Genomic DNA, 140,326 nt, shown 5'->3' on the forward strand with positions numbered 1-140,326 from the left:
TTCAAGTCATCGGTTCTATATATCTCAAATCATTGCAGAAATCAAAGAAATCATACTCATCCTCACTATTTCTAAAAGTCACAAATTTCTCTAACTATAGAGCATAAAACGAAGAATAAAGACTATCAATGAAGAGAGGATGAAGTTGCAAACCTTTGGCGCACTTGAATGAGTCCAAGTCACACAAAAAATGGATCAAATAATGGCGGCGCAACTCTAATATGAGAGAAGAAACCGAGCTCGAGCTAGCTCTCTGGTGAAATGGGCGCTGGCTCGGCTCGGGGAAAAAGAAGCTCCAATTTATAGTGGGAGCATTAGTACCGGTTGGTGGCTACAACCGGTACTAAAGCTCCCCATTTAGCATGTGTGCTAGCTATATATGAACTCATCAGATAAACGGGTCGGCTACCAAGTACTACTAGTACTATATATAGACCAGTGCCATGCCTTGAATGAGGTTCAAAAATCAAACTGTTACGAGTTCAATCATCTTCTGACTTGTGTTAATCTTTCATCACATATATATGGGTAACCAGTGAAGTATTGGAGCAAACCAAAAGTCCAAAACAATATGGTGGGTGTTGACTTCTATACAATTGTGTGAATCCCAAGCTGGGTTCGATAGATAGGCTTGCTGCGTGTTGGATAGCTACTCTTAGTTTATATAAGAGAGATTGGAGAATGTACATGTCATTCTTGTCGCCACCATTTCTCATCTACATCGTCCTTCATGGACACAAGATTCCACCTTGGGCATCATGCTTTTCCGCTATCATGGGAGTCAGGCTCTAGGCTCTGGTATACATAACCAACGACCCTCTCTACCAGCACCACCAACACCATCATTGCAGCACTATGCGAGTTGTCTATCACCAATGGTTACGGTTGCAACCGCTCCTATTGCCAAATCGACTACCCTTCCTCGTGATGGTGTCACCACAGCTGGGCGACACCCTATGTACGGTATCTGGTCTTGATGCTGAGGTTGCCGATGCTATAGTAAGTCATTTGTTGGGATGATGATGGTGACAACTACTATGTCGGCCATGAAGCTCATGATAAATCTCTTCAGGGTGGCAAAACAAGGGGGAATCACTCATATACCACCAGTTCAGCTCTTTATCTCATAATAAAGATCACACTATTGGCACGAAGCAAACATGCACATGAAATGAACTCAAGATCCTAAATAGATGAATGAATGAATGGTACACAAACAGTTTTATGATCGACTTTGCAGCAGCTTACGAGCTAAATAAAGGGGCATGTACCCAAAACAGTTATAGTCTTTTATATCGGTGTTTGGATCCTGGCATGTTCTTAGTTGCTCGTGAACTCTGAGATAGCTTATTATATGGGATGCATGTTGGCAGACTGGCCGTGCGCCCGTGCCATTGCCTGGCGAAAGAACCGGCGCGCGCCGCACGGTTACGTGCGCGTGGTGGAGGCTCAGTCGCCGGCAGAAAACATGGTGGCCTCAGCACCGCGGGCCGGGGAGGGCGCGGCGCTTGGAGAGGGGATCAACCGATCGAGGCACTGGCGAGAGAGGAGGTGGTTGTAGCGGTGGCAGAGATGAACGCTGACGACGCCGCGTCAACTTTGTGGTTTGCGGTCCACCGGCGGGCGGCCACGGCGAACTGGGAGAGCGCGCCGGCGACTAGTGGCAGCGCGCCAGGTCGGGGTGGACGGTAAATCAAATACCGTCCACCTGGTCTGTATTTGGTTTGCCGTCCGGACCCGTGGTCCCCTGCTCCGTTAGCCAGTTTCGATCCATGCCCAGGATGTCGTTGGAGCCGCGTCATGTCCAGTGGTCATCCGCCGTCGCTGGCGCCGCCGGTGCCTCGCGACGGACGGCCGTTCACTGATGACAATGAAAGCCAGCGCCTGAAGCAGCTGGGTACGAGTATTCAGTAAACTCCTGCCACAACAGCAGGTGAGGTTTTGTTAGCGTAGCTCTCGTGTAAACTTGTGTTTCTCAGTTTCTGTTAGTTAGTTAGAAAGTTTGTTTCTTGCCTTAGCAGTCGCGGAGCTCAGCCTCCGGCTTCACCGGCCCGAGCGCGTCTTGTAACTGCGCCACGATCTCTTTGTGGCGAGTGGAGTCCGCGTCGCGCGGCATGACCCGGCGTGTGGGATGGCACACGCATTCCTCGGATCATGGCGCGCGCCTGCAGGTGGAGAACGTGCCCCTGTTTCCCTTAGTTTGTTTTAGCTTATATAAATAAAAGCTTATCAGAAAACGTCGCAGTGATGCGGCACAAAAACCTCTGTGTCTTTGTTCAATCCACAAGCCTGTGTTCTTGAGAGTTCTTGAGAGCTGAGTGCTCTTGGCCGGAGCAATTCCGGCTGACAGGTTCTCGTGGGCTTGCGCAAGAATACAGGTTCGCGTTTGCCGGGTTACTCGAGATTTCCATGTGAGCTTCTTGGCGAAACCTGCTTGTTGGACGGGGAGGTGGTGGCAGCCACCGCCGGACGCGATCACCGTCGCCGATTTCCCCGGCGGTGCATGACGGCGAAGCTGCCATCCCTCCGGGGCACCAGTTCGCCAACGCCGCAGCGTTGCTGCCGGTGCCGGTATACAGGGCGGTCTCCCGCGGCGAGGCGGTGGCGCGGATGGCGGCGCCGCCGAGGCCGGCCGGTTGTCGCGGCGCTGGCGAGGTGTCGCGCGACCGGCCGTGGCGAACGGGCAGGCGAGCGGCGCCAGCGGCAGGCATCCAGGCCGCCGGGCGGACGGCATCTGGTTCACCGTCCACCCTGACCCCGGACGGTGTTTCATTTACCGTCCGGATCCGGGATCACCTGGACCGTCGGATGTAAAGCGTGCGTGCAGGATCGATCCTACCGATTGGGCTGCTGGAGGTCGGAACACTGTGTGGGCCAAGCGGAGGCCCAATTACGGAGGACCCACCGGCCCAAGCGTGCGTGACCAGGAGGACTTCACCGTTCCGTTCTGTCTTCGTTGGTGGCCGACTCAACTTTGAAACTCTGAAGAGTCCAGTTCCCTCACTGATAACCAGAGTTAATTCCGGCATGTCTTGCTGTCGTTCAACTTGCGTCCGTGCCACTGGCCGGCGGCCGGCGTTGGACGTCGAGGTGGTGCGGTGGACGTCGTCGCGCCATCATTTCCGAGCCCGGAGCTAGCGCACTTGCTACTACGAGTCTACGACCCACACCATGATGAGCCCCGAGCATGACCTGCCAGACCGTCCGCGCAGGCGACCTCGTCCGGCTTACCATAGCCTACCACCGACCGAGATGAGAGCAGCGCGGGCGACGACGAACGGTGCCTTCTAGGACTACAGCGCCGACCTCGCCGTCGGTTGGTCTCCACTGAGGTATTTCTCCTGCAACCGCTCAATGACGATTGACGAGACAGCCGGGCGGCAAGGACCCTCCCCGGACGGCGAGTGTCGGTGCCGCCGCGCGCGCGGGGAAGAAGATGCGGCAGTGAACGAAGCGCCGCGCGGGCCGGAGAGGCGAGGCTGGCTGCCGACGCCAAGGAAGACGCTTCGGCCACGGAGACGGACGCGGGGGTGAACGCGCGGTGCTCCTCTCACACAGCGTCGCCTCCGGTGACAAACGGGAGAGCGCGGCGGCGAGCGGCGACGCGGTGGGCAGGCCGGCGGCCAGGACGGGGTGGTCGGCACTTCACCTGCCGTCCACCCCGGACGTCATCTCATTTACCGTCCGGGGCTCGGGTTCTGTCTGGCCGTTGGATGTAGATAGTGCGGCCAGGATTCGTCCTGCCGTCCTCACCACTCAAACGCAGGAGCGTTCTCTGGGCCGCGGCCCATTACCTGAGCCCACCCTTCGCTGGACCAGCCCACAGGCTGCTGCAATTTGAAATCGTCGGAGGCTGATCGGAGCCCGCCGTTCTCTGCTGCGGTGCTGCTCCTCGGCGCCGCCAGTTCGCCGCCGACATGGAAATCCATCCACCACCACCGTCGTCGCGATCCCCAGGTGTTGGCGAAGGAAGCGCAGGAACACAGAGATGCAAGCTGATGAATGTCCGAGACGATGAGATGCGTTGAAGCAGCAGACAAACAGCCAAACTGACCTCTTCTTGTTTGAGATTCAGACTTGGTGCGGGTACTTGATCTTCAGGCACCGCACGCTCGAGTATCTTCGCCTAATTCAGACTTGGTGAGGGCTCTGCTGGTGTCTCTCGATCGCCGGCCGGCCATGTCCGGTGCTCGTCCGCCATTGCCGGCGCCAGCGCCCGCAACTGACGGCTGTTCGTCGGCGACATGGAAAGCCGGCGCCCGAAGCAGCTGGGTACAAAGATTCAGTAAGCTACTGCCACAGCAGCAGCTCAGGTTTCAGTTTGCTGCTGATGGATTCCGATTCCTCTCCGGAATGGAATGTGATTTCTCTCCTTGCAGTAGCAGCTCAAGGTCCTCCTCTCCGTTTCGACCACGGCACGTTCTCGTAGCTCGTGGGCTTTCGCCTGGTTACTCATGTGAGCTTCTTGGCGAAACCTGCAGTTTACTTACGACCAGCAATTACATGTTATTTTCAGTTTTGTGCCTTGTTTGCGTACATCCTATATTATGGGCGCTTATGGCCAGTAATTACGTTCAGTTTCCTATGCATTAACTGAAGTAATAATATAACATCGCAACATACCTAAGCTGATCCGTATTATCACATTGCAGGATCAGATGACAGGGCACCAACAGTCTGAACATCCAAAACCGTTCTCAGATGAGGTATCATCATCACAAGACAAAGACACTGATCCTAGAGAAAGTTGATGAAACATAACACAGCAGACAACCACCATGTAGCAACGTTAGCAACAGCTACTATTGCAAGATGCGAACTCCAGGTACGATACAACAGTTTACAGCACATGATGCTCCATAATTTAACGGTGGTCACATTCACAAATAAACTAGTACATTAAGTGATAATAGATAAGCATTTCCTAAAGCATCGATCAGGCTGAAGCTGCTTGATGACTACTCGCCATCGGACACAGGGTCCCTGTGCTTGAAGAGGTCCTTGCATTGACTGTAGAGCATTGGGGTCATGCATATGGCAGAAATCACAGAAGCAACACTAGTAGCGGCAGCCATAGCAAAAGCCGGGTGGTACGGCTCCGAACACAGGAACCTCTTGCTGCAGAACCTGCAGGGGATTCCATTATTAATTACTTCCATCGGAAAAACCAGAACAATACACATCGGATAAAACTGTGCGATTGCAATCTTATGGCAATGCACTTACTGTTCCATCTTCCTAGGCGCCTTGATGCTTCCAGCTCCTCGAGAAAGCATGGGGTTTCGCCACTGACCCTGCAACAAATGATCAGGTCGGTTAGTATAATTTTGTGCCGACTCGTTTCGTAGAGAATCAAATAGTATAATCTGTATCTTAGAAGCCATGTTCCCGGAACCGTTCCCGGAACGAGGAACAACGCTTATGAATGATTTTTATACTAAATTGTTCCCGGAAGGTTCCCGTTCCGGAACGAGGAACATGGAACGTGGCCATATTCCACGTTCCCGGCTTCTATGAGCTGTATACCACAGCAGTTCAATTGATCAAATTACCCCCAAATTTAGAAAAATTTGGTGTGATAAAACCCTACCGGTAACCGTACCCTATTAGCAATCCCAGTTCCGCCCTAAATTTAGAAAAATCTGCTGAGACGGAACCCTACCATGCATTACCTACGAATCTTAGATCAATCCGGCCTAAGGCTCTGTTTGGATGGACAAACAAAGGAGGACTAAAGTTTAGGCCGATGTTTGCTAATAGGCTAAACATGGACTAATTCGATCCAGAAAACCTTAAATCGACCAGAAGCAGCACTTACCGTGTGCATCAGACGACCCATGCCCACAGCCGGGTAGGCCTGTGGAAGCATGCCTTTCCTACAGCACGTGGCGGACGATCGTCGGGAGCAGACCGGAGGACACGCCGGAGCGCCCGCCGCGGAGCGCCTTCGCCAACGTCGCCGCCATCACCTCCTCTAGTCGGTCTTCTCGCGCTCGCGCTCTCTCTCTGGCCGCCCCCGCAACACACACACATATATATATATATATATCGGGAGAAAGAGGGGTTAATTAATCGCTCGCCGACTCCGAAAAGCCAGCAGCCAGGCAGGGTGGTTTTTTTATTTTTTATTTTTTATTTTCATTTTTTATAAAAATATATTTTCGTTTTCGAAATTTACAAAAATATACCCCAGCTGTCGGGCGGCCGGCACCTGGTCGCCCCGCTGCCGGGCGGCAGGGACTTATCTGTAAAAATTTTCGTAAAAAATTGTGTTCCGGTCCCTGAAGGACTGGCCGCTCGGCAGCGGGGCGGCCGGCCCCCAGGCCGCCCGGCAGCTGGGCGGCCGGTCCAGGCTAGTTGCTTCTTCATTATTTTCAGTGGACCGGCAGCAGAGCAGAGCTATCAGATGCATGCACACTCACGCAAGTCTGGAAATTGATTGCTCTGCATGCATGTACGTGTTACCAGATGCGTGGTAGACTGGACTGGCAACAGAGCAGAGCTGGCACCGGCACCGGCACACTCATGCTCTGCTCTGCTCTGCTCTGCTCACGCATGCATGCACACTCACGCAAGCAGAGTAGAGCAAGAAGCAGCTACCGGCCGCCCGGCTGCCAGGCGACCGGTCCTTCAGGGACCGAAACGTAATTTTTTTATAAATTTTTTTACAAATAAGTCCCTGCCGCCCGACAGCAGGGCGATCAGGTGCCAGCCGCCCGGCAGCTGGGCGGCCGGGGTATATTTCTGTAAATTTCGAAAATGAAAATATATTTTTGTAAAAAACAAAAATATAAAAACAAAAATAAAAAAACCGCCCAGGCAGGCCGTTCCGTCTCAGCCTTTATTGGGCCGGCCCTCCTCAAGCCCAAGGTACATATTCACTTTTTTTCCTCGCTTAGACCACCACTGACCGATCTTTTTTTATTTTTAACTCTTTTTCTAAAATTATACAGACTCACTGAAGCATGTATATACAGTTCCATCAGTTCAGCACCTCCTTGTTTCCTTCAGGCTTCATGACACAACATCGGCACAAGGCAAATAGAACATTGATCACGGATGCGTTGTGAAACAACCCATGATTCCCTAGTGCACTCAGGATACATGGATGATGCATGAACAGTTTTTGGATGAGCCGCAGCAAAAAGATGCATGCTTGACAAGAATCCTATATGAACAAGGGCTCTGACAGAGCTCATATAGGATACTTGCAGGCAGAGCGAACTCTCCGTCGCTCGCTGAAAACCAGAATGTATTCCCAAGTTTTCGGAATAAAGTGGTAATAGCATGTGTAGTGTACAGGCAAAGGTAGGTTTACCATGCTCGGATTACATGCAGAGCAAATAAATGGACAGTAGGGACAGTGTTTGCAAGCAAGGATGAGGCATCTTTTATCTGATCTAGGATTAGAGTTCAGTTTAACTCAGTTGGCTTCATGATTGAACGCCGGTACAAATGACAACCCGATTTGGTGGGTCCTGTTCAGCAGCTAGTAAGAATTTTTTTTTGCATCGATGGCAATTTCTTGAGATTTTTAGCATAAGGTGTGTGCTGTTCAACTCCGGCTTCATGCTTGAGCTACAAAGTAATTCTATCTTTTTTTTCCATTTCTTTTCTTTCTTTTGTTGTTTTTTTTAAAGCACCCAGGAGCACTGGGGAATCATGTAAGAACTCAGTTGGGCACCCACGCTGACCGCGCGCTCAACGCAGATGGGCTGCCGGGAAGTCCGAGGACGCGCCTGCCGGTGCTTACACACGCACACACACCACACACCTATACCCACGCACGCACACACGCACCCTGGTACCCCTCTGGGGAAAATCCCCGGTGCCACACCCGAGCGATCTCAGACCGGGAATCGAACCCGGGCGGGTGGCCTCCACGACGGGAGGGCTCACCACTGCGCCACAGGAGCGTTGGCTCTTTCTCTTGTTGTAAAGAGACATGTTGAGACCTCAGCTCGGAGTTGCATGTTGTGTGCATCTCTTTCAATGCTTTTTCTCTTTATCGCAGCACGTTCTTGCAGCCTGATCTCATGGTGGGCTCGGATGGAGCTCATAGAAGATCGATACTTGGGAGAGGTAGAACATGATTTTTGTGAAATCTGAAATCATTTGATGCGCTCGCCGGATTCCACGGTCGGCCGCTCGTCCGCGCGCGGGTGTTGGAGTGGCAGCCACTGCCGAACGCGATCACCATTGTTAAATTGTTCAGTTTTTGCTTGGGGTTAAACACTCATGCTTCAAACGCCAGCCAGGAGTCAGTAAGCTTCAAAACATTTTATTTTCCTGATGTTTACAACAAGCCCCAGCTTACAGCCAGGAGATAATGGTGTCAGAAAATTGATGTCACAAATTAAATGGAGTAGTCATCCCAAAACTTGATGCGAGGATCAACATAGGTCTAACTGCTACAGAGTTCGCCAGTTTACAGAAAGAAAACCATCAGGTGCATCATTTGACTTATGATGGACTCAATGATGAGCCTTTACTGTCATCGCAACAATCTTTTTTTTTTAAAAAAAAAGCTGTCATTGCAACAATTGCGAACTATAGCAATAAGTTATGAATTTGTTTGACATGTGATTTACTTGAAAAGTTCTAGAATTTTCAAGAAATGCTGCAGATAACAGTTGATTTGTGATGTCGTGTGTTTGGCAACTGATGGGAAAGTGCCACCTCTAAATATTGTAGCCATTTTTCACAGCACTGTCATCATAAACACGAGTGAACAGTATCTACAGGCATAAGCCTGCTCAGTCCAAACTAGTATCATATTAAAAGGTTCTATCCTCAGCAGTGTAAATAAGAAAAAAATAGTCTGGAAGCTAAATATAAAAATGTAATAAACATTAGCTAGGGCAGCTCTTGATGTTAATGCCATGGAATTTTCAAATTTGAAGTTTGCAATGCCACGCATTGCTGGCAACAACAAGGAAGATTTATCCTTTCAGCACAAAAACATACAGGAGGAAACAAATATACACAGTTGCATGGAAAATGAAGAAAGTGCTACAGCAATTATGATTCTGGAAACAGGAAAAACATAGCTTAGGAACTTTAAGTTCAAACACCATACATTCTGCAACTTAGGCAATTGCATACAAATGTAATGGAAACTTACACGTGTGCCTCGAGTATTTGTTTGCAGTATCTAGCACACAAAATGCATGAGCAGTAATACATCGAAGCACCATCAGAACACATTACCTAATTCTACATATATATATATATATATATATATATATATATATATATATATATATATATATATATATATATATGTTGCTCGATGCTCCTGTGCTGGAACACATTACTTGGAACATCAAATTTGACTAGTACCTCACAGGACACAATTTCAGTGCTTACTAGCAAGCACCGATGACTCCGTGAAACAGGGAACATATGGTAAAATATTCTGATGGCTAACCTCTAGAGTGCAGAGAGTGTGCACTTCCTTGCTATCCATGTCATATGATTTCAGTTTCAGGTCCCAGTGCTGAACAAAGAAGATCATATTGCGGTCGGGGTGAATGGCAACCAAATTGTAGTCATTTTCAACATGGCAATACGCTCTTCCAAACAGCTGCAAAAAGGGCACACTGTGCTTCAGAACCCAGTCTTCTGTATTGTAGTCCTGAAGAACCCAAATGGACAGTTGAGTCATCAAGCGAGGGTCATCTCTATGTTGACTCATGTAATGCAGCTGTCCTTGGGATTGACCAACAAAAACAACATCACTAGAATTGTCCAGCCCGCTGATGATCCTACGCTTGTTCCCTTCCCCATCAACTGCAACTATTAGCTCCTGGTCTATATCATCAAAGTGGGTGACATTGAAATGTAGCATGCCATTAACGAAGGCACCACTTGCGTAGACAGATAAGGCCTCATCTGAACTCCACTCGCTTGTCCTCTGAGACCACACCCCAGTTTCAGACGAGTAGGTGTGCACCTCTTCCACGAATGCCCCTTCGTAAATCCCGAGCTGGACCAACTGAAAGTGCGCGGACACAGCAGGATCGAAAATTAAATAGGCAGCACAATCACAATGGTGAAACAAATCAAGGTCCAAGCCGGAGTTGGGCACGGCCACCCATTGCTCGGTGGCGGGGTTGCACACGACAAAGCCCAGTGAATCGTAGGTGTCCAAAGCCCTTCTGTGCCTGAAGAGGATTTGGCCGTTGCAGGAATGCACGAGATCGAGTTCCTCGATTCCCGGCTGCTCCCCCGGGAAGGAGAAAGACGGGAGGGGCACGGATCTACCCAGCGTGTTGATGAAGCGCCCGTGGACAACGCGACCCCCCTCGCCGCCGCCATCGCCGCGGTTGCTGCCGTGTATTTCGCCGTCGTAGGCGCAGAAGAAGCCCTCGAGGGTTTGGGGGAGCTTCTCGCGGTGGTGCCGGTCGGCGATGAGGTCGCGCCAGGCCTTGGACACGCACTTGAACCGGCAGAGGGATCTGGCGGGGACGCGGGAGAGGATCTCGAGGATGGCGTCGTCGGGCAGCAAGGCCACCGCGGCCGCGCTGCTCCTAGGGCTGTCCATGCCGCTGCGAACAAAAAGGAGGAGCTTCAAGTGAGGAGATGAGCGCGGCAGATCGGAGTGCGGCGGTCGCCGAGATGGGGAATCTTACCCGCCGCCGGGGCGGCCCGACACCGCTGCTTTCTCTCGCTACATTCAGTTCCGAGCGTCACGACGTGTCCTGCACAAGCAGATGCTACAATACAATCGGCATCGGCATCCCTTGGAAAGGAGATTTCTTTGTTGCAATTCCTAAACGATCTCGTGGACAATGACAAGATCTGGCAGCCTGCGGGGACATGGGCAAATAAATGGAGTTATCTGAAAAGGCCGCGTGAAAAAATCGTGGACGTACGTTTCAAAAAAAAATCGTGGACCAGTAAATCGGATTGGATTTCGTCCCCGTGCATAGGCAAAACGGTTGTTGGAGTTCGTCGACATGCATTGTATCAATCTCGGTGCATAAATTTATAGCATAGTTACCAAGATTAAGAATTAGCTAACCGTGCTGCTAGCTCGGTTCATAGAAATGAAATGAAACTCCTTGCTCATCCTATAAAACTCACTCATTCTCCCTTATCGACATTTCAGCAAAATTGATAATATAACATTTGTTTTAATCCTATGAAACTCTCTGTAAAATCCTCCATTGAGACTGGTGTTCGACTCACTAAATGCCTATGAGTTTATTTAACCATACGCCCCACGCGTGTCATAGAGGAATTGAATAATTATTTGGAAACGAATAATTTCAGCAGCGCCATTCATCCATCCCCTCAAAAGAAAAAACAGATGAGCTGAAGAAATATCAGCAGAGCAGTTGACACCCACTCACCAACCACTTGCGTTGCAGATGCAGGTGGTGGCGTGGTAGGAGTAGGAGCACCTACCACTAGACTGCCCTTTTTTCCCCTGCCGTGGGGCCCGCAGATAGTACATAATCGATCCCACTTCCCTCTCCGCCGAGAACAGAGATAATGACCTCCCTAATCCACTGACAAGGCCTGGATGGGAGTTGCATTGCAATCAGCAGGGAGCCGGGGACTGTGAAATTGGCAACCTATGATATGATTCGCCTAATTCTGACCGACGAGATGGAATGGTACGAAGGTTGGTGAGGAAATTTTTAATTAGAGTAAATTGCACCATCATACAACAACTTGTTAGGTGGGTGCAAATTGGTCCAACATCTTGTAAAGTGCTCAATTTAGTATAATAACTTGATAGCTGGGTGCAGATTCATCCAAAAACTTAAAAAATACTTAATTTAGTGCAATAACTTGGTAAATTGGTGCATTCACAGTCCAAACGTTACACGACAATATATTTGCTAACGTCAAGTCACAATAAAAAGTATATTCACGTCGGAATGTATTATTTGACCGTAGATTTTTGTGTCGCAATGGACATCAATAATTTTATTTTATTTTCAAAATAAATTAATTATTGGTTTATCAAAATAATATATTATTTAACTACCATTACAACATCAACATATTAAGCAAAGTAGATAAACATCAATAATTCTTAAATTTTATATTTGGAAATTATTGATGGTGATACGGTTGTTGCTTTTCAACTATGTACAATTCTTTATTAGTTCAAATGCAAACAAGTTTTAGAATTATTACACCATTAGCATAACTCAAACACTGAAGTCGATAAGAGAGACCCTGAAACCTTAGGTTTCTTCTGCGCTTCTGCTCATGTATTCAACAATGCTCATGTTTGTTTCTGTTTATTTGGCTCATTTATTCTTTCTAACGAATATATGAGGCTTTAAAAATATATATACCAAGCTCCTAAAAGGTATCAATAGTTTGTATCAACGTATTGCTTTTTTAGTTTAATAGTGCATATAATCAAACATATCGGAAAACAGTGAGGGTGAATTTCTTAATATTGAATATCAAATTAAATAGTTTTAATTAAAATTAAATCACTATACACAAATAATTAATATAAAGATATAACATTAATTTCTAAACAGTGAGGGTTTTTTTATCCTGACTGAATACATGCCACGCAGGCGCAACATAAAAATCAATGGTCAAATAATATTTAATAATTTATCCTAACATGAATATACTCTTTATTGAGACTTTGCGTTAGCTACATTGACGTATAATATTTGGACTGTGAATGCACCTATTTGACAAGTTATTGTATTAAATTGTGCATTTTACAAGTTATTGGATCGATTTGCACCCAGCTATCAAGTTATTGTACTAAATTGAGAATTTTATAATTTGTTGAACCAATTTGCACCCACCTGACAAGTTGGTATACGGTGGGTATAATTTACTCTTTTAATTAAGCAGCTTTTCTGCTAATGAATCTCCACTGCTGCTACTGGCCCGCCGCCCTCTGGTCGCCGTCACGGTTGTTGAGATGCCCTGATCAGCAGGAGTGCAGGACCACAATCCGGATTCGTCCCTGAAAGAGTACGCCTCCTGTCGTGCTGAACTGATTGGGTGGTAGTCTGCGGCTGGTCCGCTGGTCAGCACTGATTCTCTGGTCTATTGAACTGAATCACCGCTTCATGCATGTGTACCCAAAAAAGAATCACCGCTTCATGCTGCCCTGTTTAGTTCCAAATTTTTTTGCACAGTATATATCACATCAATCTTCGGACACATGAAGTATTAAATGCAGTTGAAAAAATAACTAATTACATAGTCTAACTGATTAGCACGAGCTGAATTTTTTAAACCTAATTAGTTCATATTGGACACTATTTGTCAAGTAACAATGAAATGTGCTACAGTACCAAAATCCAAACTTTTTCACCAACTAAACACATACTCTCCTTTTAGCTACTTTTAACTTCAAAGATTCCAAATAGATGGGTATTTGGAGCTAAAATAAATTAGGTGGTGTTTGGTTGCTAAAAGTCTCTAGACTAATTTTAGTTCATAAACTAAAAGCTTTAGACCCTACGTGTTTGGTTCCAAAGACTAAAAGGGACTGGAGGCCATTAAATAAGTGCACAAAGTACCATATTACCTCTAATATGCATGCATCCAAGAGGTGGGGACCGAGAGTAGGAGTGGAATAGTAGGCCTCATATAGACTAAAAGTACCAAAAAGCTCATCAAGTGGGCCTTCTCATTCTTTAGCCCCCAAAAGTCCCTACTGTTTGGTTCTTTAGCCTCTAAAGTCTCAGAGACTTAGGGGGTGTTTAGTTCCCAAAAAAATTTCTACAGTACCCATCACATAGAATCTTCGGACACATGCATGAAGTATTAAATGCACTTGAAAAATAACTAATTGCATAATTTAACTGATTAGAACGAGATGAATCTTTTAATCCTAATTAATTCATAATTAGACATTAATTATCAAATAACAACGAAATGTGCTACAGTACCCAAATCCAAACTTTTTCACCAACTAAATACCCCATCATACAAAAGTCCTATGAACCAAACAGGATCTTAGTCTCCTTAAAAATTTAGCTCCTCCAAAAGGTGCTTATTATGGCTATTTCTGCATGTACTCCATCAAAAGTTACTATTCTTTTCACCTCCCATGCATGGAAAGTAGAGTCAATAATTGGTATGTGTGCTTTAGTTCTCGAATTAGTCTACGGATCTTACAACTCTAGAAACTAACCTTTATAGTGCTAATTCAAAGGCTAAACTTTAATCCTCAAATTAGTCCAAGGCTAAAGAACCAGACAAAACCAAGGTTCTATTGGGTTAGGACTAGGAATAGCACGAAAAATCTGTTCATCTTGATCGCCCTCCCTCTGGAGGGCCTGATTACATTTAGGTTCTTCTTTGTTGACTTTCATTAATACAATGGGTCTTATTTTATAAAGACACTGATTTGACCCTTAAAAAAATATTCTATCCAAATCCATTTAACTTTATCTCTTTTCTAACAAACCAACTATTTGCAGCCCTGTTCACAAATCACGAGCTTAAGTGCTCGTGGGCCTAGGCCTGTGGCCGGCTCACTTGCCATAACAGGTTCATTGCACCTGGACGTGCGCTTGCAGATCCATATCCCTAGAGTATGTTCACTCTGGTCTGAAAAACACACGCCACTTTCAGCTGTGCAGTGCAAACCATGGTGGTTTTAACCACGGGATCCATCCATCCCCTCACGAATGCAGGGATTCCACTCTTAATCAATCTCTGACTGCCCCATCCCAAGAGATGCTGCTTGCTGGGGTAAGGTAATTTTACAGAGACCAATGCTACTCTACAGTGGATTTGCATTGCTTGCTTTTAAACAAAAACACACAGTGACATAGTAAAAGTAAAAAAAAATGATGAGATATTTAATATTCTACGGGGGGAGAATGTTGGCGGCTTGCGGCGGGCTGTCGACGCGCCTGCCACTCCCATTCGCCGCGTAGTGTCATTTTTGTGGGTCTCGTGACGGACAAGGGCCACGGGAGGCCCTGCCATTGGCCCGGGCCACTGCCAGCCTGGCCACTTCTCACTCTATCGAGCGGTTTTTATGTATTTTCTCTTTCTTTTTCGGGCTGAGCAAAGCTGGACGCAACACAAGGACGGAGCTTGCAATTGCAATGCTGTTGAGCACAGTACTAGTAGTGTTGATCGTTGGAGCACAGCAGATTGCGGCCGCACCGTCAGCACTCACACTCCCTGCCTGCTTTGTCACCTGTCCCTGTCCAACACGGCTACACTCGGTTAATATAATTGTTGGCGACGATTTCTTTTCAATAGAAAGATTCGAAACTCGACTAAGAATGGGACCCGCAGCAATGGCAGCCACTCACATAGCACCCTTTCTCGACCTCTAAAATCGCCTAGTTGCATATTTTCCATAGGGAAGTCTTTGCATTTGAATGTGGGCCTGGTGTATGCTGACACTTCACACGGAGAGCGCATCTATATATCCGTCTCTACGTGCTACAATGGTATCAGCCCTAGTGTCCATTTCGCAATGTAATAAAGGTCTGTTTGGATGAACTAAAGTTGAATAGCATCTATTAGCATTCATATCTTTACCAAAGTTTTTGAATTTTAACTAAACTTTAGCTCACCCTATTAACACTATTGTTTATGTGCACTAGTGCTAAAGTTTAGCACTTTCACCTATTAACACTTGGATCCAAATGGAACTGCTTTACTTGGGAGTACGAAACTGTAAATGCAAATATGGCTTTTTGGAGAGGGAGGACCATACATCATGGTCCATTTGGATTTGTGTGCTCTGGTAGGCGGGCGCACTTGTTGTTAATAGGTTGGTTGGTTTTTATTGTTATTCCCTAAAAGCTAAAGTAGTGCATGAAGGGTGGTAGAATATTGAGAAATAAATAATCACGATGTTTTTTTTAAAAGAAAAGTATACACCGAATAATAAAGCACAGTAGTGCAAGTAGCATGCCACTATCTCACCAACCCCAACTTTTTTTTTGGCGTCACCTACTCCGGCCCACCCCCCATGTGTTTGCTACATCAACCGCTACCAGTTCTCATGAGGCCTCGTTCTGATTGGCAAGTTCTAGGAGAACATTTATTTCTTTTTTTTAAATAAAAGAAAAAAGACAAACGGCCCATGCCCCTTTCTGCGCCAAACATACTAAATAATAATGGTAGACTAGTAGTACTGAAATACAAATACTAGTATTTAGTAATGGCCATCAGGCCATGCTGCATCGATCGATCACGCATAATGATGATGAACCACTGAAAGAGAGACAAGCTTTCCAGAAAGCGTCTTTAATTTGTTCGGTGGAAGCACAATTGGCATGCCCTGGATGCACACACTACCATCGTGCCCGGCAAATAATTTCTTCTTTTATGAAAGAGTGCGATTTGAATATCTTAACTAATTAACATTGAACAATAAGATAACATATTGGGCCGCTGGTGGTAATACATTTCCAATAAAAAAGTGGTATTTTAAAATATGCAACCTATGGTAGCTAAGCAGAGGTTAGAGGATTGGACAAATTAAAAATGTGGATCACTTTTGTTTCTGGTACATGAATAAAGGTATTTTTTTTTAAAAAAAAAGTGGTGCATGAATGAGCGCTAGCTTTACTAGGGAGCCACGTAACTTGTTGATAAAGTCAATGTGACAGCCAAGGTGGCCAGTCAACGTGGTTAGTTCAAAGTAGGCAATGATATAATTTCTAAAAAAAGAAGAGTAGGCAATGATGGTGAGTTTACTGAAGCAAGCCTAATATACGGTGAGCTGCCACTTAGCATTGACGATCTCCCAAACCCACACTAACAAGCAACACATATTGGGGTAAAAGAGGGGGGCTGGAAATCGAATTTAAGAGCATCTCCAAGTGCTTCTCCAAATCACACTAGCTAAATTCTATTTAACTAGCTATTTAGCTATCTAAAGGGTAAGAATACAACACTTCCCCATACATCCCCTCCTCCACTTCATCTTGGATGCCACTAGCCTTCGACCGCGACATGGCTCCTGGACGCATGGGCGCGAGGGCCCTGCAAGAGCCGCCGTGCGCTAGACGCCGCCGGCCGCCACAACCTCCCTGCGCCGCCGCCTCCTCCTCGCCTCGCTGTGGTTCACGCCGCCCGCCTTCTGTCTGTCTCTATTCCCTCTCAAATCGGCTCCGTGCGTGCTGCTGCCGGCCAAGAAGCACGTGCTCCTGCCGTCGCTATTGCCATCTCCGTGTACAAGAAGGAGCACATCCGAGGTGCTGCTCGGCGTGAGGTTTCTGGACGCCGCCAGGACCCCACTCCTCGCAGCCTAGGCCGAGCGCTTCGCCTCGCTTGGCGTGGTCAGGGCGGCCCTGCCGGACTTGGGCAGGGTGCTCGAGCACGCTATGATGCGGCGGGGCACCGCTAGCACCGAAGAAGTGAGCGTCCGAGCTAGTCGCGCTCGACGCCGCCATCTGCCGCGCGAGCTTCGAGTGAGGGGCGTGGTGAGGGAGTGTGCGGATGGGCAAATCGTAGGTGAGGGCGCGAGGCTAGATGGTGAGGAAGGTCCGCTCAGCAAAGATGCTGAGCGCGGGGCCTAGGATGGCGAGCGGGATAGCGAGGGGAGCATTATGGAGAAGCTGTTGGATACGAATTTTAGGGGAGTTTATCTATTTTTATCTATCTAACTATTTTTTACAAAAGCTCTTGGAGATGCTCTAAGATGGTGTACAGTACGTAGGCGTCGTCCATCTTCAGCATATGCAAGGAAATGGCATGTATCGGAATTCTTTCATTTCCTTTAAAATTGGCATCTACTGCTTCATTTATCAACTTCAAGCCATGGACTGCTATAGACTTGGAGTATTTCGGTAACACACACACAAAGTTATGATAAACTGATGATACTGATAGCCATGAACTGTGCTACATAAAAGACGAGATGGTCCATCATACTCACCGCTTCCTTCGTCCACGTGTCATGGCCAACCAACAGCTTTGTTTGGTTCCATTCTAGGAACCCTAGAATACGTATTCTAGGATCCACATGAAGAACTAAATAAAATCTATTTGCAAAATCTCTTTAAAAATAGATGTATTTTTTTGTGACGACTCTAATGATGATAATTAATCCATAATTAGCTACAGTGATGCTACAGTAATCATCCTCTAATCACGCGATCAAAGGTCTCATTAGATTCGTCAGGGTTCCTAGCGCAATGTTTTGAAGTTGGTTTTGTAAACTATCTTTATTTAATACAGTAATTAGCGGTCAAAGTGTTACTATTTCTAGAATTCTAGAAAACCAAACAAGACCGTGGGTCCATCCATGTCACTGTTCCCTCGTTGTATTTCTTCTCCTAGGCCACAATAAAATAAATCAGTAAAATTGCCGTCGGTGCCTTTCGGGAGGCTGGAAAAGAAAATAAGTAGGATTAAAGCTGAGGGGTGAGAGGTGAAAATTTTACTATCTATCGAAAAAAATAGTAAAACCTCCGCCACCAATCATCCCTGGGGCTGGGTACCTCTCTTCAGATCTCACCAACCCCCATCCCAAAACCACACGAAGCGAGGCCTGCTGCCTTATAAATAAGGCTCTCCCAAACGGCCTTCCCTTTCCCGTGCACCTCCCTCCTTCCTCTGCTTCCCTCCCCCAACCGCCGCGCCTCCCTCCGCCGCTCCCGTCCCTCCGGGTAAGCAATCACGCGCCGGCCTCCTCCTCGCCGTCTCCTTGCCTTCGCGCACGATCGCCAGTTCCGTTTCCTCGGGTGATGGGACGTGCGGGTGTCATGGGATCGATCCATTCCTCTGCTTCGATCTGCTGCTCCCGCGCGCGCCTCCAGTGGGTGGAAGCCGCCCGCCCGATCCATCGCTCCGGCGGCGGCGAGATCGGGGGTGCCGATCCGCTTGCCCTCCCTGTTCGGTTCGCTCGGGTTTGGCTCGCTGGTGCGGGCAGAGGATGATGGATCGATCCGATGCGGGTCGAGTAGTGGTTTGTTGGGGTCGAAGCTGAGCGGCTCCGGCGAGTAGATCTGAGCGCTTGTAGGTCGAATGGAGTCAGAATTCGATCTGCCTGCTTATTTTTTTTCTGTTTGCCTGCTTATTAGATCCGCTCTTCTTCGTCCGAGAGCTTAGCCTGCCTCGAAGCAGTTGGATCGGCCAGTGGTTTGGTTCTTCAGGGGGTTTTGGATCTGAGAGGTTTATCGTCCATGTCGGCTGCTGCAATCTGGATTATCTATTCATTTAGTTAGATGTTCTATATGAGTCCCTGTCGAGATCTATCTAGGACATTTTGTTATTATACATGATCCCGGCACGTACATGCATCGAGTGCCTGTCGTTTGACTGCCCTTGCCTTTCCGTATGGTCGGACTTTATCTTTCGGATTGGGGGGATTATGCCATAAGCAAGGCTGATGAGTGAACGAGAGTGGACGAGTGGACTGGTAGTCTGGTACTGCCATGTGCCGTGCGGCCGTCCTAGATCCACCACCCACGGGTTCTGTGAGAGGGACAGTGTCCTCCACCAATTATAGTTAGGTCAAGTGTATCAGTAGGCCAGCACCCACCCCTGGGGACTCGGCCCTACTTTCTGGTGGAGGTTGGTGCTATACCTTACCTACCGACCTACCTCCCACACTAGCCTAAACATGTTTTTGTGCCTTGAAAGTTGAAATTTATTAATTTAGTTTTTAATTCTTGGGAACCAGTCGATCTGATGGTAGAATCCCAGGCATAGGAATCAGAGGGGTTTTGTACCATATAAGATTCATCATGTAGTGGTATGATGAGCATAATGTTTTTTAAATAGTTGGATCATCAGCAGTACAAATTACAAGCATGTAGTCATGAATAGATCATGTACTATGCATATATGTTCACTCTGTTACAGTATCATTGCTTTCTTGTCGCCCCAGCATTTCTGATTGCAATTCTATTTGTGGCACAGAAAGATGGCGTCCCACATTGTTGGATACCCTCGCATGGGCCCCAAGAGGGAGCTCAAGTTCGCCCTCGAATCTTTCTGGGATGGGAAGAGCACCGCTGAGGATCTGGAGAAGGTCGCCACCGACCTCAGGGCTAGCATCTGGAAGCAGATGGCTGATGCTGGGATCAAGTACATCCCCAGCAACACCTTCTCGTACTATGACCAGGTCCTTGACACCACCGCCATGCTTGGCGCTGTCCCGGAACGCTACTCATGGACTGGTGGGGAGATTGGGTTCGATACCTACTTCTCGATGGCCAGGGGCAATGCCACTGTCCCTGCTATGGAAATGACCAAGTGGTTTGACACGAACTAGTAAGTCCTTTGGCTTCCACCAACGGTAATTTCCAGTTCAGGTTTTCTATTCAAATTTTCCTAACAAACTTTTTGCTACTTTCGCAGCCACTTTATTGTCCCTGAATTGGGCCCTAACACCAAGTTCTCCTACTCTTCTCACAAGGCTGTTAATGAATACAAGGAGGCTAAAGCGGTATGATACTAGTATCATTTTTATTTTTGTTGTCAACATCTATTGACTTATCTATTCCAATAGTAATTCCCTGCTTATGTACTTGATTGTGTAAGAGTCGCTAACACATGCATACTGTTGTTGTCATCATAATTAGCCCCTAATGTCATTCAATAGTTTATCATGCTGTCTTCTGATACTAGAACCTCAACTCAGTAGTGATAGAGTATTTTTCTAATACTGTACTTAATTACTGATTTCGGGTTAGCACAGAAACTGGGACGAAGAATATTATTGTTAGATCAAATTGGATTTCGACGAACTAGGTGTTTTTGAGCTTTGTAGTTCATGTTTGAACTTGAGCATTGGCAAAAAAGATGGCTTCTTCATGACACTATTAATATCAGAATGCAATTAAGAATGCTTTCAACATATTGATACAATGCTAATTTGTTATATTGTGCTCTGCAACAAGTTAGTCTCATCTGTTGCATGTTATGTTTTTCTGCTTGCTTGTATGGCTTATATGTTGTTGCTTTTCATACAGCTTGGCGTTGATACCGTGCCAGTTCTTATTGGACCAGTCTCATACTTGTTGCTCTCGAAGCCTGCCAAGGGAGTGGAAAAGAAGGGTTTCCCTCTTCTTTCCCTTCTTAGCAGCATCCTTCCTGTCTACAAGTAAGATTATAAGCAAGTTACAAACTGCTGGTGGCCTCAAGTCTTCAGTTGATAATCTGATGCATAATGATTGTAGGGAGGTCATTGCTGAGTTGAAGGCAGCTGGGGCTTCATGGATTCAGTTCGATGAGCCCACCCTTGTCCTCGACCTTGATGCTCACAAATTGGCTGCATTCTCTGCTGCATACACAGAGCTTGAATCTGCACTTTCTGGACTGAATGTGCTCGTTGAGACTTACTTTGCTGATGTTCCTGCAGAATCATTCAAGTATGTTATCAAATCGCTGGTGCATCTTGTTCACAACTATTGTTCCTTCCATAGTCACCTTTGTTATGACATATCGCTAACTGTTCCTTTCCGTGCAGGACCCTAACATCTTTGAGCAGTGCGACTGCTTATGGTTTTGACCTTGTTCGTGGAACCCAGACTGTTGAGCTTATCAAGAGTGGTTTCCCTGCTGGAAAGTACCTTTTTGCTGGTGTTGTGGATGGACGCAACATCTGGGCTGACGATCTTGCTGCTTCCCTCAGCACTCTCCAGGCTCTTGAGGCTGTAGTTGGAAAGGGTAAGGATGCTTCCATTGCTTATTATAAGGTTGGGTTTAGCTACAACTGGCAATATCTGATAATGACTACATTTTGTCCAGACAAGCTTGTTGTGTCAACTTCCTGCTCACTCATGCACACCGCTGTGGATCTTGTAAACGAGACTAAGCTTGACAGTGAGATTAAGTCTTGGCTTGCTTTTGCTGCCCAGAAGGTTGTTGAGGTTGATGCTCTTGCTAAAGCATTGGCTGGTCAAAAGGATGAGGTATGGCTGTTTTTTTCCTTATTATCTGGTCAAAAGTATGATGCTCTCTCTCCTGAGTCGGCTATGAGCATAGCCGGTCCCAAGCCCGGGTAAAAGAGGAGGGTTGCGTTAGGTTTTGGCAAACCAGCATAAAAATAGCCACTCTAATGGATTTGAAACCCACAAGAAACTCGTTGGGGCGTAACCCTCTTAGCGACGCGCTACATCGGAACCCGGGTGTGGTGATAAATGGGCAAGGGCCGGGTCGCCATCCCCCCAAGGGCGCGTCGTATCGTGACCTGGGTACGATGATAAGTGAGCAAGGGTCGGGTCGTCACCTGAATGGCGCGCTACATCTGCGCCCGGGTGTAGTGAAAAATGAGCAAGGGTCTTCGCACTTCCCTCGACGGGTGCGAAGGGTAAGGAAGCTAGCCGAGCCAACTAGGATTCGTATAGGTAGCTGGAACGTAGGGTCCCTAACGGGTAAGTTGCGAGAGCTAGTTGATGCAGCAATTAGGAGGCGTGTAAATATTCTATGCGTTCAGGAGACTAAATGGAAGGGCCAGAAGGCGAAGGAGGTTGAGGATACTGGCTTCAAGCTTTGGTACACGGGAGCAACTCCGGGTAGGAATGGTGTAGGCATCTTGATTGATAGGAGCCTTAAGGATGGAGTCGTAGAGGTTAGAAGGAAAGGCGACCGGATTATCCTAATCCGGTTGGTAGTTAGAGATTTGGTTTTGAATGTGATCAGTGCCTATGCCCCTCAGTTAGACCTTAGTGAGAGCCCCAAAATGCAGTTCTGGGAAGATCTAGATAGCATGGTTAGTACCGTGCCTACCAGCGAGAAACTCTTCATAGGAGGAGATCTCAACGGCCATGTGGGTGCGACTAATGTAGGGTTCGAGCGAGTGCACGGGGGTTTTGGGTATGGTAGCAGGAGTCAAGAGGGGGAGGATGTGTTGAACTTCGCGTTAGCCTACGACTTGTTGATAGCGAATACCGTGTTTAAGAAGAGAGAATCCCATCTTGTGACGTTTCGTAGTGGACAACACTCGAGCCAGATCGATTTTATCCTTGCTAGGAGGGAGGATATACGTGATTGCTTAGATTGTAAGGTGATACCTGGGGAGTGTGTTGTCCCTCAACACAAGCTTGTGGTGGCGGACTTTCGTCTTCGGGTACGTGTCCACCGGGACAAACGTGCCAAGATTGCGAGAACAAAGTGGTGGAAGCTTAGAGGGGAAGCGGCACAAGCGTTTAAGGAAAGGATGCTAGGTGAGGGGCTTTGGGAAGAAGGAGAAGACGCAGATGACATGTGGCTAAAGATGGCAACATGTGTTCGGAAGGTGGCCTCAGAGGTGTTTGGCGTGAGTAGGGGAGGCAAACAGGAGGGGAAAGACACCTGGTGGTGGAACGACGAGGTGCAAAGGGCTATTAAGGAGGAGGAGTGTTTCAAGCGCCTCCACCTTGACAAGAGTGCAGCCAACATCGAGGGCTATAAATTAGCGAAGAGGGTTGCAAAGCGAGCTGTGAGTGTAGTAAAGGGTAAGGCGTATGATGACCTGTACCAGCGGCTAGGCACGAAAGAAGGAGAGAAGGACATTTATAGGATGGCTAGGATCCGCGAGCGGAAGACAAGGGACATCAACCAAATCAAATGCATTAAGGATGTGACAGATCGACTGTTAGTGAAGGATGAGGAGATCATGGATAGATGGAGAGTACTTCGACAAGTTGTTTAATGGGGAGAGTGAGAGCCCTACCCTTGAGTTAGATGACTCTTTTGACGATACCAACAGACGTTTTGTGAGAATTCAGGAGATAGAGATCGGGGAGGCTTTGAAGAGGATGAAGGGAGGTAAAGCGATGGGCCCTGATGGTATCCCCATTGAGGTGTGGAGATGCCTAGGAGATAGAGCAATAGTATGGTTAACTAAGTTTTTTAATCTCATTTTTCGGTCAAACAAGATGCCGGAAGAATGGAGAAGTATATTAGTACCTATCTTCAAAAACAAGGGCGATGTTCAAAGTTGTACTAACTACCGTGGGATTAAACTGATGAGCCATACGATGAAGCTTTGGGAGAGGGTTATCGAGCATCGCCTAAGAAAAGTGACAAGTGTGACCCAAAAACAATTTGGGTTCATGCCTGGAAGGTCAACCATGGAGGCGATTTTCTTAATACGACAATTGATGGAGAGATATAGGGAGCAGAAGAAGGACTTGCACATGGTCTTCATTGACCTTGAGAAGGCATATGACAGTACCGAGAAATGTCGTGGTGGGACTTGGAGAAGCACAAAGTCCCAACTAAGTACATTACCCTCATTAAGGATATGTACAATGATGCGACGATGTTTGTCCGGACATGTGATGGCAACACCACTGACTTTCCTATTAACATAGGCCTACATCAGGGGTCAGCATTGAGCCCTTATTTATTTGCTTTAGTAATGGATGAGGTCACAAGGGATATACAAGGTGAGATCTCTTGGTGTATGCTCTTTGCTGATGATGTGGTGTTAGTTGACGAGAGTAGAGTAGGGGTTAATAGAAAGTTAGAGCTGTGGAGACGCACGTTAGAATCGAAAGGGTTCAGACTTAGTAGGACTAAGACTGAGTACATGATGTGCGATTTCAGCGCGACTAGGCATGAGGGGGGAGACATTAGTCTAGATGGGCAAGTGGTGGTCCAGAAAGATACTTTTCGGTATTTAGGATCGGTGCTACAAAAGGATGGCGATATTGATGAAGATATTAGGCATAGAATTTCAGCTGGCTGGTTGAAATGGCGGCAAGCTTCTGGCATTCTTTGTGAAAAGAGGGTACCACAAAAGCTAAAAGACAAATTCTATAGGACAGCAATTCGGCCGGCGATGTTATACGGTGCTGAATGTTGGCCTACAAAAAGGCGACATGTTCAGCAACTGAGTGTAGCAGAGATGCGGATGTTGCGGTGGTTTTGCGGGCACACAAGGAGGGATAGAGTCCGGAACGAAGTTATTCGGGATAGGGTCGGGGTGGCACCAATTGAGGAGAAACTTACCCAGCATCGGCTGAGATGGTTTGGACATGTCCAACGAATGCCTCCTGAGGCGCCGGTGCGAAATGGGGTTCTTGAGCGGGTCGATAATGTAAAGAGGGGTAGAGGTAGACCTAAACTGACGTGGGATGAGTCAGTTAAGAGAGACCTTAAGGATTGGAATATTTCTAAAGAGATAGATTTGGATAGGAACGCTTGGAGACTAGCTATCAATGTGCCTGAACCTTGAACTTATTTCTTTCGGGTTTCATCTCTAGCCTACCCCAACTTGCTTGGGAAAAAAACTATGTTGTTGTTGTTGTATCTGTTCTCTTCACTGTACCTGTGTTTCTTTTTGCCACATACAAAATTATGTGACTTATATACATCTCTGTAAATGTCATCTACAGGCTTATTTTGCAGCAAATGCTGCTGCTCAGGCCTCAAGGAAATCATCACCCCGTGTGACAAATGAAGAAGTCCAGAAGGCTGTAAGTATCTGGTTCTAAAAGACCTTCACATTCTAATCCAACGTTGACATGTACCAACCTCTTTCTGTATACTGTTACAGGCTGCTGCTCTCAAGGGCTCTGACCACCGCCGTGCTACCAACGTTAGTGCTAGATTGGATGCTCAGCAGAAGAAGCTAAACCTTCCAGTCCTTCCCACGACCACAATTGGTTCGTTCCCGCAGACCGTGGAGCTCAGGAGGGTCCGCCGTGAGTACAAGGCGAAGAAGTGAGTAACAGTTAATTCTATTGCTTCACTTGTCTCTATGTTGGCTGTATTGCTTATGGGAAATTCACATTGCAGGATCTCTGAGGAGGAGTACGTCAGTGCCATCAAGGAGGAAATCAACAAGGTTGTTAAGCTCCAAGAAGAGCTTGACATCGATGTGCTTGTGCATGGCGAGCCTGAGGTCAGTTCTCCTGAAGCTATTCTGCTAGCTTCTGCTGCGTCTTTGCGAGAATAAATATGATCTCATGTATTGAAAAATTCAGTTATTCTGCGCTAATGTTCTGTGCTCGTATCTAAGTAATTATGTTGGTGTACGTTTTACAGAGAAACGATATGGTTGAGTACTTTGGTGAGCAACTCTCTGGTTTTGCATTCACCGCAAATGGTTGGGTGCAATCTTATGGATCAAGGTGTGTCAAGCCACCGATCATCTATGGTGATGTGAGCCGCCCCAACCCCATGACCGTTTTCTGGTCGAAGACCGCCCAGAGCATGACATCTCGCCCAATGAAGGGAATGTTGACTGGTCCAGTCACAATCCTTAACTGGTCCTTTGTGAGGAATGACCAGCCAAGGTCAGTAACTTTTGACAGGAGTTAATGCTGTTCAGAACATCATTTTCCTCTTCCATTTAGAAGCTGGCTTATGGCTCATATCTTCCAGGTTTGAGACCTGCTACCAGATTGCTCTTGCAATCAAGAAGGAGGTTGAGGATCTTGAGGCTGCTGGTATTCAGGTTGGCACTTTTACATTTCCGGTTTCTCATTTAATCAAGATGCTTATGCACACCTATGGTGAATCATATTTCTCATATTATTTCATCGCTATTCTTTCAGGTCATCCAAATTGATGAGGCTGCTTTAAGAGAAGGCCTGCCACTCCGCAAGGCTGAGCACGCATTCTACTTGGACTGGGCTGTCCACTCTTTCAGAATTACCAACTGCGAGATCAAGGACACCACCCAGGTAAACATTTGAACAGTGCTGTGGAGCATTGTCAGTATCATATTTTCATACCCATGTCCTTTGACATTCGAACCGACTTCATTCTCTTGACAGATCCACACCCACATGTGCTACTCCAACTTCAACGACATCATCCACTCCATCATCAACATGGATGCTGATGTGATCACCATTGAGAACTCACGGTCCGACGAGAAGCTCCTTTCCGTCTTCCGCGAGGGTGTGAAGTATGGTGCAGGCATTGGCCCTGGTGTCTACGACATCCACTCCCCTAGGATCCCGTCCACCGAGGAGATTGCCGACCGCATCAACAAGATGCTTGCGGTGCTCGACACCAACATCCTTTGGGTGAACCCTGACTGCGGTCTCAAGACCCGCAAGTACACCGAGGTCAAGCCTGCCCTGACCAACATGGTCTCCGCCGCCAAGCTCATCCGCACCCAGCTCGCCAGCACCAAGTGAGAACTCTCCCTGCAGCGGCTTTTTCATTCAATTACAAGGAGGGTGTTCATCAAAGCCATTTGTCTTGAATAATCTGGGTCTCGTGAATCCGCTCCATCTGTGGTTAGCTTAGTTCTTTTTTTTTCTTGGCACGATGATCACACCCTGCTTATACCTCTGCTACTCTTACGAATTTGGTGGTTTTGAGGCAAGTTGCCCGTGTACTTGTATTGTAAAACCGGTTGGATATCTGCAGTGTTTCATCTGCAACTCTGAGGTGTGTTATGGCTCGTATTAATGATCTTTGTCCCTGGAAGGAAATTGTCTGGTGCCATGATAAATAGCCAGTCGTTGCTCGGTTGCTGTTGCTCTTAGATGAACGATCCATTTCCGTTATTCTGTAACTTCAAGTTTTGCGTTGCCATTGTGATGTCTAAAATCTGCCTTGCTTGGAGTCTTGGACACCACGGTTGTTATGTTATTGGCATTTGGAACATGCAGGCTTTTGAGCTGATTCTTCGCATGTGTTATTCTGAAGGAAATCCTGGCCTTTTCTGGTGACTCTGTTTTCCTTTTTTTCCCCCATACTACTAGGGATTTTGCTTTGACAAAGGCAATTATGTGTGGTGAACGTGCCGTTGCACAGACCTATATGGCACTCTTTTCTTTTATTTTCATACAGTTGATTTTGCTAGACACACAAGGAGTGAGGGAGCTTACATGTCATGCTGAAGGAAACTTGATGTTTCAGGGCACTCTGTTTTGCTTGTTTTCATACAGGAGAGGTTTTGCTTTGACACAGAATGATTGGGAACTCGTAAAATGCTGCTTCCACATTATGCGTCGCGAGCTTGCAATTGCACGCACCCATAAGGCACTATTTTTGTTTCGATACAATAATATTTTTTTGCTTTTGACACAGGCGTGTGTGAGCTACATGTTTATACACTGATAATCTGTTTGGTAGATACACTGACTTGTGCAATTGCAAGTTCAGAGACAACACATAATTACAAGCAGCACTTCTAAAAGTTTCGGTCCATTTCAAATGGGCAGCTCTCTATCGGCCGCTCAGCTGCTGAGGTTGCGTTGCGCCACGCCCACCAGATGATCCCCACGAGCACGACCGCCGCCGCAACAGCGTTCACCAGCAGCTGCCTTGTAGGCTCCGGCGGCGGCACCGGAGCATCTCCCACCGCCTGCGCTTGGCTCTTCCCCGACGGACCACCCGTCCCCTTCTGTTTCTTGCTCTTGTTCTTCTCCTCCGGTAGACGAGGAGGCAGGGCTGCCGGAGAAGTAGCATCTTGCAGTTGCTTCTTCCACGCTTCCTCTTCGTGACGGATAGGCAGCCAAGGCAGGGGTGCCGGAGAAGGGGGTGACACAGCGATTTTTCTCTCCTGCAAGGCAGGTTCCATTTGCCCCGGACCAGCAGCTGCCGTCCCAAGTGGCAACGGCGACGTCTCAGTCTCCGGAGGAGACGGCGTCGGGGACGCCACCGCTCCGGCCGCGGCGACGATGGGGAGCGTGATGATGAGCTTCTCGCCCTCGAACCTGGCGCGGACGCCGTTGGCGTCGCAGTTGTCGGGGAGGCGGAGGTCCTTCTTGAACCGCGCCCACCGGCCACCCCTCGCCGGGCGCTCCCCGGTGGCGCGGAGCACGCCGTGGTTGTCCACCTGCACCCTCACCTGGTCCTTGCGGAACCCCGGCAGCGAGATCTCCACCACGTCCTGGTCCTCGCCGGGCAGCTTCCACTCCACGACAGGGTCGAAGTCCTCGTACTCCCGCGCGGCGCCCCGCCGACGGTCCATGGCCGGCCGACGCCCGCCCTCCGGTGATCGCCGGAGACGTACGTTACGGCGACCAAGGTGCTCGCTTTCGCCGCGAGCGTACACGGACAGTGACCCCTCCTCTCGTGTTTATATATTCTCGGGGAGGAGGGGTTCCATGGCGTGCCGTCGGCCGGAGCTGCTGCTGTATTTGAGAGGAATTCCATGGATGGATGCATGGTGTGGTCCTGGGACTGGGAAGGAAGGGGATTGCTTGAGGAGGAGGATGCTCAGCAGCGGCAGCAGCAGCGGCTGACATGGAGTGAGATGAGTGTGTTGGGTCACCTCCTTGCTTGGCAAGGACACGGTTCCTTTCTTTTTCTTGCCTCCATTGATCTGCAGTGCTACTAGGATAGCTGCTACTGTAGTGGAGTGGTAGCTGAAAAATCAAATGAAGGCAATCCCAGCCAAAGTATGTGGCTGCAATTGGTCTATTCTTCCAAAAATTTTCCGAACTAAATAAGACCTCAGTGTTGGTCCGAAAAGATCCATGGCATGTTTTAGACAGAACATTAATCTTGCGAATGGGATACGACCGGAAATGCTGTACATTTGTACTAATAGATGTAAAATAAGGGATTCTTTTATAAGATGCAAAATAAGGATTAAATGGCCGGCCAGAAACATTCTATCCATTATGATTCTTAGTCTGGAAATTGAGTGACAGAAAAACTCGTTCTCAGGAAAATATAAGACTAGTATTATTGATGCACAATACACCGTAAAAAAAAAATCTATTGATTGGTAATGCAAAGTTGGAAGAGGAAAACACATGATTGATTTTTACATCAATGAAAAATAGTTGTCCGATGCCTTGGAAAAAAATATGTCCATTAACCAGGAATTGTGGTAACTCTACCCATTCAAATGTTTAAAACGTTAATCCTTGATAGGACGGAAACCGGAAGAAATTGAGAGGCTACTACATGACATATTCGCTTAGCTCATATAGCAAATGACCTAAGCTAGAAAAAAAAAACTCAGGTTTCTTTGATCGCTAGCTATTTGAGTGCCTACATATTCACAATTTTACACTCATGTGGTTGCGCCTCTCTTTCATCCTCCTTTAGTCTTGTACATTGATGATCCCTTGTATTGATTACTGCCAATTTCTAGCACTTCCTATTACTTGTCCGAGATCTTTGTAGAGCTTCTCCTGTAGAGAAACATTGAAAATCAAATGAGTAGAAATTTTCAAACGAATGGATTTCACCGAAAGGGTATACCAGCCCCGGCGCGCCCGCGGCGGTGGCCAAGGCCGAGCTTGATCGCAGCACCGGTCGTCGGATCCCACGTGACCGCGCTCGGGCTCGGCACAAGAAACGGAGTCGGTAGGGCCCGCTGGTGTAGAACTGCTTGCTATTGCGAGTCCCTAGGTTTACCGACGTTTCTTTCTCGCTCCTCTTCTCTCTCCGATGTGGACATGCTTTCCTATCGACCTGTTGCGGGTGCCCTTAAGTCCGCTCCACACGCAGTATGCGTTGAACCCCACAAGCAGTACAACACAAGCACAATGATCATGAGCGCCGTTATAATGGTAACTCGCAGGGCCACGTAATCTATACAAAGTAATTAATAATAAGCCTATTACTATAATGGTAACTCGGAGGCCCACGTAATCTATACAAAGTAATTAAGAGCAATTCTAGCAGGCTGCTAAATTTGAGTGAGCAACTATCCATTTAAAAATCAACTTTTAAATTTTACTCATCTAAATATAGAGTAAATTGGATTTCCATTTTTTCAACTGACATCTGAGCCCCACTTGTCATTCTCTCACCACGCCACGCACCTCTCACCCTCGTCCGTACCCTACCCCGCGCCGCCGGCGCCCGCCACCCCACCGCCGCCGGCTCGTCGTTCGGTCGCCGCCGCCCTCTCGGCGTCTGCCCGACGCCTTCCCCGCCTCCCTTCGTCGCCTGGCACCACCTCCGACGCCCTCTTGTCCCTCGCGGAGACGGCGGCGCCAGCCTTGGTGGCGCCGCCCTTGGTCCTGACCGCCGCCGCCGCCTTGGCCTGCAGCTCGAGTTCCACGGCGGCCCTCAGCTACTGGAGCTGCCTCTCGTGCTCCGCCACCTCCCGCAGCCCCATCGCCGACATGTCCCTCGCCACCGGCCGCCGGATCCTGCCCACCGTCGGCGCCTCCCGCGCGACGCCGAGGAACCTGTGCCGGACCGCGGCACCGTCGGGCCGGAACGCGACGGCGCACACGTCCCCAGCGAACTCCGCCGCCACGCCGCGGGCCTCCGCCAGCAACTCCGCCAGCCACACCGAACCACGCCACGGACGTGAGGAGCCCGTCGCAGCCTCTGCCCCCTTGCAAATCCTGAGGTGGAAAAAAAATCGAAGCCTTTTGCATCGTGTTCGTGTCTCAATTTTTGAGATCTCGCCTCCTGTCTCTGATGTGCAATGATAGAACATCCAGTTTTTAAAGCAGTAGTTTTGTGAGCTTTCAGTCTAAGCATTGAACAAGAAAACCCCAGTTTTCTTCATGACACATTATTCAGGTAAGCTAACAAAAATGCAATGTCTACAATAGCAGGTTTGCTCTCATGATTGTAGACAGTGCCACAGCTCTGTACAGAACTGATTTCTCAAGAAGATGGGAGCTATCAGCAAGGCAAATGCTAAATAGTTTGCTCTGTACCTCATTCAGAGCAACATTCAGAGACCTTTAAGTTTGTAGACAATGCTATCAGCTCTGTACCTCATTGCTTGTAATGTGGCATCGGCTACAGATCGCAATCAATTATACTTTGCTCTGCTAAATGAGCTGTTCACCCAGTTTGTCTGGCATTGTAATTCACAGCCTCTGAATGTTGTAATAAATCCTTGTAGAAATATTCTCCTGTTTGCAGATTATTTAAGATTTAATTTACAGCATGTGTGCTGTCCTGAGCATCACCTATTCTGAACTTTGTGTTGCAGGCTTGAAAAAACTGAAAAAACTGGAAAAACAGTGGATGCTTATCAGGTAGCACCTCCCCTTTGCTGATTGTTGTGAAGATCAGTATATGGTAACTTACAATGATCTCCATGTTCCTCGGGCAGATCTCCACAAATTTGAGAGAACTACAAATATCATCCTGCAAGGCCATGTTCAGCATGCCTGACACAGAGTATGCTTTGAGCAAGGCCATGTTCAGGCCATGTTGCTTTGAACAAGGAAATCTGTCAGATTATATGTGGAAGCATTTCCAACAAGCAGAAAATTGTATCTGTCAAAAATGGCATGAGAACTGAACATTCACACAGAATTAATTCAGAACTGAACATTCACACAGAATTCACTAAGAACCGAACATTCATGCAATTCAGCAAACCACTCATCAGAACAGAAATTCAGGCTCCACATGTAACATCTGATTCTCAAAAGTGAACATTCACACAGAATTACATTAGCTTGGGTAACTGGTGCATGGTACTGGCAACATATGACCAGAGTCTTGATGAGCTAAAAAATAAACTAGACAATCATGCATCTACAGCGAAGCACATCAGGGTGACAATCCCAACAAGCCTACACCACAATGCAGCCGACGATTCCTTTCCTCCTCCAGGGCGCCTACTTGGATCTCTGCCTTCCACTGCACACCAAAACAAACCAAGCTGCATCAGTTTCGATCAGATAATATCCAAGAAACAGATACCAAACAAGGAGGAATATTTTGTGAATCACATTCAGTCAGAAACATTATCACTCCACAATCACGAGATTGAACAGAACTGAAATTAGCAAGACCAATAATGTACGGGTCATATTTGGCTTGCTCTCATGTCAATTAAACTGCATCTCACCAAGATCAATTAAACATGACAAAATACAAGTAGTTTACTAGCACATCAGTCTCAAGTCTGAACGAAAATCTAAAGCACGTAAGCACATAAGCATACCTCGGTACAATTGTCTGACCGACTGAATTGGGAGCGTAATTCTGTGGGCTAAGGCTCTTCAGCTGAAGCAAGGTGGTGTGCCGGTGGTCGCAATTGGATCAGCTCATGAACTGACCAACAAAGGAGCAAAATCATGTACCCCCTTTGAGCAGGGTTTTGCGCTGTGCTAAAGAATCAAAGCCCTGCCCAGCTACTCCATACCGGCAAGAACTCGCCCATGCCCCATGGGCAGCGCTAAACCAAGAGGCGTGAGCTATGTGACCACCAAGCTCTCGAATCGAGTGGTTCTTGCGCGTCCTACTCAGAAAGTCAGATGAACACGCACCCCCACCAGCAGCAGCTTGACAAGAACAAACAAAGGAGAACCGCACGAGGAGCAACAACTCACCTTGGGGATGCTGACGACTACCCGCCACCAAATCGCGGAGCTGCGGCGTCGGCCTGGAGGACGCGCACCACGGCCGCCTCCCCACGCCCGCGGCCGGCAAGAAGCAGGCGCCGGCGGCTCCGGCGGCGGATCCGGGGAGGATGCGGACCGGAAGAGGGCGGGCCGGCGGCGGCGGCTAGGGAGGCCGGCGGCGTGGCGGCTGCGGGGGTGGCCGGCGGCGTGGCGTCGGCGGGGCGGGACGGGGGCGGCAGCGGCGCTCGCCCTGGCGCGGATCGGGCACAGCTCTGTGAAAATGAAAAAAAAGTGGGGGCAGAAATTCGGAAGGTCTACTAAAATAACAGCCTATTTATTTCCTCTGTTGGAGATCAGATTTTTATATTTATCAAGCAAATATAGAGATGAAAACCCGTTTAATCACCCTGCTGGAGCTGGTGTTAGAAAGGGCATGCATGGCTAGGTGCGCGGGGGTGGGGTCTCGAGCCCCTCCCCATCCACGCGGCAGCATCTGAGCTCCGCCCCACGGCCCACGCGGCTGGCCCTTGGTGGTGACTGAGCTCCGACGGGCTACGCTCCGGCCCGCACAGCTCTCCCCCGACGGACAAGAGCGGGTCCCGCAGCAGCCATGATTCCGTGAGGTTTTGCTGATAATGGTGAGCTTCTGCTCTCGGACATTCACGCAGCAACAGCATATTGTATCCCATGGTGAGCTTCTGCTCTCGGACATTCACGCAGCAACAACCTGGAAGTTCTACAATTTGGCCCAACAGCCCACAATGCCAAGGCTCACTATCTTAACCCTACCTCATCAATTCCTGCTGCTCCTCCCTCAGCTCACCCCCCCCCACACTCGCAATGACGCCGCCGCCTCCTCATCTCTCTATCTGTCCCACTCGCACAGACCGCCGCCGCTTCCTCCATCTCTCCCATGCCCCGTGGGTTGCCGCCGCCCCCTCCCTCTCTCCTGCAAGCCAACTCCAAGTGGGACGCTCCGGCTCCCGCCCCCTGCTCGCAGGCCAGCGCCGGCGGCGCATTGATCCGAGGAGCGGGTGAGCAGCGAGCCGGCACCAGCAGCGCACCGATCTGAGAAGGAACTGCTCCCCACCGTGCTGCAACCCTTCCTTGATGCCGTGTCCATGGAGTATCGGCGATTAAATATGTTTATTTTTACAGTTTAATCTACCGATACTCTGTCGATACGTATCGGCGACGTGTCCCGGCGTGTCGGTGTCGGACACGGTATCGTACACCGACACGCCAATTTGCTGCCGTGTCTGCCGTGTCGGTGCTACACAGTACATAAGTATAGATCGACACAAGTCAAAGCTTAGCATGGTATTTTGGTTTGCTCCAATGCTTCAGGGCGAGCTCCCTGCTTGTATAGATAGGATCAAAAGTTTCTCCGACTAGTACAACATTTTGAGCACATTGTACTGCTAACTGGTGTGACGGAACCGCCAAATTAAAACTCTAATTAAGCGTAATGGCCGTCATTTGAACACATCGGGCGCATTAGCTTAACGGCTTAATTTGGCAATCATTTCTCAACCCACGGCCCGATCGAAACAACACCGGTAGTCCCACATGATGATGGGCGCAGATGGTACAAGCACGACAAAATACTTGAAAATATACAAGGATGAATGAACCGATAAACAAGAGTTTTACAAACTGAGTTCAAATTTACACATGATAGTATAATTTACAAAACTTACAATATAAGTAACCGAAATCCGAAAAGAAAAGAAATCTAATACTACATTAGTCTTCACCAGATCTGAATTTTCATGACCGGTCAGACCGGCTTATCCAACCGGTCGGACCGGTCTCCTCTCCTCTGAAGCCTCCACCGGTCAGACCGGTCCCACGGACCGGTCAGACCGGTTTGTGCAAAACAGAAAGGCTGAACACTCTGCCCTCAATTGTTCAACCCGAAAATCCCCTAACCTACGGGTCTCGCTCCACCACATCCCACCCCTCTGCATCCCGGCGGATGAACTTGACACAGCAGGGGCAGAAATCCACGTCTGGGTGTCCTGTAATAATAATGGTGGCAACAAACCCTGAATATTCTAATACTCAGCAAGGCTTACCCGACCAGCGGGTATAACTTAGCCCACATATCTAGACATGCAAGACTTTCTGGCTGGTGGTTATTTTGCATAAAAAGCTTCTAAAATGAGTCCTTATTTTTCCACTTTTAGCTCCCAATTCTATATACTATCATTCTCAACTAGTATTTGCACCTGCTAAGAAATCATAACAGACATGGAGTAGTAATTCATGGTAGTCATTTTCAATCATCACATAAGTTCCATAAGACATTACTACGACGCGGTGCTGCGATCAAGGTGCTCATATCCGAGAGCGACTGACGGCGAATCGATCCGTTTTAACCTTGCAAGGTGGACCTAACCAACACGGCACGCAAAAGCCCCGTCGGACCCCACGCACCAACCTTTCCCCTCCCCACCTCGAACTACAGGAACCAGCCCAACGACATATGGTCAGTCGAGCTCAATGTGAGACCACCAAAAGTAAACATATACATCCCAATTCTCCGCGACTACTCGACTCGCCCCAGGAGTTGGGTGCAGGTTCTTGTACTTTCGAAGCAAAGCAGTACTCGGCTTACCGGTTTCGACTACCTCCTACTCCCGGTATGCGGTTAGTACTGTTCAAACTTAATCACAGGGCCAGACAACGAACGGTCCTTAACCGACACAGACAGGGCTAACCTCTCCCCGCCCGATCTCCAATTTCTTTTCCTTTCTTACCTAATTCAACATTTCATATATTTAACTTAACTAAATGCCCTATATCTCGCGAGTGACCCAAAATCACTCGACTTCTACCGAGTTCTATTAAGCATAGCATTTCTATCATCTTCTACATACTAGTACAACTTGAGGGAACCTAGGGATCATGCAACTAGGGTTCCAAACAATTCCTAAACCTAATGCACAAGTAATAGCAACATAAATATAGGTGTCATAGTTTGAAATAAAAGGATATGCACCGGGGCTTGCCTTGCGTCTGCTGCTCATCACTGGGGTGAGTTGGGCCTTGGGCCAACTCCCCGCGAACCTCCTGCTGCGGGGCTTGCCCCTGGGGCTCCTGTGGCTCCGCAACCACCTCGTATACGACCTCCTCCGCCGCGGTTGCTACACGTATGCATATGCATATGCATATGACATGAGAAATGCATGCATGATTTATAAAAATTACAATCAACAATTAAGCCCACTAATTTCCAACTAATCTCACCAACAAACCCCAATTTAACCCTCTCAGCCACTGCTATACCGGTCAGACCGGTCCACCCGACCGGTCAGACCGGTCTCCCTTAACCTATCGTTATACCGGTCAGACCGGTCCTACCCAGACCAGAGCCTAGAATCCTTGTTGCGGCAAAAATCGTCTACCAACTCCAAACACCTTCTAGGATCTAGTTCAGGAGTTCATGTGGATGCTTTTGACCAGAGGATATCACCTAAAAGCTTCTAGAAAAGGAGATCGACCATCCCAAGCAAAAATACCTTGAATGGGCTCCTCCCCACGAAGAACTTGAATCTCCAACTCCCCAAGGATGGAATCGAGGAGAAGATGATCCCCGCACCGATTTAGTCCTCCCCCGGCCTTGGAATCCCATGGAGAGTAAGGATTTGGGGTTTAGGGTTTGAGGGAGGAAATGAGAGGGAGAGAGCCTGAGCTCGAGCTGAGCACGGTGAGGGTGAGGGAGAGCGTGGGGAGAAGAGAGAGAGAGAGTGATTTAAATACTGTGGGGCCCAAAACCACCAGCTCGGGTTAGACCGGTCAGACCGATCCGGGCTGAACTGGCCCAGGCCGACATGAGGAGTTCTAGTTTCTGCTTGTCGGGTGAATTCGAAACTAATGGCCATAATTAACTTAATTATCGAGGATTAATACCTGGGTGTTACAACTGGTGCCTGTGATGACCCTTATATATGTTCGTGGTCATTCGTTCATCATGTGTACTGTGATGAACGTGAACTCCAGCGCCGTTTCAAGGTTGCCTCAATCAGTTTTGCGTGCCAATTAATGAACCGCCTTGCTTGATCGACAAAATCTCGTAGTCGTGTTTAGAACGAACGCTCAGAGGATTGGAAGAGTAGCAAGTATGTAGGAGCATGCAGTGGGTCATCAGCTCTCGTTGACGTCTTCATCCAATGCACATGAAGGACAACTGCAGGACAGCAACGTCCACCTAATAAAGTTAGAGGCTAACTACTCAGGTGAAACAGATGGCATCTCTTCTGCATTTGTACAATCGGGCACCACCGTACTCCAGGGCATCCTTTAGAGCAACTCCAATCTACCTCCTATTTTTAGTCCTCCTATTCCATCTATATGAGGGTCTTTCATTCTATTTCTTTCTCCTATTTGATAATGGTCTCCAACAGCTCTCTCAAAGGATGAGAGACTCATTCTATTCCTAAAAGTAGGAGGGGAGGCCAACAGATTTGAGAGACTCTCAAAGTTAGAAATGAAATAGGAGTTTGGTTGGAGATGTTTTTCCCCTTCTCTCTCCTAAATGTAGAGTAGGAGGGAGGTCAAATAGGACGTGGGTTGGAGTTGCTCTTAAGGCTGTACAAAACTACTAGAGCACAAAGGTTTATACTCTTGTACACCATTTTGGCACCTTCTCCTTTATGTGTTTCTCGTAGATGGACAAATTTGTTGTCAGCTCCATCTCTGATGTCAAATTGTCTAAAATTATTTCCTGATTTATAAAACAGTAAAACAAAGCCTTATCAGTCAATAACAAAACCATTTTTTTCTTGGATACAATTGACAGGTTAAGACGAGAGGATAATTGTTTAGGAATTCCTTGGGTGTGACCATTTTCATGAAGAACAGGACAACCAATTTTGACTTGTAGCCACCATCTTGCCTTCGCTCTGCACTGTACACAACGGTGTGTCGACAGGACAACCAATTTTGATTATGCAATAGTAGCAATGCTGACTCATCACGGCTGCTGTTGTGTGGCCATTAACTTCTTTCTTTGATGAAGAACCAATCGGAAATTGCGGCAGTCATTGATCTGTTCCAATGAATTAGCTCATTTGATTTTTCAATGTTTTGGTATTTCCCTTGCATTATATTAATTCCATGAGATTCAAATGTTAGTACCCAGCAGACCATTTGATTTTGTTTCCATTTCAAATAGTAGTCCCCTGTGCAAGATTGGGTGCCGACAACAAAGGGTGGTGGTGAGTCCAAGTTGAGGGCAATAAAAGAGAGATGACAAAACAGCACAGTCAATGGAAATTTTGAGTGCACATGTAATTCTATCTACTAGGCGTATAACCTGCGCATTTGCGCGGTTAGTATTAAAAATTCAAAAAATTTGTATGTCGTTGTATTCTTACTTAAAGATTATACTTTTTTTACCATACATCATCATGTTCATTATCCTAAATTATGTCTTATTGTTGGTTAAAACAATTCAAATATGACCTACTTATAATAATAATTTGATTTGTTGAGCTTTAATAATATTATGCATATACTTATTTTTATTTTTGTTTTATTTTGATTAATTGTTGTTAGATTTAGTTTTTATTAATAGTATATGTTTGTAACCCATACATAGCTAAATGATATTTTATATTTAATTTTTTATAACAGCATTGATGGGTGATTTTTAATTAGGAACAGGGTATTTTATGATAATTTTTATCGTAATGGCAGTGGTGTGTAATTTTATTTTTCTATTTTTATCTTGGGAATTTCTAGGCCTTAAGAGCGAACGTGGAGGCTCCGTTTGTTGGCTAAATAATAAGATAATAGATTCCAACGTGCCTCCATCAAACATGCACTTCCAAATATTTCATACGATAAATATTGATGATTAATTATGGTGAATATATATTTTTGCCCGTAGCAACTCATCATATATAGTATATACAGAAGTAGAGAAGAGAGATAAACTGTTCCCGATGAGTGAGGACACGTACAGGAACCGCTTCTGCAGGATGATGGCCACCATGAGGAAGAGGAGGGACACGTACATGAATCTGCACAAGTTTTGCTGAGAATGGTGAGCTGGCGATCGATGCATATTGTTCCTTTGTTGCTTATCACTTAATTTGCCGAAGAACTAGTGCAGCCCCCTCTGCTCTCGGGCATTCACGCAGCAACAGCATACGTACTTTATCCCATGGAACGCAAGTCAGGAAGAACAAGTGCTTCTCTGTCCTGCAGGAGTTTCGACAATCAATCAGGTGTAATCTTCACATTTCCCTTGCCACAAAGATTTTCTTAACGTTTATGTCAGAGCTCAGAATTAGATATATGGTCGTCGTCTTCTGAACTTGTGGGCCGATATATGGTCGTCGTCTTCTGAACTTGTGGTGGCCCTTGAAAGTCCCTGCCCCCTGAAATTCACGGCGCTGCTGGCGGAGGTGGAAAGCAATTGCGTCTGCCGGAACCTGGTGGTCTGGTCTGGATCAACGACGCTGGCCTGCAGCCAAATTTCATAGACATTGGGCTGTCTTCAGAGTTCAGACAAGCATCATGTGTGACCTGATGTCAATTAGTGGGTTTGATCATCGATCCTGTAGTAACAGTCAATTAGTGGACAGTGGGTTAAGATTTCAGGTTGTTACGGCTATACCTCAAGTACTGTTACTACACGATCTGATGCATATATATATCAGAAATTTTGGTTCAGCGTAGGTATACCTCTAATATCCAAACTTTTGTTATAGTCAAAAGGGCAATAATAATAATTTTTAACATTCAAGCTTATCTAAGTGTTAGCATTGATATAGATAGGTAACCATTGGTAAATCTATATCTATACATATTTCTAAAGCAAGTAAAGTTTCGATCTAAATTTTTGGTTTGGTCCGTCTTGTGCCATTGACGGTGGGCCTTAGTCCATCCAGTATGGGAACCGGACCAGCCCTCCGTCCACAATTTGATCACGTAAATCCCTACAAATTAACAATCAAATAACTATACGTATCCGATACTTATACCTACTCTGTCCGTATCAACATCATTGATGAGATTAAATAAGGACATGAAATCAATGCAAAAAAAAGATATATGAAATTATGTAAATATAGATTCTTGTTAAAATCAACTTTTTCTTTCCTTCTCGAATTGATGAGATTTGCAACCATTCATTTATCTCCTCAAACCTCCAACTGTTTCTCTATCCATGCTCGTTTTCCCACTTTGTTCTCCATCTTGATAGGCACAAAATTTTATTAAGTAGCGTTTGGATGTAGATATTCAAACTCTGAATTTGGAATTGGTTGGTGCTAAAAAAAATAGATATTGCTCCATAATATTTGCAGTTAGCCATACAATTATCCGATTATTTACAAAATACCACCTTTAGTTGTCATATAGCCCCCTGGTTCATATCGATCCTCCTCCTCCCATCCGGCGCGAGCGCGCAACCCGCAGCCACCTCCGCCGTCCTCCGCCGCCCGCCGGAAGTGCATAGCCCTACCAAAACCCTCGCTCCAAAAGATCCTCAACGACAGATGGGACTGGCTCCGTCTCTCAGGGACTAGAATCGCGGCATCCGCCGGCCTTGGAAGCTGATCGATCGGTGAACGGCTGCAGCGGTTCCGCGGAGCTAGGAGCTCGCGCCCTCCGCTGGTACGCCCGGCGCCCAGTCCCGGGCCCATTTCTCTCGCCGGCCGTCTCGTCCTCCGCGCCGCTCGCCGGTTGCCCAACTCCTGTCACCGCTCGCCGCCGCCGCCCAAAACCCCAGGTCCGTCCCTAATCCTTTGGATCCCTCACCGACTCTCCTACCAATGTGCTCTAATCTGCTGGTGGATCTATCGTCTCTTGATCGACGCAATCAGCTCCAGTTGGAGGCCATCTGAAACGCCCTGACCGTTATTCGTCCAGCAGCGGCGACGCCCGCAGCCTGTTCGACGGAATGCCCCCAGGCGAGAGCAAGGGAGAGGCGCCTCTGGCGGCTGGCTGCGACGGCATCGATGTCCTCCCGGACGAAGTTCTGCAGCACATCCTCGGCTTCCTGGAGGCGCAGGAGTCGTGCGTGCTTGCCCGCTGCTGGCGCCACCTCTGGAAGTCGGCCACGGGCCTGCGCATTGCTGCGGACGAGGGCAAGTTCTTGGGGTCCGTGGAAAAGCTCTGCGACTTTGTGGACAGTCTACTGCGACACCGCGGAGGCTCGCCTCTCCATACGTGCGAGCTCCGGTTCACTTCGTTCGGGCAGGCTATGTCAGATTGCTTATACGACCATGACGACCGCTTGATGCGCCTTGTGAACACTTGGTTCTGGCATGCTGTAAGATACCAGGTTCGTGTCCTCAGCCTCAAAGCATATGACACTAGTCGTTTCCTACTGAACCCACCCTTGCTCTAGAGGACAGACCTATCGACTCCCGGCACCTGAATTTCTCCAACTGTCCGTCTTTGGAGCACCTGAATTTCTCCAACTGCCCGGCTTTGGAGCACCTAAATTTTCAGAGCTGTTACTTTGAGTCGGAGAATGATTCACGCCTTCATATTTGTGCGCCAAGTCTGGTTTCGCTACTTCTAGATGACATTTGGGGTCTGATTCCCTCGCTTGAGAGCATGCCATCATTACTGAAGGCTGCTGTAACAACTGATTATTCTTGGGAATCTTGTGACCTTGGCAATTGTAATTGCGAGTTCTGTCACAATTATTATAGTGTACGTGATGACACTGGCAATAACGGTTGTGTGCTACTAAAAGGTTTATCCGAAGCTAAGGATTTGGCGTTGATTTCTGGACCAGAAACGGTATGCCTAAATTTTCATCTCTACCTCAATCATATTATGCCATACCACTATTGGCAGGCAAACTTTTGCCTTTTGCAATACTTGTCACCAAATGTTTGAACTTTAATCATGCCCACTTCATCATTTTCTTTTGCGCTCTGTCCAGTTTATTTTCAAGAGGGATTTGAGATGGTGTCCGATGTTCAGTAATTTAAAGACCTTGTTGCTCAATGACTACTGGTGTGTGCCTGACGACTTCCGTTCTCTGGTTTGTATTCTTGAACACTCACCAGTTCTCGAGAAGCTCACTCTTGAACTTTTTTCCAAGGTACATACTTCGTAAATGGGCAACTGCTGCTTTGTAGAATTATTATATTGTCGACTGATCATACTGAACAGCTTCTATTCTTTGCAGAAGCATGAACAGCAAAGGGAAAGGAAAGGAATTCTCAGACCGATGGAGGGATCAGCTGTAATTTTGGAACACCTTAAGATAATGGAAGTCAGATGTCATGCTGTTGATGAGAGGATTTGTAAACTTACCTTATTCTTGTGTGTGTTTCACATACGTAAGTTGACTTGCTAGTTGCTGCACTCTCCATGCTATTATGTTCCTGAGATTCGCTGCAACCTTTATTTGCACGAAACAAAGCAAGCAGCGTTGAAGTCAGTCTGCTAGACAAAGAAAACACGATTGGGTATGATGCATATATACATGTGATCATGTTTTGTAGTATGCCATAGCTAGAAAACCATGTATCAGATAATGACCATGTTTTGTGCAGTAGCTGGTCAGTTCATCATCTTTGTAGATAAACTTCTTCATCGAAAATGGCTGCTTCTCACTTTTATTTTCTTACAGGTTTGAGCTTTAACTAGACATGCAAGAAAACTGGGGCTGCTGATGGATCTACACTGCTGCCATGCACTTTTGGTCGATCATGTGCGTTTATTCGGTAACCTGGATCAATTAATTGCCCTAAGCATACTTCGATTCAGCGTCCAGCTAGCTGGTAATAATGTAACATGACCTGCTGCTTGTAACGGGATCCTGTTTAGCTACCCCGTCGCTACTATGTGGTTAGCCAATTGCTTGTAAGCACTACAGAGTGATATCTTCGCTACTGACTGTTTTGTCTGGGCTGGGATGCAGATGGACACCAGAATACCAGATTAACTTAGAGAAAATTCCTTGCATGGCCCTAGAGGAAATAGCGCTTCCTTGTGTGGCCCTGGAAAAATAAAACTTCCTTGTATGACCTCCACTTTATTTTCTATCCCTTTTGTGGCCTTTCCGTCACCTCCCGTTAGAAAATCCGTCAATATCACACGAAACCCTGCCGGCTGTCCGCTCCACATCCCCCGACCCCCGTGATGCAGGCCCCGGCGCCGTTCGCCGCCCTGCGCCCCCGTTGACCTGCCGTTGGAGGCGTCGCCACCGCCGCCGATGAAGGCAACGGCGCCCTGTGCCCGCCCGCCCGCCCTGTCGCACGCGCCATGATGCCCTGCTCCTCGCCATGCTCGTCGCCGCGGCCGCGACCGCCTCCCCCACCACGTGCGCATGCCCTGCTCCTCGCCATGCTCGTCGCCGCGACCGTCTCCCCCACCACGTGCGCGTAGACCCACCGTGGACGCGCCGCTCTCCCTTGCCGCGCGCGCCCCTCCTGGACCTCCAAGCTTTGCCGCTACGCACGCTGCGCGCCACCGGCGCCTCCCTCGGCGGCGGTGTCCTCCGGGAACACGAGCGAGGCCATCGTGGTTGCCCACAGGTGCGGCGCTGGCGCGGATGGCGAGCGCGGCCGCGGTGACGAGCATGGTTCCATGCCACCAACAACCGCAGGCCACCCTTGCGCTTGCGGTTGCAGACCACAAGCAGGAGCTCGATCTTGCCGCGCCGAGCAAGCTCTCCCTCCTCCCTATTTCTATCTCGCGATGCCTCCATAAAATCAATGGCCTGCGAGGCAGTGCTGACCCCTAGTTCCTCCACTCTTGCACAGGCTTGGCGCCGCCCAGTCCCGCACCCGAGCTAGATCTGGCACCATGGATCTCGCGCGCAGGCCCCTACCCTGCGCCGGCCGTGAGGAGGAGCGGGATCCGGCGGGCGCTCCAATCCTCCTCCGCTCGCGTTCACCAGGGGAGAAGCAGGGTGCCGCCGCTAAATCTCGCGCGCGGCCCCCTGCTCTGTGCCGGCCTCGGGGAGGACCTCCCTGCCATGGGGAGGTGCGGGATCCGGCGAGTGCTCCATGCCTCCGCTCGCGCTAGGCAGGGGAGAAGGAGGGCGCCACCGCCGGTCTTGGACGAACGGAAGAGTTGGTGCGTCAGCCGCACGGCGTAGCAGGCAGCGTCGGCAGCGGCGCGGCGTACTGGGCGGCGTCGGCGTCGGTGTCGGCGTAGCGGGCGGCATCGGCAGAGACTTAGTCTCTGCCCAGCGTGGCGTCGGAACACCGCGTCTCGGTGAACCTTGGGGATGTGGAGCGTTCTCGATGGCTTGGTGGCACTGGCAGCGAAGCAGAGGGAGCGAATGGCTGGCGGCAGGACTCCGTCTAATGTTGACGGAATTTTCTAACGGCAGGTAACGGGAGGTCATAGAAGGGGTAGAAAATAAAGTGGAGGCCGTACAAGGAAGTTTTATTTTTTCAGGGCCACACAAGGAAGTGATATTTTCTCTAGGGCAATGCAAGGAATTTTCTCATTAACTTACTAGTTTGTTGTGTGAGGCGGTTCACTCATATCCCTCCTACCAATTCTGCTTGTAATATAGCTTTGGCTTGTGGCTGTGGACTTGTGGCTGTGGACAAGCTAATGTGGTATGGTATGTAACATGACATGATAAAATTCTATGGGATTCTCTCTCTTATATGATACTGGCTGTGATGATTATTAATTATTATACTCCCTGTTGATGCTTTGAGTTTGAATGAACATGAGCACCGCAACACTGATCCAATTCAGGACGTTTCCATAAGCATAGATCGACACAAGTCAAAGCTTGGCATGGTATTTTGGTTTGCTCCAATGTTTCATGGCGAGCTCCCTACTTGTATAGATCTAATAGGATCATAAGTTTCTCCGACTAGTTCAACATTTTGAGTACATTATACTGCTAACTGGTGCCTGTGATGACCCCTATATATGTTTGTGTTCATGCCTAGTAGGTTGTAAAATCATGCGTATCCTCCATTGCTACAAGTCACCCAGAAAGGTAGTGGTCACATATCATTCGTTCATCATGTGTACTGCCGTTTCAAGGTTGCCTCAATCAGTTCCGCGTGCCAATTAATGAACCGGCTTGCTTGATCGCGCTAGCTGCAGGGCATTTCCACGGATCGACAAAATCTCGTAGTCGTGTTTAGAACGAACGCTCAGCGGATCGGAAGAGTAGCAAGTACGTAGGAGCATGCAGTGGGTCATCAGCTCTCGTTGACGTCTTCATCCAATGCACGAAGGACAACTGCAGGACAGCAACGTCCACCCAATAAAGTTAGAGGCTAACTACTCAGGTGAAACAGATGGCATCTCTTCTGCATTTGTACAATCGGGCACCACCATACTCCATGCATCCTTTAAGGCTGTACAAAACTACCAGAGCACAAAGGTTTATACTTGTACAGTATCTTTGGCACCTTCTCCTTTATGAGTTTCTCGTAGATGGACAAATTTGTTGTCAGCTCCATCTCTGATGTCAAACTGTTTAAAATTATTTCCTGATTTATAAAACAGTAAAACAAAGCCTTATCAGTCAATAACAAAACCATTATTTTTGTTCCTGGATATAACTGACAGGTTAAGACGAGAGGATAACTAACTGTTTAGGAACTCCTTGGGTGTGACCATTTTCATGAAGAACAGGACAACCAATTTTGACTTGTTGTAGCCACCATCTTGCCTTGGCTCTGCACTGTACACAACGGTGTGTCGACAGGACAACCAATTTTGATTATGCAATAGTAGAAATGCTGACTCATCACGGCTGCTGTTGTAGTGTTGTGTGGCCATTAACTTCCTTCTTTGATGAAGAACCTGTAGGGAATCGGGTAGGCTACGCTAGCATCACTACCGCATATACCCAAGATACTTGCGAGTAGAAGATCATAAATCGTTACCACTAGACGCGCAGCGCAGCGGAAGAAGTCGCGCGTCGATGTAGAGGAAGTAGTCGATCACGTCCCACGAACCGAGCTCCTCTTACTTGATCCCAGCAGCCGATCAGCGCAACAGTCGCAGCAGCGCCTCCACGGAGTCCACACGTACGGGGATGAAACGCCGGGCGTCGGTGTGCTAGCACCGCACGCACGGCATGGGCGGCGGCCGAGAGAGAGGGGGAGGGGCGGCGGCTAGGAGGTGGCGCAGCTCTCTGGTCGTCGCCCCCTAGCCCCTCCCTCGTATATATAGGGCGTACTAATGGGCTTCTATCTCATAGGCCCATTAGTAACCCTAATCCCTCTTGGATCAATATCCTCTTGGGCCTTTAAACCGTATTGTGATGATGGGCACTTGGGCATATCACCAACAATCTCCCACTTGCACTAGAGACAATCATACAGGCAAGCTTTCCAACATTCCAAACCCCTTAAGTGTGTGACCCGTTAGGTTCATGTGTAGGTGGTCGTGATCGGAAATCATTTCTGAATCACAAGTCAATAGCGGCACCTAGCAGGGCATAGTGACTCACAAATACACATAAAGATCATATCGGCCGAACCATAGATATACTCATACACCGATCCCTTTGCCACACGATACCAGTCAAGCTCAAAGCCAGATGCGTGCCACCTTTGTGATAGCTCGACCATTCTCTCGATCTAATAGTGGATTCTATTCATAACTAACCTTTAGTCATCATGATTAACTCTTTAATCACTTTGGCATGGCCATGCACTTTCAAATCCAACTATCTCGAGGGGCCCAGAGATATCTCCCCCGTTATCTAGGAGGGGCAAATTCCATCTTGATCCGCTCACATCCCATTCCATGTTTCATGACACACCTGTAAGCTGCTTTTGTAACTACCCAGTCACGAAGTAGCGTTTAGCAGCCCCAAGATGCACCACTACACCCAGTGAGAAACAATGGCGATCTCAGGTCTAAGGATCCAGTAGGTATAACACTCAAGAACAACTGATGGCACATACAAAATAACAATCCCAACATTGTCTTGGAGTAGGTCAATCCAACACCATGTTCACCAACATATGTCCACATCATTAATCTGATATCTCCATATCCATGATCCGTGAAACATGATCATCAATTAATGCATGTGCTAGTCTCAACGTCGTTGTTGTCCCACACAACGACATAAACTAGGGATAATTTAGAATAATATCATTGTCAACAAAGAGTTTCACGAACAAGTCACATACTTGATAACCAATGTAAAAATAATCATCCATGGAACAAATAACAATTATTTATCATTACATAAACATACTCATGACACAAAAATCTCTCACGCACACTAGAATCACTGATGTAAGTATCTAATACCCATAGATCTCATGTGCGCCTCATGCTTTGGTTGTGAGAGAGGCTTCGTCAACGGATCAGCAACGTTTGAATCCGTGTGCACCTTGCAAACCTTCACATCACCTCTCTCAACAAAGTTACGGATGAGGTGATACTTCCGCAGTATATGTCTGGACTTCTTAGTTGTTCTAGGCTCCTTTGCTAGTGCAACGGCACCACTATTATCACAATAGAGGTCCACTGGACTGGACGCACTAGGAACAACACTCAAGTCAGAAACAAACTTTCTGATCCAAACAGCTTCTTTTGCAGCTTCGGAAGCTGCAATATACTCGGCCTATGTCGTCGAATCAGCCACCGTATCTTGCTTGGAACTCTTCTAGCTCACTGCCCCACCATTGAGGCAGAAAACAAAACCGGATTGCGATTTGGAGTCATCTTTGTCTGTTTGAAAACTAGCATCGGTGTAACCCTTTACAAGGAGCTCATCTTCGCCTCCAAATATTAGGAACATATCCTTAGTTCTTCTCAAGTACTTAAGGATACTCTTTACAATTGTCCAGTGAGATTCACCGAAATCTGACTGATACCTGCTCGTAACACTTAGAGCAAAGGAAACATCTGGGCGCGTGCAAAGCATAGCATACATGATCGACCCTATGACTGAAGCATAAGGAATCGTACTCATCCTCTTTTGCTCATCAGGTGTCGTAGCACACTGACTCTTGCATAGAGTAATGCCATGTGACATTGGCAAGAAACCTTTCTTGGAATCTTGCATATTGAACCGATTCAATATCTTGTCAATGTACGTGTCTTGGCTTAATCCAATTAGCCTTTTTGATCTATCTCTATAGATCCTAATACCCAGAATATAAGCCACCTCTCCTAAATACTTCATCAAAAAACTCCTTTTCAATGAGGTTTTAACGGCTTCAAGCATTGGAATATCATTTCCGATCAATAATATGTCATCCACATATAGGACCAGAAACACAAGTGCGCTCCCACTAGCCTTTTTGTAAACACAAGGCTCATCTTCATTCTTGATGAAACCAAACCCTTTGACTACTTCATCAAAACGAATATTCCAACTCCGAGATGCTTGCTTCAATCCATAGATGGACCTCTGAAGCTTACATATTTTCCCAGCATTTTTAGGATCGACAAAACCTTCAGGCTGTGTCATATACACATCCTCACTTAGATGTCCATTAAGAAAAGCGGTTTTGACATCCATTTGCCATATCTCATAGTCATAATATGCGGCAATTGTTAGGAGAATCCGAACAGACTTTAGCATTGCGACGGGCGAAAAGGTTTCCTCATAGTCAACACCTTGAATTTGTCGGAAACCTTTCGCCACCAATCGTGCCTTATAGATGTGAACATTTCCATCCATGTCTAATTTTTTCTTAAAAATCCACTTACAGTCGACAGGTCTTACACTGTCAATCTGATCGACCAAGTTCGAAACTTGATTATCATGCATGGATTTTAACTCGGATTCCATGGCTTCAAGCCATTTGTCGGAGTCGGGTCCCATCATTGCTTCTTTGTAGGTCAAGGGCTCATCATTTTCCATCAATAATATGTGGTGCTCCTTCGTAATAAGGAGGTTGAGCTTGTCAGTAGCGCGACGTGCCCTTATAGACCTTCGTGGGGCTGGTGCCTCAACTACGGGTTGTGCAACATCTTGCACATCCCGTGGATCTTCAGTGGGTGCTGAAACAGTTTCGGGTGTTTCCTGAATTTCTTCAAGTTGCACCTTGCTCCCACTAAATCCTTTTGAGAGAAACTCCTTTTCTAAGAAAACACCATTGCGAGCGACAAACACTTTGCCTTCCGCCTTATTGTAAAAATAATATCCTTTGGTTTCCCTAGGATACCCCACAAAAAAGCATTTGTCTGACTTTGGAGTGAGCTTATCTGACATCAAACGTTTGACATAAGCCTCACACCCCCAAACTTTGAGAAAAGATAATCCGGGACGCTTCCCAGTCCATATCTCATATGGTGTTTTCTCACCAGACTTACTTGGAACCCTATTCAGTGTGAACGCAGCAGTTTCAAGAGCATAACCCCAAAATGACAATGGAAGATCAGCTTGGCTCATCATGGACCTAACCATGTCCAACAAGGTTCGGTTCCTCCGTTCGGATACCCCATTCCATTGAGGCGTTCCGGGCGGAGTTAGCTGCGGAATAATTCCACATTGCTTCAAATGATCACCAAATTCAAGGCTCAAATATTCTCCTCCACGATCAGATCGCGGAAATTTAATTGTCATGCCTAATTGATTTTGTACTTCATTCTGAAATTCTTTGAACTTTTCAAACGATTCAGACTTGTGCCTCATTAAGTAGATATAGCCATATCTACTAAAATCATCAGTGAAAGTAATGAAGTACTGAAAACCACCTCTGGCTATTGAGCTCATTGGTCCACATACATCGGTATGTACAAGTCCCAATAAGTCACTCGCCCTCTCACTATGACTAGTGAAAGGCGCTTTGGTCATCTTTCCAAGCAAACAAGACTCACATGTGTCAAATGATTTAAAATCAAATGAGCTTAACAATCCATCTTTATGGAGTTGTTCAATGCGTTTCTCATTTATATGACCTAAGCGACAATGTCAAATAAAAGTGGGATTCAAATCATTTGGTCTAAGCCTCTTAGTATTAATGTTACAGACAGATTTATCCTCAAGATCAAGAACATATAATCCATTCACCAATGGACAATGAGCATAAAAAATACCATTGCAAAAGATAGAACAACGTTTGTTCTCTATTACAATCTTAAAATCACCAACTTCTTCCAAACATGAAGAAGAAATAATGTTCTTGCTCAAAGCAGGAATGCAATAACAAATATTTAATTCCAAAACTAATCCGGAGGGTAGAGACAAGTGGTAGGTGCCGACCGCCAACACCGCAACCTTTGCGCCATTGCCGACACGAACGTCCAACTCGCCTCTTGCAAATCTTCTAGTCTCACTTAGACCCTGCAACGATTTGCAAGTGTGAATCATTGATCCAGTATCAAATACCCATGATTCACTAGAAGATAATGCAATATTTATTTCTATAACATTTATACCTGAAGTGGAAGTCTCACTTCCCTTCTTCTTCTTCTTTTCTTCCAAGTACTTCTTGCAGTTCCTAGATCAATGTCCATTTTCATGACAGTGGAAGCATTCATCTTCAGAAGTAGGGCCAGATTTGGCCTTAGGTGCTGGCTTTAGCTTAGAGCCCGAGGACTCACCACCGGAACTCTTTTCCTTGCCTTTACCTTTGGGATTAGGAGGCGTCCAACGCTTCCTCTTTTTGTTCCCCTTCTGAATCATCATCACATGATTGGGATTCTTCTTAATGCTCTCCTCTGCTGTCTTTAGCATCCCATGCAACTCACTCAATGTTTTATCCAAGCCATTCATCTGAAAGTTCATGATAAAAGGCTCATAGCTCGCCGGGAGCGACTGGAGAATAACATCAGTAACCAAGTCTTGGTGAAGTTCAGAACCAAGTCTGTCCAAAGTCTCAATGTAACTAATTATTTTGATCACATGAGGACTGACTGGGCGCTGCCAGCTTGCACGCAAACAAGGACTTTGAGATATTGAACCTCTCAGTCCTGGCTTGGTTCTGAAACATCCCACGCAGCCCCTCGATCATGGTATGAGCATCCGCATGCTCATACTGCTTCTGCAGATCAGGGGACATGGTGGCGCGCATCAGACAACTGACATCAGTGAGTCATTGCAGTGCTTCTCATAAGCTCTGCGATCAGCAGCAGTTGCATTGTCAGGGAGATCATCAGGATATGGCTGCTCAAGAACATACTCCTTTTTCTCTTGCCTGAGAACAATTCTCAGGTTGCGGTACCAATCAATAAAGTTTGTTCCATTCAACTTTTCTTTCTCAAGAACAGAACGCAAATTGAAAGCGGAATTGTTACTGGCAGACATGATCTACAACATTAAAGTAAAGCAAGATTTCAGCACTAAGTTTATGTAAAAACTTTCATTAACTGATTTAACAAAAGACAACCTACTATATCAAAGTCATCTTCCCTCTAATGACATATAGTGGTTCAAGATCCATAATCACTAAAATTCTAGTGAGCTTTAGCATCACGACTAGAAAAGTAGTGATACAGGTAAGTAACAAATTACTAATCACATCTCTATGCGACTCTTGTTTGTTGGGTGGCATCCAATGCCCCGGCCCCAACCCTATGCCTTAAATCCCAAAACTGTTTTGATAGTTTTGTTGAGTAAACCAATACTATGCTTGTGAATGTCCGACATCCACCATATACAAAAGTGATAGCTGAGGGTACTCTACTTTGGTAAACTTACCACACAACGATCAAAATTTATAGATGCAGCTATTGGTAAAAGGCATAAAAAACTCAACCTTTTCTGAGGGAAGCTATTCTATCATGATTAAAATATCCACCATATGTAAAAGCATGAAAGAATAGTATGACAGTAAAATAAATATCACAGGCATATAATCATATTATATTGTGAATAGTATGGCCTCTTGCATCACAATGGGCTCCATCGCCATGGCTCCAAGGTGACCTCCATTGCCATCTGTCCTGTCTTGTGGTGATCATCATCGCCATCATGATTGAAGCCTCCATGAAAAATACTAAGCTACTACATCTAATAGCTAGTGAAATAATTACATGAGGGTTCAAACATCACAAGTCAACACGCAGGTCGTTATACAATAATGGTGCAACCTCAACCCGGTTGTGTTAACTTGCGACACGCAGGCCGCACAAATCATCACATACATCATCACATGACATTGAGGCCATACCATTCACATCACAGCCTGCAAAAACAAGTTAGGCGTACGATGTATTCTACCAAAGTAGCGCTTAGGAAGCCTCTATAGCGAGAAAACAACGGCAGGGGGGAGCCGCCCCCCGCGGGTCTCAGGGCAGCGCCCTGAAAACCTCACGGAATTACACAGATCGCATCTATGGAATCCCTATGAAATCTCATCAGAGTGATCGCATCACCTCAAATCCGAGCCATTCATAATGCCTCAATTTTCACTAGGTCAATCACATTGACCGTGCAAACTTTGCACTTGAGAAGACTGCATCTACAAATGACCTCGATCTGTTGGTCCAATCTGCTGACTTATGCACACAGTTAGTCCCGATGGTGATTCCAGCCGGTAGGGACATGTCGTATGCATAATAGAGAAAGAACACAAACTAATCTTTTGTCACATGCTGCGCAATCAACTCGCTCCAGTTTTAACCCCTTATGACCAATTGATCTAATCAAACCGTGCAAAAGTAATAGATCCAATCTACTACAACAACATATCACCTATATGCAAATGATCCAGACCAAAAACTACGCAAGATGGCTCTGGTACCACTGTAGGGAATCGGGTAGGCTACGCTAGCATCACTACCGCATATACCCAAGATACTTGCGAGTAGAAGATCATAGATCGTTACCACTAGACGCGCAGCGCAGCGGAAGAAGTCGCGCGTCGATGTAGAGGAAATAGTCGATCACGTCCCACGAACCGAGCTCCTCTTACTTGATCCCAGCAGCCAATCAACGCAACAGTCGCAGCAGCGCCTCCACGGAGTCCACACGTACGGGGATGAAACGCCGGGCGTCGGTGTGCTAGCACCGCACGCACGGCATGGGCGGCGGCCGAGAGAGAGAGGGAGGGGCGGCGGCGAGGAGGTGGCGCAGCTCTCTGGTCGTCGCCCCCTAGCCCCTCCCTCGTATATATAGGGCGTACTAATGGGCTTCTATCTCATAGGCCCATTAGTAACCCTAATCCTTCTTGGATCAATATCCTCTTGGGCCTTTAAACCGTATTGTGATGATTGGCTGTTGGACATATCACCAACAGAACCAATCGGTGAGGTTTAATGTACTAGCGAGCTCAAGATAAATTCTGTCTGGCATCACTGTGCAGCGAAGAGAAGACTGAAGATGAACCTGCCAAATTCTTAGACATTGGGGCTGTCTTCAGAGTTCAGACAAACATCATTTGTGACCTGATGTCAATTGGTGGGTTTGATCATCGATCGTGTAGTAACAGTCAATTAGTGGGCAGTGGGTTAAGATTTCAGGTTGTTACGTCCATACCTCAAGTACTGTACTACACGATCTGATGTATATCAGAATTTTTTTGTTAAGCGTAGTGTATATCTCCAAAGTTTCCGATCTGATTACATATTGGAAACTTTGGGTATACCTCCAATATACAAGCTTATCTAAGTGCCAAGCATTAATATAGATAGGTAACCATTGGTAAATGAACATAAATCTGACAGCACCCACTTGTCCCGAACAATGATATGAAATCAATGCTAAAAAAACAATTATATGAAATTATGTAAAATATAGATTCTTGTTAAAATCTCATTTTTCTTTCCTTCTCGAATTGATGAAATTGGCAACCATTCAGTCATCTCCCCAACAACAACAACATAGCCTTTTGTCCAAACGAGTTGGAGTATGCTAGAGATGAAATCCAAAAGACACAAAGATAAAGGTTCAGACACGTTGATAGTTAGTCTCCAAGTGTTCCTATCCAAAGCTAACTCCTCAGAGATATCTCAATCTTTAACGTTTCTCTTAACCGACTCGTCCCAAGTCAGTTTAGGTCTTCCTCTACCCATCTTTACCTTATCAACACGCTTTAGCACCCCACTACGCACCGGCGTCTCCAGAGGCCTCCGTTGGACATGTCCAAACCATCTCAACCGATGTTGGGTAAATTTCTTCTCAATTAGTGCCACCCCTACCCTTTCCTGAATAGCTTTGTACCAATATAGTAGGATAGAGAAACATTCCATCATCTCCCAAAACCACCAAAAAATGTTTCTCTATCCATGCTCGTTTTCCCACTTTGTTCTCCATCTTGATAGGCACAAAATTTTAGGTAGCGTTTGGACGTAGATATTCAAGTTCTGAATTTGGAATTGGTTGGTGCTAAAAAACTGATATTGCTCCCTAATATTTGCAGTTAACCATACAATTATCCGGTTATTTACGAAATACCACCTTCAGTTGTCATATTGCCCCCTGGTTCATATCGATCCTCCTCCCTCCCGTCCGGCGCCAGCGCGCAGCCCGCAGCCGCCTCCGCCTCCGCCGTCCTCCGCCCCCTCCGGAAGTGCGTAGCCCCACCAAAACCCTCGCTCCAAAAGGTCCTCAACCACAGATGGGACTGGCTCCGTCTCTCCGGGACTCCAAGAATCGCGGCATCCGCCGCCCTTAGAAGCTGCTCGATCCGTGAACGGCTGCAGCGGTGCCACAGAGTTACGAGCTCGCGCCCTCCGCTGGTACGCCCGGCGCCCAGTCCCGGGCCCACTTCCACGCCGACCGTCTCTTCCTCCGCGCCGCTCGCCGGTTCCCGAAGTCCCGTCACCGCTCGCCGCCGCCGTCGCCGCCCAAAACCCCCGGTCCGTCCCTACTAATCCTTCCAATCCCTCACCGACTCTCCTAGCAGCTTCGTCAATGTGCTCTACTCCGCTGGAGGCCATCTGAAACGCTCTGACAGTGATTTGTTTAGCACCGTCGACGCTCGCAGCCTGTTCGACGAAATGCCTCCAGGCGAGAGCAAGGGAGGGGCGCCTCTGGCCGCTGGCTGCGACGGCATCGATGTCCTCCCGGACGAACTTCTGCAACACATCCTCGGCTTCCTGGAGGCGCAGGAGTCCGTGCGGACGTGCGTGCTCGCCCGCCGCTGGCGCCACCTCTGGAAGTCGGCCACGGGCTTGCGCATTGCTGCGGACGAGGGCAAGTTTTTGGGGTCCGTGGAAAAGCTCTACGACTTTGTGGACAGTCTACTGCGACACCGCGGAGGCTCGCCTCTCCATACGTGCAAGCTCTGGTTCACTTCGTTCGGGCAGCCTATGTCAGCTTGCTTATACGAACATGACAACCGCTTGATGCACCTTGTGAACAAATGGTTCTGGCATGAATGGTTCTGGCATGCTGTAAGGTGCCAGGTTCGTGTCCTCAGCCTCAAAGCATATGTCACTGGTGGTTTCTCAGAAGAACCCATCCTTGCCCTAAAGGACAGACCTATCGACTCCCAGCACCTGACGAAGCTAGATCTTCACAGCGTGGTGGTTGGCAGGAGGTTCGTTAATTTCTCCAACTGTCCGGCTTTGGAGCACCTAAAGTTTAGAGCTGTTATGTTGAGTCGGAGGATAATTCACGCCTTCATATTTGTGCGCCAACTCTGGTTTCACTACTTCTAGATGACATTTGGGGTCTGATTCCCTCGCTTGAGAGCATGCCATCATTACTGAAGGCTGCTGTAACAACTGATTATTCTTGGGAATCTTTTTGTGACCTTGGCAATTGTAACTGTGAGTTCTGTCACAATTCCTATAGTATAGGTGATGACACTGGCAGTAACGATTGTGTGCTACTAAAAGGTTTATCCGAAGCTAAGGATTTAGCTTTGATTTCTGAACCTGAAACGGTATGCCTACAATTTCATCTCTACCTCAATCATATTATGTCATACCACTAATGACAGGCAAGCTTTTGCCTTTTGCAATACTTGTCACCAAATGTTTGAACTCTAATCATGCTCACTTCATCGTTTTCTCTTGCGCTCTTCCAGTTTATTTTCAAGAGGGATTTGAGATGGTGTCCGATGTTCAGTAATTTAAAGACCTTGTTGCTCAATGACTACTGGTGTGTGCCTGACGACTTCCGTTCTCTGGTTTGTATTCTTGAACACTCACCAGTTCTCGAGAAGCTCACTCTTGAACTTTTTTCCAAGGTACATACTTCGTAAATGGGCAACTGCTGCTTTGTAGAATTATTATATTGTCGACTGATCATACTGAACAGCTTCTATTCTTTGCAGAAGCATGAACAGCAAAGGGAAAGGAAAGGAATTCTCAGACCGATGGAGGGATCAGCTGTAATTTTGGAACACCTTAAGATAATTGAAGTCAGATGTCATGCTGTTGATGAGAGGATTTGTAAACTTACCTTATTCTTGTGTGCGTTTCACATACGTAAGTTGACTTGCTAGTTGCTGCACTCTCCATGCTATTATGTTCCTGAGATTCGCTGCAACCTTTATTTGCATGAAACAAAGCAAGCAGCGTTGAAGTCAGTCTGCTAGACAAAGAAAACACGATTGGGTATGATGCATATATACATGCGATCATGTTTTGTAGTATGCAATAGCTAGAAAACCATGTATCAGACAATTGGCCATGTTTTGTGCAGTAGCTGGTCATTTCATCATCTTCGTAGATAAACTTCTTGATCTAAAATGGCTGCTCCGCACTTTTATTTTCTTACAGGTTTGAGCTTTAACTAGACGTGCAAGAAAACTGGGGTTGCCGATGGATCTACACTGCTGCCATGCACTTTTGGTCGATCATGTGCGTTTATTCGGTAACCTGGATGCGAAAGGGTGCCTAGCCGGATTGGTTAGGTGGCCTCAGTAGCACTCCTCACGTCCTGGGTTCGACTCCCGGTGGGAGCGAATTTCGGGTTGAGGTTAAAAAAATCCCCTCGCTTGCCTACACGCCAAAGCACATGGAAATAGGTCCCGGCTCACCCCGGCCCGCTCTCACACGGGTTACGGCGCCCCTGTGTAAGGGTGGGGCAGGGGTTCGGGGGTTTTCTCGGCCTGCATGAGAGGTCTTCTTCTTACATTAATGCCCGGGGGGCGGCTTGCCCCTCGCAGGTCGAGTTTTTATTCGGTAACCTGGATCAATTAATTGCCCTAAGCATACTTCGATTCAGCGTTGAGCTGGTAATAATGTAGCATGACCTGCTGTTTGTAACAGGATCCTGTTTAGCTACCCCGTCGCTACTATGTGGTTAGCCAATTGCTTGTAAGCACTACAGAGTGATATCTTCGCTACTGACCGTTTTGTCTGGGCTGGGATGCAGATGGACACCAGAATACCAGATTAACTTACTAGTTTGTTGTGTGAGGCGGTTCACTCATACCCCTCCTACCAAAGGTGCTGTGAACAAAGTGGTAACAGGCACCTTAATTCTGCTTGTAATATAGCTTTGGCTTGTGGCTGTGGACACGCTAATGTGGTATGGTATGTAACATGACATGATAAAATTCTATGGGATTCTCTCTCTTATATGATACTGGCTGTGGTGATTATTAATTATTATACTCCCTGTTCATGCTTTGAGTTTGCCACGATGGTTAATCGTGTCAGGTTGTTATGCCCTTTTGTCGCATTTTGTGGCTTTTTCGTTTTCCTGGTGCTCCATCAACGGTCCCAAAATGTGATGGTGCCCTGCCCAGTCGTCGTTGTTGCAAGGACGACGTGGACTCGAATCAGAGCTCCATCATCGATTATGTGACCTGAAGTCAAAGGTACACACAGGCTAGGGAGCCCTTCCGTAAAGGTCATGTCACGTTAGTGATCAATAATTAGATAGGGTACTTAACTTGCAAGTGCATCTACCAACGCCACCCCAAGTTGTCCTGAAAAAGTCACAAATTACCATTGCCTGCACTGCAAACCAGGCAAGAACATTTGTAGATTTGACTGCTAAAACTCGTTCTAGTTGTAGTGTTTTTTATTTTATTTTATTATGTTGTAGTTGAAGTTGAAGTGCGTCAGGTTTCTGACCTCAGCTCACAGCGTGTGCCTGCAGATCACAGTGGTTGAGCCGTTGAGAGAGCATGCGTGAAGAATCTTTCCAGCTTGTTCTTTCGAAAAAAAAACTTTCCAGCTTACACCTTGTTCTTCTGCTCCAGTAGCCTCCAACCAGCCAGCAGTGTTTTCTTCTCACATTACTCCAGTAGCAACCTCTAGCCACCAGCCAGCCAACAGTGTTTTTCTCTCACACCACTCCAGCAGCAGTCTGATCAGCCTTTTCAGGTTCTGCTATTATATTGGCACCATCATTGTACTGGCCCGGTGATTTTAGTTGATACGTTCACACACAATTCACCTCCCCTGAAAGATAAGTTCCTGAGATGAGCAGGATTAGAAACCGATTTCGGACGAAGCCAGGTACTAAGCGCACTAGTATATGACTGGATCTGAAATTCTGAATGGTTCTTGGATCTGCCAGCTCAAAGGGAGTCCAATCGACGAGTTCGGACACTGTTGATTCTCGTTCGGACAAGCCAAGCTCTGGAAGTCTGGATGGCCACCGCCCACCGGCCACGGTCACCGCAGCTTGTCCTGCCGCCGCGCAGCCTCTTCTTTCTTGTCTGCATCCACGGCTGCAGCAGCAAGCATATTCTTTCAGATCACTCCGACCTGTGACGAAGACGACGGTTGGCGATGCCCGGATGATCTGACATCGAATTGGCCGGTTTCTGACTGACAGGACGGCGAGGGTTAACCTTGGGAGCACGACGAGGCGTGTCGTCCGTGCAATGGCCAGGAACTAGTGGCTGATTGCGGAATACTAGCAGGCGATTAGCGGGTAGTGTAGTGGTGGTGAATCTTTCAGGTTCAGTCGTCCATTGCATGTCAGTCTGGATTGCCTTGTTTAATTGCAAAATTCAAAATTCCAAAACTATCACATGGAAGAAGAATCTTACATACATAGAGTATTAAATCTAAATAAAATAAAAAACTAATTGCATAGTTTGCTTGTAAATTACGAGACGAAACTAATGAGCCTAACTATGACATGATTAGACACAAAATTGCTATAATCATGCGCTAATAATAGATTAATTAGGTTCATTAGATTCGTCTTGTAGTTTACAGACGAGTTCTGTAATTAATTTTGTAATTAGTCTATATTCAATATTTCAAATGTGAAAAGATTCCATTTCAAAAATTTTACACGCGCAACTAAACCAGGACTGAATGGCTCACTCCCCTCCCTCTCCGTAGTACGTAGGAGAGAGACCGTCATGTTCCTAGGTCACGAGCTCAGTCATGGCCTCCCTAGGTCGATGACGCGTTCGCAACCAAGTTGCAGGAGGTGTACTCTATCTATGACTTGATCTGACTAAAGAAGAAAACGTTGAGCTTGGTGATGGCTGGATGAGGGTCAGGCTAATCTGAAGATACGGTCAGGTCAAGCTTACTCGTAAACCTAACCACCTAGCAGTGGATGGATGCCCCGGCCTGGGCTCGCCATGGTCGTCTCCTAGGCTCCTACAAGTAGTAGCTCCTACCGCAGCCATTCTTATCTGAACCTTCGCCGGCGGTGGCAGCAGAGACTTGACCTGTGACTTGTCTGTCTGTCGAGTGCCATGGAGGGAGTGTCAGTGCCACCCTGAACTCGAGACCGGGATTGATGCTACAGTTGTTCGTGCTACACCGTGCTGATTGCCGGCCATGGGAGCAGCCTGCTGGTCAAGATGATGAAGCTGGAGCTGGTCATGCTGGCAGCATCTCTATCCACCGATTTCTCGTGATCGAAACCGATCTTACCGTTTCCAGGACACGACCATCTATCTACAGACTACAGGCTGCAGCTGTCAAGTCGAGGATCTTCTGACGTCTCGTCTACTACTACTGCAAGATGAGCTCGGAAAGGTTTCAGGAACGTGGACTGAGCTTTCAGGCACTTGCTTGCAGAGTTGCAGTCCCGGCTCAACTCTCTGAACCGCTCAAAATCGAAGTCCCCAGCACGAGAGAATAGATCAGGTGAGTAAAACCAAGGCCCCGTTCACTTCTTAAAAAGTTTGCTACAGTAACGGTTACATCGAATTTTCGGATAAAAAATAACTAATTACACAGTCTAACTGATTAGCACGAGATGAATCTTTTAAGCTTAATTAGTTCATAATTAGACATTATTTGTCAAGAAACAACGAATTGTGCTACAGTAATTTTTCATCCCAAAATCGCGGACTGAACGGGGCCCAAGCAGCTCCTCCTCCATGGCGTTGTCGCCTAGCGCTCGGTTCAGGCGGCGCCTCCATGGTCCATTGGTCCCGCGTCCCTGAACGGCGCCAACGAAAGCTAGCAGCCATTTTTATTTCTACCTCAACTGACCGTGACTGGCCTATTATCAAATTGGGAGCACGTGGTCAGTTGAAGAAGAAGCACCAGCTTGAACACGATAAACAAGAGAGCGAGATCAATGATTAGCAGAAAACAGCAAATCAGAATGAGATCAGGGGGTTTAGGGGGGGGGGGGGGTGGAGGAGATCGGTCATCAGGGAGGCCGTCAGGCTCGAGCTGAATCGTTCAGCGCCTGACCTGCAAGCAGGGAACCTCGTCCTCGTGAGCTGCCACTTGTCCTTCCTTCTCCATCCCTTCTTCTTCCCCACCAACAAACATTTTCCTGCCAAATTCCACACGCTCACCCTCCCACCAGCACAAATCGAAACTCCTTTCTCTCTCTAGTTTCTACCGGCCAACAGGCCAAGAACACACACACACACACACAGACAAGCTGTTGCTGCAGACTGTTTCTTCTTCCCAATTCATTGCATCCATCATCCATGCCATCATAGCTTATCACCACCAGAGATCAGAGGCCACTTATTAGCTACCTCACTGCCCGCCCCACATGGCGTTCCTGCACAGGCTCCTCAAGTGCCGGCGCAATGCCGCCGCCGCCGCCGCCAGCGCCTCCTTCCTGGTGCTCGTGCTCGTCTTCTCCGTCCTCCTGGCCGCCACGCGGCACGGCGATCCTCCCGCGATCGCGGCGCCTTCCTTGCTGGGCGAAGAGGAGCCAGCAGGGGCCAGCTGCGAGGCGGCGCTGCGGTCGCTGCCGGACCACGCCGCGCGGTGCCGGTACCTGTCGTCGCCGCGGCGCCCGCCGTGCGCGCCGGCCGGGTACATCGACTACCTGCGCCTCTTCTACTGCGGCTTCGGGCGCGCGCCGTGGCTGGGTGGCGCGGCGCTGGCGCTGTGGCTGCTCGTGCTCTTCTACCTCCTCGGCGACACGGCGTCGCACTACTTCTGCGCGTCGCTCGAGGGGCTCTCGGAGGCGCTGCGCCTGCCGCCGGCCATCGCCGGCGTCACGCTCCTGTCGCTCGGGAACGGCGCGCCCGACGTGCTCTCCAGCGTCGTCGCGTTCGCGGCCAGCAGCGCCGAGGGCGACGCCGGGGACGTCGGGCTCAGCAGCGTGCTCGGCGGCGCGCTGTTCGTGTCCACGGTGGTGGCCGGCGTGGTCGCCATCGTCGCGGCGGGGAGGCGAGGGGACGCCGCCGCCGTCACGATCGAGCGCCGCGGGTTCGTGCGCGACGTGTGCTTCCTCCTGGTGGCGCTGTGCTACCTCGTGGCCGTGCTGCTCACCGGCACGATCACCGTCTGGGCCGCCGCGTCGTTCCTCTCCCTGTACGCCGCCTACGTCCTCCTCGTCTGGACCTCCCACTGCTGCGCGGGCGCCGCGGAGGACGATGAGCTCGGAGACGGCAGCAAGAAGCCCGCTGCTCGTAATTCCGACCTCGCCGCCCCTCTCCTCCTCGACGGCGACGCGCCACCTCCGCTCCCCGTCTCCTGCAACTGCAAGGCTACTACGCCGCCGCCGAAAACCTTCTCCCAGCGCGCCCTGGACGCGCTCCACGCGCCGCTGTACCTCCCGCGCCGGCTGACGATCCCGGACATCGCGGCGCACCGGTGGTCCAAGCGCTACGCCGTGGCGTCGGCGCTCCTCGCGCCGCTCCTGCTGGCCGCCATCTCCTGCCCCTCCAGCCCCGCCGTCCTGGTCTCCGCGGCGGTGGCGGGGACCGTCCTCGCGGGCTCGGCGGCCCGCGCCACGGCCTCCACCGCCCCGCCGGAGACCCGGTGCGGGCGCTTCCCGTGGCTCGCCGGCGGGTTCCTGATGTCCGTGCTCTGGTCCTACATGCTGGCGCGCGAGCTAGTGGCGCTGCTGGTGGCGATCGGTCTCGTCGCCGGCGTGAAGGCGAGCCTGCTGGGCGCGACGGTGCTGGCGTGGGGCAACTCGCTGGGGGACCTGGTGGCGGACGTGGCCCTGGCCGTGCACGGCGGCGCCTCGGGCGCCCAGACGGCGGTGTCGGGCTGCTACGCGGGCCCGGCGTTCAACACGGTGGTGGGGCTGGGCCTGTCGCTGACGCTGGCGGCCGCGGCCCGGCACCCGCGGCCGTACGCGATCCCGGCGGACGCGTCGGCGTACGAGGCGGCGGGGTTCCTCGCGGCGGCGCTGGTGTGGGCGCTGGTGGTGCTGCCCGCGCGCGGGATGCGGCTGGACAGGGTGCTCGGGGTGGGCCTGCTCGTCGTCTACCTCGGGTTCCTCGGCGTCAGGCTGGGCTCGATCGGAGCATCGGGCTCATGAATCATCATCTTTTTTTCCTTCTTTCTTTCCTACTAGTGGGGATGATTATATCGTTACCATTTGCATTTGGGGGGGCGATGGTCGATTATACATATTGATTGGAATGCCAATTATTAGTTCTTGGATAAGTAAGTAGATGCATGCACAGAGAGAGTTTACTGCTTATATAATATAACAATTCTTATACCATTGTCAAGAACCTCTCTCGAATCGTATGTACTCCCTCTCCCTATTTAAATGTCGTCGTCGGTGTGCGTGCTACAAATTTGACTCAATTTATAGAAAAATATGCAACATTTGTATTTTCAAATAAATTTATTAAAAAACTATATTAAAAGATATATCTAATGATATTAATTATGTATCATAAATGTTAATATTTTTTATATAAAATTAATTAAAGCTATTTCTCGGGAAGTAAAAACGACAATTATTTAGGGACGGAGAGAGTACGTACTATATAAAAAGAATGCAAGCAAGAATCAGCTAGAATGATTGGTGTAGTAGGTGAGGTCGATCATCTCCCTATCCCAGTCTCACAGAAAGTATATGCAAGCAAGAATCCCTATCCCAGTCTCAGTTATTTAGCTGCTGGCTTGTTTCGTTTTGTGAAGGACAGCTACTGGTGTGTTTAGTTGGTAAAAGAGTTTGTGTTTTGGTACTGTAGCACATTTTGTTGTTACTTGACAAATAATGTCCAATTATGGACTAATTAAACTTAAAAAATTTAGTCCGTGCTAATTAGTTAGATTGTGTAATTAGTTATTTTTAACTGCATTTAATATTTCATGCATGTGTCCGAAGATTCAATGTGATAAGTACAGTGCAAAAAATTTTGGGAACTAAAACCGGCCTCTGAAGTCGAACATACCTGCAGTAGTGCATTATTGTACTGCATGCTCTGGTCCACATCGATGCATCTTGTACCCTGGAAACGAGCACAAACTCGGGAAAACGACAGGAGACTGTCCTCTGCCTCCGATCCACTAGTTACTTATCATTGCTATTAAATTATGGCCTCGTTATATTAGTGCATGGGTTTGATTAAAAGGTGCATAAGTCAACTTATATAAGCCATCAGCAGCTGATAAACGAAAGACGTGCTCAAACATGTATGTTGTGATGTTCCAGAAAACAAAATGTCATAGAAATGTGTGTATTCTTTTCGAGAATATGCCTGAGCAAGTGTTTCATTAAAAAAAAAGGATTACACGAGGCCACCGCACAAACACAAATACAACACACTACTTCACAAAATAAGAGACCAACCCACTATGCAACACGAGAAACTAGAGACTTGAGAAAGTCACCTGGTGTGTAGTCTGATCCTGCCTGCAGCAACGAGCCACCACCTATGCTTGGAGACAAGGGCGGAGCCAGGATGTCGTTTTTTTCATCATTAGGGGGGCCAACCATACAAATTTCTATAAAAATTTAATCAAAGTTTAAATTTGTAATGTAAATTTGGGGGGATCGGGGGGCCAGGCCCCTGTCCGCCCCCCCCCCCCCCCCCCCTCTCCGCCCCTACTTGGAGACAAGAGTGCACATGATAAAGAGAGAGCGACCACCTCAACTCCATAAGCAATGAAGTAAAACGCTTCGCTGCTGCTGCCAACAAGCCAACCCAGCGACCACCAAGCAACACACGCCCTGTGAAAAGAGAATTAGATTATATTGTTGAAACCAATGATAGCACCCATACAGATGCAACACGGAGAGATCCTCAAGACAACGCCTTAAGGAAGGAAACCACACCCAAGTGCCGTCATCGCCCGACTGACAGAGACTAAGCTTTCACATAGATACAAGATCAAGGTCACCATAATGCCTCTAGCAAGGTGAAGGACGTCCGAAGATGTTGCCATTGTTTGCGCGCCAGCCGAAGCTAGGCAAATGCTTTCGCCCGTCAAGTACCGTGGCAACAGGGTACAAGATTGAAATCAATGACTATGATGAATGTGGTAGTGTAGGGTGGAAGAAGAAGGTACACGCTGCCTCACCAAAGATGTATCAGCCATGGCACCGATCCCATCTCACCAACCAAGGGGGATGGGCGGGATAGCTACACAACCAAAGGCGCGGAGGCGGAGGCGGTGGTGGCTAGGCCTACCCACCGATCCATCCCACAGAAGATGACCGAAAGAGGCGACCTAGGTGGTGGCAATAGGAGGCGGCTCTCAAAGCAGCAGCCACCAGTGGAGGTTGAATCCGGCGTCAAATGTCCGAAGGGCCCTAACCGGCGGCGAGCACTACGACCTTGAAGAGGAGGGGAGTGCGCATGCAAGACCAGCTTCTGCCCCACCGACGGCTGTCGCCGCCGCCGATGTTCGCTGACTAGAGAAGCTAGGGTTTACCTGGGTGGCAGCAGGTGCGGGCGGTCGCCGACCAGCGTACGTGTATTTGAATCGATTGAGTATTGCTTTCAATTTCAGGTATATATGTATTAATGAAATGTCTCAGGCCAAACTTGCTTTTCAAATAGGAGCATTAAGGATTGCTCGAGATCGATCGAGAGACTAGATAGCTAGCTAGTATGTAGTTCGTCTCTATCATCATGGTGATAATGACTTGTCCGAGTAGCCAGTAGCCAATAGTATAGATGGAACAAGCTCTATATATGGTGTCTGCATCAGAATTATTGAGCAGGCGCGAGGACGGCACGAATGCATCGGCTTATCATCTCTTGTTCCACAGCCGTTTTCCTTTTTATTTTTTTATTTACCCCTCTCAGTTGCATATCTTGTTCATGTTCATTACATGTACAGACAGCCTTGTATATTACCCCGTCCGTTCCAAATTATTATGTTCCAAATATTTAGTCATTTTTTATTTTCTAGATAGATGGATTTTACTACGCATCTAAACATATATTATATCTAAATGTATAAAAAAATCTATTCACCTAAAAAAGGCAAAATGACTAATAATTTAGAACGGAGGGAGTAGTCCTAAAGAACATCTCCTTTGGGTACTGGCAGCAGGGTAAAATAAATAAACCTAAATACTACACGGAGAGGCCCCTCTTTGTAACTTTGTTGAACAAAGGGAAAAACAAAGAGATGTAACTTCACAAATAGAAAAAAGTAACAAAAAGAAGAAAGTAGCAAAATCATCTCCGACAAAAAGCAGGGTGTGGGCGGCGGCAACCTTAGGGTTAGGTTTAGGGTTAGGGTTTGAGGGTTCGGGGTTGGAGAGTTTATCCATGGCCGGTGGCCTTAGAGGGATGGCCGTGGGAGGTGGCCGGCCCGGCGGAGGAGGTGGGGTGTGGGCAGCAAGGCTGGTGGCGATGGTGCTGCCGACCGGGTGGGGAAGGACCCTCGGTGGGCGGGATCGCGGCAAGGGCGAGCAATGGAGGTAGATATGGTGGGGGAGGGGAGGGGGAGGGCGGTCCGCAACGGCATCGCCTCGCGAGGGGGAGGTCGATGACATGGGTGGAGATAGACGAATGGAGGCCGGAGGGGAGGGGTAGGGTGGTGGGGCGGTGGGCTGAAGAGAGGCGGAGACGGAGGGAGGGAGGCGAAGCGGAGGGGGAAAAGGAGGAGGCAAAAGGGAGAAAGAAGGTGCGGAGGTATGTATATGATAAGTGGGCTCTCGCATAAGAGCAGATTTAACAATTTTGCCGGCAGCCGGCTGCAACCCTCGGTGAGGTGGCACGCATTTGCGGTGGGTCCAATCTGACAGACAAATAATTTTGTCTATATTGTTTAAGGTGTGAACAACCTCTTGCTGATTTGGTTAAATGATTGCAGTACCACTTATTAGGTCACTGACTCGAAGAATTAAGTCGACGATCAGCATCAATTCTTGCGTTGGGTCTCCCACAGACTGACAACGGACAGACGACGATCTATAATTGGTCTTGCCTATTGTATGTACGTATGTATATATAGATACATGTTCGTTAGTTCCACCTCGATCCATGCATGATGCATTTGGCCTCCATACCTGTCAAGAATTTCAGTGCGCACATCGATGCAGGGGGCATGGGCATGCCATGCTTGGCCATGCATGCACCACCCTGCACAGTCCTCATCTTAGCATTGTTTGGTTCGCGCGCTAGGATCCTAGCACGCCTCTTATAGTCTCCGCATGAAAAATTAAATGAAGTTTATTTGTAAAATCTTTTCAGAGATGAGTGTAATTTTTCGCGACGAATCTAACGATGGTAATTAATCGATAATTTGCTACAGTGATGCTACAGTAACCATTCTCTAATCGCGTGGTCAAAGACCTCATTAGATTCTTCAGGGTCACTAGCGCGGGGTTTCTGAAGTTGGTTTTGTAAACTGATTTGTTTGAAACCGAAATTACCGGTCAAACTATTACTATTCACTAGCACAGTACAAACCAAACGCTCGACCAACTGCTGCAGTGCTGCGTATGTAGCACAGCTGCACAGCCACGCACGTATAAGCACTGTGCTCTGCTCTCAATTAATATATAGTATCGGTAATACTCCATCCATCTCAAATTATTAATCATTTTAATTTTTCTAGATTAATACACTTTGCTATGCATCTAAATAATAGATAGGTAGATGCATAGAAAAATCTATGAATTTAAAAAGTCAAAACAATTAATAATTTTGGACTGAGGGAGTAAGAGGCAACGAACTCCACGCAGGCTGATGGTCGACTTAATACTCTCCATCCCTACTAGTTGATGCATACTTACTATATAATTAATCAGCAAACTTCCCTTCAAAAAAATTAATCAGCAAACTGTTAGTAGTATATGTATTATCATAATATCACGGTATAATTAACAAGGACATATAGTACGTAGATTCCATCTCTGTCGAGGTTATTGTTATCTACGGAGGCATATCAGCTGAGGCATTAGCTTTGGCAGGGCTGGAAGCTGCTGAATTGAAAGGCCTGATCGAAGCAATGCATGCCTGCCGGCGCTGCAGCACATGCATGCACAGCGTGTACTCCTGAATGAATAATGCTCATCGCGATCTCTCCGGGCGATCTGATAAAAAAAGGCTATATATTTATTTATTAATCGTGCGCGCGCGCGGTGGCCACACGTACGTGTGATCCGAATATCTCATCATGGATGGCGATCCCCACCGAGAGATTTTCCACGATCTTAATTTTTTTAGTCTAGATAATTTAAAATCAGATCTAAAAAATTTGAGCTATAATCTTATATAATTTTGAGATAAAAAATTAATGATAAAAAAATTATAAAAAAAACATTAAAATCATGACTCATTACCACACACACACACATATATATATATATATCCCTAACACAAGTAGCCCTTTTTTTTTTCCTCTAAGAGTCCTGCACCAACAGAAACGTGTCTCATATCAATGGATCGATGAAGCTGCTGGCAATGGAACAAACCTTTTTACTCCGATCCTAGGATTTTTTTTTTGATAGGGATCCTAGGATTATTTGATCTTGGGCTTTTTCGGTCCACTTGTTTTGGGCTGATTTCTTTAGAGCAACACTCACTCGTGGGCTGCCTGCCCTGCAGGAGTTTTGTGTTGACCGGCCGCGGGCTCCTCCCACCCCTTCTTCCCTTGTCTCTGCCTCTCTCCACCTCTCTTGGCCGCCCCCCTCTCCTCGCGGCGCGCCGGCCGGCGACCACTGGGCGAGCGGCGGCGCGCCATCCGCCGGCGACGAGCGCCCACTAGGTACCCCCTTCCCTTCCTTCTGTGCGGAACGGAGCACCCCGCACCCTGAATGTAAGCAACCTGCCATTTGTATCCGGATCTGGGCCCGTCCGCCCCTGCGTGCTGCCCAAGTGATCTTGTGAGGCGGGGTTCTTCCGCGGGATGAGCGGCCAGGGGTTCGGTCCGGGGAGCCCCAAGTCCTTCCGCTACCCCACCCGAGGCGGCGGCGGCGACTTCGACCTCGAGTCCGGGATCTCCCGCAAGGCCCGCAGGCCCAAGACCCCGCACCTCGAGGCCTCCGTCGCGATGCGGGCCCGCCACTTCTACGAGGCGCACCCCGTGGCCGTCGCCGCCGCCCTGCTCTCCGCCGGCCTCGCCGTCCTGGTCCTCCTCTCCATCCACGAGGCCCGGTCCCGGGCCGGCGGCGCGTGGGCGGGCGCGGTCGGGGAGTACCCGCTCCCGAGCCTCCGGAACCTCGTCATGGTGGCCGGCCACTCGGTCTACACCAGCGCCAGCTGCGGGGGCACCGACCGCGAGGACTCCTGGTTCCTGGAGCCGTACCAGAGGCACCCCGGCCAGGCGGCCACGTTCGTCGCGCACATCAAGGAGGGCGTCGACATTGCGGCCAGGGACGACGGCGCGCTGCTCTTGTTCAGCGGCGGCGAGACGAGGAAGGAGGCCGGGCCGAGGAGCGAGGCGCAGAGCTATTGGGCGATCGCCGAGTCCAAAGGCTGGTTCGGTGAGTTTGTTCCCCCCCCCTACTTGGACATTTCTCCTTCGTTCATGTTCTTCGGTAAGATCAGTGGCATGGCACTTTGTATGTTTGGAAATGTTTAGTCCACGAGTCTCTGTTTGGTTTAATCATACCACCCTTATGATGTGTCTGTTTGGTTTAATCATACCACCCTTATGATGTGAAATTACTTCTCATCACTGAACACACTGTTGCTCCAATCAAATGCCAAAACAAGCACCATCCTTGTGTCCGGGTGAGTGGTGACATGTTTCTTGAAGCATGAGATTGATTTTGGAGTGGAGTGTGGATAATCAAAATGATGTTGAGCCTTGCCTACGGGATACCATACCTGTTGACAGCTAAAATTGGCATCAACCGGTCTGGTGCTGTAGCTGATCCGGCAGGAGCCCGACCGGTCTGACTGGTGGGTCCGACCGGTCTAGGAGGAATCCGACTGTAATTAGAGTTATTAATAGATTTAGATCTGTAAACAAGATTTCTTGCGGGGTAAGTCTTCCCCACCCTGTAAATATAAAGGGTCACGGCCGATTGAGGATCCAACCCAATCGAATCTATCAAAAACACATCTTTTATCCTTTTACCTTATTCTCTTTACCCTACTTTTCCAACCTCGACATGCTGTTCTTCCCTCGTCTCCATGGCGTTTGAAGACGACCTAGTTGGCCTGCCGAGCCTAGGGCAATCCTACGCGCGCTTGCCCCGACGGGGTCCCTCCCGGGCGAGCGTTCGTCGGATCGTCGTCGTTCTGCATGGCGACCGGTATGACCGGTCTCCCTGACCGGTCTGACCGCTCCACGCAGGAGGTGCTGCAAGGTGCCCCTCCTCGCGCCGCGCGACCTAGCGCAATAGTGTGTTGGACCGTAAAAGGCGTCAACACAAATTGGCAACTCCGCTGGGGAAGAGAATCAGGCTATGATGGCCGATCCATCAAACCCTAGCAATATATCGTCACATGAGGAACTACTTCAGGAGTATCGACGAGAGTGCGATCAGGCGGATGAAAGATTGCTTCTATTCTGTTATCGTAAAACAAAGCAAGGCGTCATCAAGATAAAGGAGTGCAAGCCACCATCCACGATTGATCTATTAAAAGAGGTACAATCTTTAGATACGTTATCCGATGCTCTATCTGATTTTGTTCAGTATTTGATTGATCAAGAAGATAGTTCAATTCCAGTTCCTATTATTCAAAAGTTGGTTATTGAAAAGCTGATTAATAATCCTTGCAAAGATTTGCCAACTTGTGATGTTGCTTGTCAAGACACAATTCGGCCGTCCCAAGCCGAATTTGTTGACCCAAAATTCCCTAGCAAGAGCACAGAAACTACATCTAGTACTTCAACGCTCGGGGGGCAACAAAACAAATGCAAAACTACTGGTTGCACTGCAACCGATCTGACCGGTCTTAAGACCGATCTAACTGGCTCATCTAAGGTTTTGCAAAATAAATCAAAACCTAAGATGGTTAAGCCAAAGAAACCTGAGATCGGTGTTTGGAAAACCGTTCAAGCTAAAGGTCATAGCAAGCATCAAAAGGCAAAGCCGTAGCCCATTGGAGAGTTTCCGGCTAAACCTCAAAAACAAAGAGATGCAAGAGATGCTAGTTGGCTTAATAAATCCAAACAACCAAGATCATCTCCAAAATGCCAGTTCAGTGATAAAAATCGGCAATAGAATAATTTTTCTACATCGATGTCGTTTCCGTCATATGGATCTCCTATGAATATGCCATGTGGTGTTGATTTCAGTTTGCCTTATTCTTGTGCACCATGGTTTCATATTTCATATATGCCGTCTCTTCCTACATATTTGTGCACAAGTTATATTACTTATAGGGAGCATGCAATTAGTAAGCCATCACCTACAAATAATGGCCGTTTTGATCCTAAAAATCGGCCTGTGCAGAAAAAGAAACACATGGTGATCAAGCAAGTCTATCGTGTCAAAAAGATGGACGATTCAATAAAAATTCAGATTTGACACTAGATAAAGAAAAGCCGGTTGTTGAAGAGCAATCGGATAGCTCAATTAGTAAAATTGTCCCCAATGATGATTCTGACTCAAACAATGTAGTCGAACAATGTTCAAGTTCGGCCGGGGGGCAAGATAAGAGCAACCATATCGGTTCTGACAGGACCGGTCTGACCGGTTCGTCAGACGTCAGACTGATCTGACCGGTCTGACCGGTCTTAACCTAAGAAGTCTGGTGGTGCAAAAAAAATAGGACCAAGCCGACCTTTGAGGAGCTTTTGGATAAATACAAGAAGATATCAGAATAAAAACAAAGCAATCAATTGGAAGGTAAACGAAGAAGGAATTCTTCACCACCAAGATCAAGAAACCATCAACGGCAAAGTTCAGCTAGACGCTAGGCGGATTCTAGGCGGTGACCCTTAGCCTAGCGCCTAGTCGGGATTAATCGCGCCTAGGCGTTCCTAGGCGGTTTTCTAGGCGATGATCAATACATGCTTTAATTTATTAATACATACTTAAGTACTTGAAAGAAAAGAAAAAATAGAAGATCAATGGTCATAGAATAGGGAGAAAAGAGAAGAAAGGCCCATAAAAACGGCCCAGCCCACCTTATCCACCATAACAATGGCCCAGCCCATCTTATCCACCTTATCCCTTCCTCCTCCTACCCCTTGCTCGCGCACGCACCAGCGCCCGCCCCTGCGCCCGCCGCCGCCCGCGCATGCGCATGCGCCCGCGCCCTCCGCCGCCCGCACCCTCCACTGCCCGCGCCCGCGCCAACAGCCGCCCGCACAAGCCTGCGCGAGCGCCCGCCGCTGCCGGCAGCTCCTCCCCCACCGGCGACCTCTGCCAGGCTCTTCTCCACCCCCACCGGTGCTGCCGACGAGCTGCCGCCGCCTAGGGGTCCGCCTACCCCCATAGGCGAGGCGGACACCCTCCGACTACCTAGTAATCGCGCCTAGGCGTGCCTAGGCGAGCGCCTAGCCGAACTATGATCAACGGTCATCGTATTGGTCTTCATCATTCATCCCGTCGATGCACGTACCATGGACTGTATATTCAGGTGTGTCTAATCCATGGTTTGGTCATAATTCTTGGCTGTCATATTATGACTGTCAGTTTTATGCTTTACCAAGGAGCTATGATTTGTATAATCAGCCGCATTGGCCGTTTCAAGACTTTTGTTATTGATCATGCTAAGGAATATAAAGCCGAAATAGTTTGCTGATCTTAAGTTTGAAATTGTTACATTTGCTAGTTCTTTTATTTCGGCTATTTTAGCATGTTTAAAGATAATATATGGCCGATGCATTGCTAATCATCGCCCTTAGATATTTTTGGTTCAGACGAATGTTTTTTGGCAAGCAAACTTTACTAAAAAAAAGGGGGGGCATATGTTGACAGCGAAAATTGGCATCAACCGGTCTGACCAAACGGTCTAACCGGTTTGGTGCTGTAGCTGATCCGGTAGGAGCCCGACCGGTCTGACCGGTGGGTCCGACCGGTCTAGGAGGAATCCGACTGTAATTAGAGTTCTTAATAGATTTTTATCTGTAAATAGAATTTTTTGTGGGGTAAGTCTTCCCCACCCTATAAATATAAAGGGTCACGACCGATTGAGGATCCAACCCAATCGAATATATCAAAAACACATATTTTATCCTTTTACCTTATTCTCTTTACCCTACTTTTCCAACCTTGACATGCTGTTCTCCCCTTGTCTCCATGGCGTTTGAAGACGCCCTAACTGGCCTGCCGAGCCTAGGGCAACCCTACGCGCGCTTGCCCCGACGGGGTCCCTCCCGGGCGAGCGTTCGTCGGATCGTCGTCGTTCTGCACGGCAACCGGTCTGACCGGTCTCCCTGACCGGTCTGACCGCTCCATGCGGGAGGTGCTGCAAGGTGCCTCTCCTCGCGCCGCGCGACCTAGTGCGATCGTGTGTTGGCCCGTAAAAGGCGTCAACAATACCATCACTAAGTAATGAATGAAAATTCTAGTTTTGGAGAAGTATAACACATGAATACGCATCTGAGCATGGATAGTCAGAATAAACAAGCTAATGCTCCCTGAAATTGATATAGTTTACTTTCTGATCTGTCACCTTAGTGTAGTATTAAAACCCAGGCTCATGCACTCCCAACTCCGAAGTTTTACTTCCGGCTGCCCTGTGTAAGATACTCATGGTTTTTTAACACTAAACAGGGAATGATGACAGTGTAAGGAGCAGGGCACTCACCGAGGAGCATGCCCGGGACAGTTTTGAAAACCTCCTGTTCAGTGTTTGCCGTTTCAGAGAACTCACTGGAAGATACCCACAAAACATAACAGTAAGCTTCTCTTCTTGTTAAATCACTCTTGCAAAACATTATCACCTTGGTGCTTATCAATAACTGGAAATGATTTTTTTTTTACTTCTGAACTTCAATCCACTTTGTGTGAGCTGAGTTCTGAGTTCTGTCATTCTATTCACTAATCAGAGCACTTCTAAACTAACTTTTGTTGCTTAGGTTGTAAGCTATGATTTCAAGGAGGAGCGGTTTGCGCAATTGCACAGAACAGCACTTGGATTCCCAGAAGGCAGATTTTTCTTCTCAGGTACCCCAGCAACCCCTGCCGCAAGGGAGGCTGCTCTGAAAGGTGAAGCTGCCGTCAGGGCTCAGTTCCTGGAAGATCCATATGGATGCTTAGGCTCTCTCCACATGAAGAGGCTCAAGAGGGACCCATTTCACCGTGCCATTCCATACCCTGATGGTTGCCCGGAGTTGAAGAGACTGTTCTCCTATTGTGGCGCAGTGCCGTTCCCTGGGCACCTCCCTTGGACTGAATAGTTATATGAAGGATCAGACTCCTGCCTCTGCACAATTCCAACATAGAGCACTTGCACGGTGCCAATGATCTTGTTCCCAACTAATGGGAAAGAGAATATTGACACTAGTCACAATTGTTTTTGCAAAATAGAAGCAATAGTACATGATCAGATCATATATAGATTTTCCTCTTCTTTTTTTCCTTCCCTGTTGTACACGTGTTATGTAGAAAGAACTTTCCTTGTAGCTGAACCTGCACCTGTTGTATTAATCTGGGTATACCATGAACATTGCTGCTATTTTTCCACTACTGATCCTTCAGTGTACATGAATCGCGAATGCATCCATGTCAGTGCCGTCTGCTACTACTGATTCTGGATATCCTGCTGTTCTTCCACTTCTGCTACTGACCCCCCTAGGTCATGTAGGGTTGCACGTGTGTTCGGTGCTACTGTGCAGAAAAATCTATGGCAAAAATATGGATAAAAGACCATATAGTCCTTCCTCTACGTGCATGCAAATTTTGAACATTTGTAAAAAAAATTATGCAAGGACAAAAAAAAAAGATGATAGTTTTTTTTGAGGGGGTAAAAAAAAAGATGATAGTTGCCTGCCTAGGTACAATTTTGGGCCGGGCTCAGACTCATTCGTAGGCCTCAGTGAACATTCGTAGGCCCAGCCCAGAAAACCACCATCTAACCCTACCCAACTAAATCCCCCATCCATTCCCCCTTCTCTCTAACCGCCGCTACGGCTTGTCCAGTCGTCGCCGGCGGCCGGCGGGGAGCACGCTTCGTGCGACGCTCGGAACTGAGCCTAGAGAGAGAAGGCATCGGTGTCGGGCCGCCCAGGCGGAGGGATCTGGCGGCGGCGCCCGGCGATCCCCGTCGTCCCCGGCGGCCGGTAAGCTTCCCCATTCCGGCGACCGCCGCACTCCTATCTGCCGCCGCTCACCCCCTCACTTCCAGCACCTCCTTTTCGCTCGCAGCGGCATGGACAGCCCCAGGAGGAGCGCGGCCGCGGTGGCCTTGCTGCCCGACGACGCCATCGTGGAGATCCTCTCCCGCGTCCCCGCCAGATCCCTCTGCCGGTTCCAGTGCGTGTCCAAGGCCTGGCGCGACCTCATCGCCGATCGCCTCCGCTGCAAGAAACTCCCCCAAACCCTCGAGGGCTTCTTCTACGCCTACGACGGCGACGACAACAAGATACAAGGCTGCAACAGTAGCGATGATGGCGGTGGTAAGGGAAACGGCGGCGGCGAGAGCTCTGATCGCGTCACCCATGGGCACTTCATCAACACATTGGGTAGATCTGTGCCCCTCGCTTCCTACTCCTTCCTGCTGGAGCAGCCTGGAATTGAGGCCATCGGTCTCATGCGTTCCTGCAACGGCCTCCTCCTCTTCGGGCACAGAATGGCTGGAGACACCTATGAGTCACTGGGCTATATTGTGTGCAACCCCGCCACTGAGCAATGGGTGGCTGTGCCCAGCTCCGGCTGGGAACCTTTATTGCCATCCGATGAGAGCGAGGACTACTCTGAAACTGGATATAACTGCCCTCCTTTCACCTATTTGATTTTCGACCCTGCTGTGTCCTCGCACTTTCAGTTGGTCCAGTTCTGGACGTACGATGATGTATTCGTGGAAGAGGTGCACACTTACTCGTCTGAAACTGGGGTATGGTCTGAGGGGACAAGTGAGTGGAGTTCAGATGGGGGCTTCTTCTCATTCTACGCAGAAAGCGCCTTCGTTCATGGCATGCTGCATTTCAGTGTCACCCGCTTTGGTGGGGAAGGGAGCAAGTGTCGCCAGGAGCAAATAGTTGCAGTTGATGGGGAAGGGAAGAAGTGTAGGATCATCAGCATGCCGGAGAAGTCTAGTGATGTGGTTTTTGTTGGTCAATCCCAAGGACAGCTGCATTACATGAGTCAACACAGAGACAACACTCGCCAGATGACTGAACTGTCCATTTGGGCTCTTCAGGACTACGGTACAGAAGAATGGGTTCTGAAGCACAGTGCGTCCTTTTTGCAGCTGTTTGGAAGAACGAGTTGCCAAGTTGAACATGACTACAGTGTGGTTGCCATTCACCCGGACCACAATATGATCTTCTTTGTTCAGCACTGGGACTTGAAACTGAAATCATATGACATGGATACCAAGGAAGTGTGCACTCTCCGCACTCTAAAGGTTGGCTGTCAGAATATTTTACCATATGTTCCCTATTTTACGGAGTCATCAGCATTTGCTAGTAAGCACTGAAATTGTGCCTTGTGAGGTACTAGTCAAATTTGATGTTCCAAGTAATGTGTTCTAGCACAGCAGCATCTAGCAACATAAATATATCTGTAGAATTAGGTAATGTGTTCTGATGGTGCTTCGATGTATTACTGCTCATGCATTTTGTGTGCTGGATACTGCAAACAAATACTCGAGGCATGCGTCTAAGTTACCATTGCATATGTATGCTATTGCCTAAGTTGCAGAATGTATGATGTTTGAACTTCAAGTTCCTAAGCTCTGTTTTTCCTGCTTCTAGAATCATAATGGCTGTAGAACTTTCTTCACTTTTATTTTCATGCAACTGAGTGTTTACGAATTGTGCATATTTGTTTCCTCCGTTTTTTTTTTGTGCTGAAAGGATAAATCTTCCTTGGTGCTGCCAGCAACGCGTGGTATTGCAAAGTTCAAAATTGAAAACTCCACGGCATTAACATCAAGAGCTGCCCTAGCTGGTGTTTATTACATTTATATTTAGCTTCCAGACCATTTCTTTTCTTATTTACACTGCTGAAGGATAGAGTCTTTTAAGTTTTAACAGGATAGTTTGGACTGGGCAGGTTATGCCTGTAGATACTGTTCACTTGTGTCTGATAAGCGCTGTGAAAAATGGCTACAAATATTTAGAGATGCCACTTTCCCATTAGTTGCCAAATGCACTGTTGGTTTACGACATCACAAATCAACTTTATCTGCAGCATTATACTTGTGAACTTTCAGATTTTTTTTAAAAAAAATCCAGAACTTTCTAAGTAAATCTCAAATGCCAAACGAATTCATAGCTTAATTCTATAGTTCACAATTTTTTTGTATGTACTCCTCGAGTCCTCGGAATGAAGTTTTGGATCAGTGGCAAGGTGATGATTTAGAAATGTGCAAAGCTCCGGAAAAATTTAGAGAAACGGAACCCTGGAATTTCCGTGCATCATTGCAATGACAGTTTTTTTTTTTTTTGAAAAACATTGTTGCGCACTTGAGTCCATCACAAGTTAAATGCTGCACTTGATGATTTTCGTTCTGTAAACTGGCGAACTCTGTAGCAGTTAAACCTATGTTGATCCTTACAACAAATTTTGAAATGACACCATTATATGGTTGTAATGCAAGACTTCTGTATGTTGTTAACATTAGGAAAATACTGTATATGTTTGGAAATGTTTAGCCCATGAGTCTCTGATTGGTTTAATGATATCACCCTTATGATGTGAAATTGCTTCTCACCACTCAACCCTCTGTTGCTCTAATCAAATGCCAAAACAAGCAACATGCTTGTATTAGGGTGACATGTTTGTAGAAGTGTGAGATTGATTTTGGAGTTGAGTAGAGAGTTAACTAGTGATGTTAATCCTTGTGTATGGGATGCCATCGCTATGTAATGCATTAAATGTTAAGCTGTATGGTTAATTATCTAAAGAATTACAACACATGAATACCTATCTGAGCAAGGATAGTTAGAATCAATGTTTATAAAGCGGTAAGGCGAGGCGAGGCGATAGGCCACCGCTCGGACGCCTAGACGAATAAAGTGTGAGGCGAGGCGATGCCTTATTCACTCAAATACGCATACATTTATCTTCACATACATATACATTTACCTGTAAAAGAAAAGAAAAAATAGAGGACCACTGGGTACTAATTGATATCCTGCTATTTTTGCACTACTGATCCTTCAGTCAGTGTACATGAATGCACCCATGTCAGTTCTGTCTGTCGTATACTACTGATTCTCGATATTCTTCTGTTCTTCAACTACTGACCCTAGGTCACGTACAAAAATATGTGCAGAAAACTTTGTGGCAAAAATATGGAAAAAAGACCATATAATCCTTCCTCAACGTGCATGCAAATTTTGAACATTTCAAAAGAATTATTCAAGGAGGAAAAAAAAGGCCCAGCCCGACAAACTCCTTGCGTGCACAAACTTGGGCTCAGATATGGCCTGTTTCTGTAACGCGGCCCAGCCCACAAAACCACCATCTAACCCTCCTAATCCCCCATCCCCCCCTGACGATCGTCGACCGCCGTTTCGCGGCTTGCTCGATCGTCGCCGGCGGCCGGCGGCGGCGGGGAGCACCCTTCGTCGTGACGCTCGTAGCTGAGCTTAGAGAGAGAACACAGCGGTCTGGGGCCGTCCAGGAGGAGGGATCAGGCGGCGGCGCTCCCCATCGTCCCCGGCGGCCGGTAAGCTTCCCCATCTCGGCGAGCGCCGCACTCCGATCTGCCGCTCATCCCCTCACCTCAAGCTCCTCCTTTTCGTTCGCAGCGGCATGGACAGCCCCAAGAGGAGCGCGGCCGCGGTGGCCTCGCTGCCCGACGACGCCATCGTGGAGATCCTCTCCCGCGTCCCGGCCAGATCCCTCTGCCGGTTCAAGTGCGTGTCCAAGGCGTGGCGCGACCTCATCGCCGACCGCCACAACTGCAAGAAGCTCCCCCAAACCCTCGAGGGCTTCTTCTGCGCCTACGATGGCGAGATACACGGCGGCAACCGCGGCGATGGCGGCGGCGAGGGGGTCGCGTCGTCCAGGGGCGCTTCATCGACACGCTGGGTAGATCCGTGCCCCTCGCGTCTTTCTCCTTCCTGAGCGAGCAGCCGGGAATTGAGGAACTCAATCTCGTGCATTCCTGCAACGGCCTCATCCTCTTCAGTCACATACGGGATTCGGAAACCTACGATTCACTGGGCTTTATCGTGTGCAACCCCGCCACCGAGCAATGGGTGCCCGTGCCCGACTCCGGCTGGAACCCTAATCTGTTTCACCAAGCGGATGAGAACGAGGATTCGGATTCGGACTGGTACTGTGATCCTAGCTTCAGGTTCACCTATTTGATTTTCGATCCTGCTGTGTCCTCGCACTTTAAGTTGGTCGAGTTCTGGACGTACGATGAGATTAAGTATTTAGTGGGAGAGGTGAACACCTACTCGTCTGAGGATTTCGTGAGAGAGGTGCACACCTACTCGTCTGAAACTGGGGTATGGTCTGAGGGGACAAGTGAGTGGAGTTCAGGTGAGGACTTATGTTTCTTCGCACAATGCGCCTTTGTTAATGGCATGCTGCATTTCAATGTCACCCACCTTGATATAGACCAGGAGGCAGGAGCAAATAGTTGCAGTTGATGGGGAAGGGAAGAAGTGTAGGATCATCAGCAGGCCGGAGAAGTCTAGTGATGTGGTTTTTGTTGGTCAATCCCAAGGACAGCTGCATTACATGAGTCAACACAGAGACAAAACTCGCCAGATGACTGAACTGTCCATTTGGGTTCTTCAGGACTACAATAAAGAAGAATGGGTTCTGAAGCACAGTGTCCTTTTTGCAGCTGTTTGGAAGAACGAGTTTCCAAGTTGAACATGATTACAATGTGGTTGCCATTCACCCGGACCGCAATATGATCTTCTTTGTTAAGCACTGGGACCTGAAACTGAAATCATATGACATGGATAGCAAGGAAGTGCGCACTCTCTGTACTCTAGGGGTTCGCCGTCAGGATATTTTACCATATGTTCCCTATTTCATGGAGTCATCGGCACTTGCTAGTAAGCACTGAAATTGTGCCTTGTGAGCTACTAAGTCAAATTTGATGTTCCAAGTAATGTGTTCCAGCACAGGAGCATCTAGCAACATAAATATATCTGTAGAATTAGGTAATGTGTTCTGATGGTGCTTCGATGTACTACTGCTCATGCATTTTGTGTGCTATATACTGCAAACAAATACTCGAGGCACATGTGTAAGTTACCATTACATATGTATGCTATTGCCTAAGTTGCAGAATGTATGATGTTTGAACTTCTAAGTTCCTAAGCTCTATTTTTCCTGTTTCCAGAATCATAATGGATGTAGCACTTTCTTCACTTTTATTTTTCATGCAACTGAGTGTTTACAAACTGTGAATAATTGTTTCCTCCTGTTTTTGTTTGTGCTGAAAGGATAAACCTTCCTTGTTGCCAGCAACGCATGGTATTGCAAAGTTCAAAATTGAAATCTCCACGGCATGAACATCAAGGGCTGACCTAGCTGATGTTTATTACATTTTATATTTAGCTTGCAGACCATTTTTTTTTTCATATTTACACTGCTGAGGGATAAAAACCTTTTAATAGGATAGTTTGGACTGAGCTGGTTATGCCTGTAGATACTATTCACTTGTGTCTGATAACACCGCTGTGAAAAATGGCTACAAGATTTAGATATGCCACTTCCCCATTAGTTGCTAAATGCACCGATGGTTTACAACATCACAAACCAACTTTATCTGCAGCATTATACTTGTGAAATTTCAGAACCTTTTTTTTTTGTTGAAAATTTCAGAGCTTTTCAAGTAAATCTCAAATGCCAAACAAATTCATAACTTAATTCTATAGTTCACAATTTTTTATACTCCTCGTGATGAAGTTTTAGAGCAGAGGCAAGGTGATGATGATTTAGAAATGCGCAAAGGCTGGTGTTGAAGCATGAGTGTTTAACCCCAAAGCAAAAACTGAATAATTCAACGCACAAAGCAAAAACAGTACTGCTGATGCTTTGCTATGCTGCTGAATAATCTCTCATGGAACCTGAGAGCCATTTGGACTGAATCGTCATAGTATCAGAGATACTAACACATGCCCTACTATTCCCCGTCTCCAACAGGGGAAGCTGAGGAGTGAGGACCGAGTAGTCCTGACTCCTGACAACAATTGTGTGGGGATTAGGAATTTTCCATTGAAACGATGCAACCAAGCCTGAATGTAGCAAGCATCATTCCTTGAATCTACAACTACCCTTGTGTACACCGAATCTGGTTGACCTGAAGTGATGCACACAGCTGCATAGCTTTGTGTGTACTGCATATACTCTAGGCGGTGCCATCGAGGATCAAGGTCAGACCTCGAGCAGCAACACCAGGACAAAACGCATGCAGATTAATTGAGTAGCTACCAGTTACCAATGACTGAAAAATGCCATCATACATGCAAACAAATATTAGAGGTTAAACAAGAAATTGCGTGTGCATTCATAGTATAAACAAATAAACACCTTATGTTCCCTTTACAAAGATTCAGCAAGTATGCTGATGGTAATTTTCCCTCTGTCAAATGATGAAATTAACACGATTGAAGATTCAGCAATCAGCATGCATAATTGCTAGCTTTCACAAATCACAATGAAGGTCCAGCAATCATACCTCCTCAAACCACATTCGGAAGCACAGATAAGCACACCAACAGAACTTCAACCAATTTCCACAGCTTTGAAAAAGTTGATTCATTTTCACCTAAGGACGAATCTACAACATTCTCATGTATACCGGCAGAGCTGTATATGGTACAACATCATACAACTACTGAAAGCCAGTGGTTGATGCACCAGGTACAATGCCACCGAAACGAAAAAAAAACTTCTTACAAAGAGACATGGTTACACATAGTGACATAGATGCTATGTAGGTACAAAATAGAGCTCATTACTGGGATGCTGCTTCCACCAAACTAACAATAAAGCAACGATCAACACAGAGCAGACAAAAGGAATCAATCGACTGCTAAGACAGTTTGTTTCTCTTTTCTTCGTTCGACACATCTTTTGATTCTCTGCAGCAGCGGCAGCAGCAGCAGCATGGCGTTCTTCACATGAGGCTCTTGCACTATCAGAACGCCTGCTGTTGGTTGGGAACTTCAGGTCTTCGGTCAGCAAGCCTATCTTTTCCTCAAGTTCGCCATCCTTTTGAAACAAAAAATGGTCTTGGCACTGTATCTGCCTAAAAGCTTGACTTTTAGGTAAGCGGTGGCTCTCTCTTTCTGAGTCACTGCAAGAGGTGAAAGAGTAGACCTGCCTCCTTGGAGTTGACAAAGCTTGACGCCTGTACACCTGGGTTCAGGGTAAAAGTAACTATGAATTCATTTTAATCTACAAACTCTGTAATACTCTCAAACTTCATTGTGCAAACCAAATTACTGAAAAATGAACATCACCAACACAAATATTTATACATCTATAGAATTACCATGGCCCACCCAATCGATGTAGATGATATTTATTGCACCATATTAAAAAAAATATCAATACAAAAGGAAGATGAAAACATCAGTTGCTTCTGCACCAAAATTCAAAGTGATCATTTTCAGTATCATTCAAGGAACAACATAAATATAGACAATATTCCAAAGGTCAATAATAGTAATTCATATACCATGCCTTAACGTGCTAAGTATATCAAAGATCTAAAATTGCTAGATTCCTCCCCTTTCCCCCCTTTTCCCTCTTGTATATGCTCCTGTAAGTGGCCAACTGCTCTGTCTCTTCTCTTTTCTTTTTAATTTAATATAATTTGTGCTGTGGGTTACTCCCCCACAGTTTTGCCCTAAAAAAAATCTGAAATTGCTCAATTTAAATGATGATCTGCCATATACCTGATTAGTAGCTCGAGGTGTTAAACAAGTAGGACATGGGTCACCAACTCCTGTCAACACATCTGAGCACCTCCTACTTGCCTTAACAAGACCAGCAGAACTGGATTGTCCTATTATACCCATAGTATCACGACAATCAGGTACTGAAATGTGGAAAAACTCATCATTGGACATTCCATGTGAAAAGTGAGATCCACTACTCCAAAGGCGCCGCCTTGCACGTGTACTTCCAAGAATATCAGCACACTGTCCAACTGGCGGCTGAGAATCAAAGTCATTAAACGAACGAACAGATTGCACCTCACAAGGAGATTCACTAGAGCCACTGTCTCTAATATCCAAATCATCAAGTGGAGAATTTGACCCCTTCCTGCTATGCCTCCCACTACAGTTTACCAACGGACTAAACTTTTTGTGGTCTCCACATTCCTCCTGCCTCTCAAGTAGCTTAGCAGTCTCAGCTGCTTGAGAAGCTGCAGTGCAGATATCTGCAATATAGCCAGCTTGGCATTGCTCCAAAGCTTGGATAATGCTGCTGATCTCAGAAGATATTATCCTCACATCCAACCTTTTCATGATGGAATGTATCATTTGAATGGATGACATAATCATCTGAGAATTGCTTGCCTTAGTGCTATGATCCAATATCTGTAATCCTGATCTTATCAATGATCTTCCATAAGGCTCCAGTGTCAAAGGATTATATTTTGACAGAGCAACTACCAAGCTTAAGTGCACAACTGTGTGACAGTGAACCTCCTCTAGAGCCCCCGAGACCTTCAAGCAAACACCATTGACCAACTCATTGGATGCGAATTGCCAATTGTTGGACTGGACAAGAGCAGTGATACAAAGAGCAGAACCAGAAGAGATGCTCTTGTTGGTGTTCATCAAGCAATCTGATAAGGGATGGCAAAGGGAGCTCATGATCTCAGATTTCTCTTCTTCTCTACCCAGAGGATCAATGCCATAGCGGGATAATGTGCAAACCACCTTGGAGCAACCAGCACTATGCAAAGACCCTGATGACATAATCCTGATGATTGCTGAAATAATCTGTCCGATGTGTGGTACAATGTTGCGGCCATGAACTTCTGCGGCAGTCTCAAAAATGCATAGGATCTCCTCCATAGAGTACGAGCTTGGCTTGTCAGGGGAGCACACACGGGCAAGAAATGGAGGAAGTGTGTTCGAATCAAGATCTTTCACATACAGTTTCAAGCCTCTGAAGGCAGGCTGGTGGCTGATGGGTTCCATAGTAGAAACGTCCAGTTCTTGATATTCACCCACTCCAATACTTCTAGACATTGCATACACTGGATTCATTCAAGAAACAAAAAGAAGAGTTGTCAGCAAAAGTAAACGATGTATGCATGTCCGGGGAGCAAATAAGCAAACCTACATGTGACCGTCTGTTGAGTTAAAACATACCAAAACACGACAAAAACTTTATTCAGAGGTTTCAGTTGATTCGCCGCCCAATAACAATATATGCAGAGCACGCTCATATAACAAGCAGTAGAGCGCACAGTACAGAATGCAAGTAATAAGAAAAAGGAAGGGGAGAGAATAACCAGATAATGACTATTCCGAGGTAGCGAGTTTAGGTGTTAATTTGTTTAGAGCAAAATCAATTATGTACAGAGCAATATGATGCTACAATTTTTTTTTTCCAGAAACAAATATTTCGATCAGGCATTCAGAGAAATGGTGCCGGAATCATCCTGTACAGTATGGACACAAAATCTTCGGTTAATTACTTGCCACTCACTGGCACCACCGGTAGAGCATGGCTAAGCCCAAAAACCTCATTTGAACCCGCCCAAGAAATTCGAAATAAACGGCACCCGCGCCTTGCAAGTCCATGGATACGCCTCCTACACCGATACCAATCGATCTTGCGCGCGCTGAGGAAGAAGAAAGAGAGACCAATCGAACTGAACAAGTCAAGAACCGTCGAGGGTGGATTCGACTGGCACACCAACATGAGGCAAGAAACTGCGCGAGGCCCCAGATCTCCCGTAGAACAAGCGACCGAAAACGATAAAGATTTTGACTCGACTTCGCATATCAGTTCGAACATCCCGCAGAGAAATCCACGGTTCGGGGGGGAGACAACCGAGGCGAGGGAGCAAGGGTTTCCTTACCGACGAATCGGGACGGATCCCCGCCCCGCGCCAATCCAAGGCCGGTGAAACGGGGGAGGGGGCTACGGCGAAGATGGACGAGGAGTTCTTGCGGCGGCGGTGGGTCGCCGCCGGAGTGGACGCCGCTCCGGTGGGTTGGTGGGGGGTGGGGGCGGGTTCGACGGCGCCGGCTCGGACGGAGAGGGAGAAGGCGGCGGTCTGAGCGGCAGTTCGAGTTTTTTGAGGTCAAACCGTCAATGTGCTATGGGCTTTGGCTTTTTGGGCCCTCCTTGTTGCGGCCCAATCTGGTGGGGCCCAAGGCCCAAAATGATGAATATCTCTCCTCTTTTTTTCTTCAAAAAGATGAAATTGTTTTTTTTTCTTTTGTAGACGTGGCCACATAATTGTTGTCATATTTTTTTAGATTACACAGTATAACTCAGGTACTCACAACGTATGCACACTCACACCCCTATAAACACATGTACGCAAACTCTACCTCTATGAGCATCTTCAACCACCCCTATGAACACATATATGCAAACCTTGAGCCGGCAAATCCTCGAGATTGACGAAGTCAGTATTGGCGCCTCCCTGCTAACGGGAACGTCGACTACCACTGAATACACAACGTCGTCAGATCCCAGAATATTCGCTCCCAAGAGAAGTCGAACCCAGGATATCTGGTGCTATCGAGGCTCTTATAACCATTAGACTACAAGCCCTTTGGCATCATATTCATGTACTTGTTTAAACTGCCATGTCATTCTGGTAGAAAACCCGGATGAAGTGGGCACTGTTGTTAGAGCCAGTCTCATCTGACGTATGGTCAAATTTTGGCGCAGCCATAAAGGAAGGACGAACGCCATGGCTTTGTGCTCTCAAAAAGTCATGATGACAACATGAAGGAGAATACAGAGGAGCATCAGTTTCTCCTCTTTTTCACTTTCATGCGTTTTTTCTAAGCAGCACCGATGCTGTGCAGTAACTTTTTTTTTTCAAGCTTCCATTTCTTTGCACTTAGAATATCAGGTAGTGCTTGTTTGCCTGTAATTTACATTCTGAATTTGAAACTTGAGGGAAACTGTAAGATGAAGGTTGCAGTTACAATTTGGTGTGCTACATGATGTCAGGTGTCTCTTGGAAAGGATGCAAAGGATATAAAGGCAGGGGAGGGTAGCTCACACATGTTGGGCTTTGGGCTTCGGGCATGCAAAGGTCCAGACGAAACTGAAACGCCACGAGTCCACGACCACACACCAGCAGAAAAGAAAAGGAGGGAAAGCAGTACGAAAATTGGAAGAACCGGAACAGTGTATTCATTTCAAATCCATACGCCCGGCACAAAAATAAATGAGTCAAAGTTGGAGGGAGAATTTGGGGTAGATGCATATATTTCGCCACCAGCAATTCGAAACCCATACATGCATGTCTTTGGAAAAGAAAACATATTGAAGTTTGATACTCACATGTTTATGATATTGCGTATCTTTTTCTCATTAATTCGAATTCGGTGTATGCATATCAGCAATATCTTTTCTTTTTTGTTTCTATCTATATCTATTGATTTAGTCATCTTACCGTGATATTTAGAATCTCCCACGATTTTGATTTGAATTTCCCTGATAGGATGCTTCACCCTGAAGGAAATACTTTTTAGAATACATATATTTTCGAGAAAAAAGGATAATAATCACTAAAAATTCCAAAAAAAAATATTGCTTCCCTCATGAAACTTCCTGTTTGCCCTAAAAATCACCTCCAAGATAGTACAATAGTAGAAACTCTATAAACTTGAAGAAAGAGCAAAGACTCGAACTTTGATGTAACCGGCCTAAAAAAGCATGAAACACGAAACCTAGAGACGAAGCAAATAAAAAAGTGTAAAAAGGCACCCAAGAGAGAAAATGAATTTCCATTTGTAGCCCTTTCACAGCTGTTGCCTACAGTACAAAAAAAAACCAAAAAACGCGGAGCCTTCCCATAAAAACCTCTGAATTTCTCCCAAACAAAAAGCACCCGAAATCCCCTCACCTACTCGTCCCCCTCCCTCCCTCTCCCTCTGGCCGCGCCGCCTCGCCGGCGGTTGCCCGCCTGCCAGTGCCAGCCCCTCCGCCTCCGGCTTCTCCTGCTCCCTCACGACAACGCGCGACCGGGCATGGACGTGCACCCGGCGAATGCGGCCGCCGACTCCCTCGGGGACCTGTTCCCGCACCAGGCCGCCGCCTTGGTCAGTTTACTGGCCGCCTCCCCTCCCCGCTAGAGCTTCTTGTGCCTTGTTGCCTGCGGATTTTTCCCAAGAATTTTTCTTCTAGGGTTTTGTTTCACCTGGAACTGGAGTTTTGGGTGGTCTTTCTTTGAAGAAAGGAATTGGAACAGGGGGTGTTCTTCTTTCTTGGTACTTGCGCTCAAGAACCCTGGGTTTAGGCGTAACCTGTTCAAGAATTTTGGGGTCTATTGCGTGGTTTCTTGAGATTATTGTTCGCTGAAACCTAGGCACTGGTATTCTTCCCATGGTTGCAGTTTTGGCTTGCATGTTTGGGGATGAAACGGTTGCTTCGTCTCTAGGCTGTTAACTGCTTTAATCTTCATTATGGAACTATTTCCCGGCCATTTTGTTTAATTTTCGCATATGTTAGACGGTTTCTTTTCTTCTGATAGAAGAAATTTACCGTGCAATTCTACTGTTCTTGTCCTGGCGAACTGGCACGGCCTCTGAAAAAAAAAATAAGAAGAAAGCTTTCTGGGGAAGAAATATTACACAAGGGCAATAAAGCAATTGCGGCCTTATTAGATTTCGACAGGGTTTAAGCAGTGCCCGTCGAATTCTGGCGATTGAGCAATGGGAAGTTCTGCTCTTTTTGGCCGTTTCTTCGCTGTGAGGTCATGTAAAAGAAGAAGGGGGAGAAATGTGTGATGTTGCTGCTGTGACCTTTATTATTGATGTGCATATGTTCCTTCCCTCCTGTCATTGTCGCTGCTCAAGTGCATCCATTGTTTAATACTCTTTAGTCCCTGTGATATGATGCGAGATTGCGATGGTGATATTTTTGGTTATGTGTCAATTCGAATTGAAATTTTACCACTGGAGACAATGACAGCAGTTTCTTTGAGAATTATTCACTTTTCGGGTGGAATTCTGAAGTTGTACCTGTAAGAATTCAAGGAGATATCCTTTTCCACCCTTTCCTGCTACCTGTTTCGGACTTCATCATATTTTTTCTGTTTACAAAACACGGTTTGTTTAGTCCATTCTGTTTCATATTCAAGGAGATATCATTTACAGCTATTCATTGTATTGTGTGCCAACTGTAGTACTTAATTAGATTGTAATAACTGGGAAACTGCCATAGTGGTTTCTACTCGTGGCACAGCCACAATTGTAAATGCAGGACTTTTCTGTTCAATAGCTTGTTTTGGCAAATTTATTTTCCATTAATCCCTAGATGCTTCTAATGCTAAATACTTCATTCATGATATCAGCTACAAGAATTTAATCTATGCTAGGTTTTTCATCAGAAATGTGTTGGGGAAGAGAAATTGATTAATGATTACTTAATATTTCATTTCTTCTTTGTATGGAAGCCATATATGGGAATAGTCCCTAGCTGAGCAATTTACACTTGTTTGTATGCCCTATACTAGAAATTCTCATGTGTTTATCGATCCTAAAGTTACTCTAAAGCTATGCAGTATCAAATTCTGGAATGCCTATTCTGTTCTTACTAACTCTTTCCATTCCATGCTACTCTTTACTTTGCAGGAGAGTGATGAGAGCAACCTAGAGTGGCTCTCTGGCTATGTAGAGGACTGTTTTTCCAACTCTACATCCTACACAAATCCTGCCTTCGCAATACCTGCTCCTACAATGGTAAATCAAGGTGCTGGAAAACCGAAGTTACCGCCACCTTCATCTTCCAATGGCAGGAGAAAGAAAAGGAGCCTGGCCTCTGTTATGGGCAACGATGATGATCAACAGTATATCATCCCATTATATGTTGAGCCGCCACTACTCCTAATTGATCAGAAACATTGGATGGCTGAGAGTGAGTTGATACTACCCAAGAAAGACAAAGACCAAGAAGTTTGCCAGCAACAAGAGCAAGAACAGGAGGAAGAGAAGTGCGAAAAGGGTGTGTTTGTGCAGTTCCGACAAGAACGGCTGGTGAAGAGGTGTAGCAATTGTTTTTCCTGCGAAACACCGCAGTGGAGGAATGGTCCATCAGGGATTCAGATGCTGTGCAATGCGTGTGGCCTGAGGCTTAAACTAGAGAATAGGTTCGCCACTATTTCTGAGGAGCATTATGGCCAAGAAACCAAGAAAGAACAAGAACCAGGAAAACGGCAAGATAAGAAGAAAAAGATGATCAAGAAGACATATGTGAGTGAGGAGCTGTCATCGGAGAAGCCAGAGAAGAGGTGCACCCATTGCATGTCCTCGAAGACCCCACAGTGGAGGAGCGGTCCTTTGGGCCCGAAGACCCTATGCAATGCCTGCGGCGTGAGGTACAAGTCCGGTAGGCTGCTGCCGGAGTATAGACCTGCCAACAGTCCGACTTTTGTGAGTTGCTTGCACTCCAACTCTCACAAGAAGGTCATGCAGATGCGGCAGGCAATTGCGTACAAGGAGTGAATGATGGCCAAGAGTTTCTCCTGAATCTTTCGCATTGGAAGCGTAGGGTCTCTCTTAGATTGTAGTTTAGTCGGTTCTCAGAAGATGAGAGCAGAGTCTGGTTAGTAAGCCTCTTTATTAGCCCTAGCAGTGTCCTGCTTGAGAGACCGATTTGTTAGGTGTTTTAGATGTTGGATTCAATTTCAATACCATCTGCTGGTTGCTGCAATATTATCCTGAATTGTGCTATATGTTGGTGGCCCTTTCTGGATTGTTTGCAAGGTTTAAATTGAGCAGCCTCTGAAATTTATTTTCTTGCATCACATATTCACATCCATGCTTGGGAGTGGTTGCCCCAAGCATCTCATATCTTGTGCAGAAGTCTTGCTAGAGAATAGAAGCAAGAACTGCAAGGCACATCACAGACCTGGTTAACTTAAGGCCGTCTGTTGTGTATGCTCAATTGCTCATCACGTTTTGTGGTAGCTGTAGTTAGATGTAAATAACAGTGTTTTAACAAGCCATAATTTCCTGGTAGATTCGGGAATGTACATTGAATCTCGCCCCCAAATGAATGGCCTTTAACCAAGGGCTTGCAAGTCACAGGCTCCCAGCAATTACGCTGCTTTTGGGGTTCAGAGACAAGTTCATTCTGTTCACTCATTATGATAGGTGCCTTTTAACTTTTGTGTTGCGCATGGAAGGCATGTCTTTTAGGTCAAATGCAACATGCAACAGTGCCACAATGGCTTACGAGACACAAAGTACAACGGCAACAAAGCATCGTCATCACCCCGGTGATGAAATGAAGCAGGGTTGTCCGCACCCTAGCTTGCATTTTGGAGGGTCTCCCGGGCAGCAACGGCGTGACGCATTCTGACTGACTTTGGTCAAGTCTCTGTGGCTGCAAGAACATGGCTGCAGTAGCTGGTGTTGATGGCGGTTCGTACTCTCTACTGGCACTGCCTACAGTGCTGACGGTACAGTAGTGACTCTGCAACACATGAACATAGCCCTGCTGCATTACATACACCCTTTTGACTTCGTTGGGCTCTCTTGGCAGTTTTTACCTGTTACTGCTGCTGCAGCAAGGACTAAGCACATCAATGTTCCTCAGTACTGTGTTCAGTGTCACTGACCATTCTTCAATGCAATTCTGGCATGAAAATTTTCAACTAGTTCAAGTGTTCAACAATTTGGCACGTCATATACACTAGTTCATTTTTGCAGGATTTCCAAGAGAAATCTTCAATAAGGATCCAGGCATGAAACACACTGTGACGCTTTATTTCACACTGGCTGATACGATATACAGAAAAGAGAGAATGTCGAACTGTAAAGAGAAGTCCCAAACGATGTTATTCTTCAATGAACACGGATAAGACCGAACTGGACATCGACTGAGAGATGTATGCTTTGATTAGCAAATGCGAAAGGGCACCAAAGCTTTATTTCTGTAGAAATGGAGACCCCCTCCCAAAATAGCTGTTGGAATTGTGTACTCTAGGCTATAGCCCTCTAGGGCTCGACCACCATGCTCTCTGCTTCCTTCTTGATGGACTGGAAAAGCACTGATGACAGGTAGCGCTCACCAAAGCTTGGGAAGACGACCTGAATAGAAAATGATGTCAAGATCTCAAATTTTCAGGACTAGGAAGCTCACATTAGGATGCAAATGTGAACCATGGCAATGAGACAATATCTAAACTGCTGCATGTAAAATCTTCCCTTTCACTTATTGGAACATTTTAGTTTCATATTCCATTGTTTGACACACAAGAAATGAGAAGCACAAATGTTGCATGGGTATAATTTGTTTGTGCCCCTATAGAGCACTGATGTCCAAATATAGAGTAGATGTGTTTATTTGTGATCGAATAATCATCAGATAAATTTCAATAAGTCATCCATGCAATTGAAAGATCTACAAACCTATAAGTGCTAGAAATTCACAGGGAGGTAACACTTACAACAAATAGCTTTCCAGCATTTTCAGGCCTCTTAGCAAGTCTAACGGCTGCAGCCGCAGCAGCACCAGAAGAGATTCCAACCTACAAAAAAAATGATATCATCATCGGCCAAGGCATGCCATATGGGTGATACATAAGTTGAGAGGCCCAAAGGAACAATAGGACTATTAGTTAATTATAAAATAAAGTATTAGTAAATTTTATACAAATGGCTTACCAACAATCCTTCTTTCAAAGCAAGAGCCTTTGCAGTCTCAATAGCTTCATCGTTTGAAACCTGGGAAACAATTGAAGGCACCAAACTGTTATGCCACTGTAGGAGAAGGTGAATGCAAAGACACTGTAGGAGAATTGTGGTACTGTAACCAAGGCGAGTAAAAAAATAGTGTTCTTGCTTATATACTCCTTTGGCACCAAAAATAAGTCCGTTAGGACATTAACATGGTCTTCAGTGTAACACTAGAACTAATAATACATATGAAAATACTATATCATTTCAAATAGAAGTGGTTAAATGTGATGAAAATGTTTTTAGGAGCACCAATCTTATGATGGCAATCTATATGGTTCTTCCTTTAGCTATTTATGGTCAAAGTTAAAAAGGTTAGATCAACAATCCCAAATGGACTTATGCTTGGGATCAAAGGTAATGTGTCCTTTCTACAATCCAACTTAATAGAGAACATACTTGTAGAGTTTCATCAATGAGGTCAACATCCAAGACCCCAGGAATAAAACCAACATAATAGAGAACATACTTGTAGAGTTTCATCAATGAGGTCAACATCCAAGACCCCAGGAATAAAACCAGCTCCGATTCCTTGAATCTTGTGTGGCCCTGCATTATGGGCACTTAATCTCATGAGTCCAAAACAAGAAGCATCAATAAGAATTTGTTGGTGCAAAATGGTTCACAACATTAAGATATCTTTATATATATAGTTCAAAAGAAAAGCCTGCTTATAAAGTCACATTAACTATTAATGGTCATCTGACAATTCCTATTTCAAAACACTGCTATCCGGATGGCATCTGTTAAATATTTGTCATTTAAAAATATTTCACAAGACCAAGACCTAAGTAATTCAAATAAAAAGAGAAACTCACATAGTTTGGTAATAGTGGGAAACTTAAAGCACAGTAAGAAATTTATACTAGAGTACACTAAAAGGGCGTATCCAGTGCCGTAGGCTTCCCGCACTGTGCGGGGTCTGGGGAAGGGTTGTCTTTATACTAGAGTACACTCATAACTAAAAATGATAATAAACTATGTATTTCGGAACACAATGGAATATTCAAGATGCAAACATTACCAGGTTTTCCACCATTTAAAACAGCACTCTCTACTGGCTCCACACCATAGAGCTAACATAGAGATAAACAAATAAAATCAGATACTTTATTCCATAGAGGAAAAAAGAACAATTATCAAAGTGATAGCTAAAACAGGGACGCATGCGTACCTTGACATTAGGATTTTGTTCTCTGAGGTATCGACCAGTTCCAGTTATGGTACCTCCTGTCCCAATACCAGATACAAGGGCATCAATCTTTCCTGATGTAGCTTTCCAGATTTCAGGCCCTGTAGTCTCATAATGAATCTGTATAACATATTTCAGCATGGGATCTCATAAAGTAGTTATCAACAGTAGCAACAGCATGTTCTCCAAGTATAAATGCTATATTGTGCTGCACCTTTGGGTTAGCAGGATTTTCAAATTGTTGAAGGATGTACGAGTTGGGTGTCTTTGCTTGAATCTCCTCCGCCTTTTTGACAGCTCCTTTCATTCCCAGGAGAGGGTCAGTAAGGACCAGTTCAGCACCAAAAGCCTTCAGTATGATTCTCCTCTCCATGCTCATGGAAGCAGGCATCGTGAGTATAAGTTTGTAACCCTTGGCAGCAGCCATAAAGGCCAGTCCAATTCCTGTGTTGCCGCTAGTTGGTTCAATCAACACACTCTGGCAGCAATTGACATGGGAAGCAAAATATTAATAAATCCAATATTGACATTCTGAAATTCAAACAAATCTAGATTTAAAGGCACAAGCAATAATCATTATGTCATTTCAGCTGCAGAATAATGTTAATGGGATTCTCCATCGAGGACTAGGACAGCTATGCTGTTGTAGGATGGAGGGAGAGCTATCCAATAATTCTTAAGTGACAAACTTATAATCATGCAGTCAGATGGAGAAGAGACAAAAATTGCTTCCCACTCCTCTAAAAGATCTGTAAAGCTTGTTTCCTGTACTTAAATAGATACTGATCAAAGCACCATGTTAATGATGTACACACTACACTACGTAACGTCTGAAGACTAGTCACGCCAATTTATTTATTGTGACATCACCATATGGACAGATCAGAAGCAGATACTTTTAACTGAAGCATCTGCTCCACTAAGGTAGTACTAGACTACTAGGCACAAAAGAATGCAGAATAAATTAATTCTGTAGTCAACTTCACAAAAATAACAACCACCAGATATGGGACATGCAGGGCAGCACATTAGATAACTTTCATATGCAGACTAAATCCGTTAAAAACGAAAAATGGCAGCAAGCACATGCTTCTGGATTTGATGGTATAAGACTCAGTATTCCTATTCAACATATATGTCTGAACTAAGGAAGTGGACACTGCAAGACACAAGTCATTTTCCTTCGAACAACAAAGGGAATGCTCGGAAAGGTTCATTCACCCACCATGCCTGGAGTGATCAGGCCCTTCTCCTCTGCGTCAGTGATCATGCTGTAGCCAATCCTGCACAAAACAACGACACACAGCATGAGTTTTCAGCTCAAGGTCCTGAAGGCAAAGGACCACCATGACACCTAAGTGACCGCAGATACACTTAAATGACAAGGAAAAAACTTGAAATTCTACTCAAGTAATCCATCCATCTGAAGTAGGAACAAAAAAACTTCAGTCAGAGTATGCAGGAAGAACCGATCTGTCTCACATAATCCATCCCTCGATGTACAGTAAAAGGGCGAGAAGGGAGAAAGCTTTACAGAAGAAGAGAAGAGCCCACCTATCCTTGACGCTGGAGCAGGGCTCCATGGACTCGAGCTTGGCGGCGACGCGGCCGACGCACCCATCTGTCACCTTGTTGAGGTACACCAGCGGCGTGTTCCCGATCAACTGCGCATCACGAAAGATTTAATTTTTCCGGGCCGCACACACAAACACTAACCAAATCCCCGCAGAAGAAGTCGGCGGAAATCGTGAGGAAATGAGCGGGCGCTCACCTCGGTAACATCCCTGGCGATCGACGGCGAGGCCTCTCCCATTGGGTCACGAAGCTGAAAAATCCAAGGAAAAAAAAGGATAAATCTTTTATCATTTTTTCCACTAAACAGACAGCACAATCGGCTCCTCCGCCGATTGGCGAGAACATCGAAGAGGAGAACCTACGGATTCGGCGCAGAAATCCTTGCTGCGGGGCCGGGGTTTGTCGAACTGGCGGCTCTTGGTGGAGTGGGAAGCCGCTGGAAGGGAGGCTCGGCTTTATGCAGGGAGAGGCTGGGGAGAGGAGATTAGGAGAAGAGGAGGTCCGGGAGACAGAAGAAGCGCTCCGTCCACGGCGAGCCGTGTCACTGCAGGTGGGCCCAGATCGGGAGGTGTCTTCGCTGCCTGGTGCACGGAGTCCGTCGAACGGCGTTCGTTGAACAAAATATAGCCGCCTATTTAGAGAATTAACAAAGGAAAAATAATCTAACCAATCTTAAATTTATGCTTTCATCCGTGATTCGCTAACTCCAAGACGACGACCTCAAATATTATGTAACAAATTATTATGGCTGAAGAGTGTGATCCGGTGAAAATAATTTTTTTAGTGGCTTATAGTAAACGCCACACTTTAACAATATCCAATAGCAAGTTTTTTTTCCAAGTAGTAGGATGCTGGATCTAAATAAGTTTTAGAGCTTTGAGTTCTTGTGTTCTAGACGATGCCATAGAAAATTAGGAGATGTCCGCTCTTGATCTTTTTCAATTTAAAATGTGTCTAGCACTCAAGATCGCGCATCACATCGATATCTCTCCCTACCTGTCTAATTAACTATGTTTTGCTCCGACCCGAATCAATCATGCCTTATTATATAGTATAAAAGAAACTCAACCATGCCTTCTTTTGATTTGGTTGTTAGACGATATAGTGATCATCCATGTGCGAACAGACAACGCTTGCACACGTCATTTCCGTAGACATGATCACTTGCTTGAAACACTCTCTTTTTATCCTGTTTCTCCTAAGCAAAAAAAGAATTATTTATACACCACATGATCAACAATAATGTTGCTTTGTTGGCTGTAAAGATATATTATTGTTGGTGCCGGGGACCTGCATGCAGCTTGCTTAAGCTTAGCATCTGGCTGCTGGCTCCTAGTCCTAGCTAGCTGCCAGTCGTTGGAATTATCGGAGCGAGGAGCGGTCATCGATGACGTCGCCGTCCGGCCGGTGCACGCCGGCGAGGAAACGGTCGCGCCAGATGTCCCCACTTGATTCCCCGTTTCGCCCACAGCATGGATGATCTGATCGTCCTACGCTAAGCAAAAGTATTTACTAATTTGCTAACAAAAGTCGTTCATGTGATCTGATCGATTACTTCATTTTTATTCCAATAATTATTTATTCTAACGGCAGTTTTTGTGTGTCAAAGAAGATTAATTACCGGTCTTCTTTTCCATCAGACTTGCATGTCCAGATATTATTTCGGTTTCATGTTGGGACTAAGAGCGTGTTTTGGTCCAAGTACGAATATCCAAAAATACTAAAATTTAGAACTAGTTCACCCAAATAGAAATGTTAATAGGATGGACTAAACTTTAGATACGATTTAAAACCTTCAGCAAATGCATAAGTGATGATACATGCTACTCCATTTGTCCTAAACTATTAGTCATTTTGGATTTTCTAGGTGCCTAATTTTTTCTACGTATCTAGATATCTATCATGTCTAGATGTATAACAAAATCAATGTATTTAGAAAAATCAAAACGACTAATAATAATTGGCAAAAGTCCGGTTTACACCCTCCAACTGTCGCAAAAGTCCGATTTTCAACCTTCAACTACGAAACCGGACAACATAGGTCATCCAACTGTCAAAATCGGGCAAATTTGACCCCTAGGGTGGTTTTGAAGGTGGTTTTCCATTTTGTGAGAATTAAGAATATTCAATTTTACACTAAAAAATTTATAAGTAATTCATTTTAAGTCAAAAAAATTATGAAATGGGTATCAAAAGTTTTCTAAAAATGTGACCTATCTATTGTCACATGATTTGTGAGCTATTCAGATCTAATTTTTTTATTTTCATAATATTTGGCTACTTGCAGTTATGCCTATTATTTTTAATAACTAAGATTCAAATGGAGCAATAATAGATAGGTTACATTTTTAGAAAAATTTTGGTACTAGTTTCATATTTTTCTGATTTAAAGTGAATTAGTTTTGATTTTTTTAAATCTAATTAGATTTATTTAATTTTTTTAGAAAATACAAAACCACCCCAAGGGCCAAATTTGCCCGGTTTTGACAGTTGGATGGTCCCTGTTGTCCGGTTTCGTAGTTGAGGGTTGAAAATCAGACTTTTGCGATAGTTCGAGAATGAAAATTGAACTTTTCCCATAATAATTTAGGATGAATGGAGCAGAATTCAGCACCATCCAAACAGGGTCTAATTCGTGCTTGTAACGACAAGGTAGCTGACTTGACCTGCAGGGTTACTTAGCTTATAGTCAAAGTGCTACATCACTGCACAGTCATGTTGTTCCAATCCGAACTTCAGTAGGGGACGGTGAGAGACGGTGAAACCGTTAAGCAACACCGATGGAGCGTTCTCCCTCTAATGCAGTCGTTTTTCATTTATTTTTTTCTGTACACAAATGCGTGTGCCGTCACAACCACACCCAAGCATTATCGCAACACGTCAATTGGAGCACTCTTTTTCCATACAAAGAGGACAAGAAGACTTGTACCGGAGCTAGGTGTAGACGACGACGCAGGACGTTGTTTGGTTCTGGTACGGCAGATCACGGACAGTGAAATATAATCCCGGATATTTAGATTCATCGTATATTTTTGTTGTATGAATCTGTGGTTGCCAGTTGCTTATCAGTTCCAGCGTGTTCATCTCTGACAGCCCTTGCTAATGCATGAGCCGAACAAAGAAAAAAGGTAAAAAGTACGCACGGACTGATTAATCAGGAGAGCTGTCGTTTCAATCAAAATAAACAGATACCCGTGAGGACTAGTAGATTGAAAGATAAAATAGAGAACAATTTGAGACAAAATAAAAAAATTGTAATGAAACGAGCGATCGGTTGCTGCTATGGGCCTCAGCGAACGAACGGCAGAATTCGGAAGTTGGGCCTCCATCCGCTCGGCCCAGACGGCGCCCCTCCCTCAGATCGAATCGCGGCCGCACGGTCCGCACCCAACGGCCCAGATGACCCGACGTCCCGGACGGTAAATGAGATCCCGTCCACCCGGGACCGCTTGCGCCGGACGCAGGTCAGCCGCCGCGCTCTCGCGTTCCGCCGCCACGGCGCCCGGCGTCGTCTCTGGCGACGAGACCGTGACGTTGAAGGCCTGCACTTTCAGCGTATCTCCCCGCTGCCGATGGACCCCTACCCCCGCGCCGCTTCGTCGCCTTTCTTTTTCGCGACCGTAGTGAGCACGTTTTTTATTAAAAAAAACAAATTACAAACTGAAACTTGTTGAGACCAAGCGGAGCTTGATCACACCAGAGCACAAAATGACTAAAAAATAGAGAAACACTAGAAACACGAACAGCAGCAAAGCAATACGGAGAAGACAAAGGGTACGACCCACACCACTAACCAGAACCCTACAACTGAATCTGCAAGTAGAAACAGCAACGTTCAAGATGCAAAAGGTCTACGACCAAACAACGATGGCCAAACATCCACCCGAGCAATCAATTACAGCGGCAAAACATTCGCCCGAAGCAAACTTCAACCAACACGGCGGCGGCGGCAAAGCATCCGCCGAGAATCCAAAAATAGGAGCCCATATCCGACGAAGGGGATGTCGAATCCGGCCTCTGGCAACTGGCGGCGCAAGAAGGGTAGAGGTTCGTGAGGTCGGGGAGGGAAAAGGAAGAGAGAAAGGGAGAAAGGGAGAAAGGAGGCAAACCGAACCAGCTTCGACACGGTCGCCGGCCGGCTGGGGCGAAGCTATATTGTTATTACAAGGTGCTAATGCACCCTATAAAATGAAAAATAGTGATTATGCTTAAATTTTCACCAGACTTGCATCCCAATAATTCAAACTTATGCATCCATGAAGTAAGCGCACCTCTCTTCAATTTGCTATAGCTTCACCGGCCAGCCGCCGGCGACGGCGACGGCGGCTGCCACCGGCGGTGGCCTAGGGGCGGGCTGGAGGGCGCTGGTGTCGCCCCCGAGTCGCCACAAGGAGGACTTCGCGGGGGTCAGGGCGCCGAGTTGAACGAGAGTAACCGGCCTCGTCTTCCTCGCCGCGCGCGTCCATCTTCGTGTCCGCCTCCACGCCCGGCCGCCGTGCCGCGCTTCCAGGAGAGCCGTTGACACTGTGGTGGCCGGCTCGGCGCCGGCCGGTCCGTCACTTTTTTTTTTTGAGGGGGCCGGTCCGTCACCTGAAAAGCGCGCCAAACAATTCAGCGGAAAGCCTGTCAAAATCTTCTTCCACGCAACACAAAGCTGCGATAGGTAGAGAAATGGGCTGTGGGCCACGCAGGAACGAAATTGGCCATCCATCAGCAAAACTACTACTCCGAAACGGGCTGATTTCGCGGAACAAATGGCATACTGTACTGGCGAAAAAGAAATGCGAATGCTTTCGTTTAATTATTAGGTAGAGTAGTCCCGTACAGGGCAGCCGAGCTGGCGCGAACGCGCTCAAATGTGGGGCCCGGCGACGGTGTGACGTGCCCCTCATTCATGGCGGCACACCCAGAGCACGAGGAGGAAGAAGCTGCTCCTACTTGTGTGCTGGCGGTCTTGTGTGCGGCATGCACACGCAGCAACCAACAACACATTGTTAATGAAATTAGTGGTGGAATCCGGCCGCCAGGATCTCTGCCTTGCAGGCGCATGACACATGCGCTCGGCAATTTCTTCTCTTTTTCTTATTTCTTTTACCCTTCACTTTCAGATAAAAAAGATTCAGTCACACGCAGCGCAGCATTTTTTTTTGTTTCAGAAGTTTGAACCATCGCTAGCTGATGTAATGCTGGCAAAGCACTGGGATGACAGGGACTGAATTAGTTGAAGCCTGAAGCATGAAGATCTGTCAATTTTGGTGTCTGCCAGAATTGGCAACCATCCATCAGACAGTAAGGTTCATCAACCTGTCAAGCACCTCCTGAAGATATCAACCGATGGGAATGGGATGGGCTGAATTAACTGAGCAGCGATCAATTTGTGGCTCTTTAAGACTTGGACATCATCAGAGATTAGAATTGGACATCCTTTTTTAGTCCTGATTTTGCCTTTCACTTTCAGTCACATATACCAGCAGTGCTGCATTTTGGATTTCAGAGGTTCCAATCCAACCGTCACTGATGCGTTGCAGGAAGGCACTGATGGGATGGACTGAATTATCATCTGCAATTATATTTGAGGCCCATCAGAGTTGGACACCATCAGACATCAACCTGTCAGGCAACATGCTGTGCTGTCAAAAGTCATTTGCAGCTGGAAGGCAGGCGAAGAAATCATTTACGGGGGTGATTGGTAGGCTGGATAACCTCTATCCAGGCTTATGCAATGCAACTTAGTTTTGTTTGGATACCTGAACAGCCCACTAGCCAGACTCCAGCAATGCAAAAGTAGCTAGCTTGGGTGGCTTCCTGGAAACGAAAATGAGATCCGTTTCCGCGCTATGCAGCCTGCATAAGACATTGGTGGCTCGAAGGACCGATTCGGCTCACCTCCCACCGCGTCCACCGGCGTCGGTGCTGCAGGGAAAGGACGACACAGCAGGCAAGCTCTTCTTCTTGCTGGAGACCAAGTTCCACTTCAACTGTTGGACACCTGCCGTGCGCCTTGATGTGTTCTGTTTATCGGTGATGAAGTGGATGCCTCCACCTCGATCGAGGGCCGACTATGTGCTACTGCGAAGCTGCGCTTGCGGGTGAAGATGCTACTTCTAGATCAAATGGACAGATTCAACGGAGCTTTTGATTTTGTGGATGCGGAGCTCAAGCAAAGCAAGGAAATTTTGCCTTTCCCCACGACAAGCTGCTGCATCCCGTCCACGGAAAGATTGGGCCGTTGCGTCCCACCAGAGCTCAGTTTGGTCATGCTTGAGTTGGATTCAACCTCTCCGAAGCTCGATTTGGCCGCGCTCGAGCTTGAATCGGCTGTGCTCGAGCTCGACTCGGTCATGGAAGTACTCGATTTCAGAAGCTCCTGATTTCTACTACATCTTGAGGAGCATGGCGGTGGTGCACCCCCCTGGCGTGCTTTTTGGTGAACTCTCAGCTACTGCCGGCGGCGGCAAGGGCGGCGCGGTGGACCCATAGCTGCCGCGGCTCAGTACTGGAGCGCTGGTGCAAGGTCACGGAGGCATCGGGCAGGCCAACCGCCATGGTCGCGAAAGCAGGAGTTGCAGAGCAGGTCAGGTGCGGAGGAGAGAGATCAATGGCAACTGGTAACTTCACCTCCAACTAATACAAGGTCACCACATCACGCTATGCACCCAACCAAATAGAAGTTCTGCACTGCAGGCTACCTTAAACCACTCAAACCAAACATGAACAACTTGCATTGGGTTAGCCTGGTTATATCTGGCCAGGGCTATTCCTAGCCTGGCTAGTATTTAATCCAACCAACCAATCACCCCCTACATGACCGTTGTTGGACTGCAACGAGGAGGAAAAGGCACAACTTGCAGGATAGTGACACTTGCGGCACCTGCTTGCAGCTTGCTCAAACAATTTTACACATCCTGACCGGCTGCGTCTATGCCCGGGTGGTCTGGTAACAAAAAAAAATGGTAAGCAAATTAGAGCATATACATAAGCATTGTATCCAGATTGGCCCTATTGTTCTATCTAGTTGCATTATTCTACCTAACTAATTAGTACTTACCTAGTTGTCGTTGCTTGAATACATATATTGAGGTGCATTTTTTTACATAATGAAATTTTTCGGCCTCTACGGTTTAGCGTACACAACATTCAATTATTGCATTTTTCCAGCTTCAATGGGGCTGTTCGGCTGATCTAGAAAATAGTGTTCGGCTGGCAGAATGAATAGTATTATGTGAGAGGAGACAAGCCAAGATAAGCCGAGACAAGCTGAAATTGGACAAGCCGAACAACCCCAATATATATTGAGTTGCATATCTGAAAAATCAAAAAATTGTCTAGATAAGTACACTAAGTTTGCTATGTTCTAAACACATTATTGCCTGAATAATGCACTGAGTTGCCTACTGCAAAAAAAATTGAAATACCTCGCCCTGATTCGAGATACGCGGTGCGGCTGCACGCACAGCCACACGCTCGCCCGCGCTTCGCCTGCGCCTGCTCCGCCCCACTCCGCCCATGCCGCTCTGACCGTGCTGCTCCGACCGCTCGTGCCATGCCGCGTCGTCGCTTTAAATTCACCCGCGCTACTCTGCTGGCGCCACGCCACCGCTCTGCCCTTGCTGCTCCGTTGCGCCTGCTCCACGCTGAGCCGCACGAGCCGCGCAGGGAAGGCGGCCGCGGGCATGGGGAAGAGGGGCGTCCGCGAGGTGAGGGAAGAGGGAGGCCGCAGCGTAGGATACGATAGGAGGGAACTGACGGTGGGAAGGGGGAGGGAACTGGCAGCAGGAGAGGAGGGAAGCAGAGGGGAGGAGAGAAGCGAGAGAAATAAGAAGGGGCCGCACAGACTAGCTGTCCGATCGCACAAAAGTACAGCCAGGTGGAATCAATTTATTACAGATAATCCACTGAACTTTATAGGAAACCATTTTACAAGGTGTACGAGCTTGATGAAAAGTCTGTCCAAGTATCTGTCGATTGGTCTGCATATTCATCAAGAACCTGAAGGTACCGTGGAAGTTGTTGGAACCGGGCCGCCGACGAACAGTGTGCCCGCCACACACCCCAGGCCGTCGGGCCGCGACATACGCGCCCGAACGCACAGCAGCGGGTTTTAGATCTGTTGGGCCACCACTCCCCCCAAAAAGCTAGCCCATTAGGGGGTTGCACCCTCAACCTACCCACAACTCACAATGTGGGACTATTCCCAACAATCTCCCCCTCACACATGGTGAGCTCCCCTCACGCATTGGAGCCGAGATTCCGCTGGGAATGCACTGGGCCGACCTGAGCTCTGATACCAAATGTTGGAACCGGGCCGCCGACGCACAGCGTGCCCGCCACACACCCTAGGCCGTCGGGCCGCGACATACGCGCCCGAACGCACAGCAGCGGGTTTTAGATCTGTTGGGCCACCACTCCCCCCAAAAAGCTAGCCCATTAGGGGGTTGCACCCTCAACTTTATAAACCATGCTTGCCCACCCACAACTCACAATGTGGGACTATTCCCAACAGAAGTGGCGGCATATTAACCGGTAGGAGGCCCTCCAACATCTGTACAACTGCTGCCATGGTCGGCCTCAATGACTCGTCTTCCTGCACGCACCAGCAGGCAACCATGCAAGCCCTCTTGAGCTCCTCCAAGTTGACGTCTCCTCTCATGTCAGCATCCAAGTCCAACAGCGCCTTCACGTCTCCTTCCTGAATTTTCTCTGCAACCAGCACCGGGAAGAACTTGCTGTCCATGTGTTGCTTCCCGAACTCCACGTTTTTTCTCCTCGAGATGATCTCAAAGAGCATCATCCCGTAGCTGAACACATCAGCTTTCGCGGTGATGGCCGTGCCGCTTATCCATTCGGGTGCCAGGTACCCGATGGTTCCCCGCATAGTCGTCATGACCCTGCTGAAATCCCGGCCTAGCAGCTTCGCCAGCCCGAAATCCGACACTTTAGGGGCAAAAGATGCGTCCAGCAAGATATTTTGTGGCTTGATGTCACAGTGGATGATGCAATCCCTGCACTTGTCATGCAGGTAAGTTAACCCTTTGGCGATTCCGATGGCTATTTGGTATCTCATATTCCAAGACAGAACATCATCATCAGAGCTACTCTTGAACAGGCGCCCATCCAGTGAACCATGTGGCATGTACTCGTAGACGAGCAGCCTGTGCTCTCCCTCGGAGCAGAACCCGAGAAGCTGGATCAGGTTTACATGGTGAATATTTCCAATTGTACTCATCTCTGTACGAAACTCCTTCTCGCCTTGACGAACACCTTCGAGCTTCTTGATTGCCACAACAGTGCCATCTTCAAGGACTCCTTTGAACACGGAGCCGAATGAACCTCCGCCTAGCTTATCAGAAAAGTTCTTGGTTATCATCTGTAGGTCTCTATACCTGAAAACTATAAGATTCACGCCAATATTATGTAAACCTTTGATCCTTCTTCTCCTACGAAGAAGAATTAAAACAGCCATAAGGCATGCACCCAATGCGAGTGCAGAGACTGCTATGACCACCCCAATTGTTCGCCCTCTAGTAGATTTGGTGCGTGGGATCTCAGAAGCAGGAAGCCGGATGAAAATACTGTCCCCTTTGTTGTCTGGATCTTGTTGCAGGTTCATCAAATCAGTATACCAAAAAGAGCAGGTGCCGTTGTAAGAGTAGGCCAAGCAAGAGCAGTTGTTGAGGCAGGCTACCTCACAGTCACTTTTGCTTGCAGCTTGCATGGTTTGTGACCCATCACCAACAGGTAACTTCACATTGTTGATCATGAAGAATCTATCCTCCTCATCTCTACTACTAGCACTCAAGCTGCACGGTAATGCAACATTCCTGGTGCACCCTCCAGTGTAGTTTCCCGAGCTCCACTCTGTTGGGCTCTGAGGGCTGAACCCCCTAAGGCAGTTGCACATAGAGACATTGTCCACAGAGCACCAGCTGAAGGCTCCGCAAAAGGAGTAGACGGAGCACGGACTGGGCTGCGTAAAATATAGCATCCAGTCTTGCTTCTGCTCCAGCCATACCAACCCCTTTTGCTGGCCTGATGGGTCAATCACGGTGCGGAGGAAGATGGTATCATCCTTGATGGTTAGCAAGAAGTACTCCTCCTTGTCATTGTTGACATACTCATAGGAGTATATCGAGTTTGGCTGAGAAATAACTGTCATTGCTGGTATGCCGCTAAATAATGCGCCTGTCTGGGGGTTGAACTTCCCCGGTGTGAAATACGGCCGAGAGTTGTTCCACATGAACAAGTACTGGGCCTCTACGTTTGGGTCCATCATGATTGAGTAGATGCCCGGAGATGGGTCCATATTGTTTCTCCATGAGAAGAGGCGGTTGCTCACACCTGTGACCTTGTTCCGTCCAAACTTCATGCCAGGGATCTGGGTGTCGGTGGGGTGATCAAAGCTTTGCCATATCATATTGGAGGTGTTGGATGCATAGGCAAGAACTAGGTTGCCGGTGTTAAGGAGCACAGCAACGACGGTGGTGTTGGAGGCTCCGGCAGTGATTGTGGTGTTGCTAGACCAAACTATAGATCTAGACTTGTTGAGAAGAACCAAGTTGCCATCAGTCCAGACAGTTAACACTGATGAGGCAGGGTTGGAGATGGGCGTCTCCCTATTGGCTATCCACACCGGAGTGACTTTCTGCACCTTGTTATACCATATTGCAATATACCATTTGTCTTGGGAGCCACCACCTATAATAAAAATAAAATTTCATCAGTCATCACCGAATATTACACATAATTTACTTTAAGAACACTACTAGAACAAAGAGCCTGTTTGGAGCTCGTAAATAAGCCTACAAACTAATAAGCATCCTACCATTACATGCTTAAATAAGTCTCGGACCTATTTGGAGCTGTATGCTAAAAATAAGCACTCATACTTTTGCTGCGAGTTTTACCCCTAATTAATGATGCTTATGGGTAAGGATGGGAAACGAATAGCAGATATCCGAATTATCCGATATCCGTATCCGTTTAAACATCAATATGGATATCCGTATTCGAATTTAATGTGATAGTAAAATAGATACATCCGAATCCGATTTTCATTGATTTTCTCTATCCGATTCCAGATTCATATTCGACAATATCCGACATTCCGTATCCATTTTCATCATTCAAAAACTATTTAAGAAATTATATTTATTTCTTACCACCCATATTATTAATTTTTATAATAAAGATATAATACAAAAGATTAAATTTACATTTAAATATTTTTATTTTATCTCAAAATTACTTCTATATTTTTTATTTATATATAATAAAGTTATTTATATGTTTATTGCAATATGTTTTTAGTTCTAATTTTATTTTTATATATTTATTTATTAACAATAAATAAATTACTTTTAACTAGATATCTTTATTATATTATTATACTTTAGTTTGTACACGTATAATGATTTTATAATCTAAAACTACTAATAAAGAAAATAGCTAAACGTTAGCTCATATATCAAGTCAATATCCGAATTAGAATCCGAATCCAAGACATCCATTTTGCATTCGTATCCGACAATATCTGAATCTGTATTCGTATTCGATTTAAAATGTGGTAAAAAGTACTATCCGGATCTGATTCTATGTGAATCCGATCCGTTTTCACCCTTACTTATGGGCTCGCCAGCAAAGGGATGGGTGGAAAAGGGGACACAGGTGGAAAAGGGGTCTGGTGGACCCCACCAGCAAATAAGCACAGAAAGCACACCCTCATGGTGTTTATGGGCTTACGGGGTGCAAAAATAAGCCCATCATTTCCGGCCAAAACTCAACAGTGATGACGACTTTTATTGCATTGATTGCCTCGGAGGACTAATAGTTCAATCTCACTATCAGCTCTAGGAAGCAACTGAGGGAGCTTACTTCACTATTGTTGGTCTGATTGGAGGCCAAAAGACTTATTTGGAGAGGTTTATTATAAGCATTATCTTATCTTATTATTACTAATTGGAGACTCCTTTCAAGCCTCCATGTGAAGCCACCTAGGATCTTAGGTGGACACTCTGGAAAATAGAGAAATTCTATAATTCTCACAAAAGTTAGAAACATTCGGCTATTTTCAACAACTCTAACTATAATATTCATTGGATCTGTTATCTTTTATAATAAATTATCCACCTCTGTCATTATAAAAATCGACTAAAGCAACCCCCTAAATATATCTCCAAATTATCCAACTCTGCCATTATAAAAAACTAAAGTAATTTCCCTAATCTTTGTGTAAATTACCCACCTATGCCATTATAAAAATAATACACATAACCCTCTAAATTTACATATAAATTTTCAAATTATGTCATTATTAAAAGTTAAAGTGATCCCAAAATTTAAGTCTAAATTATATAATTATAAAAAAATATTAAAGTACAATAATATAAAATTCTAAAAAAATCTAAATTACTATTTTTACTATTATTAGTATATTAGTTATGTTATTATTTATATAAAAATACTACCCATTATATGTGTCACCATGTATTCGTGTACCATGGAGATACTAATTCACAAATAAATCATTCAATTAAATAAATACATATAGAGGTGTGATGCAAAATGAATCTGCTGCAACTAGATAATGATAAATAAATATATGTATTTTAAAGTATGTGTTAGAATACTAATAGATGAAATTGGACGTGACACAGATAATTATAATTATTAGATATAAACTTTATTTTTATATTAGTTCCAATTAGCCCATGCAGGACAGCAGGAACACCAGTTGATAGGCTAGTTGAACCAAATAGGCTCTTAGGCTAATTATGTCGGCTTGCCTAAAAGCCCATCATCAATGAAATCGGATGGGGATTCTCTCCCCCGTTGACCCTAAAAATAAAAGACTCATTGCCATCACCTAATCAACTTTAGGCTGCTACCATCAGCTCCAGCCAAAACTCAACGGTTATGGAGACTTTTTATTGCATTGATCGCCTCGGAGGACTAATCGTTCTAATCTCTCTGTCAGCTCTAGGAAACAACCGAGGAGGGAGTTTACTTCGCCGTCATTGGTCTCATTGCTAGCTATAATAGATGTATGAGTCTGACTCATGTCATCAATCAGGTGGGTGTTGGTGCCTGCTTCTATGCTCATCAGCTCCTAGGTCGTCTGATATTTTATTCTTAAGATCGTTCAATTGACTTGCAAGTTAATATAGAATCACAAATTACTAAGTGACCATCTAACCATCAAAATTATCTTGATCTTTGCTTTAAATAATATACTGTTTAGTATATCGGTCCTATAATATACAGGACAACGACTAGACTACGATTATGATCGACTAGGCTCGACTAATCGGACCGATCGATAATTGATCATGATGACTAATCATCTTATCGGCATCCTTACGATGATTTGAAAACATTGGTCAACGATCAAGCGACAAAACAGATCAAATCCAGAACATTATGACACAAACAGAAGAAAAGAAAAAAAGACAATCAATCGGCATAGTGCTCAGATGGGACACGGATAATGAAGAGTTAATTAGTTACCTGCTTGGTAAAACCCCAGAGCGAACTTGCCACCCTGGGAGACCAACTTCTGTTGCCCCGAGAGCGGCTGCGTTGCAGTGATCATATCGGCAGCTCCAGCAGGGGATCCATGTAAAGAAAGAAGAACCAATATGACTGCTACCATGTAGAGCGCGCCCGAATGGAGAGTGGCCGCCATGGATGCCGAAGCTAGTCACCTTCGGAGAGCGAGGAGACCCTCTTTTATGGGCCGTGCTGCATGTGTGCTGCACCCCAGTGCCGAGAACACATGTTGGAGACATCGACAGTACTTTGATTTGTTTTTTTTAGGTCAGGAAGGAAGCATCCCCACCTGATTCATTCCATTATTATGTTATAGTACGATGGATGTTGACGGAAGTTATAGTTTAGGGCGGCTGCAAACAGAATTATTGAGACGTTGATGGGAGTAGCTAGAAAGGTCATGTAACAGAGAGTTGACTACAAACGCTGCCCAGGAATGGCGGCGCCGACTGCCCAGTAGCTGCTAGCCGCCGGCTAGCTCTTGACCGGGGAGCTGGCCACGCGTTGCCAATGATCGAGAAGGGTTGCCACCGAATAACAAGTAGATACAAGGATTTACGTAGAAATCCCTTATGGGGAAAAACCACGGGCGGTGACGCGCAAGCAATCCACTATAAAGATGAAGAATACAAGAGGTGGGAGCCAATAAGGATTAGGGGAGGCTCCAAATCCCCTCCAATTTTACTCTCTAATGGATAGATTTGGTAGATCAAAGCTTCACCCCTCATATTTCCTCTCTCTCTCTCTCCCCCTCTCAACCCCCAAAGGGGAAGAACAAGCCACCTGGGAAGGGGAGCTCGGGCTCCTATTTGGGCTGGTTTTCCCACCTTGCAAAAGGACCCTCAAAGTTGAAAAATATTACAAATGAGCCCCTAGATACCTAACCAAACATATAAGCTATATTTTACATAACATAGTTGGTCAAATGAGTCTCTAAATGGTGTCAATAGGAGCTGCAGCATCACAGGTTTGGACTACATCCATGGGACCTAGAAATCCTACAAGTATAGGTTCACAGACATCGTTAATCCTATTTATTATGTTGTTACACAATCACAAAAATCACGAACTATAGTCTAATAGGACCATGTTTCTTACACCATGTTGACAGAAGTTAGGCCGGCTGCAAACAAACCCCAGCAGCAGCAGCCACGACTTTGATGGGAGTAGCTAGACCGGTAATAGTAAGATCTTACATCGTCAATTTTGCTGACATGGCGAGGATAGAGAATGAAGGAGTTTTATGAGATGACAGAAGAGTTTTATTGCCATTAAACTCAGCCGGCACCGTTAGCTAGTTTTCAATGTTAATAACTGTGATATGAAACTGTGCATCGAGACTGGGCTAACTAATCTTGTGGCCGAGGAGCCGTTTATGGGCCGTGCTGCATGTGCACTGCACTAGTGCCGTGGTAGCACGAGCCAGAAGTTAGGCCGGCTGCAAACGAACCTCACCAGCAGCAGCCACGACGTTATGGGAGTAGACCGGTCATGTACCCGAGTTGACAACTCTGCCCGGGATCCAATGGCGGCGCCGGCTGCCCAGCAGCCGCCGGCTCTTGACCGGTGGGCACGCGCTTAATTTGCAAATGACAAGTGTTGACATCAGCTAAAAATTGTGGTGTCATGTCACATCACAGGGTTCAAAATGTGCTCAGTCCAGTCCATCTCTGACGAACGACGACTTGCATTGGATTCAAGAAGTTCAGATTCAAACAGGTGAAATTGTTCTTGGAGAAATGTCGATCAAAGATGACTATAAAAGTTGCCGCTTAGTAGCCTGTTATTTGACAACGTGCTTACAGCAATACAGCCTATCTCTCTCACACACAAACACGATCGCTATGGAAATGTTAACTGTTTTATTACCAGCTTTAATCTCGATCGCTGTAGTTGTAGCACTACTCCTGTTTGTACGAGCAGCAGCAGCAGCAGTAGTCATGACGATCAAGAATGCTGCCGCTGGCTCCTCCACGCCGTCTCTCCCACCGGGCCCGTCGAAGCTCCCGCTGATCGGCAGCATCCACCATCTGATGGCCACCGGCGGCGAGCTCCCCCACCACGCCCTCGCCCGTCTCGCCCGCGAGCACGGCCCGGTGATGCACCTGCAGACGGGGCAGGTCGGCCTCATTGTCGTCTCGTCCCGCGAGGCGGCTATGGAGGTCATGAAGGTGCAGGACGCCAACTTTGCCCACCGCCCGGAGCTGACGGGGCCCAAAGCCCTCCTCTACGGCTGCGCCGACGTCGCCTTCGCCTCCGGCCCCCAATGGCGCCGGCTGCGCAAGATGTGCGTCGTCGAGCTCCTCTCCGCGAGCCGGGTCAGGTCCTTCGCGCCCGTCCGGAGTGAGGAGACGCGCGCCCTCCTGGACAGGATCGCCGGGCAGCCGGCGGGCACGGCCGTCGACCTCCGGCCCATGCTCGAGGCTCTGAGCAGCGCCATCGTCAGCAGGACGGTGTTGGGAGAGACGTTCGAGCACAGGGGCGCTATCTTGAAGGAGGGCCTCAAGCTCACGTCGGCGTTCTGCCTGTCGGACCACTTCTCGTCCCTGAGTTTCCTCGACGTCCCGATGAGGCTCCGGCTGCGGCGCGTGCAACGTCAGGTCGACGAGCTCTTCGAGGACATCATTGAACAGCGCAAGAAGAAGCTCAGGCAGGAGAAGTCCATGTACACCGCCGAGAACATGCTTGATGTGCTTCTCAATGCCATGGAACAACCAGACATGGAGGTGCCAATTACCCAAGACAACATCAAAGCTGTGATCATGGTATATAGCATCTCTCTCTCTCCCAAAAAAACCTGTCTATAACCTATCAACAACTGATGGAATGAAAATGGATACGCTGCAGGACATGTTTGTTGGTGGGACCGAGACATCAATGACAACGATAGAGTGGGCCCTGGCAGAGCTGATCAAGAACCCCAAAGAGATGGCAAGAGTCCAAGAGGAGGTGAAGACGAAAATGAAGGTGGGAGAGACGCATCTGGGAGAAAATAGTGTCGGGCAGCTCAGTTACCTCAAGCTCGTCGTCAAGGAGACGCTCAGGCTGCACATGCCAGCGCCTCTACTAGTCCCCAGGGTTTGCAAGGAGCAGTGTCGTCTCGGCGGCTACATGATCCCAGCTGGCAGCAGGGTGGTCATCAACGCGTGGGCTATAGGCAGGGACCCCAGGTACTGGGAGGATGCAGAGGTGTTCCGTCCAGGGAGATTCCTTGACAGAGAGGTCGACTACAAGTGGACGAACAACTTCGAGTTCCTGCCATTCGGTGCCGGGCGGAGGATTTGCCCTGGAGTAGAATTTGGGCTCGCCGGCATCGAGCTTTGCTTGGCCCAGCTCCTCTTCTATTTCGACTGGAAGCTTCCCGGTGCCATGGCGCTTGAGGACCTTGACATGCGTGAGACATCAGTTGGTGTAACAGTAGTCCGGAAGGAGCCACTGCGGTTGATCCCCGTTATACACGCTCCTCTTGAGCTCAAGTGTTAGACGGTACAGTTGATTGTGTCACTGGTAACAGGATATAGGGGCTCTGCATGGGACCAAATAATAGTTGTGTCCTTATTCGTCTCGTAGTCGTAGCATAACCAACTATACTTCTGTTACAGAATCTTCTTGTTGTTATCCGCTTGTGTTCAAAAAATGATTTTTTTTTACTGATTTTGTATAGGCCCCGATTGTGTTTCAGCTTCTGAGCACTTTTGGATCATTGGCTTTCGGGATCTCCAAAGGTCAAATGCACCTAAAACTCAGAAGCTGAAAAGCTCATGATAAGGTGCTTCTGGCTTTCAAGAGCATTTGACCTTTGTTAAGGCATTGACAAAGTCACACAGAAATACGAGTTGCTTGCAATATGTAAATATGCAACTGTTTATAAAAAGATCATCTAATAATCGTTCATGCAAATGCAAATATGCAGTCATTCATCATCTTCGATGAGTTGCGCGCTTGAACCATGCACGAGTCCATTTTCACGACGCATCAGTGTGTGTTTGCCTGTTGCCAAAGCCGTGTGAGCTGAAGGAAATGAAGGGGTTGGATCGATGACACGATATACATTGAATAGCATCGTTAGTTTTTGCCGTGCTGACATGAAAAGATTTGTCATCATTTGAACAGCACAATGCATTTGGCCTGGGGTCTGGTGATATCGAAAATGTTGACCCAACATTTTTTTTTCTACAAATTTGTTTACTCATCATTTTTGTGATTCAATTATTTTATGTATGAGCTAATGTTCAATCAACATTTTTTTCAGATTTTGATTCAACATTTTTAGTGACCTAATGTTAATAATTAAAACAAGTATTTTGTTAGAGCAAATTGAAAGCAAAGAGTATAGTTTGACCACTACCTAGCTGTAGGGTGTCGATGCCACAGATGGGAACGTTGGAGCTAGGGGTCTAGTGGTGTCTAGGCTCCAGCAAATGAGCTCGGCCAGGTGCTCATTTAGGACTGTAATTTTATAAGCTTGAAAAATCGATCGTGTTGAAGCCTGATCCGAAACATTAAAAATTTATTATTTTGCACCGAAAAGTTGTGGATTGCCCTGTCCAACGCTGAGGCTAGCCTGACTTAATTAAACTTGGATTAAATGTTGTATTGAGTTATTGGGCAAGCTTGGGTACTGATTTTGGGACCCGAGCTCGTGACCTGCAAAATTCTCGACTCTAGTGCTGTCCAATTGTCGTGGTAGAAGGTCATTGCACCGCTGCTGAGGTAGAAGGAGGTCGTTGCCACTGCTGAGGATGTATGTTGCTAGCTAGTGATGTAGCGGTATATGTTGAGAAGGCCTGAACGGCAAACACGACAGGCAGTACGGTGCGGTGCTGGTGCGGGGGCTGCCATGGCCTTACCAAAGCTTGTCCACCACCTCAACGACGCTTGTTCTAAGTCTTGATGATGTCGAGGCCACCCTTCTCCTTGAGCCCGCAGACAGTGGCTGGGGCACATGTCAATCCCTTGCTGGATAAGATGTCAGCACCGGGCGCCCTTCCATATCATGCCACGGCAAACCTTCTCCGCTTGCTCAATCATGAATTGGGGGATTGCAATTCTGCAATGGTGTAGATGAGCTGCGACAAACGGATAACACTGTTGAGGGTGAACTGTCTGCATGTAGTTGAGGAGGCGGGCGCGTCAGTCTGGCATATATCTCAACTGGAATGGCCAAGGAGTCAAGCATCGCTGCTAAGAGCTTATTGCAGGAGAGGGCAACCATATGGTATTTTGGTTCCCTCCAATACTTTAGAAAGTCTATGGCCTATATGAATCATGAATCTCGACATCCATGTTGATAGTTATCGTTTTCCTCTCTCAAACGAACTTAGCGACGGCAGCCGACTATTGTCTTGATGGTTACTCTGTCATCCATTCTAAATTATAAATCATTTTAAATTTTCTAGATATATATAGTTTGGCTAGGAATTACAAGCTCTAACCGAGAGGGAGTACCATGTAAGAATACGTTAATTTAGTCGTGAACTAGCCTATCAACCCGTGCTCCCGCATGAGCTAATTAAAATTAATATAAAATGATGTCGATAATTATAATTACGTATCTCACGCTCTTTTTCATCAATTAAATATTCTAACACATACTCTAAAATATATATATATTATTATTTAGTCAAAATAGATTTCATTTTGCATCCCACCTCCATATGTATTCGATATATATTTAGCTGAACTATTTGTTTGTGAATTGATAGTCTTATCTCTTCCATCATACATAAATACATGGTGACACATCATGGGTACTATTTTTATATAAACAATATTATTAGTAATGATAGAAATTGTAATTTAGATTTTTATATTGATACTTTAATATTTTATTATAATTATATAATTTAAATTCAGATTTAGAAGTAATTTAACTTCTAATAATGATCTAATTGGATTACTTATATGCAATTTTAGGGGGCTATTTGTATTATAATGGCATAGGTGGGTAATTTACACGAAGATTAGGGGGTTACTTTAGATTTTTTATAATGGCATAGGTGGGTAATTTAGATATATGTTTAGGGGGTTACTTTAGTCTATTTTTATAATAGCAGAGGTGAGTAATTTATAAGAAAAAATAACAGATCCAATGACTGTTATAATTAGAGTTGTTAGATTGATGGCTAGATGTTTCTGATTTTTTATGAGAATTTATAGGATTTCTCTATTTTTTTTAGAGTGTCCACCTAGGATCCTAGGTGGCTTCATGTAGAGACGTGGAGATTTAAAGAAGCCTCCAATTAGTAATAGTAAGATTAGCGGCATTGAAAGGAAAATAGTATTTTTCAGTAATTGGTCTTCTTACGAAGAGGGCAAAGTGTTTCTTCTGGCTCTTTTTCTATTCCTCTGACACGGCACAGTACCATATTGTAGCATTTCTCCTAGAGTAGCGTTCTGCCACGCCGGTTGTTTGAACGAGCCGGCCGCGTACCGTGTAAAAGTGTCGACAACACCTTCTCTGGGCATGATTGATGTACCGTCACCAACATAACAAGTGGCCGCCCTATCACCTGCCGTCTTGGTGACCGATGATCACAAAGCATCCCAAAGGCATGAGAAATTTCATGACAATCAAGAATCACAGAGCATGAGAACTTTCATGACAACTTGTCTCAAACCAATGTTGGTAGATAGAGATCATGTATTATGGTTAATTGTCTGGTAACCGGAGCAAAGACAGTCGTCAGTAGGTATAGGTGGACTAGAGCCAACCACAAGAAGCTATGGGCACAGTATAGCTCAAAAGCAAACATAACCATTTCGCAAAAAAAGAGAGAAAACCAAACACACCTCGATAATGACAAAATCATAAAAATATAAAATGTTCAAAGAAATCATATATGAAACTTGTACTGTAAAAGATTCAGTGATGTAAAACCTTAAAAAATTACTGCCTAATTTTAATTGAATCTACTTAAACCCAACTAGTATCGGCTAATGACGACGCTCCAACTATATAATGTAGAGAACTTTTTTAATTCTAATCTAGCACTAGTAAGCTAGTCCGACGTAGTCGAGCTCCACCGACCCAGCCACAGCTTGCCGTCCTTCTCCGCGACGTTGCTCAGCGTGACGCCCTTGGCCGCCGTCAGCTCCTCCACCTCCACGCCGTCGGCGCCGATCCGGACGCCCACCAGGTGCTTCACCGGAGGCGCTGTCACGTCGAGCCGTGCCTTCACTCCTGGTTGAGCGACACCCAGTAGCCTCCCCTGGCATCGCGCCTCACATTGTCCAGGTACCCCGGCAGGTCCGCCAGAAGCTTGTACTGCCTGGCCTTCGACCACCTCAGCCAGTACCTGAACGCCTGCGCCGGCACCGTGTGCGCCACCACCACATGCGTCCTGTCGGTGCTCACGACCACGCTGTTCGGGTATGGCAGGCCGGCCCTAAGCACGGCGACCTCGTTGGTCCGCGCGTCGTACCGGAGTAGCCGCCCCGTCGCGTCGGCGTTCATCATGATCTCCATGTTGAACCTTCACGAGTACGTGGTGCTGTTGTCAGTGAAGTAGACGTCGCCGGTGGCCTGGCCGACGTACAGCCTCACCAAGTTACCGAGAGGGAACTCAGCTACACAAGTGAAGCACAACAATGTATTTTGGTTCCCTCCTTCAGAGTTCCATGGCCCGTATACACAAATCCTTGTCCTTGAGACCTTGACAGTGAAATTTAAGTTGTTCTACTTACTTGTAACTTTGAGTAGTGGATCCCAAGGAATGGGATCATATATATGATGTGATAGTGTACTAGTCTTTGGTATTGGCCACCATCCGTTGCTACAAGTCATCTAGTAATCGTTCATGTATCATTCATCTTCTAGGAGTATGAGCCATGAGTTCGTTTTCATGGCGCATGTATGATTGTGGTTGTTTGCATGGTGCCAATGTCGTGTGCCCTGAAATGAACAAGCGGCCGATCGAAGAATAAACAATGCACGTCTCCATTGCTTTTTTTTAGCACATGTCTCCATTGCTTTTAGTCCCATACCGGGGATCCAATCAGGCAGGATGGCATTCAAATGGGTGGGCCGGCGCAGGGAAGGCGTGCCGCATGACCCCAACATGCCTGCTGTGGCTGGAGCTTGGTGTGCCAATGTCGTGATGAAGGGGGTGAACGAGCACTAACGGTCCCAGAGAAGAAAATCTCCTCCAGCGAGCGAGACACCAGGGTGGCTGGATCACACAAGCTCCAATGTCGATCCCATAGGGATTGGTGGGGTATCAAATGTTGCCGTGCAAATAAACCGTTCCAGTCTTACTTCAAAAAAAAACGTGAATGTCGATCCCATAGGGATTGGTGGGGTATCAAATGTTGCCGTGCAAATAAACCGTTCCAGTCTTACTTCAAAAAAAAAACGTGAGCCATCCTCCCCTTCACCAAACTCCGACATCCGGCGCCCGATGAAGTTGAATGGAGGATCCCCCGTGCTCCAATATTTTATAAAACTAGTCTATCAACCCGTGCTCCCGCACGGGCTAATTAGAATTAATATAAAAATAAAATTAATAATTATAATTATCTATATCACGCCCTTTTCATCTATTAAATATTCTAACACATACTCTAAAATAAATAATTTTCATTATCTAGTTATAATAAATTTTATTTTACATCACACCTCCATATGTATTCGATAGATATTTAGTTAAATTATTTGTTTGTGAATTGATATTCTTATATCTTCCATCATACATGAATATATGGTGACATATATAGTGGATAGTATTTTTATATAAATAATATATTAATAATGATAGAAATAGTAATTTAGAATTTTATATTGGTGCACTTTAATACTTATTATAATTGTATAATTTAGATTTAGATTTAGGAGTAATTTAACTTGTAATAATAATGATATAATTGAATAATTTATATACCAATTCAGGGGTATTTGTACTATTTTTATATTTTATTATAATTATATTATTTATATTCATATTTAGAACCAATTTAACTTGTAATAATAATGACATAATTGGATAATTTATATGCAAATGTAGAGGGGTATTTGTATTATTTTTATAATGGCATATTAGGGTAATTTACACAAATAGTAGGGGTTTACTTTATATTTTTGTATAATGGCAGAGATGGGTAATTTAGATACATGTGTAGGGGGTTATTTTAGGCTATTTTTATAATGGCAAATGTGTGTAATTTATTAGGAAAGATAATAGATCTGATGATTATTATAATTACAGTTGTTACGTTGGTGACTGGATGTTTCTAATTTTTGTGAGAATTTATAGAATTTCTCTATTTTTTTTAGGATCCACCTAGGATCCTAGGTGGCTTCATATGAGGCTCCTTTAGAGCCTCCAACTAGTAATAGTAAGATATCCCCTTATTTTGGATCGTGATTAATAACGCAATCTGGTATTTTGCAAAAATCTTCCCTGCTTCGAGTCGGTATTTTACAAAATATCGATCTGGACTTACTATTTTGAATGGCATTCATACCTTTTGTCAACGAAAGTGGCCTTGCGGTGCCAGCAGATGATGGTTACCAAGTTCGAACGCTGAACTGAGTGTCCAGACATTAATTTGGTCAGGAATTGGCGGCATCAAATGCAAAATAGTAGTAATATTTATGGCATTTGCTACGGTACACCGAAATGACTATGGACCGTTGATCTTATAGACTATTACCTCTAATTAGGGATTAGATCTAATTTGCATGCATGATTAATATTCTATGTATTTTAAATCCAAAAATTAGGGATTAGATCTAATTTGCATGCATGATTAGTTGAGATCCGTCATCCATGCACTCGTCACATAGTAAATGTGTCACGATTAGTTGAGATCTGTACCATCTAATGTGCAATGACATGACATTTGGCAGATGCATTTTTTTGCCCCCTCCATGCCAAGCACGTCACATACAGGTAGAAAATTGGGTGTAACGATTTTTTTTGCCATGACATGACATTTGCCAACCAATTTTTTTTTACCAAACTTTGTGCCGGCCATTAAATTGAGTCAAGAAATATTTTTTGTCCCCTCTAAGCGTTAGATGTGACATCAAATTATCTCTTAGAAGCATTTGAAACAGCATATAATTTTTTAATTCATTATCATAGACATGATTCATACATCAAAAAATTATCTTGTGAGTCCAAGAAAATAGCACAGAGATGGTACAGAATAAGGTAAATCCAAATTTTGTGACATGTTATGAATTCTCTAAAACAAATTAAAACATGTGTTGCAATAGGAGGTAGGACTACAATTTGATGACATGTTAATGTTTATCAAATCTATCTATAAAAAGTTGAAGTAATTGAAACCCTTTTTCACCAAGATTAGGCCCATCTTACCCCTCACGGAGGGTTCACTTGTCAGGACAAAAGGTTTCACGAAAGAAAATGAGAGATTGGTTTCACTACCGGAAACGGCTAATCCATGACCAGCTGTTGAATCCATCTCCGAGATTATAGGAACCAGGCTAACAGAATCATGAATCTCGGGACGAACAAGATGCAGGGGTGGCGTAGGAGGCGTCGGCGGCCTCTATATGCAGTCGGATAGAGATTGATTTTATTTGCCTATCGCTGCTGGCAGTCAGGTGGATGCGGCTGGGAGTCAGGCGGATTCGGCTGGGAGTCATAAATTATTTCAATGTTTTAGATTATGTTAATTAACTAATTAACTAAGAAATGGATGGCTGGGAATCATTTGAGTTCTTACCTCATGGAAGGTAACCGGTGTACCGTAGCGTCGCCCTAAACGTCCTGACCATGTGAAAATTGTGGCCGACTTCATTCTCCAGACATTGTTGATGTACACTCACCAACATAACAGGTTGCCATCATATCAACCGCCACCTCGACCGATGCTGGAACCGTGTCCTTATTATCTGTAGAGGTGTTGATGATAGAACATCCCACCTGCGGTTGCCAGGGCAATTAGAGTCGGCCCTTGAAATTTTAGAGCCGGCCCTACCTCCGCGTGATCGCTGTGCACATCAAGTTGAGTGATGACGAGGCATGAGAAAATGAAGCCTTATTCCTCTCCGAGCTACTGAGTGTGAACTTAGCTACACAAGTAAAACACCTACACAAGTAAAACACAGCAGAGTGTTTTGGTTCCCTCCAATGCTTCAGAGTTTCATGGCCCGTATACACAACTTGTTGCAACACGTTGAATGGACATCCCAAGGAATGGGATTATATATATGATGTGATAGTGTAGTAGTCTTTGGTATTGGCATAGCATATATCCGTTGCTACAAGTCATCTAGTAATCGTTCATGCATCATTCATCTACCATGAGTACGTTTTCATGGCGCATGATTGTGGTTGTTTGCATGGTGCCAATGTCTTGTGCACTGAAATGAACAAGAATCCGATCGAACGAATAAAGAATGCACGTCTCCATTTTTTTTGAGGGGAAACACCGGGGGGGACGATCAGTCCCCACCTGAATCAACTTCCATAGATGCCGGAGAACCGGTGATGGAGAGTGCCGCACATGGCGCGTTTACATTGCCTTGGTAGGCTATTCGTGGAGTAAAGTACAACAGAACTTGGGGTAAGTTACATGGAAAAAACGTTTCTCCAGTAGTCGAGCTCGCAGCGCAGAGCAGCCGGTAAATGCCAGCGCCACAGTTCAGTCACTTCACGGCAAGTGATGAGCAGCCGGTGGAGGTTCGGAGGCATGACTCGGAAGACCACGTCATGGCGATGATTCCAGAGATGCCAGCAACAAAGGAGAATCATAGTATGCAGCGACCGAGTGGGAGCATCGGCTTGCGCTTCAATTCGCCAAAGGTCGTCAACGGGTGGGATGTGGGCTGGGTTCCAGCCAATGTGACGCCAGAAGCATTGGGCAAAAGGGCAGCCTATTATCAGGTGGTTGGCGGTTTCAGTGGAGCGGGTACAGAGCTCTAAAGTGTCAGTATCCAGGACGTGTTTCTTCTTCAAGTTGTGGCTGCATTGGATGCGGTTTTGGAGGAGAAGCGAGGCAAAGAACTTGACCTTTGGTGGAGCGTGGTTTTGCCAAACAAAGTTGTAGGAATCACAGACGTTCGGCGAGGAGGTTGCGAGTTTGTAAATCTTGCTGGTGACCAAACGGTTGTCTGAAGATTACAAGCTACTCCGGCGAACATCATCACCATCCTCTGGCTCCCAATCATTCATGGCTTGTTGGACAGCAGCGAGCTCGGAACGCGCCTGGCAGTTGAGCCGTGGCACAAGGTACTGGAGGATCTCGTGGTTAACAGTGTCGCGGACAGAAGCACCGTGTTTGGTCACATGACTGTATAGCACAGGGAACCTGGAACATAGGGGCTCCGCACCAAGCCGTCGATCTTCCTAGAACGCAGTTGTTGCGCCACATTTGACTGAGACTGAAGTTAGTTGGAGGTAAGCGGGGAGCAGAGTGCGGAGGCCATCCCAGTGAGCGCCTTCAACCTCTCCCTGTAGGGTGTGAAGGTCAACGCGTTGACGCACCCATGCGGCCCACGAAGAGTCACCTGGATGATGGAGGCGGTGTAGGAGCTTCAAGAGTAGGCAAGCATTTTGTACCGAGATCTGCTTCACACCGAGTCCACCGTCTTGTTTGGGGAGACAAACTTTGTCCCAAGCCACAAGGCATTGCGCACCAGTTGCAGTAGCCTGTCCAGACCAGAGGAAAGCTCTCCTGCGTTTATCAAGAGCTTCAATTGTGCCGGCAGGGAGAAGCAGGGCAGACTTGAGGTGTGCTGGCACGCCGTCGAGAACCGAGTTGATTAGGACCAGGCGGCCAGCATGGTTGAGCAGCAGGGCCTTCCAGCCGGAAAGCTGTCGATCAACTTTGGCGATTAGTGGGGCAAAAGCTTGCAGGTTCAGTTTCACATTGGAGAGAGGGAGGCCCAAATACACTTGTGGGAAGGTGTCTTGTTTGCACTGCAAAACTTTCATCAGCCGGCGCAGCTTTGATTCTGGAACATGCATGGGGACTATTGTGCTCTTGTGGTAGTTGATTTTCAGGCCGGTAGCATCTGAGAAGGAATCAAGTAAACTCATCAGGTTGATGACATCTTCAGATGTGGCACGAATCAGGATGAGCGTATCGTCAGCATACTGGAGGACTGGGCATGGGGCGTCTATCAGCGGGTGCCGGACAGAGCCACAATCCTTGATCAAGCATTGCAGCAGGTCAGCGACGAGTATGAAGAGGTAGGGCGATAGTGCATCGCCCTACCTAAGCCCACGCTTGCAGTTGATCCATGGCCCTGGGGAACCGTTGACGAGGATGGCTGAGCACGATGTTTGGAGAATCTCCAGCATCCAGTGTAGCCAGAGTGGGGGGGAATCCTCTTGCTTGCATGATCTTCATCAGACTGCACCAATTGACCGAGTCGAAAGCTTTGGCAAAATCTAGCTTGAGCACAATAGTTGGTCAGCGACGGCGGTGGCAACACTGAATAAGCTCAGTGGCGTAGATGAAGTTTTCTGAAATGGACCATCCACGGATGAAACCCATTTGGTCCGTATCAACCAGAGCCTGAATTTGATGTTGAAGTCAAGTAGTTAGGATCTTGGTGAGTATTTTGACAGGGCAGTTCTATAGAGATATTGGGCGGAAGTCTCCAGGGGTAGTGGCGCCCTCTTTCTTTGGCAGGAGCACAATGTGAGCCCGCTTGATGCTCCCCAGCTGAGTGGTGCCATCATGGAAAGCCTCCAGGAACCTCATGATGTCGGATTTCACCGTGAGCCAAGCAGCTTTGTAGAAACCTGGGCCCAAGCCATCAGGACCCGGGGCGCTGTTTGGATTCATAGCAGCAACAGCAGTCTTGGCTTCCTCTTCAGTGAAAGGAGCAATCAGGGGCGGACCAAGAGCAGCAGGTCAGCTGGCATATATTTGTCCAATATCAAAACTCCAGGAAGGATCATTCATTTTGCCCAACAAACGGGTGTAGTGAGCCGTCAGGGTGGCCATTTTGGCTGCTTGTGTGACATGCCTCGCGCCGTACATGTCAATGACTTGGATGTTGTTCCTGCACATCCGCTGGGAGGCGCGTGCATGAAAGAAGCTGGTGTTGGCATCTCCCTCTTTGATTGCCCTAAATTTACCCCGCTGCTTCTAGTGAGCGGCACGCTGCCGAACAAACAAAGAGAGGCGATCTTGACATAGAGAGCGAAGCAGCCGCTCGCCTGCACACAGTGAACGGTTTTCTTCCAGTAGATCGATTAGCAGAAAGAGAAAACGGTAGTTATTGTAACACCCCTGTGTTAATCGTGCTCGCTAATCCCGAGTTAATTCGCTAATCGTGGACTCAAGTTCGTCGTTAGCGCTAATTGCGTTCGCTTAGTAAACATCTACTTAGCGATGTTCGATCTCGTTTTTGACCTTAATCTGAGCTCCAAATCAACTTTCACCCGAAACGAAAGTTGTAGATCTTTTAATCCTCTACAACTTTTATTTTGGCCAAATTTCAAGTTGTTACATGAAATTTTGTGTTTCAGTTAACCAAAATCGAGTCAAAATTCCTTAATTTCGATCAATGTGCTCTCCAGTGCCTTTACTGTGACGCTCGCCGGCCATACCGGCGACTGTGCTCGTCGGCACCTCCTCCACGCGTCGGCCGTCGACGATCCTCGCACGCCGCGCTGCGCGTCCTTATCCGGTCGCGGTGCCATCTCCGTTTTCCCCCTTCCATCGTCTTCTCCTTCCTCGAGCTCACGCGGAGCCGAGACGAGCTCGAGTCGCTGTTGTTCGTCGCGCCGACCACCCCTCACCACTCCGCCTCAATTCGCCGCGCCCAGAGCCCAGCAGCCTTGCCGTCCATCTCCTCCGCTCCATCTCGTAGCCGTTCAAGCTCCACCACGGCCGAATCAGGCACCCCCGCCGCGGCCGCCATTGACGTTCTTCGCCGAGCTTCGACCTTTCCGTTGAGCTCCCTTGCCCGGCCATCCTCCACCCCAAATCGACCCGCGGTGAGCTCCCCTACTACCTCCTCTCGCTCTCTGACCCTTTCCCCGCTCAGTTCCGCGGCTACCGCCGCCGAATCGCTGTCGCGCCGCCGTGGCTGCGCTGCCGCCGCCGTGTGCATGCCGCGGGGTTGCCCTGCGCCCGCTCGCGGGCCACCGTCGCACGCCCCACAGCCGCAAGCCGACGCAGAACGCAACCCCCGCCGAATAGCGCCGCCTCCGCCGCCGGCCGGGCTGGAACGGCCGCGCGCCGCCGTTGCCCTGCCTCCGCGCCTCTGCGAGCCGCGCTATGCGCGCCGCCGCCTAGCGCCGGCCCCGCCGGACTGCCTGGGCCGCGGCCGCGCCAGGCCGCGCCGCTGGCGTGCCGCGGGCGGGCAAGGCCGCCGCCGCCGCCGCGGTGTCTGGCCACCTCGCCGGCCACGGCCTGGCGCGCGGGGAGCAGAGGGGGGGCGGGCCGGGCTCGCTGACGGGTGGGCCCCGGCTGTCAGCCCTCCCCCCTCTTTATGTTTTTCAATTTTGTTATTTTATTTCTATTCCGGCTGGAAAATTCATAATTGCCTAGAAATTCACAGAAAAATGCGAAAAATGCCAAACAAATTTTGTTAAGTTTATAAAATCATGATCTTCAGAGGAAAAATACTTAAGCATGCTTTTTATCAATTTTGCTCTGCTGAAAATTCGGTTTGCGTTAAACCTAGTTTATTTAATGTCGGTAGTTCCATGGCTCTAAAAATTATGAAAAATTCGCAGTGGCTTTCTCCTTTCATGTGTAGCCCACTGTAAAAGTTTCATGACCTGTTGCTATGCACTTTTGTGTAGATCTAATTATGTTCCTTTTACCTTGCTAGGGTTAGTTAAATGCTTTGTTAGCAGCAATTAATGTTGGAAAAAATTCAGTGGCACGCTTTATCGTTATCAAGTTAAGCCGGTAAATTCTTGTTGCTAGATCATGTATGAAAGTTAGGTTTTGCTTTTATTTTGCCCTAGCTATGCTTTTTCCTTTTAATGTGTTAGTTAATTGTTTCTTGCGTGTGAAACTTTAGCAAAGCGAGTTTCTGTCTCACTCCTTGCTGCTCTAAGCAAGTTTAGTAGTGTTGTTTTGAAGGAAGCACTTCAGGCTATTTTGAGTTGATCTTTTCATCGCATCATAAGTGCTCATGCATTGCACTGTGTTCTAATTGTTGCATGGCATATTTTATTCATGTAGACGCCGCAAATGAAGCTGTCCACGAGCTAGTTGCTGAGCCGGTCCAGGAGACACGAGCAGGAGAGCTGCAGGAGGACGCCATTGAGCCCGCTCCAAAGGTTTTCGTTAACCCCGCTGACCTGCAAGGCAAGCCCCGGAGCATAACCATAATTTAAATTATTCAATGTTTATTTAAGTTTTGTGCATTTATGTTCTAGGAGTTGAATGGAGCCATAGTATGCATGTTTTCCCTAGGTACCGTGGGCCTATACTAGTATGCAGGTGTCGATAGAAATGCTTTGCTAAATAGGATTTCGGTAGAAGTCGAGTGATTACTGTCACTCGCGAGTTTAGGATCTTGATCCCTTAGCTTTGTCTTTGATTTGAGTTGATGAGTAAAGGGAATTGGAGACCGAGCGGAAATGAGTAGGAGTATTGGTATGGAATAGATGAGAAAATGAACTTCCGCCTGTGTCGATTGAGGACCGTATCATTGTTGGCCCTGATGACCGAGTTTGAACAGTACTAACCACATGCCGAAAGTAGGAGGTAGTCGAAACCGGTAAGCTAATTACCTGATTTGCAACGATACTTTGAATCGCGACCTGCTACTCTGGGAGTGGAATGATGGCGGGTGTTGGATAGTATGTCGCCTCCGGGTTCTCCGGGAGTTCGCCGTGAGGGACCCTTCACCCGGGTTTTGGCAGGCGTGATTCAGACGTCGGGGTGACGATGGGAACAGTTGACGTGTGTGGCCCGACAGGGTTTACGCGTGTCGTGTGAGTTAGGTCCACCTTGCAAGGTTAAATCGGATCGATTCGCCGTCTCTCTCGGTTAAGAGAACCTTGGTCACTGCGTCACATCGTAGTAAGAAGTGGAATAAGTATTGAAAGGTAACGATGGAATGTTGTATCTGTTGTTCTGAAGATTAATCTGATCTACCATGTGTGCTCTAGATGATTAGGCGAACTTAGTTAATACTTGATATACTAACTGGAGTTAAAATATTGAAAGTAAGGATTCACTCCTAGCAGCATTTCAGCAAAAGAACTCCAGAGCCAAAAAGCCTTGCATGTCTAGGTAATGGGCTAAGTATACCCAAGGTCGGGTAAGCCTTGCTGAGTATTAGTATACTCAGGGTTGTTGTTGTAACCTTTTTTAAGCAGGTTGCGTTCCCGCTGACTTCGAGGAGGTCTGTGCGTCCTGGATTGGACAGCCGCTTCATCCTGGGTGGACCGTCGAGTGGGCCCCGTCTTCCCCGTGAAGATCGGGCAGGTTGGCATCGCATCGGTGGGCAGGATGTGGAGCTCACCTTGTATCGTCGTCGTAGTTATCGTATTGTATTTCGAACTCAGTTTTAAACTTCCGCTGTGCGTTTGAACTCTGTTGTTTGTATTTAAACCTTTTATGTAAAACCTGTGTTGTAAATTAATTTGAAGATTTCTGTATGCTGGTATCACCTGTGCTCGTCTTCGTACGGGTCTAAGTGCAATTGTGGTCCTGGAGTACAGTAGTTTAATCGGGATTTTACCCGACAGCCTGTCAGGTTACACCGTTTTAAGTGCACATTAACTTGATTAAGTATTAAGATGATGGTTAGTGCATTTAAGCCGGTTTAATTTGGACGGTGCTGCTACAGCTGGCATAAGAGCTCTAAATTGCACTGGGGTGATTATTGGTGTACTTAATTATGTTAAGTAACTCTTATCTTGCAATGATTTCGGGTTTTTCGAAAAGTTGACGCTAGATGCGCTAAGGAATAGGATAGATAGTTCGTATGCCCTAATTATGTTATGTAAGTTAGGTGGCAACTAAGTATCTATTTTATTCCAGCACTTCCAGCTTTTACTTTTGTTAAACCTTACTTCGGTAACGACGCACCTACGCTAAGGTAAGCAAGGTAAGCATTCTTGTTAGTCCTTTAGAATAGCCCACGTGTTTCATACGTGCGCGGGTCCCGTATGATGAGCATACGAGGAGGTGATAAGGCTCAATTCAAACGAGCCTGTCGCTATCTGCCGCCTGATATGGAGTGCGGATTTCATACCGTGTGATTGTGATCACGGTCATTTCATAAGGCAATGTTACGAGATGTAAACCTGTCATGCGGTTGGCCATGACCGTGACCCTTGGGACACGTCTACCCTTGGATGTCCCATAAGGCGAGTGTACGGGAAGTGAATACGTTGTTATGACATATGCAGCGCTGCCCATTCAGCGTCGAACGTCTGGGTGCCATCTCTATAGTGCATGGTAATGTATGTGTGAATATGTGGGAAACTGCCTATGCGTTACCCGTGTGGCGTAGGACACATGGGGGCCGTTCGTGTGTGCTGGCACGAAGGGTCCAGAAATGGATAATTATATCACTCTTGTTGTCTTGGTTTGTCTGCAGGAAACTAACCACGTAAGCGCGTTATAAAATCCTTGATCGTAGGAATGACTAGTCTATATATAGGGAGAGTACGTAATTGTGCCACTGATTGTCTTCGTATACCATATTTTGGTACTTGTTTGGGTGAGAAACGCTAGAACGTGGCATGCATCTTGCATCTTACATTCCAGGTTGTTGATTGTTTTGTTACTTTCGGTTGCGCTTCACAAAAAATTATTTGGATCACCATGTTTTTACTATGTGTTCTTAAAAATTTATTTGTGTTGTGTTGTCAAGTTAAATCTGTTCTTTTGAAAATCTGTCACTTACGTTAGCGCTATGTGTTCTTACAGATAGCTAGCTTCACGCACGTGATCGTGGACGCTGAGGATTGGGCGCACTCCAATGCCCTCCACACCGGCCACTTTCCTCGTCTGCTTGCTGGGCACCGAGCCCCCACAGTACTCCGGACACGAGTCTAGCTTGCTGGGCACCGAGCGCTGTCAGATGATCGTGAAGATCCCTGCGTGCCCCGCTCGCTTGGAATGGGACTCGTGGCAGCTCACTGTCTATGGTAGGAAGCTGGCAGACTCCTGGGAGATTGCAGCTAGGAAGGCCATTGAGGAGTTCTCAGAGAAGCATAATGCAGAGGTGATAGATACTCCTTACAGTGTGTTTCCTCTGAAGGATGAGACTACTCAAGCCTACGCAGATCGGGTGAACCGCAACATGAACTACATGATGCCCGACTACAACGTCAGGACAGCCCTCTCGTTCAGCTACTCTTCAGCTTTGGTCAACATGTATGAGCAGATGCGCGAGGAAAATGCGATATGCAGGAGCAAGGCTCGAGAGGCTCACCTCCATGAGCAGCACATGATCAGTACTCAAGACAAGATCAAGACCCTGAAGGCCAAGTCCAGAGCGAGGAAGATAAGGATTCAGGAGTTGCAGGAGGAGCTGGAGCATAGGACTCAGATGGTGCAGCTCCTTGAGGGGCAGCTTCAGCAGGCCCAGGAGTGGATTGAGGATGCCCAGGCTCAGGTGCAAGCAGCAGCAGACATGCAGGCCGAGGCAGCTGAAGAGGAGCCAGAAGAAGAGGAAGAAGAAGAGGACCTTGAGGAGATCGAGGGAGTGTCTGGAGTCGAGTCGGGACCTGGGACTCCGTGAGGACGCAGTGGGATAGTGTTGATTCTCCCCTTGCAGCGTAGCCTAACTGTAGGATAGTTGGGTAGGATGACCAACATAGTGCTCTAGGCTAACCTTGGGTTGAGAATTCTTTTGTGGCTCGGTAGTTCGAGTCATGTAGGATAACCCCTCGCTAGTATGGTGTGTAGCCGGGTCGTGCAAGACCCTTCTTTTAGTAGTGGTGTGTTCTCGGGTCGTTTGTGAACCCTTCTCTAATGTTAGTTTGTTGCCGTAGCACAGCTTGGTATTGTACTGAACCTTGTTTCAAATCAAGCAGCGTGGCTGCATAGTGTAAATTGCTTATGTTAATGATCTTTCTGGTTACTGCCTTAGTTCGTTAATTCCGGTGGTATGAGATTTCACCGATGAGCTGTGTTTTGGTTGTCTTCGAAGTTGAAATCTTGTTGAGGTGGTTTCAACTGAAGCAAGTTAGTTTATCTTCCCTTGGTGAACCATATCGCGAGGGGAAGGATTCATGCCGTGTGTTCATATTATATATGCACATTCTTTATTTGCATGAATTAGTCCTGATAGCGAAATGGCTAACCAGGGGAATGATTATTTTGCAGATGGGTGATAATCATGACAATGAGAATCACGAAGCACTGCCCCAACAACCTCCCTCTTTGGCTCAAGCTGTTGCGGCTCTTATCGCGGATCGCAACAAGCAAATGGAATTGATAAGGCAACTGGTGCAATCCCAAGTCAATGCCGGCAGAGGTCGACATGCTCCCCCACTAGCACCAGCAGAAATTGACTATGTCGGTTTTCTGGCCACCCAGCCTCCTCTGTTCCATAAGGCCGATGATCCCCTTGAGGCTGATGCCTGGATTCGCACCATTGAGGATAAGTTCAGCATCCTCAATTGCACAGAGATGGACAAAGCCGCCTTTGCAGCGCAACAGCTGCAAGGACCTGCGAAAATATGGTGGGTCAATCACAAGGCTCTACTTCCTGCTGGTACACGTCTCACCTGGGATGAGTTTGTGGCAGCTTTTAAAGCCCACCACATCCCTACAAGCTTAATGAGGAGAAAGATGGCAGAGTTCCTAGCCCTGAAGCAAGGGACCAACACTGTGCTTCAGTATGCTCAGACTTTCAATCAGTTATCCCAGTATGGCGGTTTTCATGTGGATACTGATGAGAAGAAATAGGATTGCTTCAGAAGGTGAGTCAGCACAAAGCTTCAGGACAAACTGGCTCTCACTACATGCAACAAATTTACCGATCTGGTTAATAAGGCCATCACGCAGGAAGATGCCATGTTGGCGCACAAAGCTGATAAGAAGAGAAAGGCACCTGCCGGATCCTCCAGCAATGCACCCCAGAGGTACAAGCTGGTTCAGACAGGGAATCAGCAGGCTTCAAACCGTCCTCCACAGCAGGGCCGTTGGGTCGCTAGACCACCATAGCAACAGCAGCAGTGGGCACCCCGTTTCCCGATACAGCAACAGAGGCCTTTAATGTTACAAGGACCTCGCCCCCAACAACTACCCATGTTATAATTGTGGTAACCTGGGGCACTTTGCACGTGACTGTCGTCTGCCACCTTGGCAGAATAACTACAAGACTCCAGCGCTGAGTCAAGGTTCCAGCCAGAAGGATTAGAAAAAGAAGGTTGTACCTGCCAAGACTGGTCGTGTGAACTACACCACTCTGGAGGAAGTCCCGGAGGGCACCTAAGTGATGGCGGGTACGTTCTCCGTTAATCACTGCCCTGTTACTGTGCTATTTGATTCGGGAGCATCCCATACCTTTATCAGTCAAGCATGCGTAGAACGACTCAACTTGCAAGAAATTCAAACGAAAAGACCTTATGCTATTTGTACACCGGGTGCACGGTTGCACACCCATCGAATAATTCCGAGTGTGTCCCTTGAATTGGGTGGAAAAATCTTCCAAACCAAGCCCATTGTCCTTCCAAGCCAAGGGATAGATATCATACTTGGAATGAATTGGATGAAGGAACACTGTGTTATCCTCGATACTTCTTCTCGTGTCATCCGGATTAATTCCCCCATATATGGTTCTATGGATATTCAACTTTCCAAGCTTGAAATCCCAGCCACTATCATATACCATCTTGAGGGAATAATTCTAGAAGTAATTCCGGTGGTTTGTGAATACCCCGATGTGTTTCCGGAGGACTTGCCAGGCATGCCTCCCGATCGGGATATCGAGTTTGTCATTGAGTTACAGCCTGGCACAGCGCCCATATCTCGAAGGCCATATAGAATGACTCCAAGTCAGTTAGCTGAATTAAAAGTCCAGTTACAAGAGTTGCTGGATAAAGGCTTTATTCAACCGAGCACCTCACCTTGGGGTTGCCCGGCTCTGTTCGTAAAGAAGAAAGATCACGGGCTGAGGCTATGTGTGGATTATCGACCTCTAAATGCAGTCACGATCAAAAATAAATATCCACTTCCTCGTATTGATATTCTTTTTGATCAACTAGCCAGAGCTAAGGTATTCTCAAAAATAGATCTTCGATCTGGCTATCATCAAATCAAAATCAGACCGGTGGATATACCAAAAACAGCCTTCTCTACTCGTTATGGTTTATACGAGTATTTGGTGATGTCCTTTGGATTAACCAATGCTCCCGCTTATTTCATGTACCTCATGAATTCGGTATTCATGCCGGAGTTAGACAAGTTCGTCGTGGTCTTCATTGATGATATCTTGATCTACTCCAAGAATGAGGAAGAACATACTCATCATCTTCACATAGTACTTCAGCGTCTGAGAGAGCACCAGCTTTATGCCAAATTCAGCAAGTGTGACTTCTGGCTGAAGGAAGTACCATTCCTTGGTCATGTCATATCTGCTGAGGGCATCTCTGTGGATCCCAGTAAAGTGCAGGATGTACTCGATTGGGAAGCCCCAACTTCAGTCCCTGAAATTCGCAGTTTCTTGGGCTTAGCTGGGTATTATCGTCGGTTCATCCCTGAATTCTCCAGAATTGCGAAGCCGATGACTGAACTTCTTAAGAAGGGTGCCAAATTCTATTGGAGTGCCCAATGTGAGGAAGCTTTCCAGAAATCGAAAACACTTCTCACTTCAGCTCCAATCTTGGCCCAGCCAGACACTACAAAATCATTCGATGTCTACTGTGATGCCTCAGGCACAGGACTCGGTTGTGTCTTGATGCAGGAGAACCGGGTGATTGCTTATGCATCTCGATCGCTCAAGCGTCATGAAGAAAACTATCCCACTCATGATCTTGAATTAGCAGCTGTCTTCCATGCTCTGAAGATCTGGCGACACTATCTTTTATGTTCATTGTGCAACATCTATACCGATCACAAGAGTCTCAAATATCTTTTCACTCAAACTGATTTGAACATGCGTCAAAGAAGATGGCTTGAGTTGATTAAAGATTATGAGCTCGAAGTGCATTATCATCCTGGCAAGACGAATGTAGTTGCCGATGCGCTAAGTCGCAAAGCTCACTGTCATTGCATTTCAGCTATACCATTAAGCGAGTCTCTTTGCTATGAAATGGAAAAGCTGAATTTAAGCATTGTACCACATGGCACATTGGCTCATCTAGAGCTTACTCCTACTCTTCGTGATCTCATCATAGCGGCACAAAAGCAAGATAAAGGGGTGAAGGAAATTCAGAGAAGACTATCAGAAGGAGATCCTAAAGTGAATTGCTTCCACCAAGATACTGAGAATGTGTTATGGTTCAAGAACCGACTAGTGGTGCCTAAGAATTTTGAGCTCAGAAAACAAATTCTTGACGAAGCCCATACTTCACGACTATCAATTCATCCGGGTAGCAACAAGATGTACCAAGACCTGAAGCAACGATTTTGGTGGACTCGGATGAAAAGAGAAATTGCCAAGTATGTGTTAGAGTGTGATATCTGTAGAAGAGTTAAGGCTAGTCATCTCAGACCAGCTGGAACTCTCCAGCCCTTGAACATTCCTGAATGGAAATGGGAGGATATCAGTATGGATTTCATCGTCGGATTACCTCGAACTCAGAAGGGTTACTATTCTATTTGGGTTGTGGTCGATAGACTAACCAAGTCAGCACATTTTATTCCAGTGAGTACTCGTTATTCCACAAAAATATATGCTGAGTTATATGTTGAGCGTATCTTATGCCTGCATGGTATACCCAAGACTATCATCTCTGATCGTGGTAGCCAATTCACTGCTAGCTTTTGGGAACAATTGCATACTTGCTTAGGAACTCGGGTGATTCGTAGCTCTGCTTACCACCCTCAAACAGATGGCCAAACAGAGAGAATTAATCAGATTCTGGAAGATATGCTCCATGCTTGTGTCTTAGCCTATCCGCAGAAATGGGATCAATGTTTGCCGTTAGCTGAATTCTCTTATAACAATAGTTATCAAGAGAGCATCAAAATGGCACCATTTGAAGCATTATACAGTCGACGATGCCGTACACCTCTCAATTGGTCTGAAACCGGAGAAAGAACTATCCTTGGGCCCGACATGGTTCAAGAGGCCGAAGAACAAGTCTGTCTTATCCAAGCCAACTTAAAGATTGCACAGTCCCGACAGAAGAGCTATGCGGATAAAAGAAGGGATCCACTCGTCTTTAAGGTCGGTGACCACGTCTATCTGAAAGTCTCACCTTGGAAAGGCATGCAAAGGTTTGGAATAAAAGAAATGCTAGCTCCCCGCTACATAGGTCCCTATCCAATTGTGGAACAATGCGGTCCTGTGGCTTATCGGTTGAATCTTCCAGCAAATCTTTCTGCAGTTCATGACATCTTCCATGTATCACAACTCAGAATGTGCCTTAGAGTTCCGACTGAAGTTGTTGAAAGTGACTCGATTCAATTAGAGTCTGATCTCACTTATCTTGAGCATCCTATCAAGATTATTGATCGCAAGGATCGAGTTACTCGTCGCACCACCAACCGATTCTACAAAGTTCAATGGAGCAATCACTCCTAAGAAGAAGCTACTTGGGAGAAAGAGGAATTTCTAAGGTCCAAGTATCCAGACTTTTTAAACGCTCATCCAGGTAATTCGCCTTCGAACCTACTCACCTGTCTTTATTCCTTTATGCCTGAATCTCGGGACGAGATTCTTTTAAGGGGGGGGAAGGCTGTAACACCCCTCCGAAGAAGAAGCTACTTGGGAGAAAGAGGAATTTCTAAGGTCCAAGTATCCGGACTTTTTAAACGCTCATCCAGGTAATTCGCCTTCGAACCTACTCACCTATCTTTATTCCTTTATGCCTGAATCTCGGGACGAGATTCTTTTAAGGGGGGAAGGCTGTAACACCCCTATGTTAATCGTGCTCGCTAATCCCGAGTTAATTCGCTAATCGTGGACTCAAGTTCGTCGTTAGCGCTAATTGTGTTCGCTTAGTAAACATCTACTTAGCGATGTTCGATCTCGTTTTTGTCCGTAATCTGAGCTCCAAATCAACTTTCGCTCGAAACAAAAGTTGTAGATCTTTTAATCCTCTACAACTTTTATTTTGGCCAAATTTCAAGTTGTTACATGAAATTTTGAGTTTCAGTTAACCAAAATCGAGTCAAAATTCCTTAATTTCGATCACTGTGCTCTCCAGTGCCTTTACTGTGACGCTCGCCGGCCATACCGACGACTGTGCTCGTCGGCGCCTCCTCCACGCATCGGCCGTCGACGATCCTCGCACGCCGCGCTGTGCGTCCTTATCCGGTCGCGGTGCCATCTCCATTTTTCCCCTTTCCATCGTCTTCTCCTTCCTCGAGCTCACGTGGAGCCGAGACGAGCTCGAGTCGCCGTCGTTCGTCGCGCCGACCAACCCTCACCACTCCGCCTCGATTCGCCGCAACCAGAGCCCAGCAGCCTTGCCGTCCATCTCCTCCGCTCCATCCCGTAGCCGTTCAAGCTCCACCACGGCCGAATCAGGCACCCCCGCCGCGGCCGCCATTGACGTTCTTCGCCGAGCTTCGACCTTTCCGTTGAGCTCCCTTCCCCGGCCATCCTCCGCCCCAAATCGACCCGCGGTGAGCTCCCCTACTACCTCCTCTCGCTCTCCGACCCTTTCCCCGCTCAGTTCCGCGGCTACCGCCGCCGAATCGCTGTCGCGCTGCCGTGGCTGCGCCGCCGCCGCCGCGTGCACGCCGCGGGGTTGCCCTGCGCCCGCTCGTGGGCCACCGTCGCGCGCCCCACAGCCGCAAGCCGCCGCAGACCGCAACCCCCGCCGCCTCCACCGCCGGCCGGGCCGGAACGGCCGCGCGCCGCCGTTGCCCTGCCTCCGTGCCGCTGCGAGCCGCGCTGCGCGCGCGCCCTGCCACGCCGTCGCCTAGCGCCGGCCCCGCCGGGCTGCCTGGGCCGCGGCCGGGCCAGGCCGCTGCCGCCGCCGCGGTGTCTGGCCGCCTCGCCGGCCACGGCGTGGCGCGCGCGGAGCAGAGGAGGGGGGCGGGCCGGGCTCGCTGACGGGTGGGCCCCGGCTATGAGCCCCCCCTCTTTATGTTTTTCAATTTTGTTATTTTGTTTCTATTCCGGGTGGAAAATTCATAATTGCCTAGAAATTCACAGGAAAATGCCAAAAATGCCAAACAAATTTTGTTAGGTTTATAAAATCATGATCTTCAGAGGAAAAATACTTAAGCATGTTTTTTATCACTTTTGCTCTGCTGAAAATTCGGTTTGCGTTAAACCTAGTTTATTTAATGTCGGTAGTTCCATGGCTCTAAAAATTATGAAAAATTCACAGTCGCTTTCTCCTTTCATGTGTATCCCACTGTAAAAGTTTCATGACCTGTTGCTATGCACTTTTGTGTAGATCTAATTATGTTCCTTTTACCTTGCTAGGGTTAGTTAAATGCTTTGTTAGCAGCAATTAATGTTGGAAAAAATTCGGTGGCACGCTTTATCGTTATCAAGTTAAGCTGGTAAATTCTTGTTGCTAGATCATGTATGAAAGTTAGGTTTTGCTTTTATTTTGCCCTAGCTATGCTTTTTCCTTTTAATGTGTTAGTTAATTGTTTCTTGCGTGTGAAACTTTAGCAAAGCGAGTTTCTGTCTCACTCCTTGCTGCTCTAAGCAAGTTTAGTAGTGTTGTTTTGAAGGAAGCACTTCAGGCTATTTTGAGTTGATCTTTTCATCGCATCATAAGTGCTCATGCATTGCACTGTGTTCTAATTGTTGCATGGCATATTTTATTCATGTAGACGCTGCGAACGAAACTGTCCACGAGCTAGTTGCTGAGCTGGTCTAGGAGACACGAGCAGGAGAGCAGCAGGAGGATGCCGTTGAGCCCGCTCCAGAGGTTTTCGTTAACCCCGCTGACCTGCAAGGCAAGCCCCGGAGCATAACCATAATTTAAATTATTCAATGTTTATTTAAGTTTTGTGCATTTATGTTCTAGAAGTTGAATGGAGCCATAGTATGCATGTTTTCCCTTGGTACCGTGGGCCTATACTAGTATGCAGGTGTCGATAGAAATGCTTTGCTAAATAGGATTTCGGTAGAAGTCGAGTGATTACTGTCACTCGCGAGTTTAGAATCTTGATCCCTTAGCTTTGGCTTTGATTTGAGTTGATGAGTAAAGGGAATTGGAGACCGAGCGGAAATGAGTAGGAGTATTGGTATGGAATAGATGAGAAAATGAACTTCCGCGTGTGTCGATTGAGGACCGTATCGTTGTTGGCCCTGATGACCAAGTTTGAACAGTACTAACCACATGCCGGAAGTAGGAGGTAGTCGACACCGGTAAGCTATTTACCTGATTTGCAACGATACTTTGAATCGCGACCTGCTACTCTGGGAGTGGAATGATGGCGGGTGTTGGATAGTATGTCGCCTCCGGGTTCTCCGGGAGTTCGCCGTGAGCGACCCTTCACCCGGGTTTTGGCAGTCGTGATTCAGACGTCGGGGTGATGATGGGAACAGTTGACGTGTGTGGCCCGACGGGGTTTACGCGTGTCGTGTGAGTTAGGTCCACCTTGCAAGGTTAAATCGGATCGATTCGCCGTCTCTCTCGGTTAAGAGAACCTTGGTCACTGTGTCACATCGTAGTAAGAAGTGGAATAAGTATTGAAAGGTAACGATGGAATGTTGTATCTGTTGTTCTGAAGATTAATCAGATCTACCATGTGTGCTCTGGATGATTAGGCGAACTTAGTTAATACTTGATATACTAACTGGAGTTAAAATATTGAAAGGATTCACTCCTAGCAGCATTTCAGCAAAAGAACTCCTGAGCCAAAAAGCCTTGCATGTCTAGGTAATGGGCTAAGTATACCCAAGGTCGGGTAAGCCTTGCTGAGTATTAGTATACTCAGGGTTATTGTTGTAATCTTTTTTAAGCAGGTTGTGTTCCCGCTGACGTCGAGGAGGTCTGTGCGTCCTGGATTGGACAGCCGCTTCCTCCTGGGTGGACTGTCGAGTGGGCCCGTCTTCCCCGTGAAGATCGGGCAGGTTGGCATCGCATCGGTGGGCAGGATGTGGAGCTCACCTTGTATCGTCGTCGTAGTTATCGTATTGTATTTCGAACTCAGTTTTAAACTTCCGCTGTGCGTTTGAACTCTGTTGTTTGTATTTAAACCTTTTATGTAAAACCTGTGTTGTAAATTAATTTAAAGATTTCTGTAAGCTGGTATCACCTCACTACACCAGCTGCAATTTTCTACGAGAGCCAAAGTAATATGCAAGAGTGCTATCACGTACAAAAAAAATAGTAGGCAACAGGCCTCTCACTTATAATACCATCGACAATACTGTTGTAGTTGATGTTAACACGTGTGACTGTCCTGTCGGGTTTGTTTTCCTTGACCGCACCCCCCCCCCCCCCATGAATCATGCTGTGACAATGCTGTTGCGTATTCTGTTCTTACAATTGACAGGCCTGTTGTAGTTGCGGGAGCTACAGAAACCTTTGATTCAATCTTACAAAATATAAATCGGCTGCACGTGCTTCCGGAGGGGATCGAACAAGCAACCTATCGCTGGAGCCCGATACCCTCACCACGACGCTATCATAATGTGGGTGACCTCGACATAGAAATTATTTTATTTTAACAAGCTGAACAGGCATTCCAATTAGTCAGGCCAAAGCAAAGAGGATTTACTCTTAGATTATCTAAGCATTAAACTTTTTATTATTTATTTACATCTGTGTCTTAATTAGTAAAGCTGAAATTCCAAATATGCTATATTAGACCTAATTTGAACCTATTAGAATATTTTCGTAAATTTAATGTTGCTTTTATAAATCTACTTTGTATATTTAGATGTTTTAAGTGAAAAGTTGAACCATGATATTTATATATATTTTAAATCTTTTAAAATTCTCATGTGATGAAGAACTCTTAACTTTCATTTTTTTTGTTAATTTTGAACATTTTAGAATTTGGTTTGGCGGTCTATGGACCCAGTCTGAAACTGCTCGATGTTAGCCTGTCCACACCTGCTATAGGGCCGAGCCTAGTAAGAGGAAACTAGATTCGAAATAATTTCAGGCCAGCCCCAGCCCGATCCGACTATTTATTATTTGAATTATTTTCAACTAAAATAGAGTGAAACCTCTAGGGTGTGGTGTCGTTATTTTTACCGCCAGCTTACCTAGGGATACTTCAAAGTAGGAGATTGTTTGGTGAGGAATTGCCGTATCTGGAATTGAGCGTAAAACGTAATATCCTACGTTATATTTGCAATGTTGTATATTGCGCTCTACGCTTGGGTGTTGAGTTGCCCTACTTTAGGCTTGAGCTGATTCTGCCGATTTAAGTACCCCTGCCATCCTTTATATACTCTAAGGGTGGGATACTAGTCGATTACATGCTAGTAGTTAGGGTAGAGTTTTTGTAGGATTATATATGAATCCTAATTGGAGTCTGACTTTCTATCTTCCTTGCAGATAGTTTCATTGTGATACTCGGAGATCTATCTCTAACATGTGGTCCAGCATGAAAAATAACGCTCATGTCTATGTGTGAGTGAGTGCGTGTGTGAGATGCGTGCGCGTGTGTGAAGGTTTAGTATGTTTGAAAAATGATTGAATTATTGAATTGAAATTATCATTGCAAGATTCACAAACTATTTGTAACGCATGAATTTAACACGAATTTTTGGTTAAATTTACTTGAGCGATACAAATCCTATCGCACTAGACAATATAATATTCCTTTTGCATTAAACTGTTTCACCTATATGTTTATGCAACCATGTATCCTTCTAGAAAATTATTAATAGCTGTATAGACAGGAAAGATAGATCCAACTCCAATGTCCCTGGCAACATATTATTAAACTTGGACTCCAACTCACAGATTCGGGGTGAAAAAACTTTAGCAAAAGCAGAGACACGAGAGAAACCACACCCATATCCTTGTGGATGGCGCCAATTGCTAGCGATACAGGGCAATGGAGCACCAATTTCCTCTATTCCCTGCCAAAATAAATCTCGTTTCCATCCCTAAGAGTTGTGCTCCGAGGGTTTAGGGATACTAACCGCTGTTCCCCGTATATGTGAAGGAAATTTTCTTTTCCCTCCCTGAGCCGCCCCCCAGAAGTCCTCGAGGTAAGGGACATAAGGGTTTCTTAGAATCGCAACTCTCATCGTCGCACCCTTTGACTCTACCCTGACTCGCATTGGTGGCGCCTGCGAGGAGATCATCTTCAGTTTTTTTGTCCCGATTGGGTTGATTGCAGGGAGGCGCTGCTTTTTTCCCTCGCTTGGGTTGATTGCAAGGAGGCACTTTCCTTCCATTGTCCGTCACAGCCACATACTGATTGGAGTTTAGGTGCGTTCCTGAAGTAATTGTTTGATCGAATCCTTTTCTTCTTGGGCATTTGGTGAATTCTTGTAGCGAGGTATTATTAGATCCTTGTGAATATACAAAATCTCCATTAATTAGATTTCTTTTTCTTGACAGTGATGAATTAAATCTGTGCATCAACATATCTAAGTTTTGATAGTTTGTTTGTGTGTAACTTTTACTCTTAAATACAGGCAGATATCAACTGCACATACTTGTTGACCCCATCTCTGAATTTGATCACTCGAAGGTCGCTGGGCATCATGTGAGTAAATCTGCCACACAATTGTGTTTTTTTACTAGTACAAATTTGGCATATGCATAACTTCAGATTCTAGTGGCATTTTGACTAGCTGGGATAGAGTTTAGGTTTTCTTCCCCACCATAATGCAGTTGTATTGGACTTAACCTTACTGCTACCTTTGAATTATTTTTATTAATTAATTTTGGAAATTTTACTATTTATGCACATAGAGCAACATTGGACATTTGTTATTATTAATTTCATCCAAATGTTAGATTTGCAAATAACAGAAGCACCTATGAGCAGGGATCATAGGTGGATGTATGATGATTGGAGTGTTAGTGGTCCTAATTCAAATTGGTGCAAAAAAGCACAAGAATTTGTCAATCTAGCATTTTCTCGTCCAAGTGCTAATAGTGAAGGAGTGCATTGTCCATGCAACAAGTGTGGTAACTTTAAGAAGCAGAATGAATACAACCTTTCACATCACTTAGTAAAGAATGGTTTTGTGCAAAATTATTTTGTCTGGACATATCATGGGGAGACTGCCCCAGCAGATGAAGAGTTTGATGATAGGGACCACCTAAATGATATGCTACATGATTTTGCTGATGCTAACCATGCTCAAGAAGCTATGGATGAAGCTGAAGAATTTTACAACTTGTTGGAAGCCTCTGAAAAACCAGTCCATGATCACACTAAAGAAACAACCCTCTCTGCAGTAACCCGTTTGATAAATTTCAAGTCTCAATTTAATATTTCTGCAGCTGGTTACAATACACTGATGAAGTTGATATGTGATCTCCTTCCAGAAAATTCAGTGATTCCAAAAAACTTTAATGAATCAAAGAAAATGCTAAGTACACTACTAGAATCTAAATAATACCCGAGCGTTTTAATACAGTCTGCCATTAACATGTACAGTCGGGAAAGCAAATAGCCAAGAGTATACCGTCGGCCATTTCCCCTCGGCCATCCTTGGTCGGGCATTCGACCAATAGCTGACGGGATGTCGGCCACTGAGTTCCCAACGGGAAAAACCCAACGGTACATTGTTGGCCATTTTATGACCAGGCTAATAGGTATACGAACAATCATTTCATTTCCTGATGGTTTCAATACTCTCGGCATTTGGTCCAAATTTTTAAAATAAAAATATTCTGAACCTTTTAATTTCATATATTACTTATTTTATTTGTTTTGATGTTTGAGACATTCTGTTGTGGCATTCAATTGTCATGCTCCTGCGTATATTCTGGACATAGGGGAATAGAATACTAAAATGATATAACACTGCTGGAATAAACTTCTCTGCTACATTTGATAAGGTGTAACTTTCATACAATCAAACGTATCTCTTGTTAAGTGAAAGAAATAATACACAAGTAGGTAAGTACATTTGCCAGATAGTAGTATACAAAATCTACAGAGATAAACACAAATCTATAATTTAAGCTGCTCCTTCTATGAATTGTAGAATCCTTTGTGCTTTTATCCCGTCTCCATTTGGGACAGATTAATCTGGATTCGGAGGGAAGTAACAATATCAGATTAGACCTCAAACTGATCTGCGGAGAATGAAGTAATTGGAATAAGAGATTCGGGAGAAGAGGTAGAAAAAATATTGTATTAGATTATAATAATATGCATACGAAAGCTGCTCTCACCATTCAAGATACGCGTACCCATGTCCCATCTATATAACATGACGCAAGCACCTAGATCTCAATTCTCAAATGCCCTTGTCTCCCATATGTATCTATGCATGACGCTCCTCTCGAACGAGACATCCGGCCAACCGACTGCATCTGCAGACTAGTAATTAATGAGGAAAGTGATACAGATCAGACTTCCGATTCCTGATGCAGTGAGGCTAGAATTGGATACCTGCAGTTGCAGTGAAAGCAGTGGACGTCGTCCTCCTTGCAATGATGGCGCCGGCTCCCGCTACAACGATACTGCTCGGTCGATTTTCAATATG

The 140,326-nt window shown here is 46.6% G+C and overlaps 13 protein-coding genes, 2 long non-coding RNA genes and 3 pseudogenes across 20 annotated transcripts; 11 read left to right on the plus strand and 7 right to left on the minus strand.

The window, feature by feature from the left end:
- The first annotated feature begins 4,650 nt into the window (after nt 1-4,650).
- Nucleotides 4,651-7,131, plus strand: LOC120663938. 2 transcript variants are annotated; one of them, XR_005670669.1, is made up of 2 exons: nt 4,651-4,825; nt 6,954-7,131. It is a non-coding gene; the product is annotated as an uncharacterized LOC120663938 (long non-coding RNA). The 2 variants fall into 2 exon arrangements; XR_005670668.1 differs by having other exon boundaries at nt 7,012-7,131.
- A 1,924-nt stretch (nt 7,132-9,055) lies between these two features.
- Nucleotides 9,056-10,792, minus strand: LOC120667004. Of its 2 annotated transcripts, none has more exons than XM_039947013.1 (3): nt 10,635-10,792; nt 9,285-10,550; nt 9,056-9,236 (listed from the first exon to the last, which is right to left on the minus strand). In XM_039947013.1, exon 2 carries the CDS (start codon nt 10,544-10,546, stop codon nt 9,359-9,361), a length of 1,188 nt encoding a protein of 395 aa, XP_039802947.1. In that variant the 5' UTR covers nt 10,547-10,550; nt 10,635-10,792; the 3' UTR covers nt 9,056-9,236; nt 9,285-9,358. The 2 variants fall into 2 exon arrangements, with proteins under 2 accessions (XP_039802947.1, XP_039802948.1); XM_039947014.1 differs by having other exon boundaries at nt 9,060-9,214.
- A 7,639-nt stretch (nt 10,793-18,431) lies between these two features.
- Nucleotides 18,432-27,321, plus strand: LOC120667005 (5-methyltetrahydropteroyltriglutamate--homocysteine methyltransferase 1-like). The gene is made up of 14 exons (XM_039947015.1): nt 18,432-18,590; nt 19,846-20,199; nt 20,287-20,374; nt 20,901-21,031; nt 21,108-21,299; nt 21,398-21,597; nt 21,679-21,842; nt 25,254-25,334; nt 25,415-25,581; nt 25,657-25,762; nt 25,906-26,156; nt 26,245-26,317; nt 26,418-26,546; nt 26,640-27,321. The coding sequence occupies exons 2-14, from the start codon at nt 19,850-19,852 to the stop codon at nt 27,006-27,008; spliced, it is 2,301 nt and encodes a 766-aa protein (XP_039802949.1). The 5' UTR covers nt 18,432-18,590; nt 19,846-19,849; the 3' UTR covers nt 27,009-27,321.
- A 536-nt stretch (nt 27,322-27,857) lies between these two features.
- LOC120667006 (inactive protein RESTRICTED TEV MOVEMENT 2-like) lies at nt 27,858-29,172 on the minus strand. Its single transcript, XM_039947016.1, has one exon. It carries the CDS (start codon nt 28,793-28,795, stop codon nt 28,013-28,015), a length of 783 nt encoding a protein of 260 aa, XP_039802950.1. The 5' UTR covers nt 28,796-29,172; the 3' UTR covers nt 27,858-28,012.
- A 1,308-nt stretch (nt 29,173-30,480) lies between these two features.
- Nucleotides 30,481-31,696, plus strand: LOC120667007. The gene is made up of 2 exons (XM_039947017.1): nt 30,481-31,144; nt 31,356-31,696. Exons 1-2 carry the CDS (start codon nt 30,912-30,914, stop codon nt 31,489-31,491), a joined length of 369 nt encoding a protein of 122 aa, XP_039802951.1. The 5' UTR covers nt 30,481-30,911; the 3' UTR covers nt 31,492-31,696.
- A 403-nt stretch (nt 31,697-32,099) lies between these two features.
- Nucleotides 32,100-33,089, minus strand: LOC120667008. The gene is made up of 2 exons (XR_005672044.1): nt 32,493-33,089; nt 32,100-32,400 (listed from the first exon to the last, which is right to left on the minus strand). It is a non-coding gene; the product is annotated as an uncharacterized LOC120667008 (long non-coding RNA).
- Nucleotides 33,090-40,480: 7,391 nt separating this feature from the next.
- LOC120667009 lies at nt 40,481-43,111 on the plus strand (annotated as a pseudogene).
- Nucleotides 43,112-54,390: 11,279 nt separating this feature from the next.
- Nucleotides 54,391-57,494, plus strand: LOC120667010 (annotated as a pseudogene).
- Nucleotides 57,495-60,448: 2,954 nt separating this feature from the next.
- LOC120667012 (cation/calcium exchanger 1-like) lies at nt 60,449-62,768 on the plus strand. Its single transcript, XM_039947018.1, has one exon. It carries the CDS (start codon nt 60,823-60,825, stop codon nt 62,551-62,553), a length of 1,731 nt encoding a protein of 576 aa, XP_039802952.1. The 5' UTR covers nt 60,449-60,822; the 3' UTR covers nt 62,554-62,768.
- A 5,302-nt stretch (nt 62,769-68,070) lies between these two features.
- On the plus strand, nt 68,071-74,046 carry LOC120667014 (uncharacterized protein C57A10.07-like). The gene is made up of 3 exons (XM_039947020.1): nt 68,071-68,919; nt 73,114-73,238; nt 73,419-74,046. The coding sequence occupies exons 1-3, from the start codon at nt 68,343-68,345 to the stop codon at nt 73,737-73,739; spliced, it is 1,023 nt and encodes a 340-aa protein (XP_039802954.1). The 5' UTR covers nt 68,071-68,342; the 3' UTR covers nt 73,740-74,046.
- Nucleotides 74,047-74,449: 403 nt separating this feature from the next.
- LOC120667013 (F-box protein At5g07610-like) lies at nt 74,450-76,284 on the plus strand. Its single transcript, XM_039947019.1, has 2 exons — nt 74,450-74,621; nt 74,707-76,284. The coding sequence occupies exon 2, from the start codon at nt 74,711-74,713 to the stop codon at nt 75,977-75,979; it is 1,269 nt and encodes a 422-aa protein (XP_039802953.1). The 5' UTR covers nt 74,450-74,621; nt 74,707-74,710; the 3' UTR covers nt 75,980-76,284.
- Nucleotides 76,285-78,024: 1,740 nt separating this feature from the next.
- On the plus strand, nt 78,025-78,928 carry LOC120667015 (F-box protein At2g40910-like). Its single transcript, XM_039947022.1, has 2 exons — nt 78,025-78,178; nt 78,261-78,928. Exon 2 carries the CDS (start codon nt 78,265-78,267, stop codon nt 78,577-78,579), a length of 315 nt encoding a protein of 104 aa, XP_039802956.1. The 5' UTR covers nt 78,025-78,178; nt 78,261-78,264; the 3' UTR covers nt 78,580-78,928.
- A 2,260-nt stretch (nt 78,929-81,188) lies between these two features.
- Nucleotides 81,189-84,667, minus strand: LOC120667016 (protein SINE1-like). 2 transcript variants are annotated; one of them, XM_039947023.1, is made up of 3 exons: nt 84,533-84,667; nt 82,386-83,701; nt 81,189-81,843 (listed from the first exon to the last, which is right to left on the minus strand). In XM_039947023.1, exons 2-3 carry the CDS (start codon nt 83,691-83,693, stop codon nt 81,415-81,417), a joined length of 1,737 nt encoding a protein of 578 aa, XP_039802957.1. In that variant the 5' UTR covers nt 83,694-83,701; nt 84,533-84,667; the 3' UTR covers nt 81,189-81,414. The 2 variants fall into 2 exon arrangements, with proteins under 2 accessions (XP_039802957.1, XP_039802958.1); XM_039947024.1 differs by having other exon boundaries at nt 82,386-83,685; nt 84,533-84,658.
- A 1,612-nt stretch (nt 84,668-86,279) lies between these two features.
- LOC120667017 (GATA transcription factor 5-like) lies at nt 86,280-89,433 on the plus strand. The gene is made up of 2 exons (XM_039947025.1): nt 86,280-86,741; nt 88,275-89,433. The coding sequence occupies exons 1-2, from the start codon at nt 86,670-86,672 to the stop codon at nt 89,142-89,144; spliced, it is 942 nt and encodes a 313-aa protein (XP_039802959.1). The 5' UTR covers nt 86,280-86,669; the 3' UTR covers nt 89,145-89,433.
- An 875-nt stretch (nt 89,434-90,308) lies between these two features.
- On the minus strand, nt 90,309-94,654 carry LOC120667018 (cysteine synthase). Of its 3 annotated transcripts, none has more exons than XR_005672045.1 (11): nt 94,512-94,574; nt 94,346-94,399; nt 94,129-94,238; nt 93,800-93,857; nt 92,789-93,052; nt 92,557-92,694; nt 92,407-92,458; nt 91,782-91,931; nt 91,311-91,370; nt 91,094-91,174; nt 90,309-90,734 (listed from the first exon to the last, which is right to left on the minus strand). XR_005672045.1 is itself a non-coding variant. In XM_039947026.1 (11 exons), exons 2-11 carry the CDS (start codon nt 94,385-94,387, stop codon nt 90,642-90,644), a joined length of 978 nt encoding a protein of 325 aa, XP_039802960.1. In that variant the 5' UTR covers nt 94,388-94,399; nt 94,512-94,654; the 3' UTR covers nt 90,309-90,641. The 3 variants fall into 3 exon arrangements, 2 of the variants coding, with proteins under 2 accessions (XP_039802960.1, XP_039802961.1); XM_039947026.1 differs by having other exon boundaries at nt 91,852-91,931; nt 94,512-94,654; XM_039947027.1 differs by having other exon boundaries at nt 90,311-90,734; nt 91,852-91,931; nt 94,508-94,615.
- A 7,944-nt stretch (nt 94,655-102,598) lies between these two features.
- LOC120668075 (G-type lectin S-receptor-like serine/threonine-protein kinase At2g19130) lies at nt 102,599-107,830 on the minus strand. Its single transcript, XM_039948024.1, has 2 exons — nt 107,653-107,830; nt 102,599-104,844 (listed from the first exon to the last, which is right to left on the minus strand). Exons 1-2 carry the CDS (start codon nt 107,828-107,830, stop codon nt 102,599-102,601), a joined length of 2,424 nt encoding a protein of 807 aa, XP_039803958.1.
- Nucleotides 107,831-109,634: 1,804 nt separating this feature from the next.
- On the plus strand, nt 109,635-111,190 carry LOC120668076 (desmethyl-deoxy-podophyllotoxin synthase-like). The gene is made up of 2 exons (XM_039948025.1): nt 109,635-110,459; nt 110,542-111,190. The coding sequence occupies exons 1-2, from the start codon at nt 109,635-109,637 to the stop codon at nt 111,175-111,177; spliced, it is 1,461 nt and encodes a 486-aa protein (XP_039803959.1). The 3' UTR covers nt 111,178-111,190.
- Nucleotides 111,191-114,372: 3,182 nt separating this feature from the next.
- On the minus strand, nt 114,373-120,632 carry LOC120668078 (annotated as a pseudogene).
- Between the last annotated feature and the right edge of the window lie 19,694 nt (nt 120,633-140,326).

The sequence above is a fragment of the Panicum virgatum genome, chromosome 3N (genome assembly GCF_016808335.1).
Source record: "Panicum virgatum strain AP13 chromosome 3N, P.virgatum_v5, whole genome shotgun sequence".
Lineage (NCBI taxonomy): Eukaryota > Viridiplantae > Streptophyta > Magnoliopsida > Poales > Poaceae > Panicum > Panicum virgatum.

Coding starts and splice junctions, on each gene's coding strand:
- LOC120667004 (XM_039947013.1), bottom strand. CDS start 10,546: ATGGACAGCCCTAGGAGCAGCGCGGCCGCGGTGGCCTTGCTGCCCGAC.
- LOC120667005 (XM_039947015.1), top strand. CDS start 19,850: ATGGCGTCCCACATTGTTGGATACCCTCGCATGGGCCCCAAGAGGGAG. Junction 20,200..20,286: donor AAGTGGTTTGACACGAACTA/GTAAGTCCTTTG, acceptor CTACTTTCGCAG/CCACTTTATTGTCCCTGAAT. Junction 21,032..21,107: donor AGCATCCTTCCTGTCTACAA/GTAAGATTATAA, acceptor TAATGATTGTAG/GGAGGTCATTGCTGAGTTGA.
- LOC120667006 (XM_039947016.1), bottom strand. CDS start 28,795: ATGGACCGTCGGCGGGGCGCCGCGCGGGAGTACGAGGACTTCGACCCT.
- LOC120667007 (XM_039947017.1), top strand. CDS start 30,912: ATGTCCCTCGCCACCGGCCGCCGGATCCTGCCCACCGTCGGCGCCTCC. Junction 31,145..31,355: donor GCCCCCTTGCAAATCCTGAG/GTGGAAAAAAAA, acceptor CTACAATAGCAG/GTTTGCTCTCATGATTGTAG.
- LOC120667012 (XM_039947018.1), top strand. CDS start 60,823: ATGGCGTTCCTGCACAGGCTCCTCAAGTGCCGGCGCAATGCCGCCGCC.
- LOC120667014 (XM_039947020.1), top strand. CDS start 68,343: ATGAGCGGCCAGGGGTTCGGTCCGGGGAGCCCCAAGTCCTTCCGCTAC. Junction 68,920..73,113: donor CGAGTCCAAAGGCTGGTTCG/GTGAGTTTGTTC, acceptor AACACTAAACAG/GGAATGATGACAGTGTAAGG. Junction 73,239..73,418: donor GATACCCACAAAACATAACA/GTAAGCTTCTCT, acceptor TTTGTTGCTTAG/GTTGTAAGCTATGATTTCAA.
- LOC120667013 (XM_039947019.1), top strand. CDS start 74,711: ATGGACAGCCCCAGGAGGAGCGCGGCCGCGGTGGCCTTGCTGCCCGAC.
- LOC120667015 (XM_039947022.1), top strand. CDS start 78,265: ATGGACAGCCCCAAGAGGAGCGCGGCCGCGGTGGCCTCGCTGCCCGAC.
- LOC120667016 (XM_039947023.1), bottom strand. CDS start 83,693: ATGTCTAGAAGTATTGGAGTGGGTGAATATCAAGAACTGGACGTTTCT. Junction 81,844..82,385: donor CACCTCGAGCTACTAATCAG/GTATATGGCAGA, acceptor CCCTGAACCCAG/GTGTACAGGCGTCAAGCTTT.
- LOC120667017 (XM_039947025.1), top strand. CDS start 86,670: ATGGACGTGCACCCGGCGAATGCGGCCGCCGACTCCCTCGGGGACCTG. Junction 86,742..88,274: donor CGCACCAGGCCGCCGCCTTG/GTCAGTTTACTG, acceptor TTTACTTTGCAG/GAGAGTGATGAGAGCAACCT.
- LOC120667018 (XM_039947026.1), bottom strand. CDS start 94,387: ATGGGAGAGGCCTCGCCGTCGATCGCCAGGGATGTTACCGAG. Junction 93,858..94,128: donor TGCTCCAGCGTCAAGGATAG/GTGGGCTCTTCT, acceptor TGTTTTGTGCAG/GATTGGCTACAGCATGATCA. Junction 92,695..92,788: donor AAAATCCTGCTAACCCAAAG/GTGCAGCACAAT, acceptor TATGTTATACAG/ATTCATTATGAGACTACAGG.
- LOC120668075 (XM_039948024.1), bottom strand. CDS start 107,830: ATGGCGGCCACTCTCCATTCGGGCGCGCTCTACATGGTAGCAGTCATA. Junction 104,845..107,652: donor TCTGGGGTTTTACCAAGCAG/GTAACTAATTAA, acceptor TTTTTATTATAG/GTGGTGGCTCCCAAGACAAA.
- LOC120668076 (XM_039948025.1), top strand. CDS start 109,635: ATGACGATCAAGAATGCTGCCGCTGGCTCCTCCACGCCGTCTCTCCCA. Junction 110,460..110,541: donor ACATCAAAGCTGTGATCATG/GTATATAGCATC, acceptor GATACGCTGCAG/GACATGTTTGTTGGTGGGAC.